This window comes from Pteropus medius, unplaced genomic scaffold, assembly GCF_902729225.1.
Source record: "Pteropus medius unplaced genomic scaffold, Ma_sr-lr_union100, whole genome shotgun sequence".
NCBI lineage: Eukaryota > Metazoa > Chordata > Mammalia > Chiroptera > Pteropodidae > Pteropus > Pteropus medius.
Genome location: NW_024347793.1, coordinates 677,045 through 800,236, shown reverse-complemented (window position 1 = coordinate 800,236; position 123,192 = coordinate 677,045). Strand labels below are relative to the sequence as shown.

Sequence of the window (123,192 nt, the reverse complement as noted above, 5' to 3'; positions counted from 1 at the left end):
CCTTCCAGAGATAGCCTGTGCGTGTGCCCAACCATGCACGCACACACACGCACACACACACACACACGCACACACACACACCCCTTTCTTGGACTGTGGTTTCTATAAGCCTGTGTAACGTACACCTCCCTAACTGCCCAGCTCAGAACACGAAGGCCTCCTCGGTCATTTCACGGCCTTCCTAAACTGTGGGTGGACATTTGGGCTGTTTATGTTCTTTTGTCCAGAAACCTACCTGTCTGGCTACTGCGTCTTATTATACTCATGACCCTGAGAAGACCCAGGCCGATGTTCTAATGGCTGGTTCAGATTCCTGGCCTTTATTTTATTTTTAGGTATCTTGATTACCTTGAAGTTTATCTATTTAGCAGGCAGTCCAATCTTGCGCCATGGACTTTGGAGCCAGACCATCTAGTTTTGAATCTCGATTCTGTTATTTATAAGCTGTGTGACCTTGGGTAAGTTACTTAACTTTTCTGTGTCTCCTTGAGCATGTTAGTAACCTCTCAGCACCTCAGCCCCCTTGCCCAATAAAAGGGGGTTGATGATGCTGATCGCGCCCACGTCATGGGGCTGTTAGAAAGGACTCCACGAGTTAAAACTGACGTTTCCTGAGAACAGCTCCCAGCCCGCATTCCCCTTACTTCATGCGTGTTATTCTCAGACACACACAGGGGTCTGATGCAGCTAACCCTCGCAAGCAATGCTTCGCGGACTACAAACGTTGAATCTCTATGCACTGACCTTTCCTTCCTCCTTCCTCTTCCTCCCTGCAACGTTTGCTGAAGGCTCCGAGAGAGGCTAGGCACCTGCGGGGATGGGCCAGCACCCCTGCCTGCTGCGGCGGCCTGCTTGGGACAGAGACACTTCTGCACATACGGGAGTGTGTGTTGGGAGAGAAAAGTCTGACATTGAGATGCTGAGGGCTGGGGCTCAGAGCGGAGCTGGAAGGGAGGATGGGGTGGGCAGTGGGACGGGAAGGGGGTGACGTTGGGGGACGAGGGGACACCGTGTGATGCTCTGCCGGCCACGCTCCTGCTGACACCTAGTGGAAAGATGGAATTATCACCCTTTTCATCCCGGGGGGCCTCTCTGAGTGCCCTGCCTCCCAGGACATCTATATCTACCTGAACTCCTGAGGCCCCCACTCTCTTTCCGTCTTTTGGCGACAGTGAATCCTGCTGAATATGTCTTCAGCTCTCTCGGATAGACACCTAGGAGTGGCCTTTTGGGGCCAGATGATCATTCTATATTTAACCTTTTAAGGAACTGCCAGGCTGTTTTCTACTGCGGCTGTACCATTTCCCATTTCCACCGGCAACGTGCAAGTGTTCTAATTTCTCCACATCCTCATCAACACTTGCTATTGTCTGTCTTCTTGATTATAGCCATCCTGGTGGGTGTGAAGTGGTAAGTCCAGTCGATATGGGTCCATATTAGGTTCTAAATATCCCTCCGATCAACCTTCTCATTGCCAGCCCCGGACCGACTTGAATTTCTGCCCTGATCTCTCCTCCACCCCACCCCAGTTCACAAAGTAGGTGGTCAGTAAATAACAGTTCACGGAATGAACGGATGGATGGATGGATGGATGGATGGATGGAATATTACGCAGCTGTCAAAAAACAATGTCACAGAAGAATGTTTAGTGAGGAGGGAAGGTGTGATCAGCTGAATAATGCCCCCTCTCCAAGTCCACATTCTTAATCTCCAGAACCTGTGACTATGACTATGCTTCCTTACATTTCAAAAAAGACTTTGCAGATGGGATTAAGCGAAGGATCTTGGTTATCCGGGTGGGCCCGATGTGATCACAGGATTCCTTGTAAAAGGGAGGCTAGAGAATGAAAATCAAAAAATGAGACATGAGAATGGAACCAGAAGTTGGAGGGTTGCAGGACCACAAGCCGAGAAATGCCGTGGTCCCTAGAAGCTGGAAAAAAGGGGACGGATTCTTCCCTGGGACCTTCAGAAGGAACCAGCTGTGCCCGCACCTTGGTTTTAGCTCCCTAAGACCAATTTTTGGGCTTCTGATCTCCAGAACGGTAAGATAATAAACTTGTGTTGTTTGCAGGCAGTGTCTGTGATAATGTGTCACAGCAGCAGTAGGAAACTAATACAGAAGCATTAGCATATATTGCTATGTGACAGTGCCCTGCTGGGCCATTTTGGGCTCCGTGGCGAAAGGGAAAATGTATGCCTCTTGATTGTCCGCCCAACAATTACATGTTTTATGTAACTTTTAACGGTTAATTACCCCCCTGAAGTAGTTGTTGAAAATGTTATAAAGTGTTTGCTTCCAATAAACCCAGGAAGGTAAAATTATAAGAAGTTCTTAATGTGAATTTTAATATACTTACTTTTAAATATGGTTCTGGGGGAAAATAGCCATTAAAAATACATTATAAAACAGGTATAGAAGGGCACACGTTTTTGCATTCAGACTCCAATAGGGCTTGCCAAGGCACAGCGAAAACCTGTCTTGGTTTAAAATTTTGGTGTTTTGTTCATTTCGGAGCTGTTTTGCCATTAATTTGATACTTTAGAACAGAGCATTAAAATATTGTCTTGATTATTCAGGTTTTCAGAGCCCCCTTAACTTTTGCATTTAAACCCAGTGTCTCACTCTCTTCACCCTAATAATCCTGGCCGCGCACGGCGGGGAGGACCCATTATAGCAGTTGACCCTAAATTCTTGCCATAACCTCCCTCTCCTTCTACTGTTACCAAAAAAAAAAAAAAAAAGACTTTTAAAAATGCAAACAATAAAGCGGTGGATTATGAAGCGAAAAGTCACTTTACCTTCTTTTTATGTCTTTTTTTTTTCTTCCAACTTTCCTGCACCTAGCGTGCAGACGATAGAAATACTTTATGGAAAGTTCTTAAAAAAAAACAAAAGAAAGTTCTTGTAGAAAGTGATTTGGGGCTGAAGCAACTTTGTAAATATCTGTAGGCACTTAGGTGACATTTTTAGTAAAGATTCTATGGACAAATGAACCATTGGCTTCAGGATGAGTAATTTTTGTCTTTGATTGTTTTGATCGGAAATGGCGTTGACGATGAAGTGATAAAGATGTGTTTGAATGTTTATTGGGTATTTTCCTTCATCCAGCTTCCACCGCGTCAACCAGAGTGATTGAGATTTAGGAAGAGCAGAAACCACCTCCGGCGACCGCAGCCAAACGAAACCATATTCACATCTCCGGAACTACAAAGTAACAAGTTTTGTAATATCATCTCTGTCTGGAGATCTCAGGGGCTGACCTTCGCCAGTGTCCGTAGTAGGGGTTATCACGTTCGCCTTACACGCGAAAGGTCCCCGTTTCGATCGCGGCTGGGAGGGAACACGCTTGTCCGTTTTTCCTTACAACAGAATTTTAAACTTTGCTTCCAAGTAACAAAAAATTCTAGTTCATGGATTTTACTAGAAAATTTTAAAGAAGCCCCAGTGGGAGAAAAAGTTTCGGAACCAGGTTGCGTTGGCCGGGAATCGAACCCGGGTCAACTGCTTGGAAGGCAGCTATGCTAACCACTATACCACCAACGCCCGGCGTACAAACCGCCCTCCAGATACCTTTAGTAGAAAAGCCATTTAATTGGTTGGACTATCCCATCCCACCGTGGGGGTGTCTACCCCTTGCATCGCCCCCGCGCACCGGAAGACGCCGTCCCTGGGACGTTCCACGTCGCGGTCCGCGAGGGCCCTGCCTACACGTCTCCCCCCAGCGCCGAGGTAGCTTTGGTGCCGGCCGGACGGTGGCCAATCCCAGGCCGCCGCCTGGGCCGCTCGACTTCCGGGTCAAAGGGGCCTGAGCTGCCTGGTGTCCGCCGCCTCCGCGGTCCCCCGCGCCCGCCACTTCCGGGGCTGCAGTCCCGGGCATGGAGCCGCGAACCTGAGGCGCCTCCGGCCCCGGGACGCCTTGCCCAGCCCGGCCGCCGCCCCGCGCCCGCCCCGAGCCCCGGTGAGCAGCGCCCGTGCGCCCGGTCGGCCCCGCCTCAGCCTCGACCCTGGACCCGCCATTGACAGGCCGTGCCGGTGCCCTCCTCCCCTGCCTCCCCGCACCCCGGCCCCGCCATTGACCGGACTCCCGGTCCTTCCAGTTCTTTCCTCGGCTTCCCCTCCTCACTCGTTCTCCCCGCCTGCCCCCTCCTCTGCCCGGGCCACGTCTCAGCCTCTCTCCGGCCAGACCTCGCCTCCCATCCCGTCGCTGCCCGAGCCATCTGGCTCTGGCCCCCTTCCGGGGTGGCTGCGCCCCAGACGCCCTTCTTTCTCTGCGGGCTCCGTGGGTCCCCACTTTCTCTCCCTCCCCATACAAACACATGCTCCCTCTATGAGATTAGACGCCGTCTCCCTGAGCTGCTTCCTGCCTCCTCTCCTGCGCTTGGCCTCCCCGCACCCACATCCCCACAAGGTCCAGCCCCTTTTCTCACATTCCCCCAACCCGCCCCCAGGCCCGTCCAGCCGCCCACCTCCCCACACGGTTTCAGACCAGCCTCGACACTTCCCCATCCATGGTGCCGCCGAGCCATCGGAAGCAGCCTGTCCCCGCTACCCCTGTCAACCCTCCCATCCCCCACCGTGAGGAAGTCGCTTGCCTCAGCGACAAGAACGAACCTGCTTTCGAGGAGTTGGGACTAAAGCCCAGACTTGCACTGTGGTCACCAATCCCTGTCGTCCCTGGCCGAGCCCTGGGGGAACTGGGCTGCGTGGGAGAACTTTTCTCTTAGCAGCGGTTCAGGGCATGCAGACCGCAGCTCAGGGCTGTGAGGTGCGGCCAGAATCAGTCCAGGTAGAGAGAATCAGGCCCGAGCATCAGGACTGCCCAGTGGAAGGAGAGCGAGTGGTTAGCCAGTCTCTCCATGAACCCGCCTCATTCATAACACATTTACTCTGTCAAGGTCTGTGTCCCATGCCTGCAGCCGGAATGGAGGCTTTCTGGACCCTTTAGAAAAAGGTCAGTTGTGTTGGGGTGGGCGGCCAGGAAGGCTGGGTTGTGGGCTGGTGGGATTCATTCGCCTGCTCCAGGATACAGAAGTCGGCAGGAAGTGATTTTCCACAACCCTCCGGTCACTGCCTGCTGGAACAGTTGTCCGGGACCCAGGCCAGTGGCCGCAGCTTTGTGTGCTCTTGCTGGAGACTTCTGTTTATCCAGCATCGACCGCCAGCTGCCCCCATGAGAACCCCTTGAAAGACTGGGGGAGAAAAAGGGGAGGGCGCTGGTTCCAGCTAGATTTGGCAGAGGCATGGCTGCACCCTCCCACACCTGACACAGCGCCTGGCCTTCTGTCAGCGAATGGTGTGCATTCGGGCTCTGAAACGGACTTTATTCCGGTCCTCGTCCAATTCATTCTCCACCTGCTGTGATTTTAAGTAACTTTGTTTAGTTGACGGTGTTAGCTGTCATGTAGTTTCTGTCATGTCAGGTGCTGTACCTGTGCCATCTCATGTAACCCTCACTGTAGTCCTACTGCAGTCCCATTTTATGTTTGAAGAAATTGAGGTTAAGTGGTTTCCCTAAGGTCACACAGCCCAGAGTGGCAGAGTCAGGATTTGAACCCAGATCTCTCTGACATCAGAGCCCACTCTTCACTGCACCGAGAGTGAAACTAGTGGTTCTTTATGGTGACATGTTGCTTCTCCTCTTCCGTATGATCTCTGTCTTACTTTCTTTTTCTTTAAATTTTAAGCATCCGGGCACCTTCCTGGGACCTAGCTCATTGAGAAAGTGGTTGGGTGCTAACCAAATCAGGGGTCCTTTTGTCTTTAGATAGCGTTCAAATGAGGGCAGTGACTCGTTCAACCTAGAATATTTATTGAGTGCTTCCTGTGTGCCATGCATGGCACTGGACTTGGGGTACCGCAGGAATAGGACAGATGTGGGCCTGCCCTCACGCAGCTGCCTCCCAGTGAGGAGTGCCCAGAGCGGGGGTTCTGAGCTTCTGAACTAGTGATATCCGGGGCCAGGTCATTCTTTGTGAGGAGTGGAAGGGGGCCATCCTGTGCGTTGTGGGATTGTGTCTCCACCAATCAGATTGCTAGTAACATGCCTTCCAGTCGTGACAACCCAAAATGTTCCCTGACGGGGGAAGAATTGGCCCTGGTTGGGCCCCCCTGGGTTAGGGGAGTCTCTGACTCCCCAGGAGACACTGTGTTCTGTAATCATTAGTCTGCTGAGGTCCTAGGATGCTGCATATATTTAAAGACATGAACTGAGTCGGGGTGCGGGGAGAGGAGGTGACTCAGATGCTGGAGGTCTTTTTGGTTTACACGTCTGCCCATTGGGGATTTATTCTGGTACACAGTGTAAGCCTGAGGATCTAACTCAATTTTTTTCCCCAAGTAATGAACGCGGAGTTTCTTCCCCTTGGTACTGCTGACATCAGGGCCAGGTCACTCTCCGCTGGGGGGCGTCCTGGGCACCGTGGAACGTTGAGCAGCATCCCTGATCTCTACCCACTAGCACCTTCCCCCATTCCCATCAGTGGTGATAGCGAAAAATGTCTGCAGATGTGACCAAGGGTCCCCTGGGGGCAGGGTCACCCCCCACTGAGAACCACCATCCTGGAGTGGGTGCTCTGCAGAAGTACCAGATACTGTGGTGGGGTGACGTGGTAGCACCTTTGGATTGGGTGCCAGGAAAGACCTCTGAAGAGGTGATACTGGGACCTGAAGGATAAGAGGGAACAGGTCACGCAAAAAGCAGGGAAAGGGTGTCCTAGGCAGAGGCACTGGCGAGTGCAGAGGCCCGGACGTGGGAATGAGTGGTGCGTTTAGGGGAGAGTCAGGCCAGTGTACTGGAGATCATGGTCAAGGGCAGGGGAGCAGGCGAGGTTCGGAAGGCCGTCAGGGAGCAGCCTTGATGGGGAATCCGGGTCAATTCCGCTTCTGGCAAGTGTCTGTGGGTGGCATCCTTGGAGTCATTCGATACGCCCATCTTCTCAGGGCTTCTCAGCTTGGGAGAACGGCCTGGCACAAGGATGCTGGTATCTGGCAAATGCCGGGCACCCTCTCACATTTCAGGGCAGGGCCTGAACCATCTGCCTCATCAGAACGCCCTTGGCATTGGGTATTCCCTGGAGACATGGAGGGCTGCCTGGGGAAGTGGGAGGGGCGAGGACGGGGAAAGGCTTACACCCCCGGACTGCCTGCCTGTGGGGAGTTGCAGCCCTGTGGTCTCTCCCCTCCCAGGCTCCCCCACCCTCCTGAGGTCTGCTGAGTGGTTAATGCGGACGGTTAAGAAGCTACGCCTGGACAACTCGAACGCAGGAAGTTGGAGGAGGTAAGGGGCGCGGCCTCAGGAACCCCGAATGCCGGGGGCGTTGCACAGTCTTGGGTCTGGGAAGATGCCTTTCCTCCCCCTCTCCCTACACTTCTACATTTCCCCAAGGCGAAGTTTTGGCTCGTGTGTGTGAGGAGGCAGCGTGGACTAGGGCAGCGTGTCTCAGCCCCGGCATGGCTGACTTCGGGGCCAGATCAGTCTCTCTGGGGTGTTGAACAGCATCCCCGGCCTCCACCCACTCAAAGCCAGGAGCAACCCCTTCCCCGCCCCCCCGTCCTGACCACCACACGTGGCCCCAGACAATGGGGGAAAGGATCAGCCCCATTTAAGAACTGCTGGCCTAGAGATTAGGGTGTGGGTTTTGAGTCCAAAAGACATGGGCTCCCCTCCCCTTCCTCATGGGGTGACTTTGATCAGGCCCTTTCACTTCTCTGAGGCCACTTTTCAGTCCTCCAAAGAGGGCTGACCCCGGAACGCACCTCGCAGTGTGGCGGTGAGGGTTAAGGGCGGTTACGCACATGGGGTTCCGGGCATTTGGTAAGTCCCGGGGCTGGGGCCCGGCACGAGGTGGAGAGACCGTAGAAATTCCTCGACCAAGTTGACATCAGTTGATGTCAGTATCAGTTTTCTAATACTCCAGGCTCATTTGCTTTTATCAAGTGCAAGTGACTGGGGAGGCAGGAAGGGAATCGAAGATGGTTCTAGAATACAGGTGCACCTTTAAGCGTGGTGACTCGGCGACTCGTTCTCCAGACGCGGGCTCTGAAAATGGGCAGTTTCCTGAGGGGTGAATGCGGCAGGGCTCAGCCAGTGACGGGGACCCGCGCCTCCCCTCTCATGTGCCTTAGGTCCTGCGTGGCCTCGGGCTGAGCTGCCAGCTGGCTCAAAGGGCGGATTGTGAAAGCTGGGGGCCCTGGCGGTGCCGCGAGCAGCACCAGAGCAGACAGAGGGTGGCCTACTGTTTCCTGGGAACCCCTGGGGCGCAGTGAGTGTCCCGAGGGCCAGTGCTTCTGGAGCGTGGACCCCCCTCACCTCCCTCTTCCTGCCTCATCGCTCTGGTCAGCCTCTCAGACCCGCAGCCAGCGCTGAGAATCCAGTTCCTTCTTGTCTTCTGCCCGCTTCCCTGGTCACAGGGGGCGGTGGCCCCAGCTCTTGGAGCACCAGCTTAGACAGCGATCATAGAACTACTGGGCCTTGAAAGTGGCTGAACTGGGAGGTCCTGTGCTGTTTGCTGTGGCGTCACAGGCTGTGAGGTGCCCTACCAATTGTCAGAAGGAAAGTGTAGGTGGACGTGGCCTAAGTGGCTTGCAATCCGATTTCATTTCCCAGCTGTGTAAACTCTCGACTGGAGAAGCCCAGCACAGGCTGGCGCTGGACGGGAGGCTGGCGCAGGCTCGTCTCGTCAGGGTCCCATGCCGTCCACCTGTTCCTTTCCCCCCAGTGCTTTGCCTTCGGGGAGCAGAGGGGCAGCAGAGGGCCAGGCCACAGCACCGAGCCTTCGCCTGTCTGGGAGCCCAGGCTGCCTGGCTGCATCTAGGAGATTCCTAGGCGCTTTCTCGATGTTTCGTTTCATCTCTCGTCTCCTGGATTGCATTCTTGCTCCTTGGGCTCTCTGCAGTGATTGGAGGCAAGATCATTTTATCACTCTTTGCTGTGGAAATAAGCCACGTGATTCTGTGGGTGCTTCTTCCAGGCGCTGTGCTTCTGGGGTCTCCTTCGTGGGCCTTGGATGTCACCATCTGTTGCTCTGCTGTGAGCAAGGCCTGAATTGTGGTCGTGGAGTTTCGGGGGGATTAGGCGGTGAGGCGTTTCTCTGGCTCGGCTCTTTGGGCTTGTCGCTGGGGCCGTGTAGGTTCTGGGGCGCTCGGCCGGCCCCGTCCTGGCTCCCGTTTGACACCCCTCAGTGAGTCTCCAGCCCTCTCTGGGTTTAGTTTATTCGACCCGAGGGCTCAGAAGGCACTGTTGGCCTGCGGTCTGTCTTCAGGGCCACTGTAGGAGGATCTTAAGTGACTGTGTTTCTGATTGGGGACAGCACGTCAGCTTGACGTGCCCTAAGCTCTGTTGGGGTCACTTGGGACCGAGCAAGGGGAGGCACTCGTCTTCCGATCTGTTAGAGAGCTGAGCGAGGAAGGGAACTCGGAGAATCAGCCCGCCGTGATGCCCACAAGCCACGGGCACGCTTCCTGCATCTCTCCCCACGCCTCTTGAAGCGAGCAGGGGTCCTCTGTCTTTTAGCAGTCACTCTGTGGCGTTTCCTGTTGGCAGGGGCCAAAGACTTCTGGGAATTGGAGGGCACCTGACTGAAGGGGGCACGGCTCTGCCTGCTACTTCTCTGAAGCCCTTGGCCTGTGTGGGCACAGCACTGGCTTCAAGTCCACTTCTGACAGGTGAACGTGGACTTGGGCTTACAAAGCCGCTAATCCCGGAGCACGCGGTCCGGTGTCCAGCAAGGCCCTCGGCCGTTCGGCGCCTGTGGAGGAACGCGGGGCTGGCCTACTCACTTTGTCCTCACGAGACGGCCTTTGCTCTTCTGCAACTAGGCCACCACGGCTGTGTTTAGATTTCCCTAAAACAAATATTTGCCTGGCCAGCCCCGCTTGGTAGAGAAGTGAGCTCAGCAGCAAGGGCGGGAGGCTTCGCAGGGCTGTGGCTTCTCCCGGAGTGGGTGGGAGGTGCGTGCGTCCATCCTCTCACCTGGAGGTCCCACGTTCCCAGCGAGTACCTGCTGCTTCTTTGAGCCCCCACTCTGCGGCAAGCGGACGGCACAGGTGACGGGATTTGGCAGTTCTCTGTGCTCAGGCTTCTGCACATGGCTCTCTGTGGAATGCCCACTATGCCAGGGGCACACGAGGTTCTGGGGACACAGCCATGAACAGGACAGACACGGGGGGAGACAGGCGACCGACAGACAGCGTTGTGACGAATGCTGTGAGGGCGGGGCAACCAGGTGGCAGGTGAAGGATCGCCCGAGAGACCCACCTTGGTATGGATGGTTGTAGACGGTTTCCGAGGGCTTGACAGATATGTAAGCAGAGATCTGATTTGAAGTTAGTCAACGAAAGAAAGCGAAAAAATATTCCGGGCAGACGGGACAGCATGAGCAAAGGCCCTGGGGTGGGAAGGAGTCTTGCCTGTTCGAGGAGCCGAGAGAAGGCCGGTTTGCCTGAGCCATAGCGATGACAGGGGATGAGGCTTGAGAGTCTGGCAGAAGTCAGAGGACAGAGCGTAGAAGGCCGAGGCAAGGACTGGATTTTACACTAGGGGCTGTGGAAAACCAAGGAAGGATCCTGAGCGATGGGATCAGATTTGCGCTGGGTGTCGCAGAGTTGACCCGTAGATGGTGGCAGTCACTCAGCCAAGAGGCGGTGGCTCAGATCTCAGCGTTTGGTTTTGCTGTTGGAGAGACGTGGAGCGGTTTGAGAAATACTCGGGGGGCGGGGAGGCAGCCGGCGTGGGCCTGGCCGGGGGAGTCGGAGTGCGATGAGGCAGCGTGTGTGGAGCGCGGGGTACCGCTCCTCTTCCCAGTCATCTCGCCCATACCTTCCTCCTCACAGCTTCTCGCTGAATTCCGAGGGGGCGGAGAGGATGGCCACCGGGGCGCCAGTGTGCGACCGGGGCGACGCGGTCGAGATGGAGGAGCCGGCCACGCGCTTCCAGGTGCAGAAGCACTCGTGGGAGGGCCTCCGGGCCATCATCCACGGCAGCCGCAGGAGCTCGGGCATGGTGGTCAGCAAGGCCCCGCACGACTTCCAGTTCGTGCAGAAGACGGACGAGTCCGGCCCCCACTCCCACCGCCTCTACTACCTGGGTAAGCCCTTCCTCAGGCCCCGGGGCGCCCCCAGGCAGCGTTCTTGGGGCGACCTTACTGAATCCCCTTGTTTCCAGAAGGTAGAAAGGCCAAACAGACGGGCCTGGCCTGAGCAAACTGTCATGCCACCCATGGCGGCATGTTTGCGGTGAAGGCTGGCTCAAGGGCCCTCTGGGTGGGTCGGATGTGCGGGTGAGGGGAGAAGGGGGCAGCCCTGCCCCATCAGCACTCCAGGGTGCTCTGGTTCCGGCCTGGTACTGGGCCTGAGTCACCAAGATTGTTTCCAGTATCAGCCATCCCTGAGTCACTTCCTAGCCCCCTGGACTGGGCGGGCTGGGCTGGTGAGCTGCACACTCCTTCAGCGGTGAGTGTTACCAGTGACTCCAGTAGGCTGTGGCTGGAGCAGTGCATTGAGAAGGATCCTGAGGCTCCTGGAGAGCTGCCCTGAGGGCCCACAGCAGAGGGCGGTCTGCCCGCCTTCCCTGCCCCAGATACTGGATGAGCCTGTTAATTGCTAGTCACTTCCTCCTCCCGTGTGTGGCACAGTGCCAGGGGGCAGCACTTTCTACATTTCTGAGGCTGTTTGCTCCAGTTCCCTGCTGGGCTGCATGGGAGCCCTCAGGCAAGCAGTAGGCCTCCTGCCCTGCCCTCCTGTTCCTTTGGGGACAGTCAGTATCTGCTGAGCCATTGCCCTGCTTTGCCTAAAGGCCTCACGGGGCAGACAGGAACAGTTCCGAGCATGTTTGAAAGCAGCGTGACACATGAGTGTTGGTCCAAGGCAGGTTTTCGGCCTCAGCATCCTTAACAACCTAGGCTGGCTCAGTCTCTGTGTCGTCAGCCCCTGGGACTATGCCTGCCGACGGTCAGGCCCTCAGTCAATATGAGTGAATGATAGAACAAACGATTGAAGGCCATCTGCCTCTTGAGGCTGACTCCATGCTAACGACCATGACCGTGGCCAAGATGGACACCAGATGGCTCTCCCCTTCCCGTAGTCAGTGCAGGCCCTCCTCGTAGAGACCCATGCGGAGACCAGATGCTGGTTGGCAGCACAGTTAGAAAGGGGCATGGTCTCTAACGGAGCCATTAAACCACGGCCGGCTGTTTTTGGACACTAGTTTTACTGGCGCCCAACACGCCTGGTCGTTTACATTCCATCCGTGGCAGCTTTCCAGCGTGGTTGCAACAGAGGTCATGCTGTCCCGTGAAGCTGGAAACGTTTACTGCCTGGCCCTTTCTGGAAAGTCTCAAGAGATGAGGCCGATGTGCTTCACATTTCGTTCATACGAGGGCGAGCTGGGCTGTCGGGGCCGAAGTGGCCAAGACTCGCGGACTCTGGCGGGCTGTTTCTTCTCTTGTTTCCTGCAGTTCTGTGGCCCCCTGACCCCTTTCTCCCACTTTCTTTGGCCACTCGCACAAATTCAGGCTCCTGTCCTGGTCGAGGTACTCGTATGGCTTTCCTGGGGCCGCTACTGTAACAAAGCACTTCCGTCTCTATGGCTTAAAACAGCCAAGTGTGTTCTCTCACAGTTCCGGAGAGCAGAAGCCTGAAGTGGGTTAATCTGGGCCCAAGTCAAGGTGGCGACGGCTGCCCCGCACCCCTCTGGAGGCTCTCAGGGAGAACCCGGGCCTGGCCTCGTAGCTTCTGGCGGCCGCCGCATTCCTGGCTTATAGCTGCATCCCTGTGATCTGCGTCACAGTGCCGCCTCCTCTGTGTCGGAAATCTCTCTGCCTCTCTCTTACGCGACGTGATTACACATAGGGCCCACCTGGATAACCCAGGCTGATCTCCCCAGCTCAAGATCCTTACCTTAATCCCATCTTTGAAGTCCCTTTTGCTGTAGGAGGTAACGCATTTTTGAGTTCTGGGCATTAGAGCTCTGGAGATTAGGACGGTGACATCTTTGGGAGCCCTGTTCAGCCACCCACGGAGCTACTGAAAGGGACAGAACTCCTCTGAGCTCCTTTGAGCCACCGAGTGGCCCTCATAGGAGGACGCTCTCCCCACCCTGGACCTCATGACGTGGCACCCCAAGCCGTGTGGAGCCCAGGCTCCTGGCCCGTGTACGTCCCCTGGGCCCACCCTCTCTGCCCGCCTGCCTCCCGCTCCTGGGCCTATGCCTTGGGCCCTAGCCACCAGCAGGAACAGACGAGCTTTCCCCAAGTTTCTGGGAGAAGGCGTCGGATCGGGTCAGCGTTGGTCAGGCGTCCACTTGTCCAGTTGGTGGCAGCCTGCACGCGGGTCTGTGGCTGGGGTGGGTGGGTGCCCCAAGTCCTCAGGAGGCTCCGAGGGCCACCCCAGTGGATCGGGGCAGCTCCGTACAGGGGCTGTGGACCTGGCAAAGACTCCAAAGTGTGCCCAGAACAGTTCAGAGCTGTGCTGCCTCTTTTGGGGTGACATTGCTCTCCCTTGAGCTGGTCCAGTCTGCATCAGTCATCAGTCTTGGGGTACTCTCGATCTCACTTTGTGTCCAATTCCTGAGGCAGGCCTTCCTAGAACCCCTGAGTTTTTATAGTATGGCTTTGCACTAGCCCAGCGCCTGGAGAATGCTGGCGGCCAGCAGCCTGGGGAGAACGGAAAGGACCTCAGAGGACATGCAACCCGCTGCTCTGAGCGCCACCTGCTCCTCTGCTCTCCCGGGACCCCTGCCTCCTCGGCGGGCGCTGGCTTTACTGTTTGGGGCACATGGAGAGCACCAGGCCCTCGGGGCAGGCTCGGATGTACCTGGTGAAGCCCGATGTCGTCGGGATGGCGCAGAGAAGGGACGTGTCTGTCAGTGGCTCAGGTCCCAGGGCTCACACTGCAGCGTCAGGGAGCCCGCCCCCGTCCCTCCTGCTCCGCCCAGGTTGTGGCTCCTCCGCAGCACACAGGGCATCCGTGTGGGACGGGGCGGCGCAGGGCCCCTCAGACGGGGACTGCGAGACCGCTGTGTCCTTGCGTCCTGCATCCTGCGTCCAGAGCCAGGGTCACACGCCTCCACCAGGCTGCTCGCCCGGCCATGGCGCACAGGGGTGGAGACGGCGCTTGCGAGGGCCTGGGCCACCTGCCACACCGGTGAGGGCTGGCGGTGGAGGCGCTGTCCTGAAGATGGGGTGTGGCTGGGGAGAGAAGGCGGAGCAGTGGCAGTGGTGGCAGGAATCGGTGGCTGTCGTGGGTCATCTCAGACCCCCGCCCTGCACACTGATCGTCACCGTCGCAGGTGCTGAGGGCAGTTCATCCAGGGAGTGTGCTGGCTTAGGCCATTTAGTGTCGTTGCTCACTGATCAGCTAGGGAGGGAGGCAGCCCGGTGTCCTTGGCAAGGCCACGCCACTGACGTCCTGTTTGGGAAGCTCTGGCCCTCCCAGAGAGCCCTGAGGCCAGGCGGTCCGGAGCACTCCGCGGGCGGCCTGGCCGGGCAGCATGGTGGCCTCTAGCTGGGGATGAGTCACACCGGAGCAGCTTACAGGACCCTTAGAAATCAAATCGAGACTTTCCCACCCATACATCTGAGTTAGCGTTGCATTTTTCTTGTGTCCACCCAAGGAATCCTCAGTAATCTAATCATTTTCTTTATTTTTTATTTTTATTTATTTTTTATTTTTTTAGGCGAGGCAGCCCTTGGTTGACCTCACAGATTGCAAGGACCTTGTCAGCTTACAATCCCTTATTTTTTTATTTTTTTTACACCTACAGCACTTGGTTTTCCAAGGTGGTCTCCCCTCCAAGTACTAACCAGGGCCTACTCTGCTTAGCTTCCGAGATCAGACGAGATCGGGCTTGTTCAGGGCGGCATGGCCGTAGACCCTAATCATTTTCTTTAAATGTCTTCTTTTACTAACTATCCTTCATGAGCCAACTTTATCCTAAGTGGGAAATCCCTGTCACCTGCCATATTGGGAAGCTACCTGTACAGAGAACTAAGCGCACAGATGCGATTTGTTAGGCTCTGCTCCAGAGGCACCGAGCGTGAGGCCACCTGTCATCTCGTGTTAAGAGTGAGACGCACACGCGGGCGCCCTGAGGAGGCCAGCGCCGAACCCAGTCTCCCTCCTGGAGCAGCTCACGCCGCAAGGGGGTCGGAGGGGGCTCAGTGTTCCGTGATCGACTGTTAGCTCACGATGCGTTCCTGTCTGCTGCTGGGGCTGCCACCCTGGTCCCCCACCTTGTCGCACAGAGCGGGGGGAGCCAAGGGCTACCCGAGATTTGTTCCGCTCTGCTGTTAACTTCATCAGCAATTGTGCTGTCATCCGTCCAAAGAAACTACCGCTTGGAAGATCTGCCATTATTTCATTTGCCTCTAAGAATAAGGCAGCAACTTCGACAGTAAGACACACCTCAACTTCAGCGATGTAACAGCGTGACAAGCTGCACCTTACCTGTGGATCATGCTGATGTCTCTGAGTGACACATCCTGGGCATTGCGCTAAGGGCTTTGTATTTCTTACCTCATTTAATCCACACTGAATCTTCACGGGCAGCGGCTATCATTTTATAGAAAGGTTACAGCCATAGTTCTCAGATGGGGCAGTTTTGCCCTCCAGGTGCCACTGAGTGACGTCTGGGGACGTCTGTGGTCATCACAAGTGGCTGTGCTGCTGGCATCCAGTGGGCGAGGCCAGAGATGCTGCTCCACACCCCGCAGTGCCTAGGACGGCCCCCCACAGAAATGACCTGTCCCCGGTGTTGGCAGTGCCGATGGGGAGAGACGTTGGGTTAGACACCCACCCTCATTCCTCTGTGTTTGCCCTAATCGCAGATTAATCCGCGGCCTTTGCAAAAGCCCTCATAAGAAGGACGTTCAGGACTGCAGCCTAGCCTCTGGAGAGCTGGGTATCCCTGGCCACCTTTTTTATGGGGGTGGGGGTCTCGTGTGCTTTTCTCCAGTAATTTAGGCCGAGTTATGCCGCACAGACATCTCGGTGGCGGAGACCCTGTCAATACCGCCTGCACTGGGGCCATGGCTCCTGTGCGGAGGCGCGCAGCCACGAGGCACGGGCAAGGTGATGTGGAAGAGAAGGGAGCGGCTGGTCCAGCCACAGGGAGCCTGAGGCTGGCCCCCGCCGAGACCCCTCCCGTCCTGGGCCAGGTCTCCCATTCTGGTTTTTCCCTCTTCCCCCCAGGGATGCCTTACGGCAGCCGAGAGAACTCCCTCCTCTACTCCGAGATCCCCAAGAAGGTCCGGAAGGAGGCCCTGCTGCTCCTGTCTTGGAAGCAGATGCTGGACCATTTCCAGGTGAGCTGCCCCTGTCGGGTCCTGCCTGTGGGCGAGGAAGGTGGGCGCGGGTCGCGTCATCAGGCCGCACGCCGTTTCCATGGGCCCTCAGTTCCCAGGGCCCCGGCCCACCTTGTAGATCACACAGACCTTGCAGGGAACAGCGTCCAGCTCCGGACACCTGCACGCCGCCACCCTCCCCGGTCCCCAGTCTGCTCCAGCCCCAGTCTAGGCTTCCGACAAGAACACCTACCAAATGATCCCTTTCTCTTAAATACCTCACCATGGACTTGAACTACCTTGGGCCGGGCCCTTTAATGGAGACTTGGCTAACAACGGCCCCCGGAGTCGCCTCTCTCCCGGGCAGGGGACAGCACGCGAGGGACAGGAGTGCCTTTTTGTCTGGTATCCGTTTAGTCGTCTCCAACTGTGAAAGTAACGTGACAAAACCAGGCTACGTGTGTGTGTGGGGGGTGACACATGATGAATTTCTCCATACCGACACACAGCTCTGTCTTTCGTGTGTCCCTGTTAGTCTCCAAGCCGTGAGCTTGTACTCAGGTAGCTTCTGCTGCAACATGGGCACGATTTTGCTTTGGGTTCTGCTTTTCAAACTGCATTTCTTGTCATTAACGTCCCTCTGCATTCCCGATAGCATCGTCAGAATTCTAGGGATGACTGTGTGGTGTCCACAATAGTTGATCTGCCTGGACCGCCCCCAGGTCAGGTGTTTGGGTGGTCAGGTGGTCTTGAATTTGCCCTGCCCCTGACCTGTGCAGAAGTACGAACGTTTGCTGGTGGCTGGGTTCAGATCAAATGCTCTTGGCAGGAGAGGGTGATGAGGAGGTCGGGGGGTTGTCTGTGGGGTTGGTGTTGGGGGCCAGGGAAGAACGTTCCAGCAGTGTCCTTCCGTGTCATGGGGCAGAGGACAACCTCGACCGCCTTGGAGAGCTTTTGTGGGGAAAGGGGCATAGAGAAACCCAGAGGTGGGCTGAGAGGGGAGGAGCTCATCAGCCAGCCCTGTTCCCCGTCACACCCCTGGGCGCCGCCCCCTCTGGCCACCTGGTTAGGGGCTCTGCTGCCTGCCCTGCTTGGCACAGCGTTCTCTCTGGCACAGACCCAGGCCAGTTAGTCAGGTCCCTCCCAGGAGTGCCCACGCCAAGGGTCTGTGCCCAGGGCACCAGGGCCTCCGACAGTTGACCGTGGCACCTGTTCCCTGTGTGTCCCCAGGCCACGCCCCACCACGGGGTCTACTCTCGGGAGGAGGAGCTCCTGCGGGAGCGGAAGCGCCTAGGAGTCTTTGGCATCACCTCTTACGACTTCCACAGCGAGAGCGGCCTCTTCCTCTTCCAGGCCAGCAACAGCCTCTTCCACTGTCGAGACGGGGGCAGGAATGGCTTCATGGTGAGCCCTGGTCCTTGGTCGAGGGTGGGGCAGGCAGGCGGCCGGGGTCCTGTCTCGCTGAGCCCACCCTCTCTGTCCCCAGGTGTCCCCTATGAAGCCCCTGGAGATCAAGACCCAGTGTTCCGGGCCCCGGATGGACCCCAAGATCTGCCCTGCCGACCCCGCCTTCTTCTCCTTCATCAACAGCAGTGATCTGTGGGTGGCCAACATCGAGACGGGAGAGGAGCGACGGCTGACCTTCTGCCACAGGGGTGAGGCCAGGCGGAGGGCACCGGTTCTGGCTGGGGTAGACCGGAACCTGCCCCTGGCAGCGTGGTCTGTTGGGCTGGGCCAGCATTTTTTGGGGACAGCCATCATAGCCACTAGTCCGGCGTCTGGAGAGTACCCTGCGCCTACTCCACTCACCGCAACCACCAGGCACCTTTCTGGACTCTGACCTCACGGGCCACCCTCCCGTGTGGCCCTCTGCGGCCTTCTCTGCTGGGCACTTTACTCTGTACCTTTGCTTACTCGGCCTCTCCCACCTCTGCGCTCCTGTCCAACTCCAGGTCTCACCTGCTCCCCATTTTCCCTCACATCCTTGCTCGCCAGAAGTGCCCTCCCCCTTCTGCAGATGTCTGCGGGACTCTGCACCTGACATGGCCTCAGGTCACGGACCTCTGTGTCCCCACCCTGCCCCACAGCCCCATACCTTCACTCTAAACCTGAGAGGCTCAGCCAGGAGCAGCTCAGACTCCGGCCATGTCCAGGGACACTTTTAGTTGTCACAGCTGGACAAGGTGCTCCTGGGATCGAGTGAGTGGGGCCAGGGACACTGCTCAGCCCCCGACGGTGCCCGCGATGGCCCCCAGAGAGTGTTCCAGCCCCGACGTCGGCTGTGCTGAGGGGGAGCATCCCGCTCTAAACTAGACCCGTCTCTTGTCCGGCTCTCTGCTCCTCCAGGCTTATCCAATGTTCTCGAGGACCCCAAATCTGCAGGCGTGGCCACCTTCGTCATCCAGGAAGAATTCGACCGCTTCACTGGCTACTGGTGGTGTCCCACAGCCTCCTGGGACGGTAGGCCGCTTTCCGTTTTTAAGCAGAGCCCCTGCGTGCATTTCTTTTATTAACAGACGCACAGTCTACGTGCTTTTCTGCTCTTGTCACTTAAAAAAGCCTCAGCGCTCTTCCTATCGATGCCGCTGCCCCAGTCCACTCGGGCTGCGGTGACCCAACAGCGCAGCCTGGGGGCTTATGAGCCTCACACGTCCACGTCTCACGGTTCTGGAGGCTGCAGACTCCGCGTCTGGCGAGGGCCCTTCCTGGGCCACAGCCAGTGCCTTCTCGCTGTGTCCTCACGGCGGAAGGGGCAGGGAGCTCTCTTGGGCCTCTGTTTTAAGGACACTGATCCCACTCACGAAGGCCCCACCCTCACGACCTCATCACCTCGAAAGGGTGGGATTTGACATTTGAAATTCAGGGGGATGTAGGCATTTGGCCTATTGCAGTCAGCACACGGAGACCTCTTTAGAGACTGCAGACGACCTGGGGTGTGACTGTGCCCTGGTTCCACGCTGTCGGACACTTCGGTTGTGCCCAGCTGTGGGTTTTGGTTTTACTTTGGGGAACGTCTTCGTACACGTGTCTGGTAGGTGGCCTGGGAGCGGACCAGTGGTTCTCAACCAAGGGTGATTCTGCCTCCAGGGGACATTCTACAATGTCTAGGGACATCTGTGATCGTCATAACTGAGTTTGAACTGAAGCACTGTCGCTCTCAAACCAAATGGCCTCAGGCCAGCCACCCAGCCCCTTGGGTCTCTGGTCCTCCACCCGTAAAGCAGGTATGGAGTGGCCCCTGCAGGCCGGATGTTCCCGGAGACATCTTTGGTCCGTCCACAATGAGTCATAGGTGACAGTACAAGAAGCAGCAGATGGGGACCCTTCTTAGCAGCTGAAGAAGGAAAGAGCTTATTGAGGAAGCAACGGCTGTGGGCTCCCTCCCGGCGACGGCAGAATTGGCAGTCACCGTGCTACTTTCTGAGGCGTCACCACCCAGTGACTCACTCACTTCTCATGACGATCTTTATCATAATCTTCCGTGAGCCATGCGTGAACCAGCCTGGGCTGCCGTCCAAGTCCCGCGGGCTGGGTGGCGTAAACAACAGACGTTTGTTGTCCCTCAGTCCTGGAGGCTGGAAGTCCAAGATCAAGGCGTCGGTAGGGTCGGTTTCTCCTGAGGCCTCCTGGATGGGTAGATGCTGTTTTCTCCCTGTGTCCTCACGTGGGTGTCCCTCCGTGTGTGTCCGTGTCCCAATCTCTTCTTATAAGGACACTGGTCATACGGCGGATGGGGACTCGCCCCAGTGACCTCATTTTACCTTAATTACCTCTTTAAAGACCCCACTCCTCCAAATATAGTCATATTCAGAGGTTCTGGGGATAGTCAGCTTAGGATTTTGGGACATAACATGATTCAGGTCATAAACACCCCACATGGCCACCTCCTGTGCCATTTTGTGCTGGGCATTGCTCAGTTCTTACGTCCATCATACAGCTAAGGAAGCCGAGGCCCCAAGAAGAGACGTGACTCGGTGAAGGGCCGGTAGCGGGTAGGGCCAGGGTTCCAGCCCCAAGGCTCATGTCCTTGTCTGGGCCCAACCATGGCTGAGCAGGGCACTCTGTGTGTCCAGGACGTGGGGGGACTCCCGGTCCGCTCAACAGTGGTCTTGCCCCCTCCCAGGTTCAGAAGGCCGCAAGACGCTGCGAATCCTCTACGAGGAAGTCGATGAGTCTGAGGTGGAGGTCATTCACGTTCCCTCACCTGCACTAGAAGAAAGGAAGACAGACTCGTACCGATACCCCCGGACAGGTGAGTGCCCAGGACAGGTAGCTTGGCAGTGGTCTCTGTCCTCCCAGAGCATGACGAGGCACCAACCAGGATGGGCCCTCACGAAGACCCAGAGATGCGGGCCGGGCTCAGGGACAATGGCACAGTTAGGGGTGACCGGCTTTGTGCCTTGGGGCCCAGGAGACAGTAGGAGCCAGAGGAGGCAGCGAGGGGGTGTGGACCCCATCCTAAGATGTGACAGACACTCACCGTCATGTGAGAACACAGACTCAAGTTTGTCCTGTGTCTCCAGAGAAACTAGAAATCAAATTAAATGTTTCTCGAATTATTTAAAATTACTTAGCGAGCCAAACAAAATACACATGCAGGCCAGATCCAGCCTCTTGTTCATGGCCTCCGTGGAAGCATGAAAGAATTTGCGCTAACCTGCCGTGAGCACCTCCTACGTGCTGTGCTAGACAGCCTTCCTGTGGGTGTTTCCAGTCCCCGTGCAGATGGGAAGTCAGTCTTCCCTGCTCCCCGTTTGACGGGCGCGAAGGCAGCGTCAGAGGCGTTCCCCGCCGGGAGTGGTGGAGGCGCGAGGGCCGGAGTTGAGATTTGTTGTAGAAGTTAGTGGAGCCTGAACTTCTGGAAGCATGTCTCGGTTGTCCCAATCTGTCAGCCACCTGCCTCCCAGTGTCAGGGCCCCGGCTGTGTCACATGTGTTACATGTGGCACTTTTCTGTATCGTTGGTGGTTTTCTTACGGCTGTGCCCCATCTTCACAGCCAGATTTCAAGCTCTCCAAAGGCAGGCACGAGCTTCCCATCAGCACAGGGTCTGCGCTGTGCTCATAAACTATAAGGAAGTTGTCACGTCACTGTCTGGAACAAGGTCTAGGCCCAAGGTTGGAAAGTCCTGCCCAGAGACTTTGCACCTGGACCAGAGAGGGTGACGTACTCATGGGGACCTTTGGACACCCCCCCACCCCACGCTGGCTTCTGTGGGCGTCACTCTGCATTTTCCACCCCAACACCTGCTCTTGTCCCACACGGGTGACATCGGCCGGGCTCACCTCACTTTCATTTCTGTAGGCAGCAAGAACCCCAAGATTGCTTTGAAGCTGGCTGAATTTCAGACTGACAGTCAGGGCAAGGTAAGGGGGCTGCACACCCCGGAGGGGCTTATGGGTGAGAGAAGCAGGTAGACAGCTGGGTGGCGGCAGGCTGCTCGCCCCTTCCCAGGGCAGGCGCTCCCCTTGGCCGACTGAATGCGAAAAAGCACTGCCCGGCCGGGCTGGCTGCGCCCCGTCACTCTGCGCCTCCCTCCGTGAACTAACAGGAGGTCCTCACCACTCAGGGACTCGTTGCTGAGACTCCCATAGCTGGCAGGGCAAGAGAGGCTATGGCTGAGAAGAGCATGGGGACGGGGACATCAAAAGGAAACACCCCACACGTCAGAGGTTAGAGCTCAGGCAAGCTGAGAAAGCCCTTGCATATTTTTGCCAAAAATACCACCTCGTGTAACGTTTTGGAAAAAAAGCGTAAGATAAAATACACTTATTTGTAATCTAGAGGTTGGTATTTGTTTTGGGCACAGTTAGGCCCTAACCAGACCTCTTCTTTACTCTTGACCGGAATATTCTAGCAGATATGACATGGATCTGCCCGAAGTGGCTTTGTTGTAAATGGGCCCTGGCCCTGTCTCTGATGAACAGGGTCCTGCGGTGGCGTGGGCTGTGCCAGCGGAGCAGGCCGCCGGGGGATGTGGGTGGGGGCCCGCCAGGGCATGGGATATGCTGAGGCCCTGCCTGCCTTCTCCCCACCCCACCCCTTCTGGAGCGATGCTGAGCCGGCTTCGTTTAGGCTCCAAGAAGCCGTGGTCCAGACGCTGTGTCTTGCCCAAGGCCACCTGCCTCAGCAGTGACAGCCCATACCAGAGCCTTTGGTTTTCAGCCAGCACCGGGCAACTTAAATAACGAGTTCATCGGCTCATAGTTCTGGAGGCAGAGAGTCCGAAGTCAAGGTGTCGCAGGGCTGGATCCTCCTGCGGGTGCAGGATCTGCCCCAGGTCTCTCTCCTCGGTTCGGGGGCAGCCACCTTCCCCCTGTGGTCACCAGACACACTGCCTATGTGGTGCCTGTGTCCGCATGATCTCTTCGTGTAAGGACACCAGTCCTGTGGGACTTGGGCCACTCCACTCCACTGCGACTAATTATGTTTGCAGCTACACTTTCCAAATAAGGCCCCATTCTGAGGGACTAGAGGTGAGGACGTCAACGTACAGATTCAGGGGCCACAGCGCACCCCTAACAGTGCCATCTGCTCCACGCAGCATGTAGTCAGGCCAGAGCATGTAACCCAGGGCTGTTTTCCCCTTAGATCGTCTTGACCCAAGAGAAGGAACTGGTACAGCCCTTCAGCACGCTCTTCCCGAGAGTGGAATACATCGCCAGGGCCGGCTGGACCCGGGATGGCAAGTAGTGAGTATCTCAGTCTGGCAGAAACCCCAGCGTTCACATTCGGGATGCTGGGTGGGTCACCAGCCCCCTTATCATAAGAAACATGGAGTCACCAAATAGAAGGTTCCCTTTTCACTTACTTTCAAGCTCTTCTGCTCGCATCAGAGACAGACATCTCTAAACCGAGCCCTAAAACATGGCCCGAGGGCTAAATCCTGCCCCACCCATATTTGTGAGTTCCCCGGGCCAAGAATGGTTTTTCTGTTTTTAAATGATTAGGGGAAAAACCCCAAAGAATAGTAACGTTTCATCAGACTCAAAAATGATATGAAATCCTCATTTCGCTGTGTGTAAATAAAGTTTTATTGGCACAAGGCCACACTCATTCATTTACGGATTGTCTGTGGCTGCTTCGAGTCACCTCGGCAGGGCTGAGTAGTTGTGGAGGACGCTGTGAACAGAGGACAGAGCTGAAACATTGGCTCGCTGGCGCCTCGACAGAGAGGGTGTGCTGGTCCTCTCAAAACCCTTGCCAGGCCGCTTCGTAACAGACCGCTGGACTCGGGCCCAGCGCCTTGTCGGGCCTGGGCTCTCGCTGGAATCTCACGTCCCCGCGACGTGGCTCTGTGGTTTGGTTTCAGTCGCCCCCTGTTTATGTTGAGATGCTGCCTTTCCACTTATGGTACTGACGGGTCCCCACTTAAAATACATTTAAGTTAGAAAGTCACAGCGAAGTATGAAATCGAGGGCGGTATGCGTGGTGAGGATGTGGCAGAAATTCCGGAGTTTTCGCCACGCTGCTGTGAGATTGAACGATGTGAGACATTTCCAAAACAAAAGTCAGGCGACGGAGTTGTGTCAGCCCTCCTGCCGTCCCCGAGCCTGCGGGAAATCTTTGTGTGTTACGGGGTTGGCGGTCGGGTGGCGGCGAGGTGGGCGTCAGAGGCTTCTGTCTGCTGGCCCCTGAGGCCCTGGCTTCTCCATCTCCCGCTCAGTGCCTGGGCCATGCTCCTGGACCGGCCCCAGCAGCGGCTACAGCTCGTCCTCCTGCCCCCGGCCCTGTTCATCCCCACCGCTGACAACGAGGAGCAGCGGGTGGCCTTTGCCAGAGCTGTGCCTGGGGACGTCCAGCCATACGTGGTCTACGAGGAGGTCACCGACGTGTGGATCAACGTAAGGGCGCGGAGGTGCTGGGTGTGCACCCCGGGTCCCGCGGCCGGCCAGCGGCCAGGGCCTCGCCGTCCGCGGCAGTTGCCCCCACCTCCTGACGCATCTCCCCTCGCTGCCTGGCAGGTTCACGACATCTTCTACCCCTTCGCCCAGTCAGAGGGAGAGGATGAGCTCTGCTTCATCCGCGCCAACGAATGCAAGACGGGCTTCTGCCACTTGTACAAGGTCACCGCCTTATTAAAGCCCAGCGGCTACGACTGGGGCGAGCCCTTCAGCCCCGGGGAAGGTGAGCAAAGCCATCCTGCCACCCTGCTCCTCCGGGCAGCCGGCCGCGGACCCGCGCACTGTCTGCTCTCTGACCTGCCCTGTGACCGAGCCCACCACGAGGGAGGGGGCGGATGAGTAAGGAGCGAGCGTTCCCCGCGTGTCACTCACCGCCCGGCCCGGGTTCTCATAGCCGACTGTTCGTTCGTCCAGTCAGCAGTAGTTACTGAGCACCCGCCACCTGCCAGGCCCTTCTCATGCTAGGGCTCCGCAGACCGTGGCCACAGGTCAAATCCGGCCAGCTTCCTGGTTCTATAAATAAAGTTTTATTGGCACAAGGTCAGGCCCATTTGCGTATCCGTCATCTGTGGCCTTTCCCATGCCACGATGGCAGAGTTCAGTAGCGGTTTAAAAACGACGAAGGACGCTGTCCCAGGCGTAACGAGCGTGAGAAGGGAATGCAGCGAGGCGAGAGGTTGAAAGTGGGCTTGCTTTCTAGAGTGGGGGTCCGGAGGGCGTCTCTGGTCACGTGCCGTGGGGCGGACTTGGAGGGCATGGCAGAGGAGGCGGAGGCCGCCACACAGAGCGCCCAGGCCATAGGAGGGGTTGTGCAAAGGCCCCGGGGCAGGACCAGGCGTGGTGTGCTGGGGGAGCAGCGACGAGGCCCGGTGGCTGGAGCAGAGTGGGGGTGGGATGGGCGGGGCAGGTCCGGAAGGGCCTGTGGGCACAGGGAGCACTCGGCTTTTACCATTGATCTTACACCAGTTTAAAGTGATTCCTGGGGTTGCCACGTGGAGTGTAGCCCGAGCGGTGAGGGGAGGGGACAGGGACTGGAGCCGGGAAGTGCGGGATGGGATGACCCACGTGATTCGATTCTAAATGCCTTTTGACCGCCAAGCTGGCCTGGTTTGCTGGTGGAGTTTGGATTTGCGCTGAGAGAGAGAACGGCAGGAATGCATGGAATATTTTTGGAGGTCCAGTCTGAGACAGAAAGGCTCTGAGAGAGACAAGTTTAGGAGGAAAAAATCCAGAACTGGTTTTTTGACGCATTTGAGGTGAAGTGCCTAGTAGTGGGAACGCTGTGTGGGAGGTCCCGTGCCCAGAGTTCTGGGGAGCAGAATGGATTCGTGATGTGGGAGTGTGGCCCCGTACTCACACTCGGATGGCATCTCAGCCTCAGGGCAGGACGGAGCATCAAAGGGCCAACCGAGTCTGGCTGGGGGAGCGGCGTGGTCTGAGAGCCAAGCCAGGGCTCTTCAGACTTGGGGCAGGGTCCCCCCTGAACACTGCTGAAATCAGGGCCGGGTCGTTCTCTGTGAGGCCGTCGTGGGCACTGTGGGGTGATGAGCAGCATCCCTGGCTCCACCCACTCACCCGATCTCAGGAGCATCTTCACCCAGCTGTAACAATCAGAAATGCCTCCAGACATCGCTCACTGTCCCCTGGGGCAGTCACCCCAGGATCGCTGTACAGGATGGATAGAGGGAGAGCCCACAAGTGAGCCTGAGGTGGCCACCAGCACAGGGGACAGAGACCTGAGTGAGGGTGAATCCAGGGTACCGCGAGCCGAGGGGAGAGCCCAAGTGTCAGGAAGTGAAGTCACAGCAAGGTATCGAGGAGTGGCCGCTGTGTCAGGGCATTGTCACTTGGGGTTTAATGCGGCCGTCACAGGAGCGCCATCTCCAAGGACAGTTTTCTTGGCTCTTTGGTGTTTTTGCTTTTCGTTTTGTCGGTTAACTTAATCCCTGCCCCCACTTAGCTTTGGGAGATGTCATTTGGCACGTCCTTTTTTCTGCCTCTGAAAAGGACCGGCTGACAGCTCACCAGTGGTTGTTGGGTGGAGCTCGCAGCAGGTGCCTCTCAGGGGAACTCCTGCTTTTGAGGTGGGCACACCTGGTGTCCCATCTGCCCTGCGCGTGGGTCCCCAGCTGCATCCCCAGCTCACACTTCCTGTCACGTGGCTCACGCTTCCTGTCACGTGGCTCACGCCTACTTGATGGCAGTCGAACGAATAAGAAGGCACAACGTCGCTCTTTGGGTGAGAAGGAACAAGTTCCTAGAGGCAGCGTGAGGTGTGCTGGCGAAGTGGACAGGAGGTCAGGAGCCTGCAGAAGCGCTTGAGGGACAGGGACACTGATGGCACTGGCTGGGAGAGTGTGTCCTTGTGACACAAGGTGGCTTTTGCAGAGGGCGGTCCTGCCAGAGAGGCCCCCATAGATGTGGTCATCAGGACTCTGGGCTGAGAGAATCATGGGCTTGAATCCGGACGGCCGAGGACACGCGAGAGCAACAGGGCGCGCAGGGCTCAGAGAGGGCTGGAGTGCGGCGGGGGACCTGACAGCTGAGCCATCGCCCAGGCCTCGGGGGCCTCGTGGGTGGCAGGAGAACTGGGAAGGAGCCCCTGGGCTGGCCTGTGTTGCAGAGGCTGCCGACCGGCACTTGGCAAGTCGCCGGCAGCCAGCCTGGAACGTGGGGGCCTCGGAAGAAGCCCGGCTGCCGTAGGGGAGCTCGCCCCAGAGCTTCCGGTCTTCAGGCTTCCCAGGGCCCCTTCAGCCTTCCTCCTGTCTCTCTTTCCAGACGAGTTCAAATGCGCCATCAAGGAGGAGATCGCACTGACCAGCGGCGAGTGGGAGGTTTTGGCCAGGCATGGCTCCAAGGTACCAGTCCCCGTGCACGCTTGTGCACACACACGAGCACACGCGCTCCGGGCCCCCTCCAGAGCCCTCGTGCTCGTGGCTCCCTCTGTCCCCACCTGGCCACCGCTCCCTCCTGCTCTGCTCCCTGCACAGTTCAGCACGCCCAGGACCACAACCAGGGACACCCTGGTCCACGACGCAGGGGCAGTTCTGAGCACCTCTTGCTGGATCCTGGTGGGTGGGGGCCTGGCCCGTTCTGTCTACCGCTCTGTGAAACCACTTGTCCTCAGGAGAGCAGTTTGTGGGTCGCTCGGGTGCCTAAGCTATGGGATTATCCCATAGCTTCCAACCAGGCTTGTCCCCAAGCCTGCCTCCGGGAGGTGTGTGGAAGAAGGGAGGGGCTGCAGGGAGGGCGTGCCTTCCCCTCCCCCGCACGCACACACCATCATAGACAGACACGCGGGGAGACTGCCCCTGACAATGTCTTCACCGGGGTCCAGGTCCGCATAGTTCCAGGTCTGACAGAGGGCCCCTTAATCAGACTCCTGGGCTCCATCCCATAGCCACGTGTGGACTGAAGGCAGGCACCAGCAGTGTGGGCGCACGTGTGCCTCTCGGCTCGTCACAGAGTGATGGGTAGTGGTCCGTAAACACTTGAGTGAGCGAACTGGCGGCGACCTCGGCCGGTCTGGGCTCTGTAGGTGACTGTGCTGGGGCACTGAGGGAACGCCCTGTCACTGACTCGTGGAGACGTCATTACAAATTGTTGGGAAAAAAGCGAGTCGTGAAAAGCTGGAGCACAGTCCCGATTCTGTCAGGTTTCACGATCACGTCGTGAGTGAGGCGAGAGTGCCGGAAGGCTGGGCGCCCGGAGCGTAGGGCCGCCGCCTCCTCCCCGTGGCTGTGCTGTGGGTGCCCCCCGGCTCATAGCCCAGCCCTGCCCCTCGTTGGCCCGGGAACAGACTCAGTGTCCTCGTCTGCGAGATGGGGCCATCCGGTAGCTTTCATTCCTTCCTTTTGTCAGCTGGTCTCCCACGCGGCACTGCTGACGTCAGGGCCGGGCCGTTGGCAGGGGGTGCGTCCTGGGCACTGTGGGGTGTTGACCAGCATCCCTGGCCTCACCTACTCGATGCCAGAACCTCCCCCAGTTGTGATGACCACAGATGTCCCCACACATGGCCAGGTGTCCCCTGGGGACAGAATAACCCTGGGCGAGGGCAATTTAAAGGAACTTGCAGCCCTTGCACATGTAGTGATGGCACGCGCACAGGCCGCGTCACTTCCTCTCCAGTGCCGTGAGCATCTCGCCGTGGGCGTGCCTTTTTACCCGGAAGTTTAAAAACAAAAGCAGTTGCGGCAGCGTTTTAAAATTTTAAAAAGGGAAAGTAACCCCGTGAGGACCCCACCTGAGCCATGCACTCCTGGCCTGTTTCGGGGCCCCTGAAGGCCTAGCTCCGGCCAGCCCCACTGCCTGGAGAGTGTCCCCTGCTCACACTGTCCTTGTGACAGAACCGGCTCGACTCCATGCGGTTTTGGTTTTTCAGTGACGTCTATTGCTAGAAAACTTGTATTTATTGAAAAAGTACAGTAACAACGAATACATCAGTGTTTGTTGTAATAACTGAGCCGTTCTGGATGAGACTCAGGTCGGACCCCTTCGGTCCCCACCAGACCCACCCTGTAGCCTCGTCCCCATTGGAGGCAACCACAGAGGGACAGCTCTGCCCTTTGCTGTTTGCACCGTTGTTCAGGGGCTTCGTAAAGGCCTTTTAGAACAGAGTTTTCTGTGGCCACAGTGAATCGTGCAATAATTAACCAATCCCACCTTTTGAGAAAAGTTGTCATCCTTCTTTAGCTTGAAAAGCACTTTGAGCGTCTTTGTCCCTCCATTTTGAAACCCCCTCCTGGGTGAAGTCCTCAGGAGCGATTTCCAGGGCGTAACTGCCAGCTCAGAGGACACACCTTTTATCAGTGTTCTTTTCCCAGGTTGCCGGGTCAGCCCCAGAGAGGCAGTGCCTGTCCCCATCTCCAGAGCAGGGTGCTTCCTCTCCTCCCGAGGGCATTACGTCAGAACCCCATGGGGTCTGGGGGCAGGGAGCGCCACCTTTTAACCACACTCCTCTGGCTCAGGGGTGGGCTGACCCCTGGGGTTGTAGGGCCTCGGCCTGGGATGGCACTGTCCAAGGCACGGGGCCCTCAGCTCCCGTGCGCCCACGCCCACAGGAGCTGTCCAGTGTTCTGATTTCACATCACCCCAGGGCGTGTGGCTGGCCCAGCAAGATCGAGGTCTGAGCAGTGCTTCTCCCCCAGACGCTCCTCCAGCCAGCTTGGGGGAGGAGGGATCCTCTGTCCCCAGAACGCTGGGCCCTCCCTGTGTGGCAGGGGGAGGGCCGGCGGCCGTGAGAAGGCAGACACAGAGAGCCTGGGGCGGCCTCACCAGGAGCCCTGTGTCCCCGCAGATCTGGGTCAATGAGGAGACGAAGCTGGTGTACTTCCAAGGCACGAAGGACACGCCGCTGGAGCACCACCTGTACGTGGTCAGCTACGAGTCGGCCGGCGAGGTCGTGCGCCTCACCACGCCTGGCTTCTCTCATAGCTGCTCCATGAGCCAGGTGGGCACTCCCCCGGGCCCTCGTGCGCCCGACGGCACCATCCCCGCACCAGCCCTTAGCCTCGCAGAACATTCCAGTGGCAGTGGCCAACCATGGGGCCACTCCCTGTGCAGGGCAAACACTTGGTCGTAGTTCTGTGACTGTAGAACCAGCGAGATGAGCGGGCTCTGGCATCGGAAGGTTCTGGGTCTGAGCACCCGGGAACCCTGGCCAGGGGGCAGATTCCTCTTGGCCACAGTTTGCTTATCTGCAAAATGGGGGTGAATGGTAATGACACCCACCTGACGTGGGTGGAGTTTGAGGTTTAAATGAGTGAGCACCAGGGTAAGACAGTAACTATTCAGAGAAGGTTGGCAGGTGATGGGGCAAAGGACACAGGGGCGGAGGGGCTGAGAGGGGAGAGGTGCTCAGTGCCCCCGTCCCGTCTACAGAATTTCGACATGTTCATCAGCCACTACAGCAGCGTGGGCACGCCGCCCTGCGTGCACGTCTACAAGCTGAGCGGCCCCGACGACGACCCTCTGCACAAGCAGCCCCGCTTCTGGGCCAGCATGATGGAGGCGGCCAGTGAGTAGCCACAGACCCCTCGGGCACCTTGACCGGGTCCCTCTCCTTGGGAGTCTCAGCTTGCCCATCTGCAAAATGGGATGCGGACCCATTAAATAACACTGGTGAGAGAAGGTTGATCTGGTGGGCGTGGCCCAGAGCCCTGCCCACTCGGCCTCCCCAGCATCCGGGCCCTCCTGGAAGCCCCAAGAGCTTGTCATCGAACGTGACCACTGGCCCTGACTGTCCTGGGGGGCTTTGCCACCTAAGACGATCTCTCATTTCTCTGCTGCAATTAAGGACTGCAGTGCACAGAGCAGACTTGGCTCAGGAGCTGACTGCAGACAGAGGGTCCCTGTTGGGGGCATCCCTGTCCTTGGGGGCAGCCATCTCTTGGGGTGCAGAGCAGATGCTCTGGAGACTTGGGGGAAGGAGCCTTAGTGGGCCTTGTGGGCCAGGAGGCAGCTTGTCAGTTTGCCCAGGAGCCTGCAGGATGGTCAGGACTCTGCTGGGGTGACCCTGGGTTCCAGTTTTGGCTTCAGAACCATAGACAAGTCAGCCGTCTCTCTAAAATGTTCCTTTATCTACAAAATAGTACAAAGACCGTTCATGAGATGAACGATTAATCAAACCTCAGTAGAGCGCCTTGCACACAGGAATCTCTCCCTAAAAGGGAAGCCCCCCGCTGACCCCAGCTCTGCCACTTGCTAGATTTCCGGATATTCTAGGAAACAAGCCCTGGCATTGCAGTGTTTCATGGGCTAGAAAGCTTCTTGTTACATCATCACTTCCTGGAACCTAAACAGATTAAAGGCCTCTCCACCCAGTAGCTCAGTCCCTGACCATCCCCATGTCACCATGGGGCTCGTCGGAGCAGGACCGTGGGCCCTGGTGGTACAAATGAGGGGGAGGCAGGGACGGGAACCCGGGTGTCCGGATACCCAGCCCCGGGTTTGCGGGCAGGTGGACTAGAGGCTGCCGCAGACCACCTCTATGAGCACGTAGCGAACTGGCTCTTGGGCCGCGGCCCTGCTGGTGCTCTTCCCGGTGCCTGCACGCCAGCAGCAAAGCCGAGTCGCTACTAGACACACGATGCCTCCTCGGCACTTAAAGCCCGAGACACGCCCAGCCCTTTCAGGAAGCATTTGACAGCCCCTGACCCGGCGTTACACTTTCTCGTTCAATCTCTGTACCCGGCTTACCCGGATAAACTTGCCTTAAAGACTTCTCACCGTCACGGTCAGAACACCAGTGTGGCTCTGCAAGTATGAGGTAACCATCAAAGTCAGAGAGAAGCAGACCGTGAAATTGGCTGTCAGTCAAGTTCCAGGACTGTTGTCACCTCCATGGAGGATCAGCCAACATCAGGGGCTGCTGGAGCTGGCTCTGCACCCACAGAGGGGAGAGTCACTTCCGGCCCTCAGATTCTCATGTAAAGCACAGGGTGGGGTGGGTGCCTCTGTGGCTGAGGGCCGCACAGTGGCGTGCGGGTGTCAGCGGCCGTGGGCTCCCGCCTGAGTAGCCACGGCCACTCTGTCTCCGCAGGCTGCCCCCCGGATTATGTGCCCCCGGAAATTTTCCACTTCCACACGCGATCGGATGTGCGCCTATACGGCATGATCTACAAGCCGCATGCCGTGCAGCCGGGGAAGAAGCACCCCACCGTCCTCTTTGTGTACGGGGGCCCCCAGGTGGGTGCCGGCCCTGCTCCCCACGCCCCCTCCCTCCATGCCAGGACTGGGCTCCAGGGTCTTTTGCCCTTCTGCCTCTGGGTCTCTGCACACCTGATCCCCCTGGACAGCCACCCCTCCTTCACCTGCTGATGCCACCTTGTCCCTTTGGGGACCCCCCCCCGATCCCCATATGTTCATCTGGACCACCTGCCCAGCAGTAACCGACTCCACTCCTGGTCACCAGTGCAGGGACAAAGCTGGCTGTGGGCCCTGGGCACAGCTCACTGAGAAGGAGACAGGCCAGCAGGCTTGGCCGGCAGCTTGGCAGGCGGGTCCATCTAAGACAGCGGTTCTCACTTGGGGGTGTTCTGTCCCCCAGAGGACAGTGGGCGACGTCTGGTCACAGCTGGGGTGGGCAGTGCTCCTGGCATCGAGTAGGTGGAGGCCGGGGATGCTGTCGGCACCCCCTGTGCCCATGACGCGCCCCCACACGCACTCACAGAGGGTGACAGGCTATGGGTACTGACGGTGTCAAAGCGGGGTCTGCGTGAGGTTGAGTGACTCAGGGCGCCCGCCCGCCTCCGACCCCACTGTTTCTTGGGTCTGTGTTTTAGCTGTAACCAAAACAGTAGCAAAGTCGCGGAACGAGACTGAAGAAGTGAGGGAGGGTGCCGGGGAGAGGGCCCAGCCGAGAGGGAGTGCGACCGGGGCCTTCCTTTCTGGAGCGCGTTCTGGGCGCAAGGCCTGGTTTGGCGTGGGCCCTGCACCCAGGACGCCTCCAGGCGTCCACAGCCTTCATGACGAAGGCCAGGAGCTCTGATTGGGCTGAGACCCCGCCCGTCCCCCTGCTGTCTGGCCCACCCGTTTCATCCGGAGCCACATGGGATTTCTCGCCGCTCACCCGGAGCCTGACGCCCTCGCTTCATCCTCCTCTACAGGTGCAGCTGGTGAATAATTCCTTCAAAGGAATCAAGTATTTGCGGCTCAACACGCTGGCGTCCCTGGGTTACGCGGTGGTCGTGATCGATGGCAGGGGCTCGTGTCAGCGAGGGCTTCGGTTCGAAGGGGCCCTGAAGAACCAAATGGTAACTAGTCTCCCAGTCTCTCCGGGCCCTTCCTGCGTGGTGAAGGGGGACCTGCGGTGTGTGGGCTCAGGGTTCGTCATTAGCTCTGGGGCACCTCCCACAAGGACCGTCCTGGCCAGGGTGCTAGGCCTACGTGGGGCAGCCCTTTGGAACCAAGGGGAATGTCTGTTTTGCTGCTCAGCCTGAGCTTTGCCCTTTGGAGAGACGGGTATACATCCATCCCACCTGGTGCCTGAGCCCAGCCGCAGCCAGACATGTCACTACAGGCCCAGTCGGCAGGAAGTGCCGAGGGCTGGGCCAGACAGGGACTGGTGACTGTAGAGGTGCTGCTGATGGTGATGGTGGTGGTGGCGATGATGGTGATGGTGACACCAGCTGTTCGCTGAGCCTGAGTATGTGCCAGGCCTCTGAGTTTGAGACGCTTATCATCTCGCGTCATCCTCACGCCATCCCAGTCAGGTTGACATCCCCATTTTCGGGATGTGAAAACAGGCCCAGAGAGGGGATGTGACTTTCTCAGAGTCGCTCAGCCAGGAGGTAGCAGAGCGGGGTTGGTGCCGGGCCTGACCACCACCCTAGAGAGCAGGCGGGGTGTGAACGGGGCAGAGAGAGGGAAGGCTAACAGGAAACTGCCTTGATCCCGGAGAGAGCGGGCTCTCCCAGAGGGACTCAGGTGGGACAGCAGGGCGTCCCCGGGGGAGGAGGCCACTGAGAGGTGCCCGGCCTCACCCCCCAGGGCCAAGTAGAGATCGAGGACCAGGTGGAGGGCTTGCAGTTTGTGGCTGAGAAGTATGGCTTCATCGACCTGAGCCGGGTGGCCATCCACGGCTGGTCCTATGGCGGCTTCCTCTCGCTCATGGGGCTGATCCACAAGCCCCAGGTGTTTAAGGTAGGTCCCGCCCCGTCCCCTCGCTCCTGTCTGCCGGCGCCTGCCCGTGCCCCTCGGAGCCCGCCCCCCTAGGGGAGGCATCTTGGCAGGGGCCTTGCCACGTGGCTGTTTCTCCCCGCAGCAGCCCCACGGGGCCGAGCCCCCCTCCTCATTGCCCGCCACTGCTGACCCCAGGATGGCGTCCGGCTGCACAAAACCCCGCCAGCAGCTCTCTGTGGGAGGCTGAGCCCGGGACCCCGGCCTCGGATGGGCAGAGGTGGGGCATGGTGTGAAGAGCGTCGGGGGAGGGGCCCCCCAGGCCGGCGGCACTGTCCGGGCACCGCGGGGCGGCGATGAGGAGGAGGAGGCAGGAAGGCAGTGGGCCCAGGGAGGTGCCGATCCGGCCTGAACGCACCCGTTCAGCTCACCCGCCCGCCCTCGACAGCGCACGGTCCACGGGGCACACACGGTCCGAGGGCCCCTCCCCGCCGGTCCCCGTGCGCATGCCCGCTCCTGATACCCTCCGGGGGAGGTCCCGGACAGCCGGCCGAGTACGGGCTCCTGGGAACTGACCCGTGTGTGTGTTTCTTCTCTCTCTCTCTGCTCCACCCATGCGCTGTGGTCTGCAGGTGGCCATTGCAGGTGCCCCAGTCACGGTCTGGATGGCCTACGACACAGGGTACACGGAACGCTACATGGATGTCCCGGAGAACAACCAGCTTGGCTACGAGGCTGGTTCCGTGGCCCTGCATGTGGAGAAGCTCCCCAACGAGTAAGGCCCGCCCCGCCCCGGAAGTGCGGCCTCGCCAAGGCCCCCACCTCTGCACCCCGCTCCTGCCGCTTCCTCCTCCTCTCTGCTCGAGCCTCGAATCCGCTCTCGCAGCCCTGTTTCCTCTCTGCTCCTCGTAGGAAGTGGGCACCTGGGTGCCCTGGGGGGGATGCCCTGGCCCTGCCCTCGGAAAGATGGAAGGAAGGTTCTAGATTTGCACCATTGCCCACGAAGCCACCATTACCCCCGCCAGCATGTGGCCGGCTGTGGGTCCATGAGTTGGTCTTGAACATAAACAGTCTCTGTCTTGTGGGTTTTGACACTGCGGTTCAGGACCTAGGTCCACATGGTTGTGATACCTGCGTCCATCGGAGCAGCCCAAGTGTCCCGTGTCACACCATCAGCATTGGCAGCTGATTTCCTGAAAGCTGTTGCCATTTTGTGCTGCGGCTCTGTCCGAATGTGTGCCCGGGTCCCATGCCTTCATGCTGGGGTTCCCATCACAGTCTGGGCCCCTCTTCCAGCGAGGCTGCTCTCTTTGGTCTGGAGTGTGGTCCTGGGAACACCAGCGTGCAGGCAAGCTTGGAACCTGTCCATCCAGTTCAGGAGCCACCGGCCATAAGCAGCCACTTACATTTAAGTTCACATTCACTCACATTCACTTACGTAACAAACCCATCGAGGCACGCAGAGTGGTGGCTGTCGGGATAGGCGTGACTGCTGATGGGCATGGAGTTTTGCTTTGGGTGATGGAATGTTCTAGAACTAGACAAAGGTGATGTTTGCACGGCCTTGTGAATGCACCAAATGCCCTTGAACCATTCACTTTAAAATGAGAGAGTTTTAGGCTATGTAAATTTTACCTCAATAAGTTATTTTTAAAATCAAAATTTTAAAGACAGTTTCTTGGCCACCACCATCTGTTGGCTGCCATCCTCGCTGCCCTGGGGCTAGGGACTCGGAGACTAACTGCCTCGGGGCGGGAGAAGAGGGACCCCCTCAGACCCTCGCCCACCTTGTCTTCCAGGCCCAACCGCCTGCTCATCCTGCACGGCTTCCTGGATGAGAACGTGCACTTTTTCCACACAAACTTCCTCGTCTCCCAGCTCATCCGAGCAGGAAAACCTTACCAGCTCCAGGTGGGTGGCTCCCAGACGCTTCCGGACCCCTCCCAGGACTGGCAGGGCGGGCAGTGGCAGTCAGGGCGGCATTACTTCCACTGTGCTTGCCACCTCTCCTGGGGCATCTGTGGTCACCTTGCGCTGCCCGCCTCCACCCCTGCTCTGGACTCCCCGAGTCCTGATGTTTATTCGTCCTTTATTCAGCAATCACACGTTGGTCGCTCCCAGTTCCTGCTGCTGGGAGCACCGGGGGATGCGGGGGCGACGCAGCCAGACCCACCGCAGCTCGGGGCCTGGTAGAGAGAGGCCAGCAGCGCTGAAATTATCGGACAGGTTTTATTTTAAACCAGGAAGCTTGTTTGGAGGAACCGTCCAGGGTGCTGAAAGAATCTAGGTGTGATGTTACCTTGACTGGGGTAGCAGAGATGAATTTACTGAGAAGGTGATGTTTAAGGATGCCAAAGAGTGAGCAGGGGTCAGCCAGGCCAGGAGGGGGCGTGTGTGTGTGTGTGTGTGTGTACAGCAGATACAAGAAACTAGTTGGAGGGAACAGCTCTGGGACAGGAGGCCAGGGTGGTTGGTGAGTTAAGCTAAAGAGGAGTTGGGACCAGGGCAGGGCCGGCTGGCTGGGGCCTCAGGAGAGGGGTGGGGCTGGGGCAGGGCTTCAGCAGTAAGGGGCGGGGCCTTAGTGAGGGCTTCGCTTTTGCGTTCAGGGGTTAGGTCTTGGGTGAGACCCAGAGCCTTGACTGGATTTCATTCTAAGGATGAGACGTGTCCAGGCCTGGGAGCAGGACTGACTGCTCTGCTTGCCATGTGACCAGCATCCCACTGGCCGCTCTAAAGACAAGGGCCCATGGGACATGAGCTATAGTCAGTTACACTGGCAAGAAAGGAGTTGACAGTGGGGAGCGAGAGACCTAGTGGGTTCTGGAGTTATTCTGGAGGCGAGAGGGAGAGTTTATCATATGCTCCCACCATGACGTCCCTCTGCTTCCCAGATGCTTCCATGTGACCAGCATCCCACTGCCCCCACCCTTTCACGCCACCTCTCGAGGCCGTCGTAACTGAGGGTCACAGGGCAGGAGGCACAGGCTTCAGGCACCTGTGGCTGGGCACTCACTTGTCAGACGTGGCAGGAGGGAGGCAGCGCTCCCGTGGGGGTGAAGAGCTGTCGGAGCACCCCTTGGCAGCCCGCCCAACCGCACACGCAAACAGGCTGGAGGCAGCCGCAGATCAGGGCAGAAGCCAGGTGGGACCAGGATGGACCCTCGAGTATCCCTCTGGGCCTGAAATCCTGAGCTGGGTAGCTGGGAACGGCACATCCTCCTACGTGGCCATAGGTGGCAGGTCTGTTAACCTTGGGCCTTGTTCCCTCATCTGTGAAAGGGGCATGGTGACCACTGCCTCCCAGTGGGGCCGAGTGGGGCCGTGAGAGCCAAACGAGTTTTTTCAGGAAAGACATTTAGCATGTGGGGCGGGCCCAGCGTCCTGGAAGCTGACAGGTCGGGAACCTCTGTTGGGGATGGGAGCAGGGCTCTGTTTGAAGGAAGTGGATGATGCCCGCCTTGTGGCTCAGACACCCTGAAATAGTTGGACTGGGAGGCTGGTGGCCCCAGTTTGTTCATGTATATAACATGCCAGGCACTGGGCTGAGGGCTCGGAGCACAGACCCTCTCTCTGCTCTCACAGCCCAGGAGGAGGAAGAAGTAGCCAGATGGTCAGCAGCCAAGGTGGCGTGAAAGGGTGGGGGCAGTGGGGTCTGTCCCGGGCAGTGCCGGTGCCCCAGGTGGGGAGAGAACGCAGGAGCAGCAGGGCCCAGGAGGCCAGGTCCCGATGTCCGGGGGCTGGGGCGGCACAGGCCCCAGGGGAGCCTCCCTGGGCAGGAAAGGGGAGGCAAGTGACTCGGGCAGGGTCCCTTGGTGCCACCAGCCCTGCCTTCTCTGTCCACCCAGATCTACCCCAACGAGAGACACAGCATCCGCTGCCCCGAGTCCGGTGAGCACTATGAAGTCACGCTGCTGCACTTTCTACAGGAGCACCTCTGAGGGCCCGCGCTGCTGCGGCCGCAAGTTTAGAGCACAAGTGGCTTTCCTGCCGCCGCCGCCGCCAGGGGGACCAGGTGGGAAGGACCGAGTGGCCCCGCAGGGCCCCCTCGAGGTGCCGTCTCCGCTGCCCCCACTGGACGGCCCCACCCCAGGCCTGAGAGCCGCTGCCTTCGGCCCCGACGCCTTTTATCATTTTTTGAAATGCTCCTGGCTCTCCGCCTGCTGCTTCTCGGTTGCCAGGACAGGGCGACGAGGCTGACACCCACGAGGCACTTCCCAAAGCCATCCCCTCCTTGCCATTGTCAGGAGCCGAGGGCCCAAGCTCTGCTGGGCCCTGGAGAGGTGGGGTCCGCCTCCGCCCGGACGGCTGCCGCGCCCAGCACAGAAGCATGCCATCCTCCTCACCTGCCCACCTCCTGTTTGTGTTTTGTTTTGGGGACGTTTTTCCTAACTTAAAAGACAAAGCAACGGGTGCCTAAATCTAGAGTTGGAGTGTACCACTGGGCAGTGGGGTTCGGCCCAGCCAGCACCCGGTGAGCCCCACCTCCTCGGCAGCCGGGGCGGGAAGTCGTGGCCGGTGTACGAGGGCGATGCGCGTGCTGCGCCTGCCTCTGCCCGGCTCTGGGGCTCTGAACGCGTCCCGCTCCGGTCCCCACTGGCCAGCGGCTGCCGCCCACTCCCCGGCCCTCCAGCCACCTGCCTCTGCCTGGCCCGCAATGGCCGGTTCCGGGGCTGGGAGGGGAGCCGTCCCCACCTCAGGATTATCCTCCCCCTTCCTTTCCTTCCCCGCCGACTTCTGCCAGGGGCACAGAGAGAAAAAAAAAAAAAAGAAAAAACCCCACCAGAAACAAACACCTCTACGTATTATGGAAAGAAAATATTTTTGTCAATTCTTATTCTTTTATAATTACGCGTGTGAGAAGTAGGCTCATTAAAAGATTCCAGATGGACGCTCGCCACCCTCCCGAGGCTCCTTCTAGGCCCCAGGCCGGGGCTGGGCCTTTCTGAGGGGCGGGGGCCGGGTGGTGACTGGGCCAGAGGCCGGGTGGTCTTGGCAGTCAGCCCAGGACGCCCTGGCTCAAAAGGGGGGCGCCGTGCCCTGGCCGGAAGGTGGCCCACCCCTCCTCAGAGTAGTCCAGCGAGGACGGTCCCAGCGGTCCTGATGCATCACGTCGGGACCCAGCATAGCACGTGGCGGGTGGCCTGGCAGGCCCCCCAGGCTTTCCCAGAGCGGCAGCCCAACCTGAGGAGCAGCACCCTGATTGACATGCTCGTCCAGTGGCTTGGTTCTGGTTTGGGGGTCAGGAAATGCCCTCTATGTTTGTCCCGATAGCCGAGAGACCTAGGGGATAGCGTAGATGGCATTCATGGTACTGGAGTTTCTAACAGCAGGATGGCCTCGCTGAGCACGATCACCCTCTCCCTCCTTTGGAAGCCCCAGTTTTATTTGTAATGGCTTAAAAAAGTAAACTTCAGAACAGAGGGTAAAGAAGACAGAGGCCTTCTCTCCTGAGAGGCAGCCCCTCCTCAGTCTCTGTTTAAAACCTGCATTCTGTTCGGCATGGCGAAGGTGCCATAATTGATTTCACTAGGCACCTTTCAAGGGACAACACAGGTTATTCTGGCTTTTTGTATAAATCGGGTCAGCAGGCTTTTTCTGTAAAGGGCCAGATAGTCTGTTGGAGCTACTCGACTCTGACCTCGTAGATCAAAAACAGCCACCAAGAATGATATGTAAATAAGTGGGCATGGCTTATAAAACTGTGCCAATAAAACTTTATTTACAAAACCAGGCAGCTGGCCGGATTTGACCCACAAGCTATATATATAATTGGACAACCCCTGGTATAAATGATACTGAAACCAATGCCTTGTACAAACTCTTTTGGGTATATGTTTGAGGTTTTGGGGTAAATTTCTAGAATTATCAAAAAAGCATATTTAGTTTTAATTTTGAAGAATATTGCCAAACTGCCTTCCAAAAAGAAGGCCTTGATGTCCACTTTGCCAAGAGAGGGCAAGTGTGCCCTTCACTCCTTCCCCAGTACTGTGTGATTTTTCTCTTCGCCAGCCTTAGAGGTGAAACGTGGCTTCTCACTGTTACTTGAACTTAACATTTCTTTTATATGTGGGAATATTTTTACGTTTAGTGACACTTGTTTACTACCTGTCATTTGCCCACCTTTCTTTTGATCTGTTGGCCTCACTGATTTGTAGGCACTTTTTGTACATGAACGAAATCAGTCCATTGTCATACATGTTGCAAATCGAACCATGTCGCTCGTTTCAAAATGTTTGAGTAAGAAGCTCAGCCACTGAACGTTTAAAATCATCTCGGGAACAAGACGTCTTTCACTTAATCCACTGTGAAGTGAAGTAGACAAGGAACTAGTCATAAATCACAGAATGATAGAAACGGGTTAGAAAGGGGGTGCTAGGGTCACCCCAGGAGACTTGGCAACTGGCAGCCCTCAATCGCCTCAAAGCAGGGGCTGTATCGGGACGCTCCGCTGCCTCACTCAGGGAGCGCCGGAGGGCCACGAGACAGCTTCCATTAGCAAACTTCAGAGAGTCGCATTTCCGCCCTGAAGGTGAGGTCTGGGAAGGGAAATGGGAAACCCACAGGAAGCAGGGATCAATCGTGAGCAGCTACAAAAGGACAGGTGTCTGCTGACAGAAGGTCTTAGTCTCCCGGAGGTGGCTGGTTAGAGATCTCTTTACCAGGTTGATACATGGCCACGTGTTTTCTCCACCACTGGTGAGGGTGGGGGCAGGGTCCATCAACAGAAGGGTCCCCAGTGCTGTGTCAGGTGTCCTGTGCACGTGCTTGATTCTTTTCCTGGTGGAGGTGCTCATCTCTTCCCTAACTGGCAAGAATCCATGCGGGATTGACATAAAACCCTGTGTCATATCTGTTGCAGATATTTTCCTGGTTTGTCATTGGCCTTTCAAACATGGTTATGGTATTTTTTTAAAAAATAGACACATAGGAAGTTACAAAAATTGTACAGTCCCATGTACCCTTCACCTGGCTTACATCTTACATTGTACAGTACATTGTCAGCCAGGAAACTGACAGTACAATCCAAATAACTACACTCCAAATCTTATTCACATTTTATCAGCTTTCACCTGCACTCATTTCTCTGTGTGTGTGTGTGTGTGTGTGGTTCTGTACTGCTTTGTCACCTGTACAGATTCCTGTAACCACTACCGCAATCAAAATGTGAACTGTTTGCTCACTGCCACAGAGCTCCCTCCTGAGGTCCCTTTACACCCACACCCCCCGCATCTATGGTGTCCTGACCGTAGAAGTCTGATGTTCGTGTCATCGGTCGTTTCCATTAGGACACTAGATATCATGTGATGATTAGAAAGCAGGATCTTTGGAATGATGTTTTTTCTTTGTCCCTTCAGTGTGAGAGTGTGTGTTTTTGGGGCGGGGCAAAAAAGGAAAAAAGCTTGGGGAGTCTTTCTGAAAAGAAAACACACACACACACACACACACCTCTTCAGAAGAAGACTCAAACAGCTCACAAGTGAAATTTAGTATCTTGTTAGTGACAGCTCTTGGCCGGATTTGAATCCTTCATAGTGACCGGCTGAAGGTCAGATACAGCGGTGAGAATAGGAAAGACGTGGGTGGAACCATGCTGTGTAAAACACCAAAGTAGGACAGTGGTCATCCAATTTATGGAACCGATTTCTAATGGATCCAGAGCAGCCAGTCGCAATGAGGAAAATTTTTAACACAAGCAGGTATCCTAATTCAGGACAGGCTGCCGCCGCTGAAAATCATGAATTCTGGAGTTAGGGTTTTCTGTAGAACAGACAGCTGTGCAGGCGCTCCTGGCTTCCCGGAAACCTTTATCCTCTGTGTCAGGGGTCGAGAGATTTGAATTCCTCAAAAAGTGGGATACAGCCCAGCTTAGGGGTTCCCTGTGACATTGTCTCTGTTCTTTCAAGTCAGGAAGGATTGAGAAAAGCAGCTTAATTCTGTACACTCCGGACCTGGCCATTGGTGTTTTCTTGAAATTCTAAGCAATTTGTGATCCCCCCAAACCTGGGATTTCTTCATTGGCATCCCATGCAGGTAACAACTAGGATTTAGGATTCTTCCATGCACCCCCTCAGTTAACCTCCTGATAAGCCCTTGAGGTAAGAATTATTTTTTGGTTTCGTACTGTGAAATAACTTTAGGCTCACGGAAAAGCTACAGATGTAGAATTCCCTAATGTCCCTTGTCCAGATTCTCTTAATGTTAACGTCTTGTGCAACCCTGGTAAAAGCCTGGTTATTGAAGCCGGAGAGTTCATGTCAACACGATCCTAGTTTCTGCATACACAGGCCTTATTTCCATCTCAGCTTCTCCCTGTAATGTCATTTTTCTGGTCCAGGGCTGTTATAAACTGAATATTTGTGTCCCCTCAAATTCATGTTGAAACCTAATCCCAAATGTGACGGTCTTGTGGGAGTAGGGGTTAGGGGGGTGAGTAGGTCATAAGGGTGGAACCTCCATGAACAGGATCTGTTCCTCACAAAAGACCCTAGGGAGCTCCTTCCCCCTTCCACCATGTGAGGACACAGGTAGAAAAGAGCGGTCTATGAACCAGGAAGGCGGCTCTCAACAGACAGGGAATCCGCTACAGATGTAGAATTCCCTAATGTCCTTGTCCAGATTCTCCTAATGTTAATGTCATGGGTCACTTTAGCCCCCAGTCTATGGTACGGTTGTTAGAACGTTTGGAAGTAAGACGAGGATCTGATCCAGGACTCGATGTTTGTTTAGTTGTCTTGGTCTCATTCTGTGATGGCTCCTCGGCCTTGGTCTTTCATGACATTTTGAAGAGTACTGCCAGCTATCTTGTGAAACGTCCCTCAACTTGTGTTTGTCTGCCGTTTGCTTACAGTTGGATTGAGGTTGAGCTTTTTTGGGCAGGAATTCCAGCGGTGCCACGGACAAGGGACCCTCAGTGCCTGCGGTGGGCGGCTTGGCGGCTTCACGCTGACGCGGTCTCATTTTTGGTGATGTTAACTTTGATCATTGGGCGAGGCTGGTGTCTCCATTGTAAAATTACTCTTTTTTTTCTCTGGGTCTGAGACTACGCAAATATCCTGTTTCTCGCCATACTTTTTCGACCACCAATTTTTAGCATCCAGCCACGGATCTTGGCTGCAACGATTGAAGTATTCGTCAAAAGTCATCTCCCATTTTGCTCCTACCGTCCTCGCACGTTCACTAATCGGAAGAGCCGAAGGGTCAGGCACGTGGCTAGTGAGGGGCGACGGAAACGAGATCACGCGCCCCTGGGATGCTCCGGGACTCCCAAGCTCCGCCCCCAAGGCGGCAGCCGGGGCGGGGCGCGTGGGTCACGTGGCCGCGCTGACGCCGACGTGGCCTCCGGCGGCTGCCTGACGTATCCTTCGCTGCGCCCCGTCCACCCGTCGGCCCCGCGGACCGGTCCCAAGATGGCGGCGCCCAGCGGAAGGAGGAACGGCGGCGGCGGCGGCGCGAGCCTGTGGGCTGCGCTGCTCCTGGCGGCCTGGGCGCTGAGGCCCGCGGAGGCGGTGTCTGAGCCCACGACGGTGGCGTTTGACGTGCAGCCCGGCGGCGCCGTGCACTCCTTTTCCCAGAACGTGGGCCCGGGGGTGAGTGCCGTTGTCGAGCGAGGGGCCCAGGCGCCCGGAGAGGGGGTGCGGCCCGAGGCGGGGGCTCGCACTTCGGGGACTGGGCCTGAGGAGGGGTGCACTTCCGGCCTGGCGACTTTGAGGGGTCCGGGCCACTAGCCTCAGTCCTTGTCACCTGTCACATGCCCAGCGTGCCCAGGCAGCCCTGTCCCCCACAGCCAGGCGACTACACGGCCATTGGAGGGCACAGGTGGGGGCGTGGAGGGGCGGTGCACAGAGGTCAGGAAAGAGGAGTCGATCCTGAGGGGTGCACGCCTCCCGGCCCCGCAGAAAGTCGGTCCCGCTGCTGCTCCGACTAGGGAGGAAGTGGACAAACGTTGCTCTTTCATTCCATGGTGTGAGGCCAGACCCCCTTGCTCGAGGCAGCAGGCCTGGGTCCAGTCTAGCCTTGTCCCCGGCTTATTGGAAAAGTCGCTGCCTCTCTCGTCCCTGTAACAACCATATCGACAGTCACTATTTGTTGATACTCTCTTACTGCTGGGTATTGTGCCGAATGCTTTCTACGTTAGGCCCATTTTGCAGATGAGGAAACAGGCTCAGAAAGGTTTGCACCTGTCAAGATCCACAACAGCACAGAGATGGGCCCCCAGGGGTCCCAAAGCCCAAGTTCCTAGAAGGGTGGGTGTGCCCCCCCTTTCTGCTTTTCATCCCCCAGAAGCCACACGGATTGTTTTTCCTGCCCCAGGAGCTCACTAGTAGGGAGGCAGGGGAATTCCAGGTCTGCAGACCCTGGGAGGCCCTGCGGGTCAGGCTCAGCCTCCTTCCCCTGAGCACAGATGCTCAGACTCAGGATCTTCTTGATTCTGGATGGCAGAAGGGTGGCCTGAGACCCTGCACCTTAGCACTAAGGTTACCCGCCACCAAGCCTTTTCTTCCTCTTCCATTTTCTAGGACAAATATACTTGTGTGTTCACCTATGCTTCTCAAGGAGGGACCAATGAGGTGAGTTCTACAAAATTCCATGTAAATTAGTATCACAATATCTGTCGTCACACAGAGATTCTTTCCAGGATGTGTGTTGTTAACTTACACTTGTTGAACTATTCTTGCGTAACCAATGAAAATGAAAGGGCTCAAGTTAAATAGTGACGGTAGCTTCCACTCGTAATTCCACGGGGCAAACAAGTGTCTGGACGAAAGACGAGGCCTGAGAGGCCACTTCCACGAGCCTCTGTTAGGAGTTGCATATTTGTTTTCTGTGCTGCCTGACAAATCAGCACAAACTCAGCAGCTTAAAACAACACCCACTTACTATCTTTCTATTTATGGAGGCCCAGGCGGGTGCTTCATAAGCCAAAACCAAGATATCGTCTTCCAGGCTCAGTTTGTTGGCAGAATTCAGTTCCTTGTGGTCTGGAACCGAGGTCCCCATTTCCTTGATGGCCGTTTTCTCCAGCTGGTGGCAGAAGAGGAAGTAAGGGAGATTTGAAGCAGAGAAGGGTGCAGTGCACCTCTCGCCTGCCTTGAGGGGACCATGTGGCCAGGAGTGTAGGTCGCCTTTAGAACAGGGGTCCCGAACCCCTGGGCCACAGACAGCGGTCCTGTCTGCTGAGCTGCACAGCAGGAGGTGAGCAGCGGGCGAACAAAGCTTCATCTGCATCTGCAGCCGCTGGCACTGCTGCGGCTCCGCCTCAGATCATCAGGCATTAGATTCTCATAGGAGCACTGGTCCCTGGTGCCCAAAAGGTTGGGGACCGCTGCTTTAGAAGGTGAGAACAGCCCCTTCTAGCAGCAAGGGAATAAGGGCTTCAGTATTACGACCGCAAAGAACTGATTCTGCCGTCACCGCTTGCGTTGGAAGAAGACCCCAAGCTCCAGTGGGAACGCGGTCTGGCCTGCACCTTGATCTTGCTTGTGAGACAGCAAAGGACCCAGCCCCACCATGCCCAGCTCCCCCCCGCCCCGCCCAACCCTTTGTAGCTAATCAGCTTGTTCAACACATCTACAAGCGTGCTTCTGTTCTGTTTATATTCGGGGTTTTTTTGTGGTTTTTTTTTTAGATTCCACATATAAGTGAAACCATATGGTATTCGTCTTTTTATTTCTGACTTATTTCACTTAGCATAACGCATTCTTGGTCCATCCATGTTGTCCCAAATGGCAAGATCTCATTCTTTTTTAGGGCTGAATATATGTACCACTTCTCGTTAATCCAGTCATCTGTGGGTGGATGCCTAGGTTGCTTCCGTTTTGTGGCTATTATAAATGATACTTCAGTGAACATAGGGGCACGTGTTCCTTTTTGAATTAATGTTTTTGTTTACTTTGGATACATACCTATAAATCGGATTGCTGGATCGTAAAGCAGCTCTATTTTTAATTTTTGAGGAACCTCCAGACTGTTTCCGGAGCGGCTGCGGCCATTTGCAGTCCCACCACCAGCACACGAGGGCTTCCTTTCCTCCACATCCTCGCCAACACGTAGTGTTTTGTCAGTTTATTGACGGGTGCGTCTTACTGAGATAAGTTCCTTCTGTTCCCACTTTGTTGAGAGTTTTTATCATAAATGGATGTTGAATTTCGTCAAATGCTTTTTCTGCATCTCCTGAAACGATCGTGTGATTTTTATCCTTGGTTTTGTCGATGTGATGAATCCATTAATTGTTTTGCGGATGTTGAACCCCACAGCCTTGCATCCCTGGTATAAATCTCACGTGATCATGGTGCATGATCCTTCTAATGTACTGTTGAATTTGGTTGAGAATTTGGTTGAGAATTTTGGCATCTGGGTTCATCAGGGATATTGGTCAGTACTTCTCTTTTTATGTAGTGTCCTTGTCTGGTTTTGATGTCAGGATAATGCTGACCTTGTAGAGTGAGTTTGGAAGCGTTCCTTCCTCTTCAGTTTTTGGAATAGTTTTGGAAACACAGGCACTAATTCTTTGACTGTGTGGTAGAATTCACCTGTGAGACTGCCTGGTCTTGAGCTTTTGTGGGTTGGGAGTTTTTCGGTCAGTGATTCAATTTTATTGCTAGTAATCGGTCTGTTCAGATTCTCTGTTACTTCCTGGTTTAGTCTTGGAAGGTTGTATATGTCTGAAAATTCGTCCGTCTCTTCTAGATTGTCCAATTTGTTGGCACGTAATCGTTCATTGTATCCTTTAATAATTCTTTGTGTTTCTGTGGTGTCGGCTGTAATCTTTCATTTCTGATTTTACTTGTGTTCTCTCTTGTTTGCTTGATGAGTCTTGTCTGGAGGCTTGTCAGTTTCATTCATTCTTTCAAAGAACCAGCTCTTAGTTTCATTGGTCTTGTGGTTTTCTGTTTTCTATTTATTTTATTTCTGCCCTGATCGTTATTATTTCCTTCCTTCTACTTTGAACTTTGTTCTTTTCAAGTGCTTTTGCTGCGACCCAAAATTTTGTAAACTTGTGTTTTTATTTTCATATGTCTCAAGGTAGTAGTTGATTTTCTCTTTGCTCCATTGGCTGTTTAGAAGCATACTGTTTAATCTCCACATATTTGTGTTTTTTCCTAGCTCTCTCGATTCTAGTTTCTCGTCATTGTGGTCAGAAAATATGCTTGATACAATTTCAGTCTTCTTGAATTTATTGAGGCTCGTTTTGTGGCCTAGTATATGATTTCTCCTGGAAAATGTTCCCTGTGCACTTGAGGAAAAAGTGTAACCTGCAGTTTTTGGATGAAATGCTCTTTAAATATCTTAAATCAGACTGGTCTAATGCGGCATTTAAGGCCATTATTTCCCTATTAACTTTCTGCCTGGATGATGTACCCATCGAGGTAAGTGCTTGGTAAAGTCCCCAGCCGTTACTCTTGATTTCTGCCTTTATGGCCATTACTATTTGGTTTGTATACTTTGGTGCTCCTATGTTGGGTTTTATGTTTTATATCTTCTTCTTGGAGCGACCCCTTTACAATTAGGTAATGTCCGTCTTTGTTTTTTGTTACCGCCTTTGTTTTAATGTCTGTTTTGTCTGATAAGTGTTGCTACCCCGGCCTCCTTTTTGCTTCTATTTGTGTGGAGTATCATTTTCCATCCCTTCACTTTCAGTCTGTGCGTGTCTGTCCGTCTGAAGTGAGTCTCTCGTGAGCAGCATATAGATGGATCTTGTTTTTATTCATTCTTCCATCCGGTGTCTTCTGATCAGAGCATTTAGTCAATTTACATTTAAAGTCATTACCGATAGATAAGTGCTTATCGCCATTTCGTTCATTGCTTTTGTTTGTTATTGTTCTTTTCTGCTCCTTCTCTTGATCTGTTTCCTTTTGGTTTACTGGTTTTCTTCAGTATTCTGATTGGGTTCCTTTCTCTTTACTTTTTGTGTGTTCTTTGCATGTTTTTGGTTTACGGTCACCACGAGGTTCATAGATACCCATCTATATCCATAGCAGTTGATTTTAAGCTGACAGGCATTCAAGTTCAAGCGCGTTCTAAAAGCACTACATTTCGACTTCCCCCTCCACCCTTTATGTTTTCGAAGTCATTTTTATATTTTTGTTTTGTGTATCTCCTATTTATCGTAGTTATAGTTAATTGTGCTGCTTTTGTCTTTAAACCTCCATATTCGCTTTTTAAGTGGTTGATTCACTGTAATTATTGTATATTTGCCTTTACATGTGAGATTATTTTTCCTTCCTGTATTATTTCCGGTCATGGCCTTTCCCGCACGAAGAGCACCCTTTAACACTTCTTGGAAGGCTGGTTTGGTCATGGTGAACTCTTTTCGTTTTTGCTTGTCTGGGAAGCTCTACCTCGCCTTCAGTGCTGGAGGATAACCTTGCTGGAGATGGTATTCTAGCTAGTGGGTTCCTTTCCTTCAGCACTTAAATATTTTCTCCCACTCCCTTCTGGCCATAAGTCGCTTCTGAGAAATCAGCTCATAGCCTTATGGGGTTTCCCTTGTACGTGACGTCTTGTTTCCTTCTTGCTGCCTTCAGGATTGTCTCTTCATCCTTTTGCCATTTTAATTACAGTGTGTCTAGACGCGGGTCTCTCTGGGTTCCTCTTGTTTGGAACTCTGCTTCTTGGGCCTGGATGTCTGTTTTCTGCCCCAGGTTGGGAAAGTTTTCGGCCTTTATTTATTTAGATATTCTTTCTGCCCTGCCCTCTCTCTCTCCTTCTGTAATCCCTATAATGCGAATATCAGAGTGCTTTATTTTATCCTAGAGATCTCTTATCCTCATTTAAAAAAAATTTTTTTTTCATTTTGCTGTTCTGATTGTGTGATTTCCAGGTCACTGATCCATTTTTCTGTAGTAACTAACGTGCTGTCGAGTCCTTCCGATGCGTTCTTCACTCCAGGTACTGTGTTCTTCTCTCTGACTGGTTCCTGTTACGTTTTCTGTCTTTGTGGACGTGCTCGCTGACTTCCTCTGTTGTCCTGGCACGTTTGTTGAGCATGACTACGACCGTTTCTTTGGATTCTTTGTCAGGCAGGTTGCTTATCTTCATTTCATTAGGATTTTTCTCCAGGGTTTTTGTTGTTGTCGTTCCTTTGATTGGGGCATATGCTCCCATCTCCCCATTTTGTGTTTGATTTTCTGTCTGTTCCTATGAGTTAGATGGAATAGCTCTCTCTCCCAGTCTTGAAACAGTGGTCTCTGTGTCAGATGGATGTGGCGATCGGTTGAGGTTGGGCCGGGCACGAGCAGTGCCTGGTGTGTCACAGCCTGGAGGAGTAGGTTCTGGGAGGGGCGGCCTGGCGCAGCTGCTCAGCGTGCACTTGGCGTGCTGTGTCGCGGGAACAGGATCTGATGGGGCTGCTCAGTGTGCCCGAGGCTCAGCGGCCTCCCAGCTCCACCCTCGTCCTCGTGGGCAGCCTTGTGTGCACATGGCGAGTTGGGTGCCTTCCCCAGGCGGGCGGCCCACACTCACAGCGGCGCCCGCCTTCTCGGCACTGTCTGGACCGGGGAGCCCCATATGCGCACAGCCCAGTGGGCACGTGAAGCAGCACCCCGGGGCACCTACTGTGTCCTCCTCCAGGTGGAGGGGCCCCTGGTATGCAGGCTGTGGCGCCCTCTGCTCCTGCTGGGTCTAAGTCTAGGAGAGGTGGCAGGGGATGCTGTCGGTCCCTGCAGGTCGCAGGGACCGGATGGAGCTCCGCCCGCTGGCCACGTGCAGGAGAAGCTCCACAGCGGTGCTGGCTGGCCGCTCCCTCCCGGGGAGCTCTCTGGGTTCCCCAGCCTTCTCTGTCCGGTTCCTCTCGTTTGTCGTGCAGAAGCGGTTCAGTTGACTCACAGTTGTCTCAGAAGAAATGCTCTAAATATAGGTGCACCTTCGCCGTGTCCTTGGGAGGGGGCCAGCTCGGGCCACCTACGCCACCGTGGACCCGCCTTCTGAATTACACATTTTAAAAAGGTGAATTGTACAGTCTTTGTAAACTAGCAATTGGTTCCCACATCCGTGCTCCAGGCAAAAGGCGCCTAAGTGACCATTTACTGCACTGTAATTAATGCTCCCATTAATGAAAAAGCCATGACGTTAAACTGGGAGCACCCGTCATCAGAGGTCACGATTACTCCGGGGGGCAGGCTGTAAACTCATGGGACTGGTGACCCGGAAGTGCCTCGGGCAGCCAGGAAGGTGACAGTGGTCCCGTTTCCACCTGGTCCCTCCTCAGGGGCCGTGAGTTCGACTGTGCTGGTAGACCGTGCTGTGTTTTAGAACCAGTTTAAAATTTTAATTTAATTTATTTTTTTAATTTTTAAAAAGCGAACACACTCACATTGTCCAAAAAGAAAAGCATGTAAAAGTTGACAGTGCCTTCTAACTGTTCAGGTCCCACCCACACCCCATGGGCGGGTGACCACGATTATGAACACCTTGCGTCTTTTCCGAGGACTTCTTTATGCCTACACGAGCAGGCCTGAGTGCACTGTCCTCCCTTCTTTTCTTATTGTTGTTATTTGTAAATAGATTTTAATTTCTAGAGTTCACAGCAAAACTGAGCAGAAGACAGATTTCAGTGTAGCCCCCTGCCCGCCCCCACTCACGGCCGTCTCCAGGGAGCGGGACATTTGTCACAGTGAGAACCTACACCGATGTGTCATGTCACCCCAAGCCCATGGCTGACACGAGGGTTGGCTCCTGGTGTTGTGCATTCTGTGGGTTTGGTCAGATGTCTGATGATGTGTGTTCACAGCGAGTAGCTTCACTGCCCCGAGCAGGGCGTTGGGGCACCTGGGGGCCAGGCTTCAGCCGCATGAGTGATTCGCTCACTCTGCAGAACTGGAGGCACCCAAAGCTCTCAGAGCTGGCCCATGCACGGCCCCGCCCTGTGCCTGGACTGACCCACGCCTTCCCCCTCTCCCCAGAGGTGGCAGATGAGTCTGGGGACCAGCGAAGACCAGCAGCACTTCACCTGTACCATCTGGAGGTGAGCTGGGGGTCCCGGCGGCGGGGTCTCCTGGAAGGAGGTACGCTAGCCCAGACTGCAGGGGCAAGCACACCATGGGGAAAGGGGGCAGACAGACCGACGGGGTCCCACAGCCCGGAGGCACACACAGGGGGCGTGCCACCCTGTGCGGCGGGTTACTGGGGCGGGATGGCTCCCCAGGGACTGAGGCCAAGAGGGGCTTGGAGGGGCAGGGACAGTGCAGCCCAGGCAGTGGCCACAGCACCCAGGAGAGGAGCCAGGCTCCCCAGACGCTACGCCCTCATCGTCACCCCTTGAGTCACGTTCATGGGTTTGGTCTCCCCTCCAGGGGCTGCTGCCTTGTCCCCGCTTCTCGTAGCTGCACCGCTGATGCCCAGCCTGGGGCGGGGGTGGCGAGCCCGGGATGGGGTGAGGGAGACGGAGTGTGCAGCCCGGTGGGGGGGAGGGGCAGCCTGGAATCATGTCCCTTCTGCTCTGGCTCCTTGGCCTGGAATGTGTGCCACCCCAAGCAGAAGCAATTTCTTGAGCATTTATGGTGTGCCTGACATCGAAGAATAAGCTGTGGCTCCGCCCTCAGGGGACTTGGGTCCACAAGAGGGACAGATCAAGCTGTGACTCAACAGTAATCAGAAGAAGCAGCGTGTTTTAATTATATGTGCAGGTGTCGCCCCACAGTCTCCTGCTCAGTGCTTTGCGAACAGCAGGTGTTTGTAAATGCCGCTGCGGGAGTCCTGCCTGTTTTGCTGGACTCCCGGGGACCCAGGTGCTCCCCAGACCGCACCCTATCTGTGCTTCCTCCGCGGCCTCAAAGAGAAGCATCATGGAAGCAGGGTACCGGGGTGCCATCCTTACTGGGCTGCTGTCCTCATGGGGCATGTGAGCCCCGGCGCTCTCGCACCCCCCAGACACCTGCCGACCCCGGGGCCACCTGCTCAGCTGAAAGGTCCGGCGTAAACGGGCCTGGGCTCAGATCTCAGACATGGCTGACCGTCCGCCTGCACAGGGGCTTAGTCTGAGCAGCTCCCTGGACGCCCCCTCTGTGCCTGCCACCCCCATCTCCCATCCTGGCCCCCTCCTCCTTGGCCCCTGCTTCTTTTCTCTGCCCCCACTCCATACATTGGCCCAATTAGACTCTTCACACTGCAGACATCATTGTCCTCTTGCTGTCTCACCAGTTCTCCCCTGTCATCTCTCTGCCATGGCATGCTGACCTGGGTTCCTTAAATGCCCCCATTTGTCCCCTCTGAGGTACCTTCGCGGCCCCCGTTCCCTCTGCCCAGAACAGCCCCCGTCCTTAACTCCTGGACTTCTCTCCCTCGGGCTGTCGCTCGGCCCTGCGGCAGTGCCTGAGATGTCGTGGCCACTCAGTAAAAGGATGCAGTGAATGGACATGAGGGTCCCTGTCCTAGAACAGCTTGCTTCTGGACAGGGAAGGAGGCCTGTCAGTGACAGGCTGGGAGAATGTTCTGGCAAAGAGGAGAGGGGGCGACGCTCAGGGCCCTGTCCTCCTGTCCCGGAATCAGCCGTGCTTGCCTGTGGTTTCCGTTTCGGGGAGCCGGGCACACGTGGCCCCAGGCCGAGCCCCGGGCCGACCCCCGCTGGTCTCTCTGCAGGCCCCACGGCAAGTCCTACCTGTACTTCACACAGTTCAGGGCGGAGGTGCGGGGCGCCGAGATCGAGTACGGCATGGCCTACGTGAGTACCGGGGGCGTGGGGGTCAGACCCCTGGGGACAGGCAGGATGAGGACAGGAACATCGAGTGCCTACAGGAGGATTTTGTAATTTGGAAGAACACGGGGCACTGCGCAGACCTCCAGGCCCAGAGGCGCAGGGGGCAGGGGCTGTGCCCACAGAGGGGCCCTGCTGGCCGGGCAGAGAGCGGACACCCCGGTGTCCCTGCCCTACTGCCTGCCAGCCGCCTGCTGGGAGAGCCGACATTAAGTCAGAGGGCAGGGGCCTGGGTGCTCGGCCCTGGGACAGGCACAGGGGCGGCTGGGGTGGCAGTGGCTTCCTGGTATGTGTGGGGCCACAGCCTTTGGCTCCATGGCCTTGGGGTTCACGTCCCGGGCAGCGCCTTCTGCTGCGCTCCTGACCCCCACTGTCCTCTGCCCAAGGCTGGCTGCACTGCGGAGCCTGCCCTGCTGCTGCGTTTGGGTCAGAAAGTTCGAAAACCACTCGTATCTGTCCAGGTTCAACCAGGGAGCGGGACAAGTAGGAGACGGCTGTCAAGAGGTTCATTGCCAGGAGCTGGCTTCTGCCACAGGCCTGGCCAGGCGGGTCCGGAGCCCCAGGCCGGGCGGCAGGAAGGCCGGTGCTGCCGCCCCCACTGATGGCGCCAGGCCCACCAGCGCGTCCAGGAGAAGCCCCTGAAGTCAGTGCAGGGCGGGCTCCTCTGTCCCTGGGAAGGCCCCGCAGTGAATGGTCTCGGCTCTGCGGGGCGCGGAGTGCGGAGCCCTTCACGGCAGCCCCCAGCGAGAGGCTGGTGGCGGAGGCTCCAAGTCCACCAGGTGGCCTGTCACACTGTCGAACCAATTATTCTCCAGGGTCCCTTGCTATTTTAAAACTATTATTTAAGCTGATTTGAGAGGCACACAATTCTGAATTTTAAAAATTACGTTCAGGAGACTACCATGATTGCTTCATTGCCGTGAATCGAGTGCCACCTGCCTGGGATTTGCAGCGAAGGCACAAATCTTCACGCAGCCGGCAGCCTGTCACGGGGGTGGAGCAGGTGCTCCCGGGTGCTCAGCGCTCGGCCGCGCGCCCCCGGCCCCTGCGCTTCCCAGGTGCGCTTCCCAGCTGCGCTCTGTCCTGATACCTGTCCTGACCGGAGCCTCCGCTTTTTCCCTCGTAGTCCAAAGCTGCATTTGAAAGAGAGAGCGACGTTCCCCTGAAAAACGAGGAGTTCGAAGTGACCAGAACAGCAGGTGCGTGGCGACGGGTGCGGACGCGGCGCCCAGGTGCTCGGGGAAGGGGCGGGGGGGGTGAGAGGTGACACAGAGGGCCCGGCAGCCAGCGGGGCCTGCCCCTGCACTGCAGCCCTGGAGTCCGCACACTGCTCCTGTGAAGGCCCCACGTTAGATGTTTTAGGGGTGCACGGCCTCTGTTGAAACTGCTTCACCTGCCCCGTGGGGCACAGGCCACACCACGTGTCAGTGAACGGGAATGGCCACGCTCTAACCACACCTTACCAACATGGAAATGTGACATCCATATCACTTCCAGTCTCAGAAAATACCACTGTTGTTTGGATTTTTATTAAACTATTTAAAAACAGCCCCCATAGCTCTTGGGAGCGGGCCACGCGGTGCCAGCCCCTGGTCGCTGGGAGCGCGAGCGTCCTCGCATCTGTGGAAGGTGGAGGGCCGTGAGCTCCCACGGCCTGGCCAACCTGGGCTCTGTGACCAGGAAGGGTTTCACGACTAGGACTGCGGGCTTGATGGGGAGGCAGGGGTCACCTCATGAAGCCCCAAGCGCCCCCGACCAGAGTCCTTCAGCCACAAAAGGCGGAGGCTGAGCAGAAGAGAGTGGGGAGCTCCAGAGTCGGGGCTCAGCCTTACAGAGGAGGGGGCGACAGCATGTGGTTGGGACAGTGGACACAGGAGTCAGCCGACTTGGGGAGTCCTGAGGGTACTGGTTTCAGGGGACAGGTGAAGGGAAGGAACGGTGTGGCTGCGGCCAGGCACATCAGAGTGGGGGGGGGCATGGTGGGGGCTTTAGGAAGGAGGGACCCAGAGGTCTCAGCGACCTGAGTAGAGGTCAAGGACAGAGGAGCTGGGTGCCAGCGCACAGTAGAAGGTGCACAAGGAGTCAGGGTCCGGGTGAGAGTTGGGGGGGTGGTGTCCAGAGCCCCCGACCCTGCTGTGAAAGCACCACCTGGGCCTCAGCCACGTTGACCAGCGCAAGCGGGAGGTGACACAGCCTGGCCCCAAACCTGTCCGTTCTCAACAAGGCAAAAATGGCCACAGCTCCTCCCCCCTTGGACTTCCCTGTGGCCTCTCTCTGCCCTCGGGACAGGCCCCCCAACCTCCGCCTGTCCTCTGTCCTGCACCCGCAAGACCTTCGGGGCGCGGTCCTTTCCACCTGCCGTCCCCTGGGGACCGCTCCCCTGCCCCGCCAGGTCCCACTGCACCCCACCTGGCCCAGGGCCCGGAGCCCCTGGGAATGGCGAGGGCTCTGCCACGCGTTTCTTCTCTCGCAGTGTCCCACAGGCCTGGGGCGTTCAAGGCCGAGCTGTCCAAGCTGGTGATCGTGGCCAAGGCATCCCACAGTGAGCTGTGACCGGCGGCGGCTGTCCCTCGGACGGCCGGCACGTTGCTGGCTGTCTGGGGGGACTGTGGTCTTCCTGGGCTAACGCTGCCCGGCTCGGAGGGGCCTGCAGGGTGGCCGGGGGTGTGCTGGGCCCCACTCCCCCTCGCTCTTCTGGACACAGACTGGGTCTGAGCCCCGCAGCTCGTCTCACGAGGAGAGACATCGGCACAGGAGGGGGCGCAGCTTTTCTGGAGCCGTCGTGTCTCCCCCTGGATCAGGCCAGGCCCCAGCCGCCCGGGGGAGAGTGGTGCTGCCGTCCCCTGCCCAGGCGACTGCTTTCTTACAGCTTCCCCAGGGACCACTACTTTTCAGACTAACTGGGAAGAAATGTTATATTTAAATAAATAAAAGTTAAAAAAGCAATCCCGTAGACTGGGCGTCGCACGGGTACCGCCTGGCGGGCGTGGGGGCCGTGGCTGGAACGACAGCAGGGGGCTGCCCGCCCCGCCCCACCTCCCTTCCCTGTTGGAGACGGTGGCCTTGTGTCCCCAGGACACATGGAATGTCTGCAGGTACAAAAGCAGCAGGTCTCAGGGCAGGCAGCCGCGAGCACGCTCCAAGGGCCAGGCCCTGCGCCTCACGGAGCTGGCAGGTCACCCCAAGGCGCAACCGCTCTGCAGACCAGGTGATGGTTTTGCTCTGTTTTTTAAAGCCAGATTGCAGCATGGTGATTCAAAAAAACACAGGAAAAAATAACCCCCCAAATGCCCCAGCCACTCAGTGTGGGCTCTGGTGTCACAGCAGTGGGGGGCTGGGCGTCTGACCCCAGCTTGCCCGCCAGCCTGACCTCTGACCACGTCTTCGTGAGCACACGGGGCTTGGGCTCCTTGCTCACCCGAGTCGCCTCATTGCCTCCCACCCTGTGCCGACCTGCGGAGCTGGGCGCTGCTGGCCCCACTTGCCAGAGGGCAGAGGGCGGAGGACATCGGCTCCCACCCACGGTTGCACACCTGCAGGAGGCAGCACGAGTGCCGATCCGTCCACACCCGCAGTGAGCCCTGCGGTAAGACCAGTGCAGACCGAGGCACGTGAGCGTGACGAACAAACAATTAGGCATCTGGGCCCAGAGCCGCTGGGAGAATCGGCGTGTTCTGCCACCTCAGGAGAGCAGGTCGCAAGGCTCCATGTGTCCACAGGGAGGGTCACTCGACCGCGAATGGCCCAGCTCCATGATATGATGAGCACGGCCACCCGCAGGTCACAACAGGGCCCCCTCCAAACCGGGCATTGGGACACTGAGCCCCGAGGGGTCAGCCCAGAGTCACTCACCCCCTCTGAATCCCTGGTGTCGCCGGAGCGAGGGGTGCGGTGCAGCGGGACGGGAGGCCCTCTCTGCCCCCGCGTGACGTGTGCGTCTCCACGCAGCTTTCTGCAACTTTGGAGAAAGCCACCCTGGCCCCAGGCCCTTCCGTCAGGAAAGCCTCGTTGGGGCACGCAGAAGCCACGCCCTGCCGCTTCACTAGACTACCGTCCCAGCGCCTGGTACAGCGGAAATTGGACCTGTCGGCAATGGCCACAGACGTGTGACATTCGCCTGCAGCCTCAACTTAAAAGGCAAAATCTGTCAATACTTCGACCCACCGTCGAGAACCACCTGACGGCCCACTGAACGGAAGTCCTGTATCTAAGGATATAAAGAAGCCACGTCGAGCCTGGTAGAGGGTGTGGAACGGGCAGGTCCCACACCCACGCATGGCGGTTAAGACTCCGGAGGGATGTGTCAGCTGTGGGAGGTCCCCCCTGGGGAGCGCAGGGTCCTGGCCCCACACTGGGCTGCCCAGCCCAGGCCACCAGTGCCGGGAAGAGACCCCGTGACATCTGACTGCAAACCAGTGGGGGACTACGTCCGGGAGAGACCAAGGGCTGCTAGATACCGAGGCGCTGTTGTAAGGGCCCACGACAGACTCGCTGTCACAGGCTCCCCCAGCTCCAGCGTGGGGCGGGTCAGCCGTTCACAAAGCACCAGGGGGCTGGCGGGGCGGGGGCCGGGCGAGTCAGACACCATCGCTCCTTTGTTGAGCCCTCCTCCTACCCAGCCGGCAGGCCCAGGCAGGCACCTTATCTGAGTCTCCATGAACCTGGCTAACGGTTTTACACCCCCCCCCGCCCCCGGTGATTCCGAGACCCCGCCCCACCCGACTTGCTTGCCCGGCCAGACCCCTTCCAGCCTTGGCTCATGCTGCGGACTTTTCCCCTAGACCCTCCAACCTCACACGAGTGGTGGCTGCCCTGGGCTTGCGCTGCAGACTCCTCAAAGATCCACAAACCCCACGCAAGTTCCACCAGACTCTCAAACGTCCATAAACCCCAGACGAGCAGTGGCTGGCCTCGGTGTTCTCGCCAAGCGGCCTCAGCCCAGCACAGGTGGTGACTGGTCTCAACTTGAATTTTAACTCCCTTCAGGTGGCCCCAAGCAGTGGCCAGTCTTGGCCTGGAACATAGCTCAACTGAGTAGCCACAGACAGACTTGGCACAAGTGCCCGTGGGCTGGCCTCGGCTCGCATCGTGGTGCCCGCCAAAGGGTCCCAAGCTTGGCAACAGTGGCAGCCGGCCTCAGTTCACACCACAGCCTCTCCTGAGTGCCTGTAGGCCCAGCATGCCTGGCAGCCAAGCACAGTTCCCTGTCCAGCTCCCACCATGCAGTCCCAATCCTGGCACAAGGGGCAACTGCCCTTGGCCTGTATGAGCCCCCCCCACCAGCACGATGGTGGCTGGCTGGAGACCATACCAGAGCTCCGCTAATGTGACTCCCGCTCCAGGGGTGTCAGCCCCGACAACAGCTCACTCGCCAGCCCTCACAGCCAGTCTGCATGAGGGTCACCCCACTCGCCAACATGCCAGCGGCAGTCAAGGTTCAACTACAACGGCTGAGCACACACAATCCACGCAGGGGACACCCCCGGAGCACCCGGCTCAGGTGACCGAGGAGACAGTGGCACTCTGCCCAACAGGACACCTACTACGTAAGACTACTCTGTCAAGAACGGGAGACAGCAGATCTTACTAATACACAGAAACGAACACAGAGAGGCAGCCATAACGAGGAGACAAAGAAACATGTACCAAATGAAAGAACAGTAGAAAACTCCAGAAAAAGGACTAAATGAAAGGGAGACAAGCAATCCACCAGACACAATTCAAAACACAGGTTATAAGGATGCTGAGTGAACTTAGGGGAAGAGTAGATGAACTCAGAACTTCAACAGAGTTGCAAAACATTAAAAAAGAGATTATAATGAATGAACTAGAGCAGCGGTCCCCAACTTTTGTGGCACCAGGGACCGGTGCTCCTATGAGAATCTAACGCCTGATGATCTGAAGCGGAGCTGAGGCGGTGATGCCAGCGCTGGGGAGCGGCTGTAAATACAGATGAAGCTTCGCTCACTCGCCCACTGCTCACCTCCTGCTGTGTGGCCTGGTTCCTAACAGGCCATGGACTGGTACCGGCCCACGGTCCAGGGGTTGGGGACCCCTGCTCTAGAGGACATTGACAACAGATTAGATGAAGCAGAGGATCATCTCAGCAATCTGGGAAACAAGGCAGTGGAAAACACCCACTTGGAACAGAATAAGAAAAAAGAATTTTGGAAAACGAGGACAGTTTAAGGGACAACATCGAGCGTACCAACATCTGCACAGGGGTACCAGAAGGAGAAGAGAGAACAAGGGATTGAAAACCTACTTGAAGAAATAATGACTGAAACCTTCCCTAACCTGGTGAAGGAAACAGACCTATAAGCAGAGAGTCCCAAACAAGATGAACCAAAGAGGCCCACACGGAGACCCGTCATAATTAAAATGGCAAAAGTTAAAGACAAAGAATTTTAAAAGTAGAAAGAGAAAAGGAGCTTGTTACCTGCAAGGGAGCTCCCATAAGACTTATCAGCTGATTTCTCAACGGAAACTTTGCAGGCCAGAGGGATTGGCAGGAAATATTCAAAGCGATGAAAAGCAAGGACCTACAACCAAGATGACCCAGCTAAGCCATCGTTCAGAATCGAAGATATAGAGCTTCCCAGCCAAGGAAAAGCTAAAGGAGTTCAACACCAAACCACTATTACAAGAAACGTTAAAGCGTCTTGAACAGAAAAGAAAAAAATATGAGTTAGACGACATAGGAAAGGGAAAAAAAATCTCACCGACAGAGGCAAACACTTAGCGAAAGGAGCAGATCAAACAACCGTGAAGCCAGTACAAAGGCTGGAAAGACAGAAGAAGGATGGGTGGGTGTAGTTACGACAGTAAATTCAGGGACACACACAAAAAGTAAAACGTAATGACAAAAACGGAAACATCGAGGGAGTAAAAATGGTAGTGATTCTAGAACGTGTTCGAACTCAAGTGACCATGACTTAAAACGGATTACCGCAAACACAGCTCGGTGTACGTGAAGCACTGGCGACCACCAACCAGAAGTCCACAGGAGAGACCCCGGAAACAGGAAGGAGCCCAAATACAACACTGCAGAAAGCCAGCAACGTACGAGAGAGCTACAGAACGAGAAAGGAACCGAAAAGAACCGCAAAACCAATCAGAAACAAAATGGCAATGACTGCTTAGCCGTCAGTAATTACCTTAAATGGAAATGGATTAAATGCTCCGATCAAAAGACACGGGGTGGCTGAATGGATAGGAAAACAGGACCCCTGCATATGCTGCCTACGAGAGACTCACTTTCGATCGAGACTCACACAGAGGAAGTAAAGGGATAGAGAAAGACGTTTCACGCAAATGGAAACCGGAAAACAGCTAGGAGAGCGATACTTACATCAGACAAAACAGACTTTAAAACAAGGGCTGTAATAAGAGACGAAGGACATTTCATAATGACACGGGGATCACGCCAACAAGCGGACACCCATGCCCAGCACAGGAAGCAGATACCGATGGTGGCAAGGCAGGTTGTCCGTGGCAGGGACTCAGCACCCCACCAACACCCGTGGACGGGCCTTCCAGGCAAAATAAGGACGCGCGGCCTAAATACCACATTAGTCTAGAAGGACTGAATTGATATTTTTAGGACATTTCACCCAAAAGCAGAATCTACATTCTTCTCAGGTGCACCTGGAACACTTCCCAGGACAGACTACTCGTTTGGCCACAAAACAAGGCTCAGTAAGTTTAAGACCGAGGTCATAGTCAGCTGTTAAGCATCTTCTCCAGTCACAATGCATACTTATGAAACTAGAACTGATACAACTTAACCCCCCAAAAAACCCAATCCGACTAAAAAAATGGGCAGAGGATCTGAATAGACATTTCTCCAAAGAAGACATACAGATGGCCAACAGACAGAAACGCAGATGAAACCCACAATGAGATGTTTATCCTCACAGCTGTCAGAACGGCTGCCAGGAAGTCACTAAACAAGTGCTGGCGAGGACGTGGCCAGGGAGGCCTCGTGCACTGTTGCTGGGACTGCGAACTGGCGCAGCCACTATGGAACACAGCGTGCAGATCCTGTCCAAAAGTCAAAGTCGGTCATATGACCCAGCGGTTGCATTCCTGGGTATTTATCCAAAGAAATCCAAAACACTGATTCAAAAAGATGTATGCATCCCTGTGTTTGTTGTGGCATTATTAACAGTAACCAGGATATGGAAGCAGCCTAAGTGTCCATCGATAGACAACTAGATAAAGTGGTGGTGGTGCTGGTGTGTGTGTGTGTGTGTAATGGAACATTACTCGGCCATAAAGAAGAGTGAAATCTTGCCATCTGCGACAACAACATGGATGGACCTAGGGGGTATTATGCTAAGTGAAACGAGTCAGAGAAAGACAAATACCATATGGCCTCATATGTGGAATCTGAAAAAACAAACGAACAAACTCATAGGTACAGAGGACAAACTGATGGTTGCTGCATGGGAGCGGGGGTGGGGGTCTGGTGTAAAGGGGAGGGATTAAGTACAAATTGGCAGTTAAAAAATAGTCACGGGGATGTGAAACACGACACAGGGAATACAGTCAATGATATCCTAATAACTGTGGTGTCAGGTGGGTCCTGGACTCATCAGGGTGATCGCTGTGTAAGTTACATAAATGTCTGACCGCTGTGCTGTGCCCCTGAAACTAATACAATATGGAATGTCAGCTGTAACTGACAGATACTGTGAAGGCAGAAACCCTGGGTGGGGAGAACACTCAGATGACACCAAGCGGTTCCGTCACCAGTACCACATCATGACAACGGAAGACCTGCACCTTTATTTAAATCGCCGTGCAGTGCTCTTTGGTTTTCCAAAATTAAATCTCAAATGTATCAAGTCAAGAGAGGCTGGACAGCCCAGCAGGAAACGCATACAAAGCGTCGTGTGCATTGGTAAATTCGGTCAGCAGAGCCGAGGGCAAAGGACTTCCTCTGGGGCTTCTCGGGGCACTAGAGATGCACGTTCGCTCTTGAATTTGAAGACCCGTCTCTCGACCGAAGATAAGAGGGGAGGTTGGCCGTACAACGGTGGAGGAGGAGGCAGGAACAGCTGGCTCTCGGGCGAAAGGCTTTAGCTTCTTCAGGGCTGTCGAAACCAAACCGCTGCAGAAATGCAGAAGGGCTGACCGGAAGCTGGGGTTAGTGCAATGGGCCAGGGAGAGGCGACAGGGAGTGGTGGGGACAGTGGTGAAACAGAGGGGACCTCCATGCAGCCTGACCAGCGGGCACTGCAGGCTCAGGGAGCTTTCAAGAGAAATTCCATTTAGATTGGTACGTGCCATTTCCCCCGTTTCAAACGTTGGCAGCTCGTTTCAGATGTCTCGGACACCGGACGGGGCCAAGCAGACCCATCTCCTTGCCTAACGAGGCCTGCACGCCTCCTGTTTGCAACCTTTGCCCCAGACAGATGGACCCAGTTCTCCGAAGTCACGAGGCATCATTCTCCCTCCCCCAAGGGCGCTCAGAATAACCTTCCCGACCCGTCTCGGCCAGACCTGCACTCGTGTCTTGCAACCCAGGCCCCCTTCTGACAAAAATCATCGCAAAACCACTCCCACACCCATGTGTCCATCCATCCACGGCCAGGCCGACCATCGCTCTATCTGCTGGGTTGAGCTTTGCTTTCTGAGGTCTGTCTGTCTGATAAAAAGGTTTGTTTGTGCGTGTTTTCCAAACGTGAAACGGTCCTTTAAAAACGTGCATGCAACTCAGATGGCGCTCCCCTTTCGCCCCGCCTGGGGGGCACGCTCTGTCCCCTCCCGCGTGGGAGTCAGGGCAGATGGAGGCGTCCCCACCCACACGCCAGCACCCACCGCAGCCCTCCTGTGGCTCGCTGAGCTCGGTTCCCCGGGCGGCTGGAACGGAGCCAGCGGGCAGCTGAAGCAACAGACTCTGCTCTCGGTGACGGAGGCCAGGCTGGTTCCTCCTGCGGGCTGTTCCAGGCCTCCCTCCCGGCGTCTGGGGGTGGCTGGTGTCCCTTGGCCTGTAGACCTTGTCTCTGTGTCCAGGTTCCCGTTATGGAACCGCTGTCACGGGCGTTAGCGGCCCACCGTGCCCCACCAGGGTCTCTACTCGTCTGAGTCACACTCAGACATCCTGGGGTTAAAGAGTGTCACCCTGCCACTCCCTCCCAGCTCGGCATGACCCGTGTCTGAGGCACATATAGGCCCAGGTTACATCACTGAGTGGGCGGTGCCGGCGTTCAGGTGACATCAAGTGACTCGGGGGGTGCAGACCAAGGGCCATCGCGGCTCGGGACAGGTGGACCAGAGCAGGGAGCGGTCTCAGGGTGCGTGGGGAGCTGCCGGCCTGCAGTCTGTGCGTGCCCGCCCTGAACTCCTCTCCCCAGGGAGACGGGGCGGGAGAGGCGCCACGGGGCTTTAGCACTGCTGCTTTAAAGGGCTCAGCACCCTCTGAAGGCGGGTGGCGGGGGCTTCTGTCCCGGAGTTTGGCCAGAATCAGACTGGGAAACACAGTGGTCACAGGGAAAGAAGAAAAGAGCCTACAGATCCCCGACCCCCAGCAGGAAGGCCGCGGCGGGCGTCATATGCTGTCGTCGTCCAGCATCCTGGTGAGCCCCTCGCAGATCCGGCGCAGGTGGGAGCGGTAGGGCTCGGCGGGGCCGTAGAGCGCGGCCAGGAAGTCGCAGTCGGCGAAGTGGCCGAAGACGTGGTTGATGCGGCCGTGGGACTTGGCGGTCAGGTGCGGGCCCACAGCCTGGTGCAGCAGGTCACGGCACTCGAGCAGGGCGGCGGCCAGCACGCGCCGGTCGAAGGTGAAGTCCACCTGGTGGAAGCTGACCGCCGTCATGGCCAGGCGGCGCGCCCCCTGGCGGAAGCGCTGCAGCAGCGCCAGCTCCTCCGCGCCCAGCTGGCCGCCGCGCAGGAGCACGCCCAGCTTCACCGCCACCTTGACCAGGTTCTTGACCACCTTCTGAGCCTCCTTGCGGCTGCGAGTGAACTCCTTGATGGCGCGGTACAGCTCGTCCAGCACCTCGCTGCCCGTGTCATCGATGAACGCGGCCGCCGTCGCCTTGGAGGCCACCTTGCTCAGGAGCTTCTTCTGGGCCTGCAGGGCCAGGCTCTTGGTGCTGAAGGTGTCCATCCGCCCTGCGGGGGCAAACACGGACGGCGTCAGTGCCTTCCACCGTCTCCCCAAGCCCCTGCCTCTTCCCCTCAGATTCACCCCTCAGCTCATCCTGGACACCACCTCCTCCGGGAAGCCATCCCTGAACAGCCAAACTGACAGGCACCCCTCCGGGCCACCCGAGGCCGCCCCATCCTGGCTCTGCTCCCCGACCTTGCCTCCCACTGGTTGGCCAAACCTCGGGCCACGGCAGAGGCAATGGGCCTGGCTCCGAACCTGCCACGTCTTTGGAGACTCCAGCAACTTCTCCAGAATGAATGACGGGGGCTGAGACCCGCCCCCAGCCCTCACCCACTGCCCCAGGCTCTGGTCAGAATCCACCCACACTGGCCACAAGCCGACCAGCCCAGGAATGACACGTGGGCGCCCACTCACTCCCCGGAGCCCCCACAAAGCCCGTCTTTGTGCGAGCTCAGACCTCAGGCGAAGTTCCCACCCTCGGTGCCCACCCTCCTGCCCGCAGAGGTCAAGGCTGCACGGGGATTACTGGACCCGCCTTCCCTGCCCCCACACCAGCCACCGGAACTCAGGCCAGAGCAGGGCGCTGCAGGCGGCATGTGCTCACTTCGTCATTTCCACCGGGCACTGCGTGGGTCGCCCATGTTGCAAAAGCAAATACAAAGGCCCGGAGAGGCCGAGCCACTTCCCCAAGGTCACAGAGCAACAGTGACCACCTGCCCCCAATGCCTGCCCACGTCTAACCCACTGCGTTCTTCCCAACTGACACCTGCGAGGCGCCCCCAGTCTCGGAGGGCCAGGACCTGTCCCCCTGTGACACACTAGCTCCGAGACTCAGGGTCTGCTCCCGGCTCTGGCTGCTCAGTCAAGCAACATAACCACCCCGTGCCTCAGTTTCCTCATTTGTAAAATGGGGAAGGTCAGAACTGCCTCTGTCCTGGGGCAGCAGCTCGTGGCTAACCCCAGTGCCCCTCAGGCTGTGACTGTCCCCCAAGGAAGAGGCTGGACACCACCTGGCATCCCTCCATTCAAGCTCTAAGCCATCCAGCAACCGGCCTGTGCAGACCACGGAGCGGCAGCAGCTCCAGGCTGGTCACCTGGCACATGTACCTATGCCTCCCAGGTGCCCCCTACCAGTTTCTCTAGAACATTCTATTCCGTTCCTCTACCTGGACCCCTCCTCCCATTACTCATCCTGTAAAGTCCTGCTCACCCTGCAAGTCTCAGCACCTCTTCACCTCGTGGCAGCCCCGGATTGTGTCGGGTGCCCTGGGCGCCCATCATGGTCCCAGGCACGTTGGTGTCCAGGTCCACGTCCCTGGCCGATGGTACACACGGGGGCTGCATCTCCCTCCTTCGCACCACGTCCCCAGTGGCCAGCCCTGGGCCTGGCACTTGGCGGGTGGCCCAGAAGGGTCTGCTGAGTGCATGAGGGGTGGGGTGTCTGCAGACCATGGAAATGTGGGCGCTCCCGAGGCCATGGGCCCAGTCTCCCCGGTCTACAGATGGACAGACTGAGGTTCAGCGGGGAAAGGCCTTGACCTTCTCATCCACAGGTCCTGAGGGTGGCTGCGTGGGTTCCGTAGGGGAGCTGGGCCAGTTTGCCGGCTTTAGGAAGGGCCTGGGCAGCACCCGGCTCCCACAGCCCAGAGGAAGAGGGGTGCAGGCAGAGGCTGCTGCAGCCTTCCCAGCCTCCACGCCCCTAGCACCTCTGGCCAGCCCGCAGCCCTGCCACACCTGGGCCAGCCCAGCTGCAAGGCCCCCTCCTCCGTGACCCATTGTTCTGCCAGAAACGCCCCCATTCAAGCAGCAGAGATGCCTGCTCTCCCAGGGGAGCAGGCCATGGACCAAAATAAACCGTGGCTTTCCTTCCTGCTGTGCTCACCCAGGTCGACGGCCGGCAAGCCAGGAGGCGGCCAGGCCGAGCCACGCCAGCCTTTCTGGGGCGGGGCCGCCCAGGAGCTGCGCAGGGGCTCGCGCCAAGGGGCCGGTGGCCCCGGCGCATGTGCACCAAACGCAAGAACGCCCCACTACCGTGACAAGCCACAAAAGCCCACTAAAGCTTTAGGGGCTCTGCCAGAACATTCCTTCAGTTGCTCAGTGAGCATTTATGGAGCGCCGACTGTGGACCAGGCACTGGGAATAGAGCAGTGACCAAAAGAGATCCCGTCTCTGCCTTCCCGGGGGTCCCTACCCTCTAGACCCCATGTCACCTCCTTATTACAACACAACTCGGGTGCTCCAGTACTACGCTGAAATGGGATCCACAGGCGCTACCTTCCACCTCCCCCTGCCAGTTTCAAAGTCAAATTAATAGTGACAAAGGCCACCATCTGAGGGAATCGAGAGGGTGGGGTCTGGAACGTTCCATGTTCGGTTCAATCTAGGTCCCTACGAACGTAAATGTCATCGAGCTGGACGGCTCGCGTTCCTGAATACACGAGAAAGCGGGAAGCCTACACGTCAAAAGGCGGATTTCATGGCGTGTCGATTTTATCTAAATAGAAGAATATCGGCTCCATAGCTCGGAGGTTAGAGCGCTGGTCTTGTAAATAGGGGAATATCACCTAACATTTCTCCAAAGAAGATACACAAATGGCCAATAAACAGCTGAAAAGATGGTCGGCATTACTGGCCGCCAGGGACACGGAAGTCAGAATCGCAATGCCATAGCACCCCACCCCCCACTAGGATGGCTCCTAACGAAAGACAGACAGTGACAAGTAGTGGTGAGAATGTGGGGAACGGGGGCCTCAAACACAGCTGGTGGGGATGAGAAACCGTGCAGCCGCTGCGGGAAACCACACACACACCATTACCGCGTGACCCCGCAGTTGCACCCCTAAGCGTCTCCCCGAAAGAAACGAAAACGCACGTCCACACAAAACCTAGCATGTGCTCACAGCAGCACGATTCATGTGGCCGAAAGGCTGAAGCAACCCCAATGGCTGCCAGCAAGTAGAAAAACAAAACGTGGCCACCCACGGGCTGCACTGTCACTCAGCCATGACAAGGAGCCACGCACCGACAGGCGCCACGATGCTCATTGAGAAGCCAGACACAAAAGGCCACACGGTTGTGATCTCATTTACGTGACACATCCAGAGGCAGGAAGTGGCCTAGTGGTTGTCAGGCTGGGGCAGGGGCCGTGACTGCTGATGGGGCCGGGGCTTCTTTTTGGGGCGGCGGAATGTTCTGGAATTTGAACACTTTAAAACTGAATTTATATCTCACGAAGCAGAAAACTTACTATATACATTAAGTGCACATACTTTATACCTCTGTGCCCCTTCCTGTATATATATATCTTATACCTCATTTTTATAATGTTAAAATGAATTTTAAAATGTTTAAAGCAGGATTTGGCCCAAACCGAAAATGAACGGGTCCACCAGTGGAGACTCGTGAATGGCTTCCGTGTTGCCGGGAACTCAGGAGGTGTTGGGTACGCGGCTGAGTACAAAGAATGTCCTTCCCTAAACACTCAGGCTCACTGCACCGGGCGGAGCAAGTCTATGAGCGGTTCGCCCAATGGGGACAGAGAGGGGAGTGAACACACAGCCATAAATTCCCATCAGGAAAGAGCTCTGTCTCCCCTTGATGTACCCAGGAATAGTCACTGAATATTAAAACCAGGCAAAACCCCCGCTCGTCGGCTTACGTTTTTGGCAAGATGTCAGGAAGTCACAGGGGCCCAGGGCTGCCCTGAGCGTGGCTGGATGCTTAGTGTCCCTGGCCCCTGCCCCCAAACACCAAAACATCCTGCTATTATCACAAGCAAAAAAAGCCCTCCGGATTTCCAAAACAGCCTCCTAAGAGATGTCGTCACCCACGCTAGGAGGAGGAGGAGGTGTCAGAAACCAGTGAACGTAGAACTAAACAGGATAATTTCAGAGAGAGATAAAGACCATGGGGACAGAGAGGGGAGTGACGGCCAGGGACAGGCAGGTGACCTGGGCTGGGGTGGTCACGAAGGCCTCTCTGAGAGGAGCCCCCGGAGCTGAGACTGAAAGGACAAGGTCTGGGCGGAGGCTGAGCCAGGCAGAGGGCACAGCCTGCACTAAGGCCCTGGGGCAGGCCCGTGCCCGGTGTGTCGGCGGAGCAATGAGGCCTGTCCACAGCCCCTGCCAAGTGATCCAGACAAGCCCCACACCCTAGGGGCAGGCAGCTTTCCCATCTGTGAAACGGGTGTCCAGAGGCCGAGCGGCTGTCGACTCCTGCCCTCCCTCACATCCTTCCCCAGAACTGCAGACCGGTCCACGCTTTGGACCTTGGCCGTCTGCCGACCGCGTTCCATCTTTTGGACTCCAACTTTCTCCCTCAACCCCTTTTAGACACTCCAGCTCCCATCATTAGCTGGGAACGACTCCCCATCCCCCTCTGCCCCCTGCCCCTGGCATCCACTAACCAACCCACCCTCTGTCTCCGTGGATGTGCCTGTTCTGGACATGTCACATAAATGGAATCGCACAGCGTGTGGCCTTTCGCGTCTGGCGTCTCTCACTGAGCGTCGTGTGTTCAAGGTGCATCCACGTTATGGCGAGCATGAACGCTTTAGTCCTTTTTATGGCTGAATAATATTCCATAGCTTTGTTTTAAATATCCTTTACTGTAAGTTCATAGCCTGTCACTTTTTAAAATGACAAAATTATCAGGTGGCAAAATCCCTGGAAACACAGCAAGTGGCTCTCGTGAGCGGAGTGAGCCCGCTCAGGCACGCCACTGGTCCACGGGCAGCCAGTCTCCAACACATGAATTCTTCATGCCTCACACAAAGGGTGTCAATAATTGATAGGCCTGCTCGGCAGGGCCAAGCCAGCCGCTCCGTCTCTCCTCTCTCAGCCCTGGCTGCAGCGGCCCAGGGTGGCCTGGGAGGGCAGGCCTCTGCCCACCATGGCAGAGGACCCCACAGTCCTTGTTCTACACTACCCTCTGCTGACTTCAGGGCGCCCCCTGCATCGAGCCCTTTAAATCATCACTCAGATCGCTTGGTCAGTGCCCACTTTAAATATGGTAAAAAGGGAGAAAGGAATCTGCTTGCCAGAGGTGGGGGAGACACCTGCGGTTCTCATACTGGGTTTCCCAGAGCCCTTCCTAAGGACGTACGGGCAGGGTCTGGCCACCGGCCAGGCTGCGGCCGGAGCCAGGACACTCGCACGTGTGGTCAGATTTCTACTGAGTGAAGAGTGCTCTACCCACTTATCTCTCCGCTGCCTGGGCCCGGTCCGCTGGTGCCCATGTCCGTCCTCCCTGCAGCAACCACCAGAGGGCGCGCGTGAGCACCCGAGTCAGGTCCTGCTCCTGCTGATCCACAGCCCTCCAGGGCCCCCACCTCCCTCAGGGTGAAAGCCCAAGTCCTCCCGGTAGCCCACAAGGCCCTGCACGACCTGCCCCTGTCCCTTCCCTGCCCTCCCCTCGTCCCTCTCTCCCCCTCGCTCACTCTGCTCCGGCCACAGGGGCCTCCTCGTGCCTCAAGGCCTTTGCCCTACCCCCCAGGTTTCCACACGGCTGTTTCTTGTCATTCAGGCCTCACCTCAAATGCCACCTCCGCCGGAGGCCCTCTCGGAACGCCCATCTAAACCAGCTTCCCCATCCATCAGACTCTTCACCATCTTCACGCAGTTACAGCTAAGTGTGACGATTTCCTGGATGGACGTCTGTCTCTCCCAACCCCCAAGCCTGGCTCCCAGGAGGTGCTCAGAACCTACTGCTGAAGGAATGAATGACCCCTCAGCACCGGAGAGGCACAGTCAGAGATCCTGCTCAAGGGCCCCACCGTTCAACCAGGGAAACTGCGGCCCAGAGAGACAGAGATGCCCCCGGACGACACAGTGGCACGGGCTCGTTACATGAGCCCCTCTGGCGGAGGGCTCCCCCAGGCAGACACTCCCCAACCTCCACCACCCCGCTGGAGGAAGGGGAAACTGGAGGACAGCACCTTAGAAGACCTCAAGGACTCAGCCGGAGGTGCCTCTGTGAAAGCTCAGGAGGGTGAGACTCCGGCGGAGGCCGTCTGGTGGAGGGGACCCCAGGAGAGTGTGTGCGGTGCAGCTGGGCCGGGTCCTGCCAGCTCTAGGCCCCCACCTCCCTGTCTGTAACACCGGACTGAACCCAGACAAGCGTGAGTCATTATTCAGCATCTGGCTCTAGGTGAGGCTGTTTCCATGACAACAGCTGGAGTTTTGTCTTAGGCACACTCTCAGCCCCATTTGACAGATGGGGCACTGAGGCCCCCCGCACCCACCTAATCAGATCACCAAGCAAGATTAGGGAACTAGGGCTCAGGGGACAGCTGACAAGTCCAAGGCCACACAGCAAGAGGGAACACCACAGGGCCTCGAATCCAAACCTACCTGGCTAATCCCTTTGTTTGGGGACCCCGTTGCCCCACCTGCTCTTCCCCCGAGGGTTTGAGCCCCACACCTGCCCCTCAGGAGTCTGGGCACTCACCCACCACCGGTGTCTCAGGCCACCAGACCTGCCAAGTGCAAGAAGCAGAGCCCAGGTATTTGTGTGGCTGGGGCTACGGCTCTTTGTTCCAGTTTCCATAGGTACAGCGTCCCTCCTTCGCCCCTCCCAGCTGCCCAGCCCTCGCCTGGCAGTCCCTTGGCCCGGCCCATCTAGGCAACTTGTTGTGTTTTAAAGTTCGCGCCACGGGCATGGCATAGCGACGGAGGGAACAGCCTGTAAAAGGCCCTGAGGCCATGCCTGGCCAGTGATGTGGAGGCTGGTGTGGCTGCAGGAGAGCAAGTGAGGGGGAAAGCTGGAGTGAGGGCCAGGAGGAGGCGCGCAGGACCTGCCTCCCCGCACTGAATCCTGGAAGCAGCCCTGAGCCCCAGGGAGTCACATCCCTCCTCGTTATACAGACAGAAACCAAGGTGGGAGAATCGAATCACCTGTTCAAGGGACGATGGTGAGTAGCAGAGCAGGACCCTGGTTTGCCTTATTCCAAGATCTGAACTCCCCAAACGCCCTCACTCCGCTGCCGCCCCTCAGGGCCTTCACCTCCCCCAGCTGGGCTCAGACAAACTCCGGATGCCTGTCTGCACCTGGGGCTGCCCCTCCTGCAAGACGGCCCCCAGCACAGAGGAGGTGGTGATGCCTGCAGATCTGGGTCAGCTCACCTGCCAATTACCTCAGCAGGTGACAGTCCCAGTTTACAGCTGGTAAAACTGAGGCCCCGGCTTCAGGCCACTGGGGAGCTCCGGAGTGGCCAGTCTGGGTGGGCCTGGCCTTGGCTCTCCCAACAGCCTGGACCGGCCGGAAGCCACACTCATTTCCACCTCCATGCCTTTGGCCCGGCTGCCCAGCCCGTGGAATGCCCTCCCGACTCTGGAATCGGGCCCTAGCACCTGGCGCACTGCACGGCGGGCGAAAGGGGCAGAGTCCATCAGAGTCCCCACGGTGGTGGGGGCCGCCGGCCCCAGAGCACCACCCCACCTCAGGGCGGGAAGTTCAGACCCACTGCGCCTCCCCCTAAGCCATACAGCCAGAGAGCGCCGGAGAGACAGCGGGCAAGGGGGAAACCGAGGGCGAGGGAAACGCGGGCAGGAATTCGGCAGACAGGGGTGGGGCGGGAGGAGGCTTCTCTGCGAGGCTGCGGGGGACGCGAGAGATGGAGGGCGGCCAGCTGGCCCCCGAGGTGCGCCCCGCATCGCTCTCTCACCTGCTCTCCGGGCCCGCCGTGGGTCCGACCGTCGGGGCTCCGTCCCTCGGACTCTACCCGGCAGTTGCGCGGGCGTCAGGACTCGCGCCTGATGCCGCGCGGGGAGGGCGGGGCGGGAAGCTCTGTCCCGCCCACTCGTTGCCCCGCCCCTCTACAGGCCCCGCCCCCCGCTCGGCCCCGCCCGCGCTGCAAGGCCGGATGGGGTGGGGGCGGAGGACGTGGGCTCAGCCAATGGCAGGGCGGGCGGCGTACGAAGAAGCCAATGGGAGCAGGTCACGGCGCGGCAGGGGTCGGGGCGGGGCGGGGCCTGGCGGCTCGGGGGATTCCTCCGGAATCGCGAAAGGGGCCGGATGCCGGGGGCGCCCGCGGGCGGAGGGCCCGGCCGAAGAAAGGGGAGGAAGGAGGCAGAGTCAAAAACAGAGAGACCCGGGGGAAAGAGAGGAAGACAGAGAGCCAAAAAGAAAAATAAACCGACCTGTGCGGTTCTGGACAGGCCCCTTCCTCCTTCTCCGACTCAGTTTACCCTCCTGGGTCATAGGAATTTAGGCAGGAACTAGTTTCTTAAAGTATGGGGAACCCTTTACATCAGAATCACCTGGGAGCCCCTTAACAAATACAGATTCTGGTACCTCCAGACGGTTGACTCTGACCCAGAGTTGAAGATCAACTCTTTCTGGGTTGCTGATAAGTTCTGGGGGTGAGGTTTGAAGCAGTCACTGTCGCTGGGTGAACAGGCCCCGGAGACCCCCATCACGGGACTCGCAGATCCAGCCTCAATTTCCGTGGGAATGAGCCTCCTGGCCGACAGCGGGTGGGGCTGCGGGGCCAGCTGGGCCCCCCTCCCAGAGGATGCAGCTGTTGAGTCCTGGGAACTGGGCCCTGGAGCGGCTCCCAGCTCCCCTGCTGCTCCGTTTCCGCCCCTCAGCCCCAACTGGGGGTCCTAGTTATAGCTAGAGCCAAGGAAGGCCAGAGCAGGCTAGACAACAAATGTTTGGTGCGTGTCTAGCCCTGTCCTGCACGTGGGGGACACACACCCCGGCACAGACATCACGAAGCAAAAATAAATGTTTCTATCCCATTTTGGAGGGGAAAACTGAGGCCCAGAGAGGGCAAGTGATTTAATTGCTTGAGGACTTGCAGGCACAAGTGGCAGGGCTGGGATTCAAACCTAGGACTGCTTGTCCCGCCTCCTTTCACACACAGCTAGGTTCTATTCTTTCTCTAGTCCAGGCTTTCTCATCCTCAACGCTGTTGACATTTGGGGCCTGTCATTCCTGCCTGGGGAGGTAGGGGCAGTCCTGAGTACCGTGGGGTGTTGAGCAGCATTTCTGGCCTCCACCCACTTAATGCCAGAGTAGCCCCTCTTCAAGTCATTGACAACCAAAACTGTTTCCAGTCATCGCCAAGTGTTCCCTGGGGGTCAGAATCACCCCCTGGTTGAAATTTACTGTTATAGATCCATCTCTTCATGCCCCTGAGCCTCAAATTATGAAGATCACTTCTTTGGATCAGGGTAGCTAAAGGGGTCACAGAGGCACCTCATCGAACCAGAGCAGATTGTTTCAGTGAGTGCTGGCTGGCCAGGGGCAGGCGTGGAGTGTGACCGAGCTAGGTTCGACCCCGGCTTTGTCGCTTTGTGCCTGCATGTGTTCATCCCTTCGAGCCTTGGTTTCCCATCTCTGTGACATGGGAATAATAAACCCTACAGATCCACAAATAAGACAACGAATAGAAAGTGCCCACAAGGATGTGAAGAAATTAGAACCTTTGAACACTGTTGGTGGGAATGTAAAAAGGTGCAGCCACTGTGGAAAAGTTCAGCGGTTCCTCAAAAAATTAATCATGGAATTGTCACATGAGCCAGCAATTCCACTCCTAGCTATCTACCCAACGGAGTTGAAAGCAGGGCCTCAAACAGGCATTGGCACAGTGTTCACAGCAGCGTTACCAACAATGGCCAAAAGGCAGAAGCAACCCACGTGTCCATCAACAGATGATGGATAAACACCGTGTGGTCCGTCCAGACAATGGAATATTATTCAGTCTTGAAAAGGAAGGAAATTCTGACACCTGCTACAGCATGAGTGAACCCTGAGGACACTGTTCTCGGTGAAAGAAGCCAGTCACAAATACTGTGTGATCCCACTCACAGGAGGTCCCCAGAGGCGTCAGATTCACAGAGACAGGAAGTACAATGTGGAGCCAGGGGCTGGGGGAGTGAGTGTTTAGTGGGGACAGAGGGTCAGTCTGGGAAGAGGAGAAAGTTCTAGGGATGGACGGATGACACTTGCACAACATAAATGTGCTTCATGCCACTGAACTGTGCACTTAAAAACGGTTAAAGTGGTCAACTTTGTGTTATACATTTACCACAATACTGAAACATTGCATTGTATACTTTAAATGGGTGAATTGCATGGAGTATGAATTATGTCTCAATCAAGCTGTTTTGTTTTGTTTTGTTTTGTTTTTTTAAAGTGCCCAGCAGCACATCTGGTAATGATAGCAACAATAGTATAGCTGATACTTACTGAGCACCTTTTATGTGCTGGTCACTGCTAGCATTTTACATAAATTCACTCGCTGGATCCTCACGGCAATCCGGCCAGGGCCTACACGTGTTCCATTTCACGGATCGTGAAACTGAGGCTCAGACGAAATAAGTGACCTATTCCAGGTCACTCGACCAGGTCGTGACAGAGTTGGGATTAGAACTTGGGACACTCGGAGCTGCACGGACATCTTACAGGTTGCCGCAGATGGCCAGGGGGCTGAGGGGCTCCTGAGCCTAGTGAAGAACAGACCAGGGCCTCTAGCTGGAGTCAGGGGCTCGGCTTGGAATTCGGGCTCAGTGCGGAGCGCGGGGCTCAGCAGGAATCAGGGCTCCGTAGATACGGGACCCCGGGGGTCGCGGCTGCGCCGATTCCAGCTGATCCCAGCAGGGGGCGTGCTTGGCACGCAGCCGGCCTGGAGGCGCTTTCTCTTTTCCCGGACGGGTCTCAGGAAGGGCGGGATCTGCGTGCGGTGCAGGGTCCCAGGTCCAAGTCACCCAGATCCATGCAGCATCACCTGCGCCTTGCACCCTGCCTGGCTGTGTGACCGGGAGAAAGCGACCCCCTCCTCTAGGCTTCTGCCTCGTGCCTGTGTAATGAGACCTCCTTAGCCCATCTTGTCTAGCGGGCCAGGCCCCTCCCAAGGCCACTTTAAGAAGAGAGTGGGCGGGCGGACCCAGAGGGGGACAGGATGAGAGGGGCAGACCTTACCGGAGCCACCGCAGGCACTGAGGGTGGGGGCTGTCATCATCTCTCAGGTCACGGGCTCGACCTGAGGTCAGGGTCACAGGCCCAGGCGGGTGAACTCCCCCATCTTGGCCAACAGGTAGGCAGAAGGAAGGTGGGGTAGGCAGGCCCCAAAACAAACTTCAGTCCTCTGCCTCGGGATGCCCCCCCCCCCCCCCCCCGCCCCCTTGCACCACCACCTCCCTCCCCGCTGAGCGAAGGAGCGAGCTGGAGGAAGTATTTACAAGCGTCAGACACAGACATCGCTGCTGCCTGCATGTGAGAGGCGGGTGTCTGCAGAGATAATCGCTGGGTGTGAGCCTGTGGCACACGTGCATGTGGGTGGGTGGGTGGCCTGATCGGCTGCCCCAAGGGCAGTGAGCCCCCGTCCTTCTGGCACAAGCAAACTTCACTTTTTGGAGCCTGGTTGCTTCAACAGGAAGATGGGTGCCGTCACCGCACCAGATTCAGAGATGTCAGACTCTGAGGACGCAGGGGGCTCAGCGGAGGCCTGGCACGTACGCACGGGCAGCGGAGTCAGGGCTGCGATGGGGACGCACAGGCAGCGTGGGAGCCCAGGCGAGGCATCCAGGGGGAGGTGGCAACTGAACTAAGACTTCAAGAAAGAGTCAGAGTCGACTATGGGAAGAAGCAGGAAGGAAGGCTCTTTTCATTCTTGGCTTGCTGACCCCGGACAAATCATAGGTCCACTCTGAGCTTGTTTCCTCATCTTTAAATCAGACTGATGATACCCACCTTAAGGGGTGGTTGCAAAGACTGGCTGAGGGGATGCGGGAGAGTGCTTAACCCACAGCTCCCAGCATGAGGACCACTTATTATTATTATTATTGTTTGTTTTTGTTGTTGTTGTCCCTTCCCCTCAGGAGCTCCCAAGATATGGGAAGGAGGTGTAAGGACATGAAAGTCTAAGGTGAATGAAAAGTGCCCCGGGCAGGAGCAGAGGTATTGACGTTAGGAAGCTCCAGGGGCTGACAGGGAACAGCGTGTGTCCTGGTCAGAGCACAGGGACCTTCAGGACATCAGAGTCTGGATATGAAATTCCAGGCTTCAACCTGAAGGCATTGGTCAGGGAAAGGCTGAGAGACTCCCAAGGTCTCAGCACTTTGCTCAGATCAGCGCTTGCTCTAAAACCTGCAGTGGCTCTAACGGGCTCTGTCAGACCCATCCTGGATGCCCCACGCGCCCCCTCACCCTCAGCCCTCTGGCTGCCCCCGCCAAACTCACACCTGACAGTGCTTTTCTAGTCTGTAGAGGACTCGGGGCCACATGCGGGCTCAGCCGTTCCCTCCGCCCTCTGAACCCTCCTTGTCCTGCCCAACGAGCTGGCGAGACAGCTCCATGAGGGAGCAAGTCAGCTTCTGAATCACACAGTTTCCAGCTCAGACTGAGTGACTTCCTGTCTGTCAACCTCAGTTTCTGCTCTCTCTCAGCTGGGGCTAATTGTCCCCGCCATGCTGAATTGCAGGGTATCTTGGGACTGGGGGAGTCAAACTACATGGGCTGTTACTATCACCTGTTGAAAGTCGTCAGGTATCCATGGGAACCCAGGCGAGGATGTCAGGGCCCTGGCCTGTCCCCATCACCCCCGGGCACCTCCCACGCATTTATGCATCCCACAGAGAGCTAGTGAGTTCTTACTTGGTACCAGGCACTGTTCCAGGCACCGCAGACCCGCTGAGGAACAAAGCGGACAAAATTCGCCACCTTTGTGGAGCTGATTTTCTAGTGAAGCATGTAACAAGAATGATGTAAATTATTTAAAAATTAAAATTAAAATCAGGACACTCAGAGCAAAGTGGGATCCCGGGTCGGACCCCAGAACAGAAAGGAAAGGGCATTAGTGGGAAAACGGGACCAATCCATGTCCTGATTTGGGATTAAACCCACGTCCGCCTCCTTCCTGTCCAGCTCGGTGCTTTCCTTCTCCCTTGGAGCCATTCTGCCATCTTCTCTGCCTGGTCAGCTCGGTCTGGCCAGCCTCTCTGGGGTCCCTAACTGTTTCCCTAAGATCCTCCCCACCATAGTTTCCTGCAAACCCCCAGAGGGTCAAGGCATTCCAGGAGGGCTTCCTGAAGGAGGGGCTCCTGGGCAGCAAGGTGTGCTGAGGATTGCGCCCGACAGCCTGTGATGCTTTCGTTGGTTTGCTCACCCTCACCTCTCCAGGAGGCACAGGACTTAAGTGGGAAATCTATTTCCTCTGCCGTCCTCACACCCGCCCATCTGTCTTGGTGACTTCATCTGGGCCTGAGCTGGGGGTGCCAGTGACCTCATCTTCCCACCTAGGGGAGGATGTGTGAGCAGAAACCTGACTCCAATAAAGTAATAGCTCAGCAGCCCCACTCCCGGCCAGAATCTGGGGCGACGAGCACCTTCTGCACATTCTCAGAGTCCCTGCCTCGGCCCCTCAAGGGAGGTGTTGTTCCAGGCCCCCTTCGGCAGATAAAGAAGCTTAACCCAGAGCGGGAATTCACTTGCCTGGGGACACACAGCGAGGGAGAGACAGCTGGGACTAGTCTCTCCACCACTGCGCTCTCCTTTAGATGCATTCTCCCTGAGGCCACTAGAGGGCGACTGTGAGCACCTGAGTCAGGTCGGGCCCCGCCGCTGCCCACAGCCCTCCAGGGCTCCCGCCTCCCTGGGGTAAAAGCCCAAGTCCTCCCCGCGGCCCACACGGCCCTGCACGACCGCCACCTCCCCGCCCTCAACTCCTCTTCACTCACTCTCCTCCAGACACCCGAGCACTCTTGATGTTCCTCCAATACGCCTGGCACGGCCCTGCCTCAGGGCCTTTGCACAACTGTCCCCACTGCCTGGGATGCGTCTCCCTCACATGGGCAGTGGGGGGCGGGGCGGGGTGAGGAGGGTGGAGGAGACTCCTGCTCGCAGACGGGTGAGGGGATGGAGATGACGAGATGTCTTCTGCTCCCTTCCCCCCTCCTCTCTTGGAGAAAGACCTTCAGCCCACCCAGAGGGCTGCGGCCACCCGGAAGTCCTTCCCCTTACCCGGGCCTCTGTTCACCATCTGTAAAATGGACAGGCGGCATTTCCCAAATCTGTGCCAATGGTTTCTTACATTTTCCATTTTCACCATTTCCATAATTGTTTAACGTTTTCCTCTAAACCTGCTCACGTTTGGAACATCAATAAATATATTAGTTTTTTAAAGCCTTTTTTTTTTTTAATCATAAAGGTGAAAAAAAAAATCAGCATCTCTTGCCATAGATAAAAGGTAACCGAAAATACAGTTTAATCTGAATCTCACCGGCTACTGCCGCGAGCACTGATTCTGTGGCCTGCGGCCGGATTAGTGGACGCCGATGCCCCGGGACCCAACTCAGACTTGAGAAAGATGGAAATGACATCTCGGAGGAGTCTCTTTGCAACTGGAGTTCGAGGTTATTTCCTACCACGCCCAGTGCCCCCAGAAGTCATGTTACTTATGAACTAGAAGCACACAGCACTTCGGGCGATGCTGGCCACAGTTCAAAGACCAGGAGCTGAGACTTCAGTGCCCAGGCAGACCTTTCCTGACAGCCCCCATCAGACCTCGTGTCTGCCTCATCGGTCGTGTTTCCTGTCCCCCTGTCTCACTATGCCCCATGAAGGCCATTGTCTACCTTGCCCCTGCTGTCTCTCAGCACCTAGAACAGCTCAGCATACAATAGATGCTCAATAAGTGTTTATGGAATGGATATATCCTTGTCTGCATCTCCTTGCGGTTGGCAGAGTAATGATCCCCCAAAAGACATCACGTCCGAATCCCCAGAACCTGTGTAAAGCAAAAGCGACTTTGCGCGTCTAATTAAGTTAGGGATCTTGAGGTGGGGAGGTGGTCCTGGATTGTCTGGGTGCTCTCCATGTCATCACATGAGTTATTACAAGGGGGGCTGGAGCACTGGAGTCTGAGAAGATGTGACAACAGACGCAAAGAACCAGTGTGATGTCATTTGAGAAAGACTTGACCGGCGTTGCTGGCTTTGAAATGGAGACAGAGTCTGTGGGCCAAGGAATGCAGGAAGCCTCTAGAAGTTGGAAAAGGCAAAGAAATGCGTTCGTTCTCCCCCGAGAGCCTCCAGGAGGAAAGCCGTCCTGCTGACACTTTGGTTTTGGCTCAGGGGAGCTCAGGACAGAACCTGAGGGGGAGTGTGCAGGCGTCAGGACCCTGGAGAGCTCCACTCAGGCTGCCGGCCACTCAACTAACACTTAACTGAATGCCTACTGTGTGCCAGGCACTGTTCTGGGCTCTGGGGATGCGGCAGTGGGGAAAGCAGACAAAAATCCCCGCCCTCATGGAGCTGACATTCCAGCGGGCAAGACACACAGCAAACAATCGAATAAAAGACAGAACGGCAGGTGTAATTTCTCCCGCCAAAAACGACGCAGGTTACCAAAGGAAAGGGATGTTCATAACGGCATCGCTGAGAGGGTGACATTTGAACAGAGGCCTGAAGGAGGTGAGCAGGGAGCCGTGTGGATATCTTCAGGAAGGGCATTCCAGGCAGAGGGACAGCATGTGCAAAGGCCCTGAGGCCTTAACTCTGGTGAGCTGTTGTTTTGGGGGTAGATGGAGGAGGTTTGATGCTTACCGACAGCACATATCCAGTGCCCCCAGAGAGTCCATTTTAGCCATACTCCTTAGAGAAATACTTTGCCAAGTGCATAAAGAGATGTGTGAAGGCTTTTCACAGCAGCAGTGTTCGTAATATTAAAAACCAAATTCATCGACAGAACAGATGAATGAATGAGGGCGTGTTAAATGGAGGAATAATGTAGGAATCGATTCGATTAACACAGTCATAGTTTCTGACATTTATTGAGCACCTACTACGTGCCAGGCATTGCATTAATCACTTTATGTGATAACACATAGCGTCCCTCGGAAGCCCACCCTAAAAAGTAGAGAGTTTTAGAACCTGTATTTTTCAAACGTGGCGGTTTTAAAATATGTCCATGAATTCTTTCGCAATTTCTTCAAGAGGTGGAGCCTAATCGTCCTCTCGCTGAGGGCGGGCTGGACTTAGTGACTTGCTTTTCACGCACAGAAGAAGGCACTAGTGACAACGTGTGCCTCCTATGACAAGGGTGTAAAGGTGCTCTGGCTCCCTCCTTGATTGCTCAGTGGGGAGCGGGGGGGGGCAGCCATATTGGGAGGGTGTTCAAGCCTCACTATGGCGAAGTCCACACGGGCGGGAGCCGAGGCCTCTCGCCAACAGCCCTGTGCGTGGACCACCTTGCAAGCGACTCCTCCAGCCCTGCCAATGTCGACGACAGCCTCATGGGGGGCACCAAGTCAGAACCATCCAGATGGGCACTCTCAGATTTCTGGCCCTGAGAAACTTTATGAGATAATAAACATTGGTTGTTCTAAACGGTGACGTTTCAGAGTATTTTGTTATTCAGCCACAGTAACTATTATGCTAGATGAGTCAATCGAGGCACAGAGAGGTTAAGTAACTTCCCCAAGGTCACAAAACTTGTACGTGGCAGAGCTCGAATGTGAACCCAGGCAGCGAAAATTAAATATTGAGTGAAAAAAACAAGTTGCAGAATTACATGTACCATATGAGTACATGAATGTGTGTTTTTACGCACACGTTAAAAATCCCACGACCGTTCACGGATGTATGTGTGTGGGAGTACGGATGTCCGTAAATGTAGAAAAATGCGTGAGCGGGGATGCGGGTCAAAGGAGACTTCATCTTTAGTTCTAATGTTTTGTTTGTTTCTTTAAAAATGAAAATCTGACAAGTGTTAACTGTGCGCTGCCCAGCCTGGGTAGAAACACAGGTGTTTTCTATATTTGTCTCTGTGCTTTTTCTTTCTTTTTCCTTTTTCTCGAAATTAAAAACAAATGATTATAACGGAGAGCGAAGGCCGCGGAGGATTCGATAGGTGCGGGGAACCGGGGCCTGGAGGCGGCGCTAAGCATGGTCTTTTCCAGAAATGAGGAAAATCAGAGAAGTCATTCTGCACCCTGGTGGCACGTTCAAATCATGCGCCAGTGCCCGGCTCCAGACCCGTTCGCCCAGGATCTCGGAGGTGGCAGAGGCGAGGCGGGGGGGGGGAGGGCGGCGGGGGGAGTCGTAGCAAGGGAGCTCCCCCAGGTGATTCTGATACGCTAGCACGCAGGGTTGGGGACACAGGTCTATGCAGTGGCCACTAAAATCGTGTTTGCTGAGTTGTAAGTGGTTTATTCAGGAAGACCGATAGAGAAGGCGAGAGAGATGGGCAGGCCTCTGCCAGCCTGCAGTTTAGACTCGGGGGTGGTCGGACAGTCAAGAGCCGGTCCCTTTAATCGTACTTAACAAATTGCCATCGTTAGCCCAAGAATTCCAGGGGTTGAGAAGGTGCTGTCAAGAAAACGCAAGACCATGGCATGGAAAGCCACTAGGCAGCATTTTGAGCTGGGGAGGTCAGGGAGGGCTCCGTGGAGGAGGTGACATTTGAGCTGAGGCACTAGAGATGTGTGGGAAAGGTGTGCCAGGTGGAGGGAACAGCAAGGGTGAAGGCCCTGAGGAGGTGACACACGTGCAAACGGGCAGTCCAGCACAGGGTGGCCAGGGCTGTGACAGGGGACCCCAGAGGTGGCTCAGATGCGGGGGTGTCAGTGTAGGTTTTGAAGAGGAAGCAAATGGCATCCAAGTATGAAGTTTCCCATTCTGCCCTCTTGCTCCTCAGCGAAAACGCGCTCCCACCCCCCCCCCCTGCCTCCCACCGCACGCAGGGCGGCACCTGAGTGGAGCTTTTTCTTTCTTCCAAGGGGAGCGAGAGTGAACGCGATCACCCTGCATCCGTCTGATTTTAAATTTAGCCCAGTGCACATGGAACTCAGTTCGAGAAAAACAAAAAGTTATAAAAATATAATTCCATTCTGCGTCTCGGGCCGCGGAGGGGGCGGGGCAGGAGAGACCGGGTTGCGGGGCGGTTTGCGGGAGAAAGGCGGACAATTCACGGGGCAGCCACGGAGCTGGGGCCGCAGGACCAGGAGGCTTCTGGAGTCGCAGACCCGAGCCCCAACCTCTTCCAGTCCTGCCCCCAACAACTCTGTCTCCATACAGCCACCACCAGAGCTGCAGATCTAAAGCCCAGGCCGATGCCAACCCCCACCCCACCCCCGACCTGACCTCCCTTGGGTCCGCACTGCCCTGCGAGCAAAGATCACGCTCCGCTGTCCCCGTTCCCAGCCAGAGAAAACTGCTTTAGGCCTGTGTACCCTGTCAGCCTTCACCTTATTGTTCCCTCTGCCCCTCCCCTGCCTTCTCTAGAAACTAAGCCAAAGGAAGAAGTCACACATGTTATCTTAGTCACCCCAGGCTGCGTAAAGAATGACTCTGAACTTCAGGCTGCCCTTTGCTCCGTGCCAGGATGCCAGTTGGCCTTCTTTATCTGGGCAAGCACATAGAGAGAGAGAGAGAGAGAGAGAGCGCGCGCGAGAGCGAGCGCCAGCGAAATGGAAATCACAGTCTCTCGAACCCTGATTACTCTCAGAAGTAACACGGCATCACTTGCTAAATTGCATTGGTTAGAAACAAGCCACGCCCCCCACCCACACCTGATGGGAGAGGGTCACGCAGGGTGTGGGAGCAGGGCTCCATTAAGGACATCGCTTTGTGTATGTGCCTGGAATACTACATAGCCGTTAAAAGTGATAGGGGAGTTTGACTTTATATTATCCTGTTTCTGTTGAAAAAAAAAATATGTGTATATATATATATGTAAGCATCCCTCGTCATCCAGTGAGGGCCCTGCCTCAGGGAATTGCGTGTGCTGTGTCCACCTCCTGGGATGCCCTTTCTACAGATCTCTGCATGGCTCCTTCCCTCACCTCCTTCAGGTCTGTGTTCAAATGTCGCCTCCTCCGGGAGGCCCTCCCTGACCACTCTCTGTCTAAAGGAGCCCTGCCCCCTCCCCCACCCCTGCTTTGTCGTGTCCATAGCACAGCTCGACACTGGACCTTACACGTTCATCTTGTTAACGCTCTTTCTCCCCTAGTGGGGTGTCAGCTTCACGGAGTAGACTTTTCACTGCCGCGTTTCCATTGCCTAATACCTGGTACACGCTCGTAGAGATGGACTGAGCAAATGAGTTTACACACGCACGCACACACACGCACACGCAGCCCCTTTGATTCGTGTCTGTCCCTCCCCCCGCCCCAGCGAAATCCTGAATGTCAGCCCCCTTTTCTTAAAAGTTGTGTTCACTCCAGACCCTGAGAAGTCAGTGGTCTCCATCCTGTCTGTCAGCTTCATCTCTGTTGCTAGGCAACCAAATGCTCTTGACTCTCCCCAGCCCCGATTCACAGTCCTTTTCTGAGTAGAACAGATAAGCTGTTCCCACCTCCGCCACCATGTACCTCCCTGGTCACCCTTCCTGAACCCAATCGGCCTCTGGATGAGAGTCCCCGGCGCAAGCCAGCCCCTCCCCCATCCTCCTCCGCCTCCTGGGAGCAGCCACGTCTACAGCGCTCCCCAAGATTCCGCCTTTCCCGTGTTCTAAGTACCCTCCCTGTGCGAATTTGCTTAACTGTCACCCAGTGAAGTGGCACCGTCATTGTCCCGATACGGATGAAGCTGGACTGCCCAGGTCACATGACCAGACCAGTCGGGGCCTGATGGGACTCGCACCTGAGGCTGCAGGGGGTCCCGGGCCAGGTGCTGTGTGACCTTGGGGAGGCACCATGCCCTCTCTGGTCCCCCCCACCCACACTCCCAGCCAGGGAGGAAGAAGGTGAGGCCATAGGATACATTTCAGTTCCGCCTCCCAGCTCTAAGTGGAGTACCTGGCGAAGCAGGTAGCAGATGGAGGGTCCAGAAATAGAGGGGGGCCCCACCCGGGTAGAGAAGGGGAATGTGGAACTCAGAGAAGGGCAGAGCTAGGGGAAACACCATGCCTGCCTATCTGAGATCACCTGAACAAAGGAAGATAAAATAGAAAAAGCCAGGAGAAAGGAGAGGAGGAGTGTTGTAGGTGGGGAGAAGCATGAGGAGGAGATGGAGGAGAGCAGGAGAAGGAAACCTAGAAAAGTAGGGGCAGTGATAAACCAGACCTCCTAACCTCTTAGCTGTGTGTATTGATCTAGAGAAATTTTATGCTCAAAGTCCAAGCAATCCTGGGGAGGAGAAAAAGAAAGAGAGGAAGAAGAGACATAAGAGGTGAGGCCTGGAGGGGAGCGAGGAAGGAAAGAGAGGGAGTATGTAAGATGAGAGGGAAAGTCGAGAGGAGGAGGGAGGAGGAGAAATATGGCTTAGGTGCCCACTGGAACATGAACTCAGAGGAGGTGCAGACTCAGAGACGCACAGGGACTAAGGAGACAAAGAGACAACCACCAAGATGAGGGAGAGAGACCCTCTCGGTCACAGAGACTCAGAGTGACGGTCAAACTGTAAGTGTCTGAAGTGCTGGTTTGCATTCCTTCAGCAGTTATCTTGAGGCCCCCAGGCAAGTCCTAGTCGGTGCTGAAGCCCAGAAGGTCCCCCATAGCCCACACCCCACTCCTCACGGTCAGGCTGGGGTGGAACGGGGCTGCAGCCAGTGGGGCGATTGTCCAGAAAGGAACGGGGAGGAGGGGTGCTGTGGTCTGCGGGGGAGAATTAATTCTGCACAGAAGAGGGGAGATGAGGCATTAAAGGATGACTAGGTGACCAATCACTAGGAAGGAATGACTCCAGGGGGAAAGGCATTCCTGGCAGAGGGCAGCGCCTGTGCAAAGGTCCTGAGGCTGGACTGCGCCTGGCCTAATCCTTGGAGAGGGTGATGTGAAAGGGGAGGAGGAGGAGAAAGAGGAGAAGGGGGGGAGGAGGAGGAGCAGGGAGGAGGGAGGACAGGGGAAGGTGGACAGAGCCAGGCCCATGCTTGACTGAGGGGAAGCGAGGAGGACTGGGCCTTTCACCCAGAGGGAGGAGGGGGCCCTGGAGGGCAGTGGGCTGAAAAGGGATGGATCTGACTCAGATTTTAAATGGATCTTTCTGCATTTTTTTACATAAGAAGAAAAACAAAAATCTCAGGCAAAAGTGACAAAACGTTAACTGTGTCCATTAACTGAAGATGGTGCTTATGTGATATTATTCTCGAGATTTTAGGTTCTTAAAATACTCTCCAAATATAAGTCAACGAATAACTGAACAATGACAAGATGAATCTGATCGGTGGGCCTCCAACTCCAGCCCCAGCTGGACCTACTGACTTCGGGACACCTGGGCCTGCCTCTGGCAGGCACATTTGACCCTTCCCTGGGGCTGGGGACCCCCTCACTGCCCCCTCACCTTGAGGCTCTCCGCAGGGAGCCTGGCTTCTTCCTGAACTCATTCACGAATGCCTCAGCTCCGAAGGCCTAATTGTGCGTGAAACCTAATCGAATTATCAGTCCCCGATGAGCAATTTCCGAGATTATTTAGTTCAGTGGAGTAAATAAACACATTAGGGCTCTTCTTCAGCTCCTGGAGCACCGCCCCACCCCATCTCGGCCCTGCACTCCAGGTGCTGGCACCATCTTTTGCCCGAGTAGTGGGAACAAAGGAGAAAGTGAGGGGCTCAAAATCCTCGGATTTAGCATGGGAGGGGCTCTCTATGCTTTCCCACAGATGGGGAAACTGAGGCCCAAAGCAGGACCTGCCTGAAGCCGCGTAGAGAGTGCGGGCCTCTGAAATCCATCTCCACCTCTTCTGCCATTCCTGCAGACAGATGATGACCTGCCTGGGCACCCATCCCCCCATCTCCACCCTTGGGCGTGCCGAGGCAGGACTCAAAATACCAGAGCAGAGTGACTCGCACAGTGGCGGGAGTCTGGGGAGCGCCAACCCCATTAGGAGATGCAAAGAGACGCCGCTTAACTTTCTGCCACGATCAGCTACGTGTGCGTGTTAAAAAGTATCAATGTGGCCACTCAGAGGACAGAAATAGAATGAATAGTTTCCAAATCACTGGAGAGAAGAAAAAGGACAGAAAGAAAACCTGACAGATCCAGCAGTAAGTTGAAAAGGACGCGATGGGAAAGTTAGCGATGGAAAAAAATCCCACTGAACAGAAAACACGATAAAAGAAGGTGAGAGACATATGCCCAAACATGTCTGTAAATGCAATACATATAAACGGACCAAACTCATCACCTGAAAGACACAGACGCTCAGACTGGATGTGTAGAAACAATAACAAGCAAACAAAACCCACCTCTATGTTCTTTTGAGTACACCTAAAATGGTATACTGCCTCATCCACAAATAAGCTACAAGGGAAAGAGAAAGAGATGGATGGGAACCTAGAGACTAAAAGAGGCTTAAAGACACATCGACCAATTATGTGGGTGGATCTAATTTGGATCCCGCTTCAAACTGCGGAAGGGATGCAAGGGTTGTTCGACATCCACAAAACAACTCATGGGACTCATCACATCAACAACACCAAGGATAAAAATCATATGATTATCCAGATAGGTGCAGAAAAAGCATTTGACAAAATTCAACATCCGTTTGTGATAAAAACTCTCAACAAAGTGGGTACAGAAGGAACTTATCTCGATGTAATAAAGGCCATATATGACAGGCCCATAGCTGACCTCATACCCGATGGTGAAAAGCTGAAAATCTTCCCTCTAAGATCAGGAAGACAAAGATGCCAGCTCTCACCACTATTCATTTAATATAGTATTGGAAGTCGTAGCCACGGCAATTAGACAAGAAAAAGAAATGAGAGACATCTAAATTGGAAAGGGAGAAGTAAAACTGTCACTATTTGCAGATGACATAAAACGATATACAGAAAATTCTAAAGAATCCACCAAAAAAAAAATGAATAGAATTAATAAAAGATTTCAGTAAAGTAGCAGCATAGAAAGTTAATATACATAAATCCGTCACATTTCTATATGGTAGTAACAAATAATCAAAAGGAGAGATTAAGAAAACAATTCCATTTACGATTGCATCAAAAAAAATAAAAGACCTGGGAAAACTGTAATATTGAAGAAAGACATTGAAGGACATAAACAAATGGATTGGAAGTCTTAATTAACATCATTAAAATGACCATAGGACCCAAAGGAATCTACAGATTCAATGCGATCCCTATTTAAATACCAACGACATTCTTCTCAGAACTAGAATGATCCTCAAATCTATACGGAACCACAAAAGACCACAAATAGCCAAAGCAATCTTGAGAAAGAGAACAAAGTGGGAGGCATCGCACTCCCCAATTTCAAACTACACTACGAGGCTATAATAATCAAAACAGCATGGCACTGGCGTAGAAACGGACACAGAGATGAATGGAATGGAGAGCCCAGAAGTAAACCCCTCGCTTATGTGGTCAGCTAATCTACGACAAAGGAGGCAAGAATGCACAATGGGGTCAAGCCAGTCTCTTCTATAAGTGGTGCTGGAAAAACTGGGCAGATATGTAGGGAAAAAAAATGGAACTGGACCACTTTCTGAAACCAAATAAACGCAAAATGGATGAAAGACTCAAACATTAGATCTGGAACCATAAAACTCCCAGAAGAAGACATAGGTCATAGACTATTTGACATTAGTGTGAATAATATCTTTTGAACACGTCCCCTAGATCAAGGGAAAGAAACAAAAGCAAAAATAAACAAACGAGATTGCATCAGACTAAAGAGCTTCTGCACAGTGAAGCAAACCATCAATGAAACAAAAAGACGACCCACTGAATGGGAGAAGATATTCACAAAGGATATATCTGACGAGGGGTCGATACCCAAAACATATAAGAAACTCATATAACTTAATCGCAAAAAAATAAACAATCTGATCAAAACGTGGGCAGAGGACATAAATAGACACTGTCCCAAAGAAGACATAGACATATGAAAAGATGCTCAACATCACCAGGAAAATGCCGATCAAAACCACAACGGGATGTCACCTCACACCTGTCGGAATGACCATCATCAATAAATCAGCAAACAACGAGTGCCGTCGAGGACGTGGGGGAAAGGGAACCCTCGAGTGATCCAGCAATTCCGCTTCTGCATATTTATCCCAAGAAAACGAATGCCCTAATTTAAAAAGATGCGTGCCCCTATGTGTTCGCCGCGGCACTATTCACAATAGTTGTATTAACAAATGATATTGACATCATTTACAAGATGTGCGACCAACTCGAGTGTACACGGACGGATGAACGGCTCAAAAAGACGCGGTGTACACACACGACAGAATATTACGCGGCAATAAAAAGCAATGGCGTCTTGCCATTTGCGACGACATGGATGGACCTAGAGGGCGTTACGCTTAGGGAGACAAGACGAGAAAGACGAGTCCCGTATGATTTCGCTTATTTGTAGAATCCCCAAAAAAAAAAAAGAACACACTAAACAGAAACAAACTCATAGAAACAGAGGCCAAAAGGATGCTTGCCATTCGGGAGGGGTGACGAAGGCGAACAAGAATCTAGTCGATAATGTCGTGACAAGGTGCACGGTGACAGGTGATTGCTAGAATTAGTGGGGCGATCACATCGTAAGGTATAAAAATGTCACATCACTATATTGTACATCTGAAACGAATATAATTAATATGATATTGTATGCCAACTAGATATTTAAAAAAAAAAAGACAAAATACAAAAAAAGAAAATGTAAAGTCTTGATGGGATATTTGATAATATTATGGAAGTATTATTAAATTTTTTATTATGAGTCCTTATTCTTTAGAGACACAAATGATCTATATATGAATAAACTACATGGCTCTGGAATTTTCTTCAAAATAATAGCAAAAGAGACGAAACGAGATTAGTCATAAATTGATAAGTGTTGACATGGATGATGGGTGCATGGGAGTTCATTTTATTATTTTCTCTGCTTTTACACACGTTTGAATTTTTCATAACAAAAGGTTAAAAATGATGTGGATAAGCTTAAAAGTCAAAATATAAAAGGTTTACCAGACAAATATGACCCCCTAAATAACAAATCAGACCCGTGTGGGCGGGTTGACCCCCATCAGCATCGTCCACCTCATGCTCCCTTCTTCAGCCTTTATAAAGATTCTCGTCTCTGGTTCTCAGCCAGGGGCCTTGCTGTGCCACCTGCCTGGCCCACACTCTGTCCCCTCCCCGCTCCTACTCAGTCTCCAGGCTTCGACGTCAGTTCCTCTTCTCAGAGACGCCTTCCCTGACCCCCAGACTGGGCCAGGTGCCTTGTCTGTCTGTACCCACAAAATGCCTGGGTGTCCCTCATCATGACCCCCATCACCCTAAGTTGTAACTGCCCGGTTTCGAATCTGTCACTCCCACAGGATTGTGAGCCCAAGAAGATGGGGCCCCAACCAGCCTTGGCCACTGTGGCGAACCCAGGACCCCCAGCGTGGGGCCTGGCACACAGTGGGTGCTCACGCCTCGTTTTCTGGGGAGGAAACTATGCCCCTTGACGACCTTTCCCCATCTTTGGGCCTCGGTTCCCTCCCCTGTAAAGTGAGGTGAAACCCCCCACCCCAGACGCAGAGGCAGTGCTGGGGTGAAGCGTGTGAGAGAAGGCAGGGCAACTGCCCTGGTTGTCACACGCAGTAGGGACATCGCGAATGCAGCCTGCCCCCTCACTTCAGGCCTGGGTGGTGCGGACACCCGCATCTAAGAAGGAATGGGGCCTCCCCTCTCTGAGATCTGGCTCTAGTCAGGATCCCGTCCCCAGAGGGTGTCACAGATGAGCCCAGGACCTCAGGTACCTTAGGGCCCCTCAGGGAGGAGTCTCCAGTACAAGCCAGAGGAATGGGGAGGAGGTCGGGCCAGAGCCACAGGGCCCGGGGAGCCCTGTGAGGACAGGCGGGGGTGTGGCTGGGAGCTTCTCACGCACACACCTTTCTCCCTCGCTCCTGTCCCCCTCTTTTTCTTTGGGTCCCTCTGGGTCTCTCTGAGTCTACCTTTCTCCCTCTTCCCTCTCTCTCTCTCTGGCTTAAAACAACCCAAGTTTATTATCTGAAAGTTCTGGAGGTCAAGAGTGCGACATAGGTCTCACCTGTGTCGGGTCAGGTGTGGGCAGGGCCGGTCCTTCTCCCGCTCCGGAGGAGAATCCCTTCCGTGCCTCTTCCAGCTTCGAGGCGCCGCCTCCTCCGCGCGTTGCGTGGCCGCTTCCTCCGTCCTCACGGCCAGGGCCAGCGCGGTGGCGCAGTCGCGCTCACGCTGCGTCCGTTCTTTGCCTTCCTCTCTTCCAGGCCCCCGTGACCGCATGGGCTCACCTGGATACCCAAGGTAACCAATTTATCTCAACGTCAACTGACTAGCAACCTTTAGCCAACTGGAACACGTGGAAAAGTTCGTCGCCGCGCCACAACAGCCCTCCTCCCTTCCGTCCTTCCGGACCTGCTTCTATTACCCTTCAAGACCGCAGCGCGTGTGTCACCTCCTCCAGGAAGCCCGCCCTGATTCCCCCTCTGGTCTCCACCTCTGTCTGTGTGTCCCCATCACAGCCCTTCCCACCCTGTGTGGGTCACCCCCATTTGACTGCAAGGCCCCGGGAGGTGTGTCTGGTCCATGCTGTGTCTTCGCATCCAGCCCCCCAATAAATGCTCGTGACCCTCGGGGACTGAAGGCTACACCATTTGGATCTGTAAATAACTCCGACCCAACGATGATAAACCTAATAACGGCAGACACAGGGACTCACGGACGAGGCAGGTGGTGGGCACTGGTGGCCTGCGGCCCCCTGGCCCCAGCCCGGCCCGGCCCTTGCCGCCTGCGGCAGCTCCTTCCGGCTCCTCGTGAGAGCAGGCCTTTCACTTAGGCGGGTCCTGCCAGTCCTAATTGATTGTCCATGTCCCCGGGGGGGACTCAAGTTCCGAGGTCGGCAGCTGGGCCTGGGCCAGGCCACACGGGCGGGAGGGGCTGCCACAGGAGAGGGAAACGAGGCTGGGAGGCCCGACTCCCCCTGGGTGAAGGCGCCCCGCTGCCCGCCTGCCCGCCTCTCGGCCCGGGGCACCGCCACCCCCCGACCTGCGGGCACGTGAACACGCGGAGGGCCCCACAACCCACAGGCAGACGGGGAGGGGTGCAGGATGGTGGTGGGACTCGGGGAAACATAACCGCTCTCTGCCTCCTCCCCAGTCAACATGAGATTGTAACAGTACCCACCGCCCCCACCTCACCCCACCCCACCCCCAACACACCCCCCATCCCACCCATGGGGGCTTCTGGGAGAATTAAGTAAGTTAATAGTTAGAAAGCGCTAAACACGGACCCTGGGGCATACTCAGTTTTCTCTAATGCTTGTCATTTATGCATCTGGCAAGTATTGATTGAGCACCTACTGCATGCCAGCTCTAGCCATGACAGCAATAAATGGGATGTGCACAGATTCCTGTCTGGGGAGCTGACATCTGAATGCGGAGGGACAGGGCGAGCCTAGTACCAGACAGACGCACGCACCACCTGGAGAGGTAGTTTCTACGAGGTGCCGGAATCACCCCCACTTCGCAGGTGGGGTCAATGAGGCTCTGAGGGAGAAGAAAGCGGGCTTGCTCACGGCCACGCGGCTTCTGCAGCACTCTGCTCCGTGTGGCCCCCGGGCCTTTGCTCCTGCTGTTCCGTCACCAGGCTCCCTTCCCCGTCCTCATCTTTCTCTCCTCAGACCAGGCGTCGCTTCCCCAGGGTAGACCTCCTGCTCCCTCATTTCCTTGCAGTGTCCGATTCTTTGAAACTCTCTGGGAGCTTCTTTCATTATCATCTTGCACACGTGCCGCAGGGTTCCCAGAGCCAGGAAATAAATAAATTCGTATATTTGCTCGGTAAGTTCGTAGTCGCTGAAAGCGCCAGCATTCAGGCCCAGCTCGGGCGGCCTGCGATCTGGGAGCTGGGGGAGCTGGATGCCTCCCACTGCCCTGCCTCTATCAGGGCTGTCCTCACCTTGGCCACCAAGATTCTGGAAGCTGATTTTGGCTTTTCGTGCCCCCAGGAGAGGCCTCGGTCCTGCTCTCTGACAGCCGGAGAGGCCAGAAGCTGCAGCCTCCTGGCCTTTGAAACCAACCAACGCATTAAAATCAGAACCGAGGCCTCCGCGGGGCCAAGCTCGGTCCTAGACCTTGGGCGGCGAGTGCCTCGCTGCCTGCTGTTGCTCTGAGCCCTTCCTCTGGGAGCCGAAGGGATGACAGCCTTTGGAGCCGTTTGAGATTTGCCCAAAGCACGGGGAACTGGTAATAACTGTCATTAGGATAATAATTTTAATTATAATCTCATAAAAGCATATTGAGGAGCATCCGTTTCGTGAGCGTTCAGGCTATTCAAGGCAGTTTTTAAAATCCTTTCGCTGATACCACGTTCCTCTCCAGTGACCACCCAGTTTGTTTGAGAGTCCTCTGTCCAGGCTCACTGTCCCCACTTACCGTTCTCGAGTCCCCTCCAGAATCTGCTCCAGTGTGGCTCTCTTGCCACCCGTCCCCCCCCGCCCCGCCCACGAGGACATGCTCTGAGGATGCCGCTGGCAGGAGCACCACCTTGGGGACCTCTGGGGAAGACGGAGGGGGCGGTAGGGCCCCTTCTCTGCAGAGAGGAAGGCTGCCACCGCCTCTGCTGGGAGACAGCTTGGGAGCCAGCCCACAGCCCCCCGCACCGCCCTCGAGTCATGGAAGGGCGTAGTGGGGGGCTTTGCTCCCCACTTTCCGGAGACTATCCAGACAGGGTCAGAGTTGGGGGGTCTTCCTGATTCAGGGGCTGTGGGTGGTCTACACAGCCCATGGGGAGGAGGCAGAGTATGGGGTCGAGGAACCTGCTGTCACTCAATGGGCAAGGGGACCAGTCCCAGACACACCTACCTCAGTCAGGGACTCCAAGCCCCGGACCCAGGGCCACCGCCCACTAACCCCTCTCCAACCTGGCACAGTGAGTTGCGCCCCCTGCCTGAGCCCCCCTCCTCAAAGGTTCACCTAAGGCCCCCAGAACCTCCCAGGGAACAGCACTGCCTCTGTGTCTAGGCTCGCGGTTTGCCAGCGTTGCCCAGAGACGGGTGGGCAGCTGGCGGGCTCCCCCTCCTCGTACGCAGACCCCTGCCCACCCGGCCCCCGGGACCCGCGATCCAGGACAATGAGCAGGTCAGGCGAGGAGGGGGACAGGCGGGGCTGGGGCCTTGGGGGCCTGGGAACGAGGCGGCTTGGTTTCGTGTGCGGGAGGGGGGTCCTAAGGTCAGATGAGGGCTCGAGGAGGGCATGGGGGAAGAGACAATGAGAGCTCCGAGGGCAGAGAACCTCGGAGGAGGCGCTAGCAAGGAGGGGAAGTTAGCGAGGCGCAGGCCCTCCCCGGCAGCCAGAAAAGAATGCGCCCCTCCCTGACTGAGCAGGAACAGGTGCGAGGTTCAGCATCCAGGATAGAGACGTCCTTTCGGAAGTGAAAGTCTTGACGGCACCACTGCAAATAGAGCTGTAGCTGGCTGGGGAGGTGAGGTGGGGTGGAGGGGTCGGAGAAGAGCCTGGAGGACTCGAGATGAGGGAGGGGTTGGCGACCTGAGACCCGAGGGATACGCTCGGACTGGAGGGACTCGAAACCCGGTGACGTGATACACTCCGGACACAGCGTCCTGTTGGGGAGGCAAGACGAACGGCCCCGGGCGTCCTCAGCCTTTCTGAGCCCGCCCCTTCCTCCTCCAAGCCCCCTCCCGCCCTGAGCCCTCCTCTATCGCAGCCCGCCTCCTGAGTCCCGCACCCCTGCAGGTCGCCCCCCCCAGCCCCTCCCCTTTCTGAGTACCCCTTCATCTTTCAGCCCCTTCAGGGAGGGTGGCCTGGGACGGCCCCTTCCAGGACAGTTCAGGTAGTAACGTGCCACCGGGACGGACGGGAGGGGGGCCTCCCTGGCGCTTCCTGTCTGTGGCGGCACCTTCGTATTTGGTGACTTTTGAGGGTGGCCCTGCTCAGGCTCCCTGCGGCCCTTATGCCAGCACCGACCTCTCCCGCTGGCTTCCCATCTAGGAGCCAATTTTGCAATGAGGGATGGGTAGAAATTCTTCCATCGTTCATGCGCCTATTCATTCGCGTTGTTCAACAGGCATCTCATGAGCGCCTACTGTCTGCAAGCCTGCCCCGGAGGCCTAGGACACAGCCCCCCGCGAAGGGGCTCACAGGCCAGTGGGGCCAAGGGGGTCAGAGGTCTGTGATGGGGGCTCACAGGGAGTCAGGGAGCCCGTGGGTCTGGGAAGGCTTCCTGCAGGAGGTGTAGCCTAAACTGAGGGCTAAAGGCTTTAGGGGCTAAGGGAGGGTATTCCCAGCGGACAGAACGGCAAGTGCAAAGGCCCTGAGGCAGGAGCCCCCGGCTTCGGCCCCAGCTGTGCCCTTTATTTGCTGTGTGACCTGGACGCTCAGGTTGAGGGCTGAGCAGGGGGCTTGGTCCCCAGCAGGCGCTCCGTAACTATCCCCAAATGTGTCCACGAAAGGACTGAGGTTCTTGAGGGTCGTCATGAAACAGAAGGGGTAGCGGGTTGGGGCAGCTCGTGACTTTTTGCCGGCCACCGTGCCTCCTTGGCCTGAGTCCCTGCCCCCGGCCCAGCAGTCCCCTGCCAGCTGTCCCTCCATGTGTGCACGGGCCTGTCAAGGGCAGGCGCCTGTTCCGGACACCTGATGCCCTGCCTCCTGCGGATTTCAGAGGAGCAGACGCACGGAAGTTCAGCTGCCACGTGGGCTTAACCCTGGAGCCTGGGCGCCGGGTCCTCAGAGGCCCCTGCCGTCCCTCTCGACCCAGTCGAGTGCCCTGCTACTGCCCCCAGCCTTAGCTGGAAAGACCCCCACTTCGGCTCCTAGGTCTGGCGTTGCCTGGCTGTGCAGTCCGGGGAACGTTAGCCCACCTCTCTGGTCACCAGCAGCGCCAGGAACAGCAACGGCCCCCACACCCTCAGCGTCATGTGTGCCCGGGGCCTTTTTATGAATGAACTCCATCGTACAAGAGGACTCTGAGTTCTCGACTACTGCAGACCCCATTTCACGGGAAGCGGAAGCCAAGGCACCGAGCAAGGTTCTACGACCCACAGGGTAAAAGAGCCCGATTGGTAGTGACCGAAATGACACGTATTTTGGGCTCACCGTGCCTTTATATGGATTAGGCCATTCGATTCTCCCCAAAGCCGGTCGAAGTCGTGGGAACCGGTAGTAGTGGGGGGGTCCCTTTTTATAGATGTGGAAACTGAGGCCCAGAGAGGCTACGCGGCCTGCCCCAAGTCACAGAGCTGCGTAACGGGGACCCACGGGTAGAACTCCACGAACAGGGCCATAATTATTATCGCTGCTGCTGTTGTGTTATTCTTCTCCCTATTAAGAGAGCAGATCTAAAACTTGGAAATGAAGGGGACGAGTCTGCAGCACGTGATTTCGAAGCCCCACTGGCACTGCGTCTCACGTGACCATCACAGATGATTTCATTTTCACGCCTCGGCTCAATACGGGACCAGCAGCCCCCTGCGACTGTGTTGATTTCCATTTAAACCGATTAAAATGACATGGAATTAAAAATCCAATTCCTCCCTCGTACTAGCCACAGCGTAAGTGCTCGATGGCCGCCTGGCTGGTGGCGGCTGCATCAAAAAAGCGCGGGTTCCGAACACACGCGTCATCACGGGACGTCCTATTGGATTGGGCTTCTCCGTGGGAAAGTCACACTCCGGCTTGACTTTGCTGCAGCCCAGACCCTGGAAGTTACGGTGACCCCGCGGATTTCTGTCTGGCCCGGAGGAGAAGCCCTGTCCGTTGGTTGTGTGGAGGACGTGTCGTAAGTCTGTATCTAGACTAATTTGACTCTAATGTTCTAAAGAAACAGAAGAGTCCCGATAAATTCCCAGTTCCGCGAATGCTTAGAACCGCTTGGCCACTAACCGGTTCCCTGAATAATGAGTTAATTAATCATCGATGCGCGTTTACTCTGCTGGGAGGTGTCCCGTTTTCAACTGTCCGAGAACTCCACCGTGATGATCCCATTTTGCCGATGGGGAAACTGAGGCCAGCTCCCTGCCTTCCCCCTCCCTCGCCCAGGAGCCCAGTTCTCCCACATGCAGGCACCCCCTCCCCGCCCTGCTCTGAGAAGCAGCTCCGAGAACCCGTCTTCCTCCCGGTGGTAGAGAACCAGGTCAGCCAACCACTGGGACATCAAAGGGAATCTATAAATACAGCTGCAGGAGGAAAAGTAGACACTTTTCTAACTCCTCCCGGCCTTGCTTCTCTCCCACTCCGAGTCTCTCCTGGCTGAGCTCCCACCCCGGTAGGTGCTGGGCCAAAGCTCCCAACCCCAGGGGCCTCTACTGGAAAGCCATGGAGGGAAGCGACTGACAGAGCCTCGGTCTTCGCCAACAAGCTCAACTTCTGCTCTTCCTTTTCTCTGCCAGTTTTCTACGAAAAGAGGGGCGTCGCTGGGCCTGTCCCTGGGGGATGCAGAAGAGATTTTTAAGCCCAGAAGTGAAGATGACTGGTTTTTCGAAATCTTCGGATCCCCAAACCCAGGAATCCTCCTTCCATCGCTTAGGGAACATGGAGGGCTTCTGCACTGTGCTGGGCTCCAGGAAGCTGGCAGAACCAAGGCAGGCGATTCAGACTTAGCCAAGGCAGACAGGAGGGCTTCCTGGAGGAGGTGATGTGAGCTGAGCCCAAAGGACGATGGGAGAGATGGGGATGGAGAGCCAGGTTGGGGAGGGGGCTACAGGGTTAAGAGTCTTCCTGGGTTCCTCCCTCTTCCTCGCTCCCCAAGTCCCATGTCTTTGCATCCAAAGTGCCTCTCAAACCTGCCTACTGCTCTCCCCGCCTGCAGCCCCTGCCCTGGTCCACCCTGTGTCGCTTCCCTAGAATAGTGTGGTCACTTCCCCCTTGGTGCCCCTGGCCAGTCCTGTCTGGTGTGCATCATTCTCTGCAAGGCACCCAGAGAGACCTTCTTAAAAGCAGATCATCTCACTTGCTTTTATCTTTACCCCCAGCTCCCAATTCGAAATAAAATCCAAACTTCCCCCCCACCCATGCCCTAAAACTTTCACCTCTCTCTCCCCCTGGATCACGCTGCACTAGCCACATGGACCTCCCGCTGCTCCCTGCTGTGGCCAAGCACTGTCCTGCCTCAGGGCCTTTGCACGGGCTGTGCCCACTCACCTGTAGCTTCCTTCTCCCACATACCTGCGTGATTTTCTCCCTCATGACCTTCGGGTCTCCACTCAGATGTCACCTCTTCTGGCATCGCCTATCTTCCTTCTTTCTTAATTTTTTTTCCTTACCATCATCTGCTCAGAACAGATTTCACTCATTTACGTTGCTTCTGGTCTGTGTCCCTGACTGGCACATCAGCTCCACAAGGTGGCCAGAGACTTTTATTTATTTTGTTCACTGCCCTGTCCCCAGTGACTAGAACAAGCCAAGCATCCAGTAGGTGCTCAATAAATACTTGTTAAAGAATTTAATCTTCTTTTGCCATGAGCTCTGAGCTCTGCCAGGCTGGGGCCCAGCTCTGCCTTGGTCACTGCTGTGTCCCCAGCACCTCCCAGAGCCTGGTACACACTAGGCGCTCAGAAAAGTTCGCTGAATAAATAGGTCATTGGGGGGGTCGAGACCCACCGACTCAGCCCCGCCTCCTGAAGACGCTGGAGATTTGGCAGCCGGAGCTGCGCTCGTCCCGCGTGGGGCGAGAAGGCGCGCGGAGCAGGGGTGTGGACCGTGAGCTCAGCACCCACCAACGGCACCTCCACACACTGAAGTCAGCGCCACTTCAGCGTGTGGAGGTGCCGTTGGTGGGTGCGGAGTTGCTAACCCTGGTGGCAATGACAGAACCGCCACCAGCTGAGGTCATTCGCGCACACCCTCTGCTGTCACTGTCTGTTCCTTTCTCCATAACAGTTTTGATTCGATTTGATTTTTTAATTGTGGCAACACTATACTATTCATTGTTTCAGCCATTTGTAACGTGCGGCTCAGCAGCATCAAGCACATGCACACGGCTGTGCCATTGTCCCCACCGTCTGTCTCCACAGCTTTTTCCTCTTCTCAAACTGACGCTCCATCCCCTTAAACGCTCGCTCCCCTCCCCTCCCCCAGCCCCGGGCTCCACCATCTACTTCCTGTCTCTATGGACTTGACTCCTCTGGGGACCTCACGTGAGTGGGATGACACGGTATCTGTCCTTCTGTGACTGGCTCATTTCACTGAGTGTAACATCCTCAAGGTCATAGCATGTGTCAGAATGTCCTTCTTTTTGAAGGCTGAGTAATATTCCCTTGTCTGGACGGACCACACGGTGTTCATCCAGCATCCGTCATGGGCGCTCAGGCCATTCCTGCGTTGGCCGTTGTGGATGATGCTGCTGTGAACACGGGTGTGCAAAGATCTCTTCCTGACATACAAGGGTCTGTACTGGCGTCTGTTCTCATTTTCTCTGTTGACGACACCGTGAACAATGTGGAGGGCATCGAAGCTCCTTCTCACAGCTTCTAAGGGAGGATGAGGATGGGGGAAAGTGTTCGGAGGAAGAGATGTGGCATTTCAGAACCTTGGAAGGAGAAGGAAGCTCATCTTTGTTAAACACCAACTACGTGCCAGGCATCTTCTGAAACATACTCATGTCAGGTGACTTGCTCACGGCTGGGAAGTGGCAAAGCTGGGGTTTGTGCGCCAGCCCGTGGGCCTCGTCATCACTGATTCAAAGACGAATTAATAAGATGACCTTAGAGGGGAAAAAAACAGGGTGACAAAGAGCTGCCTTCCTCTCCACGTGGATGGTCAGGGAAGGCCCCCTGAAGAAAGAGATGTTGGCCAAACACGACGAGGGGCTCCCCAGGCAGCGGGAGCAGCCAGCGCAGAGGCCCTGAGGCTGGACTGCGTCTGGCTCAGAGGAACCGTGAGGAGGCGGACGTTGGTGTGTCTGAAGCAGAGCGATGGGGGGAGGGCATGAGAGGTGGATCAGGTGGGGGGAGGCTTCTGGATGAGGGGGCAGAGGACATGGTCGTGGCCCAGGCTCCTAGATGCACACGCAAAGACAGAAGTACTGTGTGACCTTCCACGTGGCCACCTCTGCCCTCTGGCCCCCACGCGTGCTCATGTCCCCGAGATTTCTGGATAGCAAACACTTATTGAGGACCTACTGTGTGCCAGGCACCGTTCTAGGCAACAGGGATCAGCAGGGAACAAAACGGTGCTGTGTGAGAGACAACGTACGATGTTCGCCTGTGAAAAATAAGATGAAGAAAAACAAAGCAGGAGAAGACTCTAGAAAGGGATAGGGTGCTGCCGATGGTGGGGAGGTCAGGGTGGCCTCCCTGCAGAGGTGACATTTGAGCTGAGACTCGGAGGAGGGGAGGGGCCGTATGGAACCTGTGGGGAGAGTATTCCAGGCAGAGAGAACAGTAAGTGCAAAGGCCCCGAGGCAGACAGGCTTGGTAGATATTCCACAATCAGAGACACCGTCAAGCCCTTAATGGCTGTACCTCTAACACTTCCGTGTGGTGTCTCCTCCTCCAAGAAGCTCCCCTAGATCCTTAGTGCTTCCAGACCCACGATGAGGCTGAAGAAGCAAGGAAGGGAAAGTCTGTGCCAGGCTCAGAGGCGCCCGGACAGGGGGGGCAGGAAGGAGGTTGCCGAGACCCTATTCACTCGGCTCAGGTCCCAAGTCACTTGTCTTAAAAGCCTTCCAAGCTAGGGGGTCCCTGAGGCCCTGGAAATGATTAAAAGTGTGGGGTTCCGATTCCGGCCCCATTTCCTGGTGATGCGAGCTGCCAAGCCACGTCTCTCACGGCCTGTCTCCATTTCCACACCTGAAATGAGCTAACGGTACCTTTATTCTGGAATCGTGGAACGGCATACTGTAGGTGCTCAATAAATGTTGCTCATCATCGCAATGATTAATATATGCGCAATATGGGGCATTTTCAGGGGTGCTGTGTAGTCTCTGCAAAGGTCCTCACCCTCTCTGGGCACGGGCTATCCCCAAATCCTCCAGGAGCTCCAGGAGGCTATTTGAACTTGAGGAAGGGTCCACAGGAGAACCCCACTCCCCTCTGCCAAAAGGCAAGGGTCAAAGGGCAGGGGCAGGGCTGGGGCAGGACCGAGGGCACGCGCTCACACACGCCTCCTCCCCGGCCCCGCCCCCCACCCCGTGGGTTCCAGGCGGTTAGCTCTGCGGAGGGACCAGCTGGGCGGATTTAGCCAGCGCATCTGCCACCCGAGCAGCTGCCGTTCTGGGGGGGGCTGGAGGGGGATTTGGGACGAGGGAAAAATCTGTCCGAGGAGAATTGCGTCTGCGCCGCCCAGCTGCCGGCTCAGGGTGGGGGGACACCCCGAATCCACCCGGACCCCGGGCCCCTCCCCTGCGGCGGCGGCCCCCACGTGCCTCTGGGGGAGGGGGCGGCGGGGAGGCCCTGACGTCACATGCGGCATCAGCCAATCGGAGCTGCCCTTTCCGAGCCCCAAGGGGATTCCCGGGCCAAAGCGGGGACCAAGGGCGCGACACAGCAGCGACGACCCCCAACCTGGGTTTAAAAGAGAGCCCGCACCTGTCCGGGGAAACCGAGGCCGGGCCCCGCCAGGGAGGAGGCGGGACTCAGACGAGCCGTTGCCCTCGGGCCTGTCGCCAGCATTGCCCAGAGAGGGGCAGGGATCCGCGGGAGTCACACAGCGGGACAGCGAGGCGCAGAGCACCGACGGGGGAGGGGGTCTCGCAGCCAGTGGGGCGGGGTTTCCTTTGCCCGCAGGCGCCAAGCACCAGGGCCGGGCTCAGCCTCTGTCCATCCCTTGGTCCCCAAAGGCCGCTTGGCCCCCTCTGGGTCTCCCCGGGCTCCGACCCCGGGCCGCAGCCCCGCGGCGCTGGGCAGAAGGTGTCAGTGGCCGCGGGCGCCCGCAAAACCCGCACTGGATTCCTCCCGGGCCGGAGCAAGACGGGAGCGCAGTGCTGCCCACCCTGGCCCTTCAGACAGGGAAACTGAGGCCCAGAGGGGCGGAGCTTTGCTCAGACTCACACAAGTAGGAGGGTGCTTCTGGCTCCGGTGACCTCGGCCGAGGCCCTGCCCCTCCCCAGGCCTCCCTGGCTCACTCGGAGGGCGAGCTGTGAACTTCCTGCCACCCTCTTCCAGGTCAGGGCTCAGACAGTCAGGAGCCCAGGGCGGAGGAGGGAGCAGCTGGGCCTGACCTTGCCCTGGTCCAGGGCATGAAAGACCCATTCATGGCCACCGAAGCCTGGGTGGCAGCTGAGCTGGCTGCGGGGGTGGGGCCTCCCTTGGGCCTTTGTTCCTGCAGGTCTCTCGGTCTAGTATACCCTTCCCAGCCCTCACCCTGTGCACTGGCATGGGAATCCATGCGCAGGCCTCCTATGGCCCCCAAGTCGCCTTCTCATGATCCTCCTGGGCCCCCACCCGGTCACAGTGCCCTCATCCACCTCGGCCTTGGTTCCTCTGTCTTCCCTGCTAGACTGAAGACTGGGAGCTGGTTTGTCCAGCCCGGGACTCAGCACACAGTAGGTGCTCAATAAATGTTCGTTGAGGGAATAGATTGCAAGCGAGAGAGGGCGTGCCGAGTTGTCGGCACACCACTGGCGACGGTGTGGAGGCGGAGGAGGGGGCAGAATCCGGCTGCCGACCTGAAGCACCCGTCTTAGCCCCCCTTGTTGGCAGGCCTCGTCTCCCCAGGTGAGCAGGACATGAGGGTGGAGCCGGACAAAGGCAGGTGCCAGCTGATTTGCCTGGGTCTCCGTTTCAGCCGGAAAGCGGGTCAGCACAGAACCTTTGGCAGGAAGACCTGGCTGCTGGCGGAGGTTCGCGGTCTCCAGTATGGCCCCTGGGCAGTGGCCCCAGGCCCTGGAAGAACCAGGTTGCCCAAGACACAGTGTATCCTGAGGAGCAGCTTTCAAGTTCTGAAGGCCATGTCTCCACTTCGTGGGTGGCCGCTGGACAGCCAGACGGCTTGTCCGAGCTTCTGAACTGCTGGAGGCCGTAAATGGGACACAGCCTGTAAGGCACACACGGAAGGTGCCTTATAACCCGTGGCAGAGGACCGGTGCTCTCTTCCATCCACCCGGGACCTCGCACAAGCTCCGTGGCCTCTGTGCCTCAGTTTCCCGTCTACAGGAACCTCATGGGCCTGCCCCGAGGAGTGAATGAGGAGACTTATGCACCAAACGCTCAGAAGTGGCCCCAGCACACAGTAGGTGTGCAAGACATGTCACTAGATACATAATAATAAAACATTTATTGAGTGCCTACTGTATACTAGAGACGCTGGAGAGACAGGGACAGCAGGCGGACCAGTGGGGGAGACATACATGCTCACATCCATGTGGGCTCCCCTTGTCCTCAGGTCACAGAGGGTCAGGGAGGTTACTGGGAGGTCTCTGGGGGGAGGGGAGTGCTTCCCACGGGCCCAGGGGTTGCTGTAGGCCCCTGGAACTCTTTTCTGGGCCAGGCCCCACAGGGCGCTGGGATGGAGGACAGCCTGTGTGCCATGATCTCTGCAGCCGGCTGGCTCAGGTTCAAATACAGGTTCTGCCACTTTCTTACTGGGTGACCTTGGACAAGATGCCGCCCTGTGCCTCAGTTTCCTTACGTGTCTGCTGAGTGGTAAACGTAATGCTTGTGGATTGAATAAATGACCTCACATGAAGGGGGCCATGTAGACCACGGAGGGGTTGGTTCCTGACACCTCCCCGTCATGCACGCGGGTCTGACTGGGGACGGATCCTGGGGATGCGAGTCTGGCCAGAGTGGACAGGGCCAGGAAGTCGGAGGGCCCGCAGTTGGGACCCCCACCTGAACGAAAGCAGGGTGCCTCCTCTTGGGTCGCTCCCCCACCCCCGCCCCCACCCCCAGCGCGCCCGGCCGCCCACTCGGCTCTGTCCTCCGTTCCGCGCCGCCTTACTCCGGGCCACGTTTTGCGCGGCTCCGGCCCGGCTCGCGGTGGGGGGAGAGTTGGCCGAGGGGGGGCGGAGGTGGCGGAGCCGCGAGTCGCAGCGGCGGCCGCGGCTGGCGGAGGAGATGCGGCCGCGGCGCGCCCCGGGTCCGGCCGCTGCGCAGCGCCCCCCCCGGAGCGGACGCCAGCGCGCGGGGGGCCGGGGCTGAGCCCCCTCCCGCAGCGCAGCGCCGCGGCCCGGGGGCGGGAGAGCGAGCGCCCCCAGCCCCCCTCCCCACCCGGGATGCCCGGCTGAGCCGGCCCGGCCGGGACAGGTGCGCGCACCGATCCCCCCGCCCCCCGCCCGCGCCCTCCCGTCTGCGCGCCCCCACCCCGCACTGCTGCGGCCGCGGTTCCGAGGTAGCGCCCCAGGGTTCAAGAGGGGTTAGGGAGGCGCTGCCCCGGGGTGTCTGTCAGCACGCATCTGAGGGCTGAATCGTTATTGGTGCGGCCGGGTCAGAGCTATAATGGGGCCCGAGGACCCGCTGCTGGGAGGGGACGGATTTGGGGGCTGGGAGAGGCTCTTGTGAGGCGCGATTAACGGAGGATCTAACAGCAAACGCACCCAAATAATTCAGAGGGGGGGTCGCTGTACGGAGCGTTATAATGGGGTCCAGTAGCAATGCTTTGAAGAGGCTGATTTGGGCCTGGGGGCGCTGAATGAGAGGCCTCGGGGAATGAGGAAGTCCAATGGCAACCGCGGCTGGGGGGGGAGGGCCGGATTGCTGACTGGGGGCCTGTATAGAGCTTGCTGGGGTGGGTGCAGGTTTCCGTCGGCACCGGGCAGCGGGTGGAGACGGTCCGGGGCCGCAGAAACACACGGGGGGTTCGCGGCTGCGCCGCTGGGGAGCTGGATTTGGGCCCAGGTGGGAGGTTCACGACAGGCTGGGGGCCTGCTGCCCGGGATGGGGGCTGGTGTTGGGGGGCGGGGCCCTGAGGGCTAAGCCGAGGGCCACCCAGGGCAGGGTTGGTGGTCCCAGCGCAGCGAGGCCCTTCCGCCCCACTCTACGGTCCAGCCGACGCACCTTGGGCGCCCCTGAGCCCTCTCCAGCCTCCTGCCTGGCCCAGATCGAGTCTAGGGCCCCGGCCGCGGGGGAGAGGCCGCGGTGAGGGGAGAGAGCTGGCCGGTCCGGATACCCCTCGCTGCAGTGGGGACTCCGGGGTTTCGGGGGCCCCCAAGAGCTGACAAAGGGACAAAGAAAGCGTTTCTCTCCTAGCGCGACGGGCAAGGTGGGGGGCGACGACTGTGGACCCCCTCCTGCTGGCGCTGATTGGTCCCCGGGGCGGGGGTCACGTGCCCCCCATCCTGCTCTTCGCCTGCGGGCGCCCTCCGGTTTGGGGGCACGTCTCAGAGGGGGCGCTGCCTTAGGGAACCCTCGCCCCTGCCGGGGCGTGGAGACGCTGGAGCTGGAAGTATTTGCAAGAGTCCTAGGACTGGGGGCAATTCACGCACCCTCCGCCCGCATTAAGCCCTCTCTGGCTGAAGTCTTCGGCATCCTACCCCTGAGGCTGTCATCTTCCACCCCCAGACCCGAGGGGAACTGGGGTTTGGGGTTAGGAGAGGGGGCCCTCAAGCTTTGAGGGTCTCCCCTTAAGGAGGAAGGAGGGAGGGACCGATGGCCTGGCTACGGGAGGGACCCTTCCACACACCCATACTCCTCTGGGTTCCCTCAGCTTCTCAAGGGACCCAAATTCTCTCTCTAAAATTAAAGTTCAGTACCCCTGGGGCGTCCCTTCGCCCAAAGGCTCCCCACCCCCACCCCCTTTCCCACATCCTAGGAGACACACTTTCTTTCAGATGTATCTGGGCAGTTGCTGGGACTCTATTTCAAGAGCGTACAGGACATGGGAAGATGGATGAGGGTCGTAGATGGGGTCAGGACTCGCCCGGGAGGGGGTCCCGAGCTCTCCAGGAAGGTGGCCGGGGCTGCTGTGGCCCAAAGGAGACCTCTTGGATATTGAGTAGGTGGCAGCCTGCCAGAAGCCTCATTAAACTGTAGCACGTCCACCCTGTACCAGCTTATTTCCAAGAGCGAGTGGGGAAACTGAGGACCCAGAAAGCAGGCAGCGTGAGCGAAGACGGAAGCCAGACCTCTTCACTCCTGGGGCTGCTAGATGGGGTCGGAGGATAGGCGCCTCCACATGACATCCAAGTGCCCTCCCAAAGGTTACCCCGAACCCACTCCCCTCCCAAAGGTTACCCCGAACCCACTCCCCTGCCTACCCTGGGCTGGGCAGCAAGAAGTCAGACCTGGCGCTTCCGACGCCCCACCCCTCTCCAAGTAGAGAAGAGGCAGCGGGGCTGAGAGGAGCGTGGCTGTGTAGCCTGAGACAGGTCTAGCCCTCTCGGGGCTGCGGTCTCCCCAGGGGGCATTCTTTGGGTTTGGGAGCTGAGTGGAGGGAGATGCGCAGAGAGGTCACAGGAAGGCACCCTGTGAGCCCTCCACTCTCCACTTGCTGGCTGCCAGCGCTCAGCACCTGAGCATCACTTCTCTGCTCTGAGGTGAGAAGGTGTCTCCCAGCGGAGGTATCGAGTCACCGGGGATGGGGGTGGGGGGACGTTCCTCCTCCACGCTTCGGTTTTCGCCTCTGTCCACTGGACAAAGAAGGTGCTGGAGATTTGTGCTGTAGGAGTGTTTGGTATCTGCGGTGGCCACCCGGGGCTTGTGACAGCAGTTGCTGGGGTTCCCTGGCACTGGATCTGGAAGATAAAAATCAAACCGTCCTTGCAAAGGTGACCCTGACGTCAGCCTGCAGGACAGGTGAGCTGGGTGGATCCCCAGAGGCTGAAGGACGCGCCGGTCACTGCCCATCTCCTGGGAAGGAGGGTGTCCCTAGCTGACCCCGGGGTGTGGCACTGTCTCGTGTGGGTGGCCCTTCGCCGAGTGAAGCTGGGGGCCCAGAGAGGTCTCAGCCAGGGTCAGGACACGCAGAAGCAGGAAAGGCTGCCCGGACGGGATGCTGGCACTGGGCCCGAAGGACCAGGAGGATGTTGCGAGGAAGGGCGAGGGGCCCGGACTCCAGGCGGAAGGAGCTTAAAGGAGAGACGCTGGCGGGTGTTATGCGGTCCTCAGTGTCTGGGCTATTTTCAGGGTGGGAGACAATGAGCAATGCTGTCTGAGAGACTGCGGGGGCTGTGAATGCCAAGCCGAGGAGAGGGTTTTACCCCAGGGGCAGTAGGGAGCCATGGAAGGTTCTAGAGTAAGGGAGTGAATGGACAACCTGTCAGACCTTGAGCAGCGGTGAGGAAGGGTAGCTACCAGGGCGGTTTGCTGGAAACCGGGTTGGCGGCTTGGATGAGCCACCCGTTCTGGGAGGCAGGCAAGTGGGGTTGGACATCCGTCCTTCCAGAATCCTGGAAAGATGATTCTGATATGGGTCAGGCCCAGGCGAGCCTCAGATCCCTTCTAAATTTCCAAGTGCGCTGGGTTTTCTGAACCGGACTGTTAAGATTCCGCGATTCTGAAATCCTTAGTCATTAAGGAGCTGCGGATTCTCAGACGGGTTCCTCCAACGCCCAGCAGTGACTGTGGGTGGAGCCTCGTTTAGCAGAAATAGGGAAACTGAGGCTTAAGGCAGCCCCCGAAGGATGTGGGCCCCAGTCACCTGTCCCACATCCTGTTGTTGAATTATCTAGGAGTTGGCTCAGGGTCGGGGAGCTCAGGGGGCAGACCCCTGCCCTAGACACCCCTTCCATGACGCACGGTGCGGGCTGGTCTTGCCAGGGCCAAGGTTCAATGTGTAGCCTAAGAGGTCTGGGCCTGGGCCACAAAATTACCTTTTATTATCACGGTCATTCATCACCTGTCCTTCAGGGATGTCCAGAAAAACTGGCACAACACTAAGGAGGTGGCCTGGGAGGTCGAGACCCTCTTCCACTCCTTCAGTCAGGGATACAGGGAACCCCGCCACCAGCCATGCTCGGCGAGGCTTCACTGTCTGGCCCCACAGTCCAAAGGTGGCTGCCCCAGGGTGTGCTGGGAGAGAGGCCAGTCTAGTGAGAACTACACTTCCCAGGATGCATCCTGGCCCAGGCTGAGCCAGCCTTCCAAGGGCAGACCTAGGAGAGAACTTCCCAACTACAGGAGCCCAGTGCACATTGTGGGTTCTCAGGGTGGGGGCTGGGAGAAATTAGTCCGGGTCCAGGGCAGCTGGGGACATCCGTCTCTCAACAAACGCTCCCAATGGCCCCCATGTGCCATGCCCTGTGCCGCGTGACGCGGGAGTCCCAGAGAGAAAGGCTTTCGCTCTGGTTGGCCCTCAAGGGGGAGGGGAAACAGGTGGGCACTGGCCCCCTCGGCCGCAGAGGGGCCTGGGCAGAGTGACCCAATGGGGCTGGGGAACGCTGGGCTGCACCCGTGCAGCAGAGTAGATGCACTGAGCGAGGGACCGCGGCCGGGACCACGATGAATGTGCAGGGGTTCACCGGGGTGGGGGGGACCCCGTGTTTTCTGATAGTTCCAGAAGAACCTTCTCCCTTCCCTGGGGTCGGAGCTGCTCGGCCGTTGAGACAAATGCTCTGAGTCGCTGCCCGAGAGATCACCACTACTGGGTCAGACCAACCGAGTTTTGAGTCCATGTCTTCATTCATTTATTCACTCGCGCCCCCTTCACTGAGCCTTGGTTTCCCCATCAGTAAAACGTAGGTGCTATTTTGTCTTCCTTAGGGCCGGACATTTAAAAAGGAGGAGGCAGGCATAATCCTGTCGTTTTTCTTACTCCGGGAGAGGGAATAACTTTGAAAAGCAGAAATTTGTGGCCTCTGGCCCCTATCTCGATGAGAGCTGTGGGGTCTTTGCTCTCATTTGATAAGTTGACAAATATTTAATATTTGTCATCCAATAACACTGGATGATATAACCGAAAAGGGCGGAGCTGACGGAGTCGGGGAGGCTGTCTCTGAGGAGGTGACGTTTGAGCTGAGACCTGAAAAATGAGAAGAAGCTAGTCATTCAGATGTCTAGAGGAAGAGCATTGCAGGCAGAGGGCACGGCCCGTGCCAAGGCCCTGGGGCGGGACCGGGCCTGGCATGCTGGAGGAACGGGGCAGAGGGAGCGAGGGGGGAGGAGGAGGAGCAGGGCGAGGGGGCTGGGCAGGTTGCATAGGGCCAAGTGGACTTGGCTTTCACCCTGACGGAGATGCGAGTCCGGGAGGACTGTGGGCAGAGGTGGGACTTGACTCAGGTGACCACAAGTGCCTTCTGAGTGCGGCAGGCAGGATGGACTGTGGGCAGCAGGGATCAGAGCTGGGCGTGGGGACAGGGCACCTGCACTGGTCCAGGCGAGTGATGATGGGAGCTGGCCAGGACTTGCCGATGGATGGATGAATGGATGAGGGGACGGATAGAGCTTCTTCCTCTGGGCACAGGTAGTGCCTCGGTTAAGAGCGTGATGTCTGGACCAAATGGCCTGGGTTCAAATCCCAGCTGTGCATCCTGGGGCACGCCACGCACCCTCCCTGGGCCTTGCTGAGAGGAGCCGTTCCCGCCCACTCCGCCACTGCTTCCTGTAAAGCACAGGGCTCGGAATCCCGTCGATGCTCCATAGGTGTTTGCCACGACTTCCCTCTGAAGGCCTGATGCCCAGGCTGCGGGGGAGAGTAGCGAGGGGTGCGGTGGTGAATTCACTGAGGTCTCCATTGATGTACGTTTCTCACGCCCCATCCCCCAGAGCCCACGTCACTCTGCCAGCGTCCCTGCCATTCCTGAGCCCTGACTCACTAGGGCTTGTGGTCCGCTCTGACCCTAGGGCCTTCCCTGGGGGCCTATTTCCCGCCTTTGTCTTCTTCAAGTTCATTCGCCAGCTCTTCCGTTCCCAGCAGCACTTGGCACGGCCCTGCCTGCCTCCGGCCCAGCGTCTCTGAGTGTGGTGTCCCCCTGCAGACCTGTCTTTCTGGCCTGTCCCACGTGGGGATCCCCGTGTCTTCCCGGGCAGGGCCTCTGGAGAGGGGTAGTGACCGGAAGGCTTCTCGGTGGGAGCTCAGACTGGGGGATGAGAGGGCTCCCAGAACCCCAAGTGAGGGGCCAGGCTTTCCATCTTCTGCTCTCGGACCAGACCTCTTTGTCTTCCCTGAAGTGGAGCCCCCGAGAGCCGAGCCTTACTTCCCTGTCCCCCAAAACTGAGTCCCAAGAGCAGGGCCTGACTCTGCATTTCCTCCGAATTGGGGCTGAGGGGGCCGAGGGCCCGTCTGCCCCCAGGCCTGCCCAGGGCCCCCCACTTGGTAATCTGTCTGTGCCCGGCCCCAGCCCAGGCTCCCTAAAAGCCCCCAGCCCTCTCGGGTGGTCCGTTTCCGGGCCCCCTAATTACCCAGCGGGTATAAATGACACTTTAATTTCCTCCCAATTGTGGCCACACCACCCCACCCCTCCCCACTCCTAATTACGAGTTGCTGCTTCTGATTTGCCTCCTGGCAGCCCAATTTCCAAACAGTGATTAAAATTAATTACCCGGGAGCACCCCCTTTCCATCTGGGCCGGGAGCCCCGAGGACCTGCCCGTGTCCCCCACTCAAGATCCTGCCTCTGCCACCTGGTCTCCTCCCTGGTTCCGAGTGGCCCGAGGATAGGACAGCCTCTCTCTGGGTCTCCACTCGCTCCTCCTCAAAGTGTTCCTTCAGACTGTGTGGCCTCGTAGACAGATGGCACAGCGGGGCCGCTCAGCCGACACCAGCGAGAGGCAGTCTGACCACGCACCTGGGTTCGAACACGGGCCGTGCTCTCCCGTGTGGGGCGACCTTGGCCAAGTGGCTTAGCCTCTCTGAGGCGGAGTTTCTCCGTCTGCAGAACGGGAAGGATGGTGCCGGTGTGGGCGGGAAGCGAGTTCATATGTGCGGACATAGTAGGGGCTTCATAAAAATCTTAGCCCAAATCTCTGCTCCTCTGGGATACCGTGGGATGGACGTGGCTCAGACACTCTGAGTGCCATCTGCTTCAAAACAGACGCGCAGCATTCGCTGAGCACCGACTGTGTTCCCAGCTCTGTCCTGCGGGTGGCCGAACCCCAGCCTTGTTGGCACGGCCGGTGCCGGGAAGTCTGGAATAAACATAGCCTTGCAGCTCTTTCGCAAGGAGGGACTGTTCGTGGGACATTGGTTCAGCCGATACTTGTCAAGCACCCACTGCGTGCCAGGACCCCTGCCCTCAGGGAGCTGACGTTTTCATCCCCGATTCACAGAGCAAGAAGCAAGCCCAGAGAGGGGGAGGGCGTAACCCTGGGTTGCACAGCAGTCAATGTAGTTTATTAAGCACCTACTAGGCGTAGCTGATTTAACCCAAAGGTGGTGGTTACCATGCTGGGCGCGCTGACCGGGGGAACAGGGATGACGGTGGCTCCCTCCCAGACTGGGGAGGGATGAGTTAACCAGCATAGGGAGAGCACTGGGGGACAAGGGGGCCTCTCCCCAGGGACACCCTCTGGCTGCTCGGCCAAGTTCCTAGACAGCTCCGCAGCCCGGCTGGGCTGTGAAGAGTGACGGGCAGCCGGGGGCGGCAGCTGTAAGCGGAGCCGGTAATCAGACCTGGACGGGGCAGGGGCCCGGCCGCCCAGCCAGGTTACTCGATCTCCCCCGTGACGCCGGGCCCCAGAGCTGGAATCTTGGGGCGGCCGGGCTGGCAGGCGCTCCTCCTACAGAACTCTTTTCCGTGGTGGACGGAGACACGGGGGCCTCGGAGCCTCACCCGGGGTCACAGAGTCCCCGCCATGGCGCAGAGAGGGCGAGCTTCTGGCCCAAGGTCACCCAGCAAGGGCATTTCACATACAGTGAACATGTGGAAGGCGCTGTGCTAGGGCCTCGTTTCACAGACGGGGAAATTGAGGCTCAGTGTCTCGTCTGGAAAAGGGGGAGAACCGCGCCCCGCCCCCCACCCGCCGGGACCTTCTCTCTCTTCCTTCAGTGGTTCCCCGCGCTCTGCGCCAGCCCGGACTCTCAGCCCTTCATCTAGAGCTGGGCTGTCCAAAACGGCTGCCGCCAGCCCCGAGTTGCAGTTGAAGCCTTTCCCATAGGGGCCACCAGGAAATTCAAAACTGCTCGTGTGCACGCATGGCTTCCCGTTGGACTGTGCTGGTCTAGGTGACATCCCCTCATCCTCGGAGCAACGTTTTAGGGTTGAATGTAGTCGCCCACAGTTTACAGATGGGGAAACTGAGGCCCACACAGGGGAAGCGACCGACAGAGGTCTCCCGGCCGATAAGAGGCAGAGCACACGTGAGCACATGGATGCCACGATGTGCCATGGACATGTGGGGGTGGGAGGCCACCCGCCGGCGGACACCCATGCACGCCGTGGGGGTGACGAGCCAAGCTGAACCAGGAAGGAGGTCCGATCTGGGTTCGACTCCAGGTGCTGACACTTAGCTCATCAACACACGACAAGCCGTTACGTTGCACTGATAATGTGCCAGACACTCTGGGGACATGTTGCTGGCCAAGACTCAGCCAGGCATGACCTCATGGGGCTCGCAGTCCATGGGCTGTTATGTGGGTGCTTATTTAATTTGGAGGATCCATGCGTAAGCCAAGCTTCTCCGAATTGTGTGCACACAGGTCCCTGGGGAGCTTGCTAAAAATGCAGGCTCCGATTGGGGGGTCTGGGGTGTTGCACAGGACTCTGCATTCTCATATCTCCTAAGTGAGGCTGAAGGCTGCTGGTCTGGGACCACATTTGGAGAAGCAAAGGGTCTAAAACAGGGATCCCCAACCCCTGGGCCGTGGACCGGTACCAGCCCTGTGGCCTGTTGGGAACCGGGCCACACAGCAGGAGGTGAGCGGTGGGCAGGTGAGCGAAGCTTCATCTGCGTTTGCAGCCGCTGCCCAGCGCCAGCATCGCCGCCTCAGCTCCACCTCAGATCATCAGGCCTTAGATTCTCACAGGAGCACTGGTCCCTGGTGCCACAAAGGTTGGGCATCTCTGGTCTAAAGGACCCTTTGAGAGTGTGACACCCGGTGGGACAGAGGATACACGAGGAGGGGAGAGACTGCGGGAGTCCAGGGCGATGGGAATGGGGGTCTCTCTGGGGAGGCAGCATTTTAGCAGAGACCTGAAATAAGGAGGGAGCCATGTGGGTATCTGAGAGAAGAGACTTTCAAGCTTCGGGGGGGAGCAGCTTGTGCAAAGGCCCTGGGGCATGACCATGCCTGGCGTGTTAGGGGAACAGTGTGTAGGTCCGTGTGGCTGGAGCAGTGTGAGTGAGGAAGAGGGAGGGAGGAGGGGAGGGCAGGGAAGGAACGGGCAGGTCATGCAGGGCCTTGTGGGCCATGGGAGGACTTGGGCTTCTACCCTGCAGGAGGTGGAAGCCCTGGAGAGCTGTGGGCAGAGCGGGGACAGAGCCCTAACACAGGTGCTCACAGGCGCCCTCTGGTGGCTGCTCCAGGGAGGACAGGCTAGGGGTAGCAAGGGCTGAAGCCAGGCCACCAGGTGGAGGGTCCACGTGGGAGATGATGGGACTGACCAGGGACCGGACTGCGAGGGCGTGAGAATTCTGGATAAATTCGAAGGCAGAGCCTGAGGACTTTTTGGCATTGGACATGAGGCTGGGAGAATGAGGCCAAGGCGAGCGGGGGCTGTTGGAGGGAGTTGGGGGGTGATTCCCAGGTGTGGCCTGGGCCCTCGGCTGAAACGGGCAGGACTGAGGCTGCCGTGGCTGTGGTGGCGGAACATCAGGGCCCGCCAGCAGCCCCACCTGCTCTGTGTGTCCAGCGCCTTCCCGTGAGACCCCACAGGGTTTACGGTTTACCTGTTGTTTGTTCTGGAATTTACTAGCTGGCCCTGACATTTATACGCAAGCCCCAGGTTCCAGGATTAGCCCGGACACTCTGGCCTGAAGCAGTGCCAGGCGGGAGGAATGTTCCAGAAGGGAATTCCAGCCCATGACAAGCTCACAGTAACTAAGGCGCCATAGCACCTGGGAAGCTGGCCTGAGAGCCTCGGGGTGACGGGAGGAGATGAAGTAGGGTGGCCCTGAGGGAATTTTCATCTCTGCCTCAGTTTCCCCACCTGTACAATGAGATCGCTCACCAAGAGTTGGAGTGACAGTTGAGGGGTCAAGCCGAGAGGCCCGGCCACAGCTTGAGCCCTCCTGGGTGGGGGCTGTCACTTATCGCTTTATGACTGTCCCTCCCACCCCCATGGGCATGAATGCATGTCCCAGGGCTGCAAGCAGAAAGCACGCCCCCTCCACAGGCACCCAGACGCGTGTGGGCATGGGTGCCCTCCACGCCATGGGGCGCACACGCCGGCCACGAGGCTTCCCCGCTTGGTGGCGGTTCCCGGTGGCCAGGTGCCGGGCCAGGTGGTGGGGCCGCTTCCGGGCAGGCGGGCGCCGGACGGCTACTAGCTGAGGCGCCTCACATTTCATGGAGAGAAGCAGATGGTCTTACGGAGATGGGGGAGGTGCTGAGGCCTCTGATAACTCCAGGTCAGGTGGGGTAAACTGAGGCCAGGCACAGTGGGTTGGGCTCAAAGTGGCCCAGACTCCCCGAAAACAGCATGCGGGGGTTCGGTTTCAGTTCTGTATGATCACCAAAGTAACTAGCATTAAAAGGCACCGGCCGCCACTTCACGCTCGTTAGGATGGCTACTTCCAAAAAACAGAAAACAAGTGATGGAGAGGATGTGGAGAAATTCGAATCCTGTGCCCTGCCGGTGGGAATGGAAAATGGGCCACCACTGTGGAAAACTGTATGTGTTTCCTAGAAAAATTAAACATAGAATTACCATATGACCCAGCATCTCCACCTCTGGGTCCAGGCCCGAAAGAGCTGGAAGCAGCATCTCAAAGAGATATTCGCAGCTCCTGCTCGCAGAGGCACGATTCACAGTAGCCAAGAGGTGGAAATGACCCAAGTGTCCATTTCCAGATGGTGGATAAACAAAATGTGGTCCATCCACAGCGTTAAAAAGGAGATGCTGACACACGCTACAACACGCATGGACCCTGAGGACACGATTATCAGTGAAAGGAACCAGACACAAAAGGACAAACACTGTGCGATTCCACTCACGTGAGGTCCCTAGGGGAGTCAGATTCACAGAGACAGAAAGTGGATGGTGGGGCCAGGGGCTGGGGAGGGAGGAGTTAGTGTTTCATGGGACAAGTTCCAGTTTGGGTAGATGAGAGAAAGTTCTGGAGACGATGGCGGAGGGTGGCCTCATCGCCATGGACTTGTCGCTGAGCGGTGCGCTCGGAGGCCAGGGTTACCTGGGCTGGTGTTTGGGGGAGGAGGGTTGAAGGATGGGGGGCCTCGGATGGCAGGCAGCAGCTGGGCCTGGATCCAGGGTCACTGAGAGCCACGGGAGGCTTCGGAGCAGGGGAGGAGCTGGGGAAGGAAACCCTTGAGGAAGCAGTGCCGTGTCTGTGCACACATGGGACCCGGGCGTCCTCTGAGTCACAAATCCTGGAAGTCCAGGGTCGTGGAGAGGAAGCCCTGCTGCTCTACGCAGGGCCTTCCTGTTTTTAGCCCTGAAGACGGGGAGGCAGGCGCGCCAGGGCCAAAGTTCCCGAGTCACCTCCACCTCCAAGGGCTCGGAATTCCCGAGCCGTGGGGCCAGGGCAGGGCTTGGGGGCGCCCCTGCTGCCGAGACGGGGAAACTGAGGCATGGGGCTGGTCCGGGACGTCTCAGAAGGACAAGGGTTTTCTGCTCGGGGCCTCCGGACTGCACCCCTTCTGGAAGGGGTGTGGAGGCCTGGGTTCCAGAGGGTGAGTCCTATACATTACTCCCACCACCCAGATCATCACTTTGAGGATGGGGGGCGGTCCTCTGCTCCACGTGCCTGGAACTTTCTTTAAATTCTCTTGAATGGGAGTGGGAAACAGGCCCTCTGGGGAGGCAGTGAGGCTCCTGGCACAGGGGTATTGGAGCAGAGGACAGAAAGGCTGGGCTCGGGAAGGAAGTCAGACTTACCTGGGCCTCCGAAGTCCCCGGCCAGCTGGAACATTCTGCGATTTTAAAGTACTGCAGTTCCCAGACCGTGGTTTATAAAATTCCAAGAGCCTTTGAAAAATTCTTTTGAGCCTTTCATTTTAAGATTTTTACGTTTTAATTCTAAGAATTCTTAATCTATCTTTTGAGATTGAATTTTAAAAATATGATTTGACATATTGTACCTATTATCATTATTAGCTTTTAATTATTTAAAGTCATTTAATTTTCAATTTAAATATTCCGTTGTTAATTTTCTGTTAGAAACCGTTTCCTGAGCTTTCAGTGAAACGTGGTGGGCAAGTTGTCCCGGTGATTAAGTGAGTGCCGGTATTATTATTGTTAGTGCCGTGATGGCTGTTATTTTAAATGATCCCAACGGGGAATTTCTCTGGGAATCGAAGGTCCAGGCCGCGGCGGCTCGCGTGCCCCATCTGGCGGCGGATTCCGGGACTGCAGGCCACGCCGCTCACTGTCCCATCCCTCGCCTACAGGCGTCACCTCCCGTCACCCCGACCTCGCCATGCGGACCTCGCGAGTGCCCCCTACCCGCCCGGCCCTACTGCTCCTGTTGCTGCTACTGGGGGGCGCCCACGGACTCTTCCCCGAGGAGCCGCCGCCGCTCAGCGTGGCCCCCAGGGACTGTGAGTGGGGGTCCTGGAGGAGGGGGCGGACCGACAGAGGGTCTTGCTCCCTAGCCTAGCCTGCTGCTCCCCTCACCGGGCCAGGCTTACCCAGCCCTGGATCATTCCCCTCTCCACCCCCTTCCCCAGACCTGAACCACTATCCCGTGTTCGTGGGCAGCGGGCCAGGACGCCTGACGCCGGCAGAGGGCGCGGAGGACCTCCACATCCAGCGGGTCCTGCGGGTCAACAGGACGCTGTTCATTGGGGACAGGTATGGGGACTGTCGGGCAGAGTGTGGGACGCAGGTGGTGGTAGCCTTTGGGGGGTTTTGCACGATGGGGCCTGTCATTTGGCTGGAGTGTGGACGTGAATGTGTGTCCCTGGGTGTGACTTTTAAGGGACTCTGGGTGCGCTTGGAACCTAGAGCCTGCTGTGGTGTGTTAGCAGGTGGGGACAATCGTTTGGTCAAAATTTACTGGGCGCCTACATGGGGTGCTGAAGTGGGGCCCAGGACTTCTCTGAGGAGGTAACATTTGAGTCCAAACCTAAAGGATGAGGAGTCAGCCACGAGGAAATCTGGGGGAGAGAGCAAAATCCAGACAGAGGGCGCAGCCTGTGCAAGGGTCCTGGGATGTCAGAGGGACAGCAGGGAGGCCTGAGCGACTGCAGCAGATGGAGTGAGGGGGAGAGAGGGAGGGAGGGAGGTCAGGGAGGGCACAAAAGCGCAGGGGAGGACTTTGGCCTTTACCCCAGAAAGGTGGGAGCCCTGGAGGGCTGTGGGTAGAGGAGGGAGGGAACTTTATTCAGGTGCTCACGGGCTCCCCCTGGTGTCTTGTTTGGGGAGGACAGACTTGTAGCTGGTCCAGGTGGGAGATGGTGGCGCCTGGAATAGGGTGGTGGCCATGGAGGGGGTGAGGAGTAGGTGAATTCTCAAAAGACATTAAAGGCAGAGCCCACCGTGTTGGCGGATGTGTGGGATGTGGGAGGCGGGCAGAAGAGGGGAGCCGAGGGGGATTCCCTGCGCCCCTGGAAGGACAGAGCTGGAGGAAGGAGGAAGAACAAACTTGACGGGAGATGTTCAGAGGCAGCTGGACCCTGAGTCGGGAGCTCGGGGGAGGCCTCGGCTGGAGACAGGACTTAGAGTGGACAGGCTGCCCAGGAAGGGTGTGAGTGGGGTAGGGAAGAGTCCAGATCGAGTCTGAGAGGTAGGAGGGAAGCCAGGCAAGTTTGGGGGTAAAAGTCCTCGTAAGGCCCGAGTTCCCAGGAGGAGGAAGGACTCGCCCGGTGTAGACGGGAGGAGGGGGGCTGAGAGTGACTGCTGTACTTAACACCAAGGTGATCAGTGACCTTGACCTGGGCGGTTTCTGTGGCATGGGGGGAGGGAGAGAGCCTGGGAGACACTGAACGGTGTGAGTGGGGCGCCTGGGGTAAGGGCGCTGGACAGTTCACGTCAGGCTCCCAAGCGCCCCGCATAAGCCTGAGGTGGCGCGTTAAGGTACATGGGTGTGCTGGAGCCTGTGGGTCCTTTTTGGGCGTGAGGAGGCGTGTCAGGGCATATGCAAGCATGTGAGGGCTTGTTCAGTGTTGGAGCGGCTCCTGGCAGAGGTGTTGGCATGTCGCTGAGTGTCACCTGTGGGACAACATGTCTGCCACAGGAGGATGGAATGTGAGGGGTGGAGGCCCCCAGTCTCACTCACTACACCCCTCCCGCAGGGACAACCTGTACCGGGTAGAGCTGGAGCCCCCCACTTCCACGGAGCTTCGGTACCAGCGGGTGAGGAGGGCGTGAGGAGGGGGTGTAGGAGGGAGGGGGGATAGCGCTTGGGGCTCTCACCTGGGGCTGCTGACACTGTGCTGGGGAGCGAGGTGGATTCGGGCCCGCTCAGCGGGCGTTCCTAGGGTTACTGGCTCCCCTCACCAGCTCCCTGTACCCCCAGAAGCTGACCTGGCGCTCCAAACCCAGCGACATCAACGTGTGTCGGATGAAGGGCAAGCAGGAGGTGAGTGGACCCTGGTCACGCCCCGAATCAGCCACAACCATGCCCTCAAACACGCCCCAATTCGGCCTGGCCTCGCCCAGGGCAAATCCTCTTCAGACCTTCATCCCTGGCCGGGACCCTGGTATTGCCTTGGCTACGGCCAGAGCCTGGCCACGCCCCCAAATGGTCCTCAGTCATTGGCCCCGCCCATAGACTTGGCCTTGCTGTAGCTCCGCCCCTTCAAAGGCTGTGGATACAAAGTACGGATTTCCCTGTCTTGGCCCCTCCCTTAGCATGGCCACGCCCCCATCGCGGTCCTATTTTAGCTGTGAACACACCCACATCCTTGGGCCTTCCGCCCTGGCCACGCCCCATCGCGGCCACAGCCCTGGCCACGCCCACACAGCCCACGCCCACCTTGGCTTCTCTATTCCAGGGCGAGTGCCGAAACTTTGTAAAGGTGCTGCTACTTCGGGACGAATCCACGCTTTTCGTGTGCGGTTCCAACGCCTTCAACCCTGTCTGTGCCAACTACAGCGTGAGTCTCCGCCGCTCGAAGCCTGGCTGCCCCACGTCCACGCTCTGCGGCCCTCTGTCCCCGCCTCCCCAGCCAGAGCGCACATGGAGGCCCCCAAGGGGCCTGTGTGGGATCAGGGAAGCCATACTGCCACCTGTGACCCAGTCGTAGGACTAACCAGGGCCGACTTAGACTCGTTGACCGATCGGTGAACTGAGCCCAGAGAGGTTAAGGGACTCAAGCCACGTGGCATCCACGGCAGGGCCAGGCTTCCCTTTGGAGTGGGGTCATGGGGGAGGTGGTGGCTGCCAGGCGTGGCCAGGAGCTCTGTCACTCAGGCCCTGTCCCCCTGCAGATGGACACACTGCAGCCCCTCGGGGACAACATCAGCGGCATGGCCCGCTGCCCGTATGACCCCAAACACGCCAATGTCGCTGTTTTCTCTGGTGAGTGTCCCCCAGCTCTGACCAGCTGATGGGGCCCCAGCCCCAAGCAAGGCGCGGCCTTTCCCACTCTTGGAGTCGGAGGTGGGTGGGAGGCCACCTGTCCAGCTGTGGAACCGGCAGAATCTCAGCCTAGCGTCGGGACTCAGCTGGGGTCAGGGTTCAGTGGAAGTTGGGCCTGGGCTCAGGGCTTCGACGCGGCCGTGGAGCAGCCTAGAGACGGTGGCTCACTGAGGCTCGGGGCTCAGTCCTGGAAGATGAAGTATAGGCCTGTGCAGCCCCCGCCCCTGTGATCCAGCCTCTCACCTTCTTCTCCGTCACCCCCATCCAGAAGGAATGCTGTTCACAGCCACCGTTACGGACTTCCTAGCCATCGACGCTGTCATCTACCGCAGCCTCGGGGACCGGCCCACCCTGCGCACCGTGAAGCACGACTCCAAGTGGTTCAAAGGTGGGAAGGACCATCGGCGACCCTCCGCCAGAATAAGAGGCCCCGAGGAGACAGGCAGGGGACTCCCAGCTCATCTTTGGAAACCAGTGGTCTCAAAGCTAGAAGATTGAGGCTGCAGCTGAAGTAGAACTTGCTGGAAGTGCGTAGCTTAGGAGCCTGAGACGGAACTACGGGAGGGGTCTAGCAGGAACACAGCTCTTTAACCCAGGGGAGAGGAAAATGACGACAATCGTCGATGTCGCTGTTTGCGGGGGGTAGACACAGTGATTTTAGGATCTGACACTCGCGCCTCCCCACCCCGCAAGTCCCAGAGCCTTGAGTCTGGTTTCTTCGGCCTGGGTAATCAGCCGATGTCCCTTCCCTCGCCGTAAAAGCAGCCGCCCCGCCCCCCTCGCCGCCGGCTGATGTGTCTCAGCTGCAGAAACAGCCTTTGTCATGTCAGGGGCTGGGCTCTGACCCCTCCTCTCCCACAGAGCCCTACTTCGTGCACGCAGTGGAGTGGGGCAGCCACATCTACTTCTTCTTCCGGGAGATTGCGATGGAGTTTAACTACCTGGAGAAGGTAAGGCCCTATTTCCACTCCCGGAGAGGCCCAGGCCGTGGGCCGTGGAGCTGAGAGGCGCCGTTCATCCACCCGCCCATTATCTCCTTCTTCATTATCTCCGTCATTATCCGTCATTATCCCCTTCAGATTCATTAATTTATTCATCCATCTATCCCCTAACCTGTCCATCCATTCATTTCTCCATCCCTCTACCTACCCATCCATTCCAGCAACCAGAAGTTAAGTGCACAGACTACCACTTACCACTAGTGTGACCCTGGGCCAGTCACTCCCCTTTCTCTGTGCCTCAGTCTCCCCGTTTGTACAGTGGGGTTATCAGTAGGCCCTCCTTTGTAGCACTTTGGGAAAAAATAAGAGATGATGAAAATAAAGTGCTGGGTCCACAGCGAACCATCTGTCACAGCTGCTGTGACCCTTACTGTCACCCCCTCACCCCCTGTTGCCACTGGGGAATCCGGTGCCCAGAGGGGTACAGCGACCAGCCAGGCTCCTCCGTCCTGGCCTGGGTAGTGGGTGGCGCGGCCTGCGGGCAGGCCTTCGGGGACACAGGGCTCAGGCCCCGTCTGTCCACTGTCACACCAGGCGGTGGTGTCCCGCGTGGCCCGGGTGTGCAAGAATGACGTGGGGGGCTCCCCTCGTGTGCTGGAGAAGCAGTGGACGTCCTTCCTGAAGGCTCGGCTCAACTGCTCTGTGCCCGGGGACTCCCACTTTTACTTCAACGTGCTGCAGGCCGTCACGGGCGTGGTCAGTCTGGGGGGCCGGCCCGTGGTCTTTGCTGTTTTCTCCACTCCCAGCAACAGGTGAGTGGGTGCTCATGGGAGCAAACTGGGGAGGCCCCACATTCCCCGGGTCCTGGGCGAGGCAAGATCGGACCCCCAAGAGGCCGTGGAACAAAGCCAGACGCGGCCCTCCAAGGCCCTTTGGTCAGAACTGGTCAGATGGGGGACATCGGCATCCAATGCCTTTGGAGGAGGGGGTCAGGGAGAGCTGCCTAGGGGAGGGGACGGTGGAGCTAGGCTTCGGTAGGGGTGAGGTGGAGAGGGAGAGCATTCCACGTGGGAGGGAGAGCGTGTGCAAGGCCGTGAGGCTGCAGTGAGCTCGGTGTGTTTAAATGACCGGAGGACACCCGTGTGGCTGAGGTGGAGGGAGCAAAGCGGGGTGTGGATGGGCTGCAGGGAGGAGCCCGGGTTTTACCCCGAGAGCACTAGGGAGCCATGGGGGAGCGAGGAGCAGGAGAGGGACAAGGTCAGATGGGCGTTTTCCGAAAGCCCCTTGGGGAATGGGTTGTGAGGGGGCCAGAACGGCATCTGGGATACTGGACATCCGGGTGAGCGACGATGCGGGCCTGGACACGGACGGCCGTGGAGAAGCTGAAATGTGGTCCGGTCTGAGCACTCCAAGGGACGGAGTGGCTTGGCGGGGCAGGTGGGCGGCGTCTCTGGCCCAGGGGACCAAGCGTCTGACAGCTCTGGAGGACACGGGTCCTCCGCACACGGGCAGGGGTGGGGCCTCCCGCCAGGCTCATCTCACCCTGTCACCTAACCTCCCCAGCATCCCCGGCTCGGCCGTCTGCGCCTTCGACATGACCCAGGTGGCTGCGGTGTTCGAAGGCCGCTTCCGCGAGCAAAAGTCGCCTGAGTCCATCTGGACACCCGTGCCAGAGGATCAGGTGCCGAGGCCCCGGTGAGAGCCCCCTCCATCCCGAGACAGGTGTCTGGGTGGGGTCCTGTCCCCACAACCAAGGGCCGGACTCCCAGGCGGTTATCTAGCCGTTGCAGAGTTCGACTGTACCCACTGCACAGATAGGGAGCGCTGCAGCCCTTGGGGCAGGGCGGAGGGTCCCCTGGAGAACCAGAGCCCCTATAACGGGTCCCCCACATCTGCCCTGACCATCCCACCTTCCCCGCCCAGGCCCGGGTGCTGTGCCGCTCCCGGCATGCAGTACAACACCTCCAGCGCCTTCCCCGACGAGATCCTCAACTTCGTCAAGACCCACCCCCTGATGGAGGAGGCGGTGCCCTCGCTGGGCCACGCGCCCTGGATAGTGCGGACTCTGACACGGTCAGTCCCCACGCGTGGCCGGGGACCTGGCGGGGCAGAGAGTGGGGAGCAGTCTCGCTGAGACAGTGTACGGCTCTGGGGGCTGCCCAGAGACAGAGAGAGAGACACACACGGACAGAAATTCAGGGAGAGAGAGGCCCAGATGGGAGCCTGGATTGGGGGGTCTGCTTTGGGGAGTGTGATGTCCACGCATGGGTGGTGCCCAACGTGGGTGGTGTCTGCATCTGCCTGGTGTGGGGGGACTGCAGAGGCCATCGGGCCGGCATGACCCCTCTTGCCCCGGCCCCAGGCACCAGCTGACACGGGTGGCCGTGGACGTGGGCGCCGGCCCCTGGGGCAACCAGACCGTTGTCTTCCTGGGCTCGGAGGCGGGCACTGTCCTCAAGTTCCTCGTCTGGCCCAACGCCAGCACGTTGGGCACCACCGGACCCAGTGTCTTCCTGGAGGAATTTGAGACCTACCGGCCAGACAGGTAAGTCAAGGCAGAGACCAGGAGGAGGGGGTCGTGGGTAAGAAGATGGGGCACAACCCTGGACTCTTACTGATCTGCTCACCCCCAGGTGTGGACAGTCAGGTGGCGGTGAGACGGGGCAGCGGCTGCTGAGCCTGGAGCTGGACGCGGCCTCAGGAGGCCTGCTGGTGGCCTTCCCCCACTGCGTGGTCCGCGTGCCCGTGGCCCGCTGCCAGCAGTACTCAGGGTGCATGAAGTGAGTGTCCCTTGGGCCCCCTGCGGGGAGGGTGAGGGAAATTGCTGGGAGATGAGCATGGGAAGGGGGAAAAGCGGTCAAGGGCCCAACGGCATCCTGACCTGTTGAACGATGAGCCGGGCAGGGAGCACAGCGTGTGCAAAGGCTTTGGGACAGAGAGGAACAGAGAGGGGCCCGCATGCTGCAGAGGAGGGAGTCAGGGAGGAGGCCCGGTCAGGGAGGGGACAGGGCAGGCCCTGCAGGGATTTGTGGGCTGCGGGAGGACTTGGGCTTCTACCCCGAGGGAGGTGGGAATCCTGAAGGGCTGTGGGCGGAGGAGGGGCAGGATCCGAGTGACATTCCTAAGAGCAGCAGGAGCAGAAGCTGGGGGCCAGGGAGGTGGCTGTTCCCCTTTGTCTAAAATGGGTGGAAAGATTGGATGCAAAGTACTGGTGCCCCCTGGACTTTGTGGGAGCCCTCCCCACGGAGGACGCCTGCCCCGAGCCCACTGAGATGGCAGTTGTGACCACACTGTACAGGGCCGAGGTGCAGATGGGGCCAAGCCTGCTGGGCTCCAACCCCAGCTCTGCTGCTTGTGCAAAAGGGAACTTTCCTGAGCCTCAGTTTTCCCACCTGTCAAATGGAGAGTGGCCAGCCCGAGCCGCAGCCGTCTGCGGCCAGGTAGGAGGCACTGCGTGAGGGGCTGTGGCTGATGGGCCTGCGGGTCCCTTGTATGCTCTAGGCACTGCATTGGCAGTCAAGACCCCTACTGCGGGTGGGCCCCCGATGGCTCCTGTGTCTTCCTCAGCCCAGGCACCAGGTACCGTGGGGGAGGGAGGCTGGGGGTGGGGCGTATGACCTGCCTGATGAGCGGGGCTCCCTCTCCCCCCACACCTGGGCTCCGTGAGGAGTTTTTGCTGACGGTGTCTGTCTTCCCCTCCGCTAGGGCCACCTTTGAGCAGGACGTATCCGGGACCAGCACCTCAGGCTTAGGGGACTGCACAGGTAAGTGGGAGAAGGGGAGGAGGCCTGGGGACCCTCGGTCCTGGTCCCCAGGGTTCTCGTGCCCTCTGCTGCCCGTGTGCGGAGAGGCGGGGAGACCGGCTCCCGTCAGGGCTTTGGGAGGGCGGTGGGGATGCCACTTTCGGGGAGATGAAGGACAGAGAGAGAGCCAAGAGGCAGACAGATGGACGAACTGCAGGACAGACAGACGCCAGGGGACAGACAGATGTATGGACAGGATTTGAAAGGGACAAACACATGCTGGTACAGCTGCCAAGAGACAGCTGGACAGACTTTGACAGAATAGACAAACCCCAGAGGAGCAGAGAAACAGAGACAGACAGACAGACAGACAGACAGGCTTCGGAAGGAACAAAGACATCACAGGCAGACAGACAGACTTGGAGTGGACAGATGGACGGGCGGACAAGCCCAAGATGGTGGGAGGTATGGACAGGATTGTGCCTTAGCCGGCCCTTTTCATGTGGTCCTCCTGGCTAGGACTCCTTCGGGCCAGCCTCTCAGAAGAGCGGGCCGGCCTGGTGTCC

At 57.2% G+C, this 123,192-nt stretch overlaps 4 protein-coding genes, 1 non-coding gene and 1 pseudogene across 13 annotated transcripts in view; 3 read left to right on the top strand and 3 right to left on the bottom strand.

Moving 5' to 3' along the window:
• Positions 1 to 3,475: 3,475 nt before the first annotated feature.
• On the bottom strand, positions 3,476 to 3,547 carry TRNAG-UCC (transfer RNA glycine (anticodon UCC)). Its single transcript has one exon. It is a non-coding gene; the product is annotated as a tRNA-Gly (tRNA).
• A 262-nt stretch (positions 3,548 to 3,809) lies between these two features.
• On the top strand, positions 3,810 to 38,695 carry DPP9 (dipeptidyl peptidase 9). Of its 5 annotated transcripts, XM_039878413.1 has the most exons (22): positions 3,810 to 3,962; positions 4,900 to 4,955; positions 7,190 to 7,280; positions 10,835 to 11,088; positions 16,190 to 16,302; positions 17,512 to 17,685; positions 17,768 to 17,936; positions 18,628 to 18,741; positions 20,405 to 20,533; positions 21,585 to 21,646; positions 22,872 to 22,972; positions 23,947 to 24,124; positions 24,245 to 24,407; positions 26,963 to 27,042; positions 29,481 to 29,633; positions 30,065 to 30,200; positions 31,725 to 31,870; positions 32,791 to 32,937; positions 33,674 to 33,826; positions 34,435 to 34,577; positions 35,602 to 35,713; positions 37,648 to 38,695. In XM_039878413.1, the coding sequence occupies exons 3-22, from the start codon at positions 7,225 to 7,227 to the stop codon at positions 37,738 to 37,740; spliced, it is 2,676 nt and encodes an 891-aa protein (XP_039734347.1). In that variant the 5' UTR covers positions 3,810 to 3,962; positions 4,900 to 4,955; positions 7,190 to 7,224; the 3' UTR covers positions 37,741 to 38,695. The 5 variants fall into 5 exon arrangements, with proteins under 5 accessions (XP_039734347.1, XP_039734350.1, XP_039734349.1 ...); XM_039878416.1 differs by lacking the exon at positions 3,810 to 3,962 and having other exon boundaries at positions 4,893 to 4,955; XM_039878412.1 differs by lacking the exons at positions 3,810 to 3,962; positions 4,900 to 4,955; positions 7,190 to 7,280 and adding an exon at positions 7,567 to 8,907.
• Positions 14,754 to 14,872, bottom strand: LOC120615481 (uncharacterized; annotated as a pseudogene).
• A 4,449-nt stretch (positions 38,696 to 43,144) lies between the features above and the next one.
• Positions 43,145 to 55,439, top strand: MYDGF (myeloid derived growth factor). Its single transcript, XM_039878417.1, has 6 exons — positions 43,145 to 43,389; positions 44,320 to 44,370; positions 50,704 to 50,765; positions 52,379 to 52,460; positions 53,620 to 53,692; positions 54,967 to 55,439. The coding sequence occupies exons 1-6, from the start codon at positions 43,210 to 43,212 to the stop codon at positions 55,044 to 55,046; spliced, it is 528 nt and encodes a 175-aa protein (XP_039734351.1). The 5' UTR covers positions 43,145 to 43,209; the 3' UTR covers positions 55,047 to 55,439.
• Positions 55,440 to 61,260: 5,821 nt separating this feature from the next.
• Positions 61,261 to 71,418, bottom strand: TNFAIP8L1 (TNF alpha induced protein 8 like 1). 2 transcript variants are annotated; one of them, XM_039878410.1, is made up of 2 exons: positions 71,276 to 71,418; positions 61,261 to 63,614 (listed from the first exon to the last, which is right to left on the bottom strand). In XM_039878410.1, the coding sequence occupies exon 2, from the start codon at positions 63,607 to 63,609 to the stop codon at positions 63,049 to 63,051; it is 561 nt and encodes a 186-aa protein (XP_039734344.1). In that variant the 5' UTR covers positions 63,610 to 63,614; positions 71,276 to 71,418; the 3' UTR covers positions 61,261 to 63,048. The 2 variants fall into 2 exon arrangements, with proteins under 2 accessions (XP_039734344.1, XP_039734345.1); XM_039878411.1 differs by lacking the exon at positions 71,276 to 71,418 and adding an exon at positions 70,060 to 70,913.
• Positions 71,419 to 102,549: 31,131 nt separating this feature from the next.
• Positions 102,550 to 123,192, top strand: part of SEMA6B (semaphorin 6B) — a 21,826-nt gene continuing 1,183 nt past the window's right edge. The window contains exons 1-17 of one of the 4 annotated variants that reach the window (XM_039878408.1): positions 102,550 to 102,673; positions 114,809 to 114,958; positions 115,088 to 115,211; positions 116,654 to 116,714; positions 116,878 to 116,940; positions 117,356 to 117,457; positions 117,792 to 117,882; positions 118,211 to 118,330; positions 118,804 to 118,892; positions 119,478 to 119,695; positions 120,447 to 120,578; positions 120,807 to 120,956; positions 121,246 to 121,428; positions 121,517 to 121,663; positions 122,385 to 122,462; positions 122,589 to 122,647; positions 123,146 to 123,192. The exon at positions 123,146 to 123,192 is cut by the window's right edge and continues 1,183 nt beyond it. In XM_039878408.1, the coding sequence (XP_039734342.1) occupies positions 114,838 to 114,958; positions 115,088 to 115,211; positions 116,654 to 116,714; positions 116,878 to 116,940; positions 117,356 to 117,457; positions 117,792 to 117,882; positions 118,211 to 118,330; positions 118,804 to 118,892; positions 119,478 to 119,695; positions 120,447 to 120,578; positions 120,807 to 120,956; positions 121,246 to 121,428; positions 121,517 to 121,663; positions 122,385 to 122,462; positions 122,589 to 122,647; positions 123,146 to 123,192 (1,785 nt within the window). In that variant the 5' untranslated portion in view covers positions 102,550 to 102,673; positions 114,809 to 114,837. Of the gene's footprint in view, positions 102,674 to 102,711; positions 102,759 to 107,548; positions 107,679 to 113,681; positions 114,092 to 114,808; positions 114,959 to 115,087; positions 115,212 to 116,653; positions 116,715 to 116,877; positions 116,941 to 117,355; positions 117,458 to 117,791; positions 117,883 to 118,210; positions 118,331 to 118,803; positions 118,893 to 119,477; positions 119,696 to 120,446; positions 120,579 to 120,806; positions 120,957 to 121,245; positions 121,429 to 121,516; positions 121,664 to 122,384; positions 122,463 to 122,588; positions 122,648 to 123,145 lie in introns of those variants that run through there. The other 3 variants (XM_039878405.1, XM_039878409.1, XM_039878407.1) reach the window with 3 other exon arrangements.

Coding starts and splice junctions, on each gene's coding strand:
- DPP9 (XM_039878412.1), top strand. CDS start 8,693: ATGCCGTCCACCTGTTCCTTTCCCCCCAGTGCTTTGCCTTCGGGGAGC. Junction 27,043..29,480: donor TGGCCAGGCATGGCTCCAAG/GTACCAGTCCCC, acceptor GTGTCCCCGCAG/ATCTGGGTCAATGAGGAGAC. Junction 30,201..31,724: donor CAGCATGATGGAGGCGGCCA/GTGAGTAGCCAC, acceptor CTGTCTCCGCAG/GCTGCCCCCCGGATTATGTG.
- TNFAIP8L1 (XM_039878410.1), bottom strand. CDS start 63,609: ATGGACACCTTCAGCACCAAGAGCCTGGCCCTGCAGGCCCAGAAGAAG.
- MYDGF (XM_039878417.1), top strand. CDS start 43,210: ATGGCGGCGCCCAGCGGAAGGAGGAACGGCGGCGGCGGCGGCGCGAGC. Junction 50,766..52,378: donor TTCACCTGTACCATCTGGAG/GTGAGCTGGGGG, acceptor GTCTCTCTGCAG/GCCCCACGGCAAGTCCTACC. Junction 53,693..54,966: donor CGAAGTGACCAGAACAGCAG/GTGCGTGGCGAC, acceptor CTTCTCTCGCAG/TGTCCCACAGGCCTGGGGCG.